General features: G+C 40.2%; 5 protein-coding genes across 9 annotated transcripts; 3 read left to right on the plus strand and 2 right to left on the minus strand.

Annotated features, from left to right (window-relative positions):
* Positions 1-8,390: 8,390 nt before the first annotated feature.
* cbfa2t2 (CBFA2/RUNX1 partner transcriptional co-repressor 2) lies at positions 8,391-29,108 on the plus strand. 2 transcript variants are annotated; one of them, XM_075461509.1, is made up of 11 exons: positions 8,391-8,546; positions 18,805-18,963; positions 19,078-19,319; positions 19,427-19,516; positions 21,279-21,463; positions 21,574-21,827; positions 23,312-23,397; positions 24,286-24,478; positions 25,811-25,879; positions 26,022-26,212; positions 27,351-29,108. In XM_075461509.1, the coding sequence occupies exons 1-11, from the start codon at positions 8,444-8,446 to the stop codon at positions 27,699-27,701; spliced, it is 1,923 nt and encodes a 640-aa protein (XP_075317624.1). In that variant the 5' UTR covers positions 8,391-8,443; the 3' UTR covers positions 27,702-29,108. The 2 variants fall into 2 exon arrangements, with proteins under 2 accessions (XP_075317624.1, XP_075317626.1); XM_075461511.1 differs by having other exon boundaries at positions 8,457-8,821.
* Positions 29,109-43,732: 14,624 nt separating this feature from the next.
* On the minus strand, positions 43,733-81,880 carry necab3 (N-terminal EF-hand calcium binding protein 3). 2 transcript variants are annotated; one of them, XM_075461512.1, is made up of 13 exons: positions 81,567-81,879; positions 76,489-76,513; positions 69,542-69,650; positions 68,068-68,093; positions 66,463-66,560; positions 60,727-60,863; positions 57,700-57,821; positions 56,047-56,126; positions 54,133-54,186; positions 48,632-48,744; positions 48,076-48,153; positions 47,459-47,550; positions 43,733-44,777 (listed from the first exon to the last, which is right to left on the minus strand). In XM_075461512.1, the coding sequence occupies exons 1-13, from the start codon at positions 81,687-81,689 to the stop codon at positions 44,749-44,751; spliced, it is 1,086 nt and encodes a 361-aa protein (XP_075317627.1). In that variant the 5' UTR covers positions 81,690-81,879; the 3' UTR covers positions 43,733-44,748. The 2 variants fall into 2 exon arrangements, with proteins under 2 accessions (XP_075317627.1, XP_075317628.1); XM_075461513.1 differs by lacking the exon at positions 48,076-48,153 and having other exon boundaries at positions 81,567-81,880.
* A 1,206-nt stretch (positions 81,881-83,086) lies between these two features.
* Positions 83,087-90,107, plus strand: rbck1 (RanBP-type and C3HC4-type zinc finger containing 1). The gene is made up of 13 exons (XM_075461514.1): positions 83,087-83,286; positions 83,393-83,440; positions 83,786-83,930; positions 84,171-84,267; positions 84,460-84,658; positions 85,113-85,267; positions 85,687-85,860; positions 86,132-86,292; positions 87,065-87,161; positions 87,684-87,863; positions 87,972-88,070; positions 88,435-88,578; positions 88,741-90,107. The coding sequence occupies exons 2-13, from the start codon at positions 83,401-83,403 to the stop codon at positions 88,819-88,821; spliced, it is 1,572 nt and encodes a 523-aa protein (XP_075317629.1). The 5' UTR covers positions 83,087-83,286; positions 83,393-83,400; the 3' UTR covers positions 88,822-90,107.
* A 165-nt stretch (positions 90,108-90,272) lies between these two features.
* Positions 90,273-98,289, minus strand: tbc1d20 (TBC1 domain family, member 20). The gene is made up of 8 exons (XM_075461515.1): positions 97,859-98,289; positions 97,472-97,657; positions 97,167-97,247; positions 96,071-96,257; positions 95,813-95,914; positions 94,197-94,338; positions 93,450-93,628; positions 90,273-92,493 (listed from the first exon to the last, which is right to left on the minus strand). The coding sequence occupies exons 1-8, from the start codon at positions 97,908-97,910 to the stop codon at positions 92,229-92,231; spliced, it is 1,194 nt and encodes a 397-aa protein (XP_075317630.1). The 5' UTR covers positions 97,911-98,289; the 3' UTR covers positions 90,273-92,228.
* A 1,203-nt stretch (positions 98,290-99,492) lies between these two features.
* On the plus strand, positions 99,493-116,245 carry znfx1 (zinc finger, NFX1-type containing 1). Of its 3 annotated transcripts, none has more exons than XM_075461517.1 (19): positions 99,493-100,314; positions 101,674-101,760; positions 101,891-102,726; positions 103,452-103,686; positions 103,863-104,215; positions 104,389-104,568; positions 104,801-104,907; positions 105,975-106,213; positions 106,608-106,745; positions 107,026-107,174; positions 107,258-107,401; positions 107,489-107,597; positions 107,992-108,224; positions 109,334-109,473; positions 109,993-110,125; positions 110,768-110,935; positions 112,526-112,636; positions 112,794-112,889; positions 113,123-116,244. In XM_075461517.1, the coding sequence occupies exons 2-19, from the start codon at positions 101,715-101,717 to the stop codon at positions 115,574-115,576; spliced, it is 5,871 nt and encodes a 1,956-aa protein (XP_075317632.1). In that variant the 5' UTR covers positions 99,493-100,314; positions 101,674-101,714; the 3' UTR covers positions 115,577-116,244. The 3 variants fall into 3 exon arrangements, with proteins under 3 accessions (XP_075317632.1, XP_075317633.1, XP_075317631.1); XM_075461518.1 differs by lacking the exon at positions 99,493-100,314 and adding an exon at positions 100,341-100,834 and having other exon boundaries at positions 107,995-108,224; positions 113,123-116,245; XM_075461516.1 differs by lacking the exon at positions 99,493-100,314 and adding an exon at positions 100,341-100,834.
* The last annotated feature ends 27,934 nt before the right edge of the window (positions 116,246-144,179 follow it).

The following is a 144,179-nucleotide window of genomic DNA, read 5'->3' on the forward strand; positions in this document are numbered from 1 at the left end:
TTTTGTTTACATGACCCATCATTTATCTAACCCTGCACTCTGAAAGAAAATAGCCACCACTTTGCCCTTGTTTAGTGACAAATAAGAAGCATCTTATTTGATCTCTGCGTTAATTTATCTATTCTATTTCTTTACAGTAAGCGGTCTTCCAGAAAGACGCGGACCTGGGAAATGACGTGTCCCTATTAGATAGATGTGTTGTAGAGGATGTAATGGAAAATGTGGCTTTGCAAGAATCAGACAGGGAAATCTATGGCTGTATCAGATTAGCAAACATCAAGAGTCTGAACAGTGATCAGATGGAGGCAGAGAGGGGAAGGAGCAGAGGGAGGGGGAATATGCTGGAAATAGGGATAGAGAGAGAGAGAGGGGGGGGGGGGGGGTCGGTCAATGATGAGGTTGGTGGGAAAAGTAGCTGCAACACAGACAATTACCCGGAATGTTTATTGAACAGGCAGTTTGAATGAGGTAAAAGAAAGAGATAAAAAGTGAGATATCAGTGTCAAATTGAAAGGCTTCTGGCACACTAAACCAAAGTTGTCTTTGATAATCAGTTTTGCTGTGATTTTGGTTGCAAAGGCCCAGATTTGAATCTTTCTCACTGATGAGTGTACAAATATAGTATCAACTGTGTCTCGTGTCTCTGTAGTGGCTTCAGTTTGCAATGTATAATAGCCATCTCGGGGCTTCATACAGAACAAACCCTCTTTTATTTTCTCTTCTTCTTGTTTTGTCAGTGCGCTGTAAAGATATTTAGGCCATAGATGTAGAGGCTGGTTGGAGTTTGGCCAGAGAATTGGATGTCCTGGCTCACTTAAACATGAGATAGACGAGTTTGATGACTGATAAGACCACATTCTCCATAACACAAACATGTGGCTGGGAAAAAAATACAAAAATTCACTCACTTTTTTTATTTTTAAACCTAGAAAGGTCTTTGACATAATTTCACACATATTTCTAAGAAACAAATCTCCCAGAGAAATTCAATCACCAAGGTCACCCTTTCAAACTCCTCAGAGAGGTGCTGAAAACGAAATGCTCTCACCATATGTGGGTTTCAATTCAGCAGTACTGAAGGATCCTGCATCTCACGTGAGCTTCCTTAGGGGACAACATATTTCCCTGTTCAGATCTTTATAAACGTATTAAACATTGTTTCATGACACGTTCTCAGCTACGGACAGGCTGAAGTCGTATCTATTGCAAGGTTATTGACAATTTAGAAAACAGCTTTTTTTTTAAATCAGAAGCAAACATTCCCCCAGTGACTCGGGCAGCTCACGAAGTGAGCTGTATAGAACAGATAGTCACCATGTTGTCAGTCATTGATTTGGGGATGGCCATCCTGAATCCTCAGTTTGGCTTTAGGCCCTTGCCATCTACTTCTGGAGCCAGACGTGAGGTGCAAGGGTTGAAGTCGACAGAAAGCCTGAGAACACTATTAATGTCAGTTAGGTAGCAGCCACAGCACTCATTTGTCATTCACCGCAGCATTTAATTATGCTTTTCTGTAACCCCTAATATAATTCAAACAGGAATGTAAAAGGAAAATCACCACCTGTACAGTTTCCATGAACAGGTAAATTAGCTCTGGAGACCAAAACTCTTTCATCTACCTGGCAGTCGACATGTTCTTTTCTGCTGTACAGTTGGGAGATTTTGACCTTGGAATCGATAGGGTTTGAAAGGAGCCTGTATATATTAAATATGGATTATGTCACAATGGGTGGGTGAGGTAGGACACGGATGCAGACTCAGATGGGTGAAAAACAAAGTTGATTTATTAATACAAAAACAAAAGGTCAAAACAAGGTGCGGCTGAGCCGGATGATGAAACTAGACTGTGACAAAACAAACAAATAACTTGACATGGCATGGAATAAATACTTAGCTTAACAAGACGATGTAGCGCGGGGTGAAGACGGAGGAAGACGGAGGAAGACGGAGGAAGACGGAGTAAGACGGGTAAGGATCTGACAAAGAAACAGGGGAACCTGGAAACTAAATAGGGAAGTGGGAGTGATTGTGAATGGGTGCAGCTGGTGACAATAACAGACAGGTGAGGGGAATGGACTTATGAAAAGACTAAAAACAAGAACTCAAAACCAAGACATGAACTGAAAACCAAAACATAACCTAAAACATGATAAAACATAAAACTAAAAACATGGGCAGAGTCCCGTGGGCGTGACAGATTAAGTGACTTGGTCTCAAAAGAGAAGCCAAATGTGCAATGCCACTGACAGCCACTAGGTTTGGACTCCCAACTTGTCAGGCTCCAATAGATTCAAGATCAAAAGCTGTGCAAGTCATACATTTTGAAGCAGTTCATTTCTCCTTTGAGCCATTACTGTGTCATAACTTAATTTTACTCCTTCTTATCACTGTGGTGGTTGTTCTTTTGAAAATAAGTTTGTGATTAATAGCGCACAAAAGATGGGGCTGTGGGATGTGACAACTGAAACGCCCGGTAACTCGTTTGAAAAGCATATATCCTGAATGATATGTCACAAGATTTATCTACCTGTCAATTCATTGTTTAATATTTTGATTCATGGCTAATATTTTGTTTCTGTTTGTCCGTGCCGACAGCAATGCATTTTCTACAGACAGTTTTGCTGTGTTAGATGGTTTCAATAACTTTGGGACCAATGTAATTTGGCTTGTTCTTTAGTTAATCAGTCGAAAACAAATGAGACATTCAAAGGATTCAGATGTTTTCATGAGTAAATGTCTCCTTCCTTAAATGTGTCCAACTACATTGTTGGCAGTTTAGACATGAAGTGGTATATTAAAGCTGATGCATTTTTTCCTAAATGTTGACAAGAGAGGGACTTCTCTTGACTTTGCTTATGGAACCAGCCCCAAATCCTTTGAAGTTGCAGTTGTTGGAACTTGATTAAGTGAGAATGGGTGGAGTTCATTGTTATTTACAGAGATGTCATTAATTACAGGGTAGAAAAAGCTTGCAAGTTCGTCTTAATGAAGGAGCCGAAACATAATGCTAAACTTTAATTTATTCTCTCAAATTGATGATCTGGTTGAATCCAATCTAGTTTACAAATTTTACAGTCATAAAATCCCCTATATTTCTTTCTTCCCTCCTCTCATCTCTGGGGCCCTTTCTAAAGAAATGCTGTTTACTTTTTCTAAAAGTGGAAGTTTGGCAAGGGAGCGTGTGAACAGAAACAGATGCTGCATACTTTCTTGTTCTGTCACTTTCTCACTCCTTATCTCTAACACATACACACACAATGGCAAACAGCTGCATGAGGCTTGAGCAGCTACAGTAAATCATTAAGTATGAATACATACAGATAATAATATCTGCACTCTTTTGGTGAGAACTTATCTTAGACCTGGAATCAATATCTCTTTTTTCTTCACAACTTACACAATAGCTGGGTTTCTATTCATCGTTGAAGAAAATAAGAAGAGATCTTATGAAAAGAAATGTGAACCAGACACAATTAACTGGTTTGAAATGAATAAACTAGGCTGTATTTCTTCGCCAGAGGGTAACGTTTTAGGCTACATTACCAGGAGTTGTAATTCAGAGGTGGAAACTGTTGTTCTTGGTTGAAAAAAAAAATACTGAGGTGGACATTCACAGCAAGAAATATCGATAGATCACCTCTTCAGAAATCAATGGCATATTGTTTCATATCTGGGAAACGTGAATTTATTGTTTGCCGGTTAAGGCTGGGAAAGAGAAGATGGGTTGCACCATTTTAATCATTGTCAGCTAAGACGAGATTCACAGACTTGTTTCCGTCCCACCTGATGTGCATCGAGTCTCCTTCAAAACAAGCGAAAACCGCCTCGAGTGAGTGTGCAAACTGATTTGCAAAGTCGTTTTTTTAGTTGCTGGGAAGATTTTTTTGTTTATTTTATTTTTTACTTTTACAGATTCCCTTCACCTATTCTCATTCTCTTCTTTATAATGAAAATCCAACACGCCAATGGAAACCCAGCTAATGATTGCCCACAATCCTCCCCAACCAATGTCTCTCTTTAGGGTAAGCAGAGTCCAAAATCAGTGCTGCATTTATACAGCTCAGGAGGTCTTGTCAATACGTTTCCGCAGGAGCAATAAGAAGTACAACTGGTGTTAGGGATGAAAATGTTTTAAGGCTGTGCAGACACCCAAACACCACGCAGCGGTTTGTAAGGCTCGACTAAAACTGCCTTTAACCGTATACGTGAGGAAAACAGCCACAGGGACAGATCACAGCGACAGGGATGTCAAGACAGGGTTATCTAGCAAAGAAATGGAGCTGCAAAGTACTATGTTAACAACATACACATAAGCAACTGTACATTTAAGGTGGATTAGTTTGTTACATATGCTATATGAAAATTATCTCAACTCCATGTTTGCAAGTTTTACAAGTTGTTGTGCTTATTGGTATTGATACTTTTCATTCTTAAGGGTACGGCTTGAAATTTCATCATCTTGCAAACAATTGCAAAGAGTTCCACTTGTTAAACACAAGTGTGCTGTGTGCACACGAACTTGGAGGTAAAAAAAAAGGTTGTTCTGGGCGTTACTTAGTTCTGGACCTCCTGACCCAGTATGAACTTTCCAGACCCTTCAGGTCATCTGGATCCGGTCTTCTATCAGTTACCAGAGTCAGAACCAGACATGGAGAAGCTGCGTTCAGCTTCTATGCTCCACATGTCTGGAACAAACTCCCAGAAAGCCTCAGATCAGCTGAAACACTCAGTGTATTTAAGTCCAGGTGGAAGACACACCTATTTTTTAGCTGCATTTGAATAAAGCTCCAAATCTGAAGCTTGAGTTTCAAAACTTAATCACATTTTAACCTCTGATTTTATCTGATTTTATCTGATTTTATCTATTGTTCTTCTTTCTTTCTTTTTTGTTTAAAATTTAAATCATGCTTTTTATTTCTACTGTTTTAATGTATCTGTAAAGCACTTTGAATCGCCCTGTAGTTGAATTGTGCTATAAAAATAAACTTGCCTTACTTCAGTTCTACGAGTATGTTTGGAGGAGAGGCTGGGTGAGGAAATTCTCATGTTATCCACATTCTCTGCATTTACCCAGACATTCCTCTGTATTTGTGTGGGAAAATGTTTGAAAAATCAGGTCTGGACATCGTCCGCTTTCCCTTCCATACACATGCTTAAGAACAGGAGATGGTCATAGTAAGACCCGTTTAGTTTGAGCACTCACGAAGCAGGACGTAGTGGTTTTTTTTACAGTGCATAAAGCATGGCAGATGGCGCTTCTGTCATCTTTTTCATCTAAAGATGCATTTATTTTGCATTGATATGTGTTTGCTTTTGAACCATTTTTGATGAAAGAGCGCAAAGCAATATGCAAGGAAAAAAAAAGAGTAAAACCAGGAATAAACTTGCTTTTTAATCACATGTTCATGTAAGCAACTTGCTCCATTGCGGGCTTTGGGGGATTCAACTCGGGGTCATTCCAGATAACTCAGACTGGAAAAAAAACATGCCATCTGCACCTTCCCCACTCCCTTTCTCCAATATTTTCCCTGTGCGCGGATGTTTCCAAAATTACACAAAATCTCTCGGCATCTATTTTGACAAGCTTGTCTACAAAACATTCCACCATTTTTATCGCTGCTGACCCCATGAGCCTACATCCAGTCGAACTTGGAGAGATGTAAATTAGTCCCTGTAAATGACAAAGTAACCATGTACTGCATTGAAAAAGTACCCGTTAACGCGAAATTGGTGCAGATTTGTCAAAGTATCGATACTTTTAATAAAGTATCGAGGGCTGCACGGTGGTGTGGTGGTTAGCACTGTTGCCTCACAGCAAGAAGGTTCCAGGTTCAACACCCAGTTGGGGCCTTTCTGTGTGGAGTTTGCATGTTCTTCCCGTGTATGCGTGGGTTCTCTCCGGGTACTCCGGCTTCCTCCCACTGTCCAAAAAAATCATGCATGTTAGGTTGATTGGCATCTCTAAATTGTCCTTAGGAGTGAGTGTGAGCGTGCATGGTTGTTTGTCTCGTATGTCTCTGTGTGGCCCTGTGATGGACTGGCGGCCTGTCCAGGGTGTACCCCGCCTCTCGCCCATTGACTGCTGGGATAGGCTCCAGCCCACCCGCGACCCGATCGACGGATTCAGCGGTATAGATAATGGATGGATGGATACTAAAACGGACACGTTTGGGATCGTAAATATCCATACTTAAAGTGATAGTTCGGAGTAGATTCATCCTGGGGTCATTTGAACCGTGATATCCAGCCAAGTAGCCCACCCGCAGTTTTTTCGATATTGGCTGAACATCAGCTGAGTTACTGAGTTATCCCGAATAGCTTCGTACAAGCGTCAATGGAACCTGGTCCGTATCTCCAAAATTACCACACTAAAATCACATGCCATGACACCAAACTCCTACAGTAGTACAAATATGGTCTGTACTCACAAAACGATGCATTTGGAAGTTTGTACATAGTCCAGGAGTTTATTATTATCAACACAAGCCTGATAGCTTTTCTGCTGCTAAAGCTGCGTCAACGTCACTTCAGGGAGTTGGGAGCTTCAAAGTAAGATGAGGGTTGATCTACTACTGTAGACAACAAAGCAAGGCTGCTCAATTTCTCCATTGATAAAATAAATTCACAACTCTACAACATAAAAATTCATAAAAAACCATGTAGAAAATAGCATATACTTTGTTGTCTACAGTAGTAGATCAACCCTCATCTTACTTTGAAGCTCCGCACAACACAACAAACAACACGACAAGCAAATGCAATAAGCGCAAATGCACAAGGAATGAAAAGCAGGTATTTTCCTGGCCTCGGAAGCTGTGTCAAACATGCACACACTGTCACCATGAATAGACAGGGTATTTACATGTTTTATTCATATGCCGTCTAAACTTGTTGCTATACTAGTGTTATTCCAGGGAGTCAGTGGGGGTAAATAAGCAATAACGTCCTTTTTGTCTGATATGGACAAATTGCACTCCTTCAGCTCTTCAGAATATTGCCTTGAAATTTCAGGGCTACACTGCAATGTGTTTAAGCTGCTCAGCCAGTAGGTTTAGTCTGTCAGCCATGCCTGCTTACAACCTTCCCCCTGCTACAATTACATGTTGGTTACCGTATATATCTGCAGATGCTAGGCCTTCTGCGCTTCTCCATCTTTTCAGCCCCTGCCACCCTCCTTCTCTCACAGCCACCTGGCCCTGCCTCTGAGCATGCTGACTGACCAGATGCACCCTGAATAGAGCAGGCCTACAAGAGAAGGGAGACAGAGGTTACTACGGATGAATATTCAGTCAAATACAGATTTTGACACCGAATGGCAACATGTACACGAGATAGATTTGTGTCTGAGAAGAAAAATAAAAGAAGATATTTCCAATGTATGCGGTGCAATTGTGTTCCCTAAAGGAAATAAAAACAGACAGATGGATTAAATCTGAAGTTATTCAGTGCTGCTCAGAAGGGTGCATTTAGTTTTGAATGAGGGTAATGAAAAGGGGCAACAGCTCCTCCTCATGAACCTTTGTGTTTATCTGACAATATTTGCTTGTTTGTTTTGGAGTGACGATTGTCTGCGGACTCTCGCATGTTTAACGTGTTCTCTTATTTGTTGGTTGCCTCATTAAAAACAGATTAATGTCCTATTTGCCCGAGGCTTAGAATGAATTTAACACGATTCTCTGTACTTTCTTGAGGCAAACTGTCGGGAGGGAATAATGGACTGAAGTGAATTAAGTCTGCAAGCCGCCCAATCTCAACCAGGCACTATTATCTTAACCTGCATTGTCTCTTTCACTTGTTTGCTGGGCATAAATCAGACAGTGATTTAAGTTAAACTCAGCAAAGATGGGGCACAGAGGGTACGAGAGAAGAAGAGGAGAGCCGAATAACTCATTCAAGCTCCTCAAGTGTCCCCGATTGGTTTGGCTGCCAAGGCAGGGCTGAGCTGGTCGCATTAAAGAAGTGAGACAAAGGAGGGCTTCGGTGAAAGAGCCTCAAAAGGGTGCTGAGGTGGTTAGTATAAAAACACTTTAAGAGGAGATCCCCACTTCTCTTGATGAGGTAGAGGGGAGGGTGGAAGGGATTGCTAACCCCTCCCCCCCATACACACACACACACACACGTTCGTCTCCCTTGGCACAGCCTCTTGTTTAGCCTTTAGGTGCCAAAGCAATTAGTTATGTTAATTGCAAGGTCCGTTGCCGGTGAATGCAGGTTGAATAGGGCCAGTGGATGATTGGCCAGGATCCATGAGGGGAATGGTTGGCGGTGTTGGGGGGGGGGGGGGGGGGGGGGGCGGGGGCTGTGACGTTGCCGCAGCCATCATCCCATGAAAACAGAGGAGAGGAGTGTGTGGGAAAACAGGGGAGGAGCTTCAGCTGAAAGAGAGAGACAGAGAGGGCGGAAGACTTAGAGCCTGAGAGAGCCAGCCCGAGAAGGGACGCAAATGCAACCACGAAAAGAAAGAGGGAGAATTGGGTGCTACAGTAGAGACAGACTGAGTAACAGAAATAGAGTGCCAGGGGCAGCTTCGCAAAGACGGAAGGAAAGTAAGTGAGAGTGTAGGTGTGCGCGCGTGAGTGTGTGTCGTGCAGCGTTTCGCTGGTCTGCTCGCTTATCTGTCTCCATCTGGGTGCCATCTGTGTCTCTGGCTCTGGCCTTCTCCACACTGGAGCTCACATATGTGGGAATGCAAACACATGCCTGACATATGAAGGCGTGGAGTCACAGAAAAGGACAAAACGCAGAGGATAAGAGAGCACAACTCTGTCACTGCAGCCGACTTTCTCCGAAGGACCGAAGAGTGGACTCTACTAGAGTGGAGGTAGGCGCCAGCGGGTCGAGTCTGGATTTGTGTTGCTTCTGAGTGTATTTTTTTAGTGAATATTGTTGGTTTGTATCTATGAGAAAGAGAGTGAGAGTGCGTGTTCTGGCAAACCGTGCACTGCATGTGCGTGTGTGTGTTCCAGTCTAATTCCCAGAGCTGCTCAGTACTGTACAGATGGTGTTTCATCCTCTCCTCTTTATCTCTTCATCCTTGTCAGCTGAGGTATGAGTGAAGCTGTCTTAGCACGTGCACAGAAAACTTCTGCTGTGTCAAAATAGCATTTGTTTTCTTTTCTTTTCTTTTCTCTCACTGTTACTCTTTCGTCAACATTTCCCTTGTGTTTGGCGGAAGGTGGAATTATTGGATTGTTTTTCTTATAAAGAATTAGGATGTTGCTCTTCTTTCGCTTTTTATTGTACCACAGAAATCCGTTTTTAGTGAGAAAGAAGATCTTTGATTTCTTTATTTTTTTCTAAATGTCACCATTTTCTTATGCTGCTGGCTATGTAGAAAACGAATCTACCTGGATTTAAAATAAAATAAAAAATTCAAACAGATGAACAAACTCGGCAATATAATTAGTTTTGTGTGTGAGTGAGGCTCAGCTCACAGCTGTCATTTACTTAGATGGTAATCGGTTTTTCCACATGACAAACAGAGCAGAAGAAACAAAGTTAAGAAGACGTGTACATCTGTTGTACAGTATCCCAGACATATGGGAAGAGCAGGGAACTGCTGTGTCTGTCTTTCACGCCGTGTGTACATGTTACCCATGGAGATTAATGGGATCTGGGTGCAGCAGTAGCATAGTTGAATTTGTATATTTTCTAAGTTCCCCATCTACAGCTCCTTGCGGGAGAAATTGTCTTGTTTTTTTTTTTTTGTCTCGCTCCCCCTGCATGAGATGATGGAGATGATCTGAAAGGAGGAGGTGTGCGAGGGAGAAGCAGACAGAGAAAACACAGAGAGTCCTGGTTAGTGTCACGCCAGGCCAGGCAGTTCATCAGGGAGATAGGAGCGACTAACGGTCGGCTGCACAGTCTCAAACCAGAGACCCCTGTCTGGTCTGCTGGACTCTGTCAGTTCTCCTGACAACTCAGTCTGCGCTGCCTCCCTGTGTGCCTGCTTGAGTGTCTATGCAGAGGGAATTCCAGCTCCTTTTATGCAGAAATGTTATTTTTATTTGCGGCGGGCAGTTGTAGTTTCTCTCATGGGCTTGAGTGGCTTTTGAAGTTTCTGATCACACACTTGATAAGTGTATGTTTGAGTTGAGGAAGCGTGTCTCCATGTGTGCACCAGGTGTCTTGCAGACATTGTGTCTGCAGAGCCTACAAGGTTGCTTGTCTTTTAGCTTTCCGCTTTTTTTTTTTTTCTCCTTTCTCTGTTTGACCTCAATCCCAGCTGGGAGTTTCTTTGCTCAAAGTGTAACAATAAATAGAGAATCAAACCACAATGACCCTCGCTTGCTCTTTCTGAATATTCATCACAGAATAGCCCCATTTCAGCGTGCACATATACACAAAACAGAGCAGCTGCTTGTAGAGTTTGCTGCAGGAAGTGCTCTATTAGTTCCAGTGGCAAGGGCGGTGATATCTGGCCCTGGGGGTTCAGGAAGAGGTTTTGAATTTAGATGTGTGTGCATGCTTGTATGTTTGTGTGTATGGACATAAGAGGGTAGGTTATTTACCCCAGCAGAGATATCTCACTTAGTTGTGCCATAAATCATTGTTTCGTCTCCTGATTGTGTAAATGCAGAGGTGTATATATAAGTCACTGAGCACCTGCACTTCCCTCATCCCTCCTCTTATAAACCCATTGACATTGTAGCCTCTCTCTTTGTGCTAAGTGTATGAGTCAGGGGTCTCTTGCAAGAGTCTACTGACCCTTTACTACCCTGAGAGACCTTCTCAATGACCCAAGGAAAGACCTTTACTTAAGGGGATGGTGTGGTTTGAGTGGAGCAGCAGCACATGCTTAAAAGGCTGTAAAATTGCCTCAGTTGAATTCCCTAAATGTCAGTGAAATGCTGAGAATGGTGAGAAGTGTTGATTATGGAATCTAAACCTTTAGCTAAAATCAGCTCAAATGTGCGCAGTGATGTGTCTTTGTTTGTTCAGTAGCCCAGGTTACCCTGCTCATGGAGTCATTTTGGTGTTTATTTTGCAGATGCAACGGAGGCGAAATGCTTAGTTTTCCAAGACTTAACCGAGGAGGCACACAAACAGAGCTGTGAGACCCAGAGCAATAAGATGTATTTTGAGTTGAGCAGTTTATCGGAAAGACTGTCATTTTCCAGTGCAAAACCCAAAATGCTACAGTCGGTACACAAGAGGATTTGAAAAAGAAGGGGGGGGGTAATGTGTGCTGTGTTGTGAGGTGTGTGGGTGGACAAAAAATGGGTGGTGTTGCCTCTCCTTGAGTTGTCCGTCTTAGTCATTAATTTCTCTTTCTTCAATTTTCCTTCCTCTTTGTGAGGAAGCGTGGACATGAAAAAGATTTTTGCTCACGCGCTCTTCTTGCATCCTATGATTTGCTTAAGACTTCAACTTCAAGTATGCAGACACATCAGCAATTATGTTGCTGAATATTACACGTTGAAGCTACAGTCATCCTGCCTCGGTACTGCTTGCCGTCGTGTTAGCCGTGAAGACACGCATTTAAAACACAAAAGGATACGCTGTGCTCTTAAACACAAGTGCAGGCAGCCCCCCCCCCCCAGTTTGCAGTGATAACACATAAACACACTGACACACACACGCTCATCCTCCACAGCTATCCCTGTTTCATTCTCTACATTGTTTTGAGCACAGCTGGCCTCTTTGTTTTACTTATCTGTCTTTCTCAGCGGTTGTTGAGCCCTGGTCTCTCATACAGCTGGGCTCTGAGCTTGCCCACAGCTCTGTTTATGAACCATATGCACTGCTCTGCTCAGCTTTGATTCATTACATCACAAAAACCAAAAAGGGTGACAGATTAGGATAATGTATTTGTTTTACCTCGGTACAGTTGGATATGCTTTGTTGCCGTATTTATTTATTTTTTTAATTTTTCACATTGATTTAATCGCGTTTGTCGGTAATGTGTCTTCACAAGCCTATTGACAGAAACGTGAGCATCAGGTGCCCTTATATGCATTGCAATGTTACTGAAAATGCTGAGTAATGTGTGACTTGTCTTTTAGCTTGTGTGTATATATATATATATATATATATATATATATATATATCTTTTACTTCAGGTTTATTGCTGTTTTGCACCAGGGATGAGAGGTAAACACTATAGTATGCTTCTCCATCGCTATCCGTCAATCCGTCTCCGTAGTGGCAGCATTGACAATAAAGTTGACTTGCGTGTCTTGGCAAAAATATAAAAATCTTAAAACTGAAGCATCTCCAAGCATGGTATGCGGTAATGGTGACATCTGGTTGGCTCTGATCCCTGTCCATTGGGCTCAGGTGCAACCAGGGCCGGTTTCAAACTGCCACACCTCGTCCGAAACTGGCTCATCTTAATGTTCACTTTGTTTTCTGTCTTGGACTTGTGCTTTGTTTTATTAACGGCTGTAGCTTACAAATTCAGAGTGTGTCTGTGTGTTAGTATTGACTTGAGACTAACTATGTATTTTGCTTGGCTGCGGTGTAAGTTCACCTTCTTGGTGTATAATTTATAGTAGATGCCAAATCTTAATCCTCCAGACAGACACAAATATTTATGCCCATCAGGGTATGTGCGGGTAGCTATACAGCTATTTCTTCTGACACCATTTTCACTGTTAGATGAAAAATGTGTGTGTGTGTGTGTGGGGGTGGGGGGTGGGGGGGGTGGGGGTTGAGCAATACAAATTCGTTTGAATGTCATGCTCCCTTAAGTGCTGCAGCTGACTGTTTTCCACTTGGTGGTTTTGGGTTTAAAGACTCACCAGGCTCATGATGATTGATGCCTAGGCTAACCAATTAGTCACAGAGAGGTGAGAAGGGTTGTAACCAAATAGGAAGATAATCCACGGTGCCCAGAGAAGAGGGGAGTTGGTGTGAGAGAATCTTTTGTGATGTTGAGTATGGCTGAATAGTTGTTGTTGTTATTTGTGTGGGTGTGCGCATGTGCCATGGGCCGGCCTTTTACTCAGGTGAGAGTATGACAAAGTCGACACCTGGTAAATGGGGCCAGTGCACTTACACAAACAAAAATGCACGATGACACATTTCCACTTCCAGCTCTGTCACTCGTTGCCCAGCTGTTTGACGCAGGCATGTGTCTGAATAACAGAAATTCATTTGGTCTATTGACGATGGAGCTTATAGCTTATTGCAAGTGTGTTGGTCTGTGCCAGCATGTCGATTCCTCCCCCCCCTCCTTTTTTTTTTTTAAATCGGTCTAGAAGTGATATTACCTGTTGAAAAGTTGCTTCTTGATCAGATCTACAGGACTTCTTAATTGTTGTTTCATTTAATAACTTGATGGTTGTCTTTTCATCAGTTTAATCAAAAAAAAAAATACATCTGTATGTTACAGTTCTGGTTCTTTGTGAAACATGGGAGTGCTCACATGCTTTTTTTTTTTTTTAATGTTTTCTGCTTTTGAGTATTTTTGATTTTAGCGACCTTAGCTCCTATCCAGCTGTTCTTCTCCCTGCAGTCTGACCTCATATACACGTGGACACTGTCCGTGCTCAGAGTCCCAACATCTGCCAAACCTCCTCCTCCCTCCAGCGTCACATCACTGTACCTCTTTTTACTGCTCATTCTCAGTTTTATAGACGACGTCTGTCTGCCTTGCCATCCCTCCTTTTTTTTCCTTTTTTTTCTTCTTTTTTCTTCAAACTGCCACTAAGTACATTTCCATCTGTGGGTCCCTTATTTCACTATGTGGCATGCTGGATTACTGCAGTGTTTTTGCAATTATCTCACAGTGATGAGGTTAGGCAAGGGCTTCTCTCACCGTTACCCCGTCAGGACGACATGTGAGGAATTCACCCCAGGGACATTTCTGTGCTTTTTCACATACGAGCAAAGAAGCCTCAAAATGTTTTTTCACCTCTATTTCTCCACCAAAGTCACCCCTTCCTCCCCTCTCAGCTCTTTCATACATAGCTCTTGCTTTACCCTTACTGTCAACCTTACCACCTCCACATTGCTCCCCATCCTAGCAGAGTGTTGACATTGGGTTTTATCCAAATATGTAGTCTACAGGTCTGGAAGGTTGGTAATGAGAGCCAAGAAAAACAGCCTGGCTCTGAGTCCAAGACAACCAGGCTTGTCCTCCTGATGGAACCAAATGAAAACAGTATTTTCTCTCCTTGTTATTCCCTCCCTCCATCTTTTTCTTTCTGTTGGTGACCCTCCTTCTTTAACTGGCACCTCTATTTTGATGACTAATTTCTTCCTTCCATTCAGTGCTCGGTTAAAAACTGTTACACGGTCTTACTGTGATAACAAATAGATAATCTTCAGGTCTTTATGTGAAAATGTCAGTTTAATGTCACTGCCACAGATATGTGCATAGTTACTTCTCTGCACTAGTTTGAGAGCAAGTAAAGTCTGACTTTAAATTTCCTGTTTTTGGTACGTTATAGAACATGGTTGAAAAGAATACAAGTGCAGATGTATTTTTAAATGAGCCACCACAAAATACGATTGTAACATGTAGCGGAGACCACTCTCTAAACCAGCTTGCTGTCAGCTTTATTGTCAAAGAAAAACTGTCGTAGCAACAGTTGAAGAGGTGTCAGTCCCAAGAGAGCAATAGTATGAATTCAGCTGATTGAATTAACTAAGGACTCATGCCTTCTGATTTTAAGAAATGTCTTAATACAAAGTCATTGAACGTGTTGTTTATCTATACAGCTGTAATAACTGACATTGAGAGCGGCCATGCATGCACTCTAGAATTATCTCTTTTTGAGTGCATGCGGTTGTGTTGCTGCATGCACCCTTGCGCAGTGTGTGTGGGTGGAGGTCAGGAGGGAGCCTTGGCTAGAGGAACAGATGTGTGCTGTATTGTGGCTGTGTGCGTGGATGGACGGGGACCAGGTGCAGCCTTTGTCTCCCCAGCATTTAAGTCCACTCACTCTCATTCAGCTGCCTCGTGCCACCCCTCCCCACCATATCCCCCTCCTCTCATTGGAGGAAAGGCAAAGAAGTGTGTGTGTGTGTGTGTGTGTGTGTGTGTGTGTGTGCGCGCTGGGGCTGGCTTGGCCTGGAGGAGGAGACTCCAGCAGTCCCTTCTGTGCCCCCCTCCTCCCTCACAGGTGACTGTTGGAGGTCCCAGCTGGCTAGCTCTTGGCCGATTAGATCCATATGGTACAGGAGGGGGGAAGAAAGCCTGGTTAATGTCCAAATCAATTGCTGCTGTCTATCCTTTTTGTTGATTTTCCTCATTTCTTATCATATCAAGGTTCTGTTTTGTTAAAAGTGCCGAGTTGCTTGTTTATTTCAAATTATGTACATGGATGCCCTGATGGTTAGATCTTATTTCAAGCCTTAAAAAGAATTGCCAATAGTTTTTATTTTTAAATTTATGACATTTCTGTGTACTGTGTGATGTCTTTAACCATGCTTAGCACAAAGTGGAGATACTGTTAGAGGTTTAAGCTATCATGCATATATGAGAGAAGAAACATGGTTTGTAGCAACTTTGGGTTTTAGCTAGCAAAGTTGTTTAAAAAATAAATAAATAAAAATAAAATAATTAAAGACATTGCCTCTGAATTTCTGTATTCTTAAGAAAGCTACAGTGTGCGAGCTAATTTGTTCATTAAACATGCAAAGTCTGTATTTTAGAGCTCACAGCTTTAGAGTTGTATGACATTTTGTTCTGAACTAGCTTGATGTCTTACTTGGTAACTGAGGCTAAACAGGCCCTATTAATAAACCCTAAAACAAAAACGCATATTTCTGTTTTTTAGCATTCCTTTAACAAGCAGTTTAAAGTCTGATCCAGTTAGGAGGATTTATTTAGGCTATGTGCGTGTACCGAACCAACATAGTTGTACCATTGCACATGCCATGAATTTTCTGATGAATTAGCCAGGCCTGCGTTATATCTTCTCTCACCTCATCTACATGACAAGACGGAGATAACGGAGAGCACAACCACTGAACACAGCTGCCAGCCTTTCATGGAGAGTTTAGACTTCAGACTTAAAACAAAGGCTTCATAAACCCTAACAAAGAACACGTTTATTTATGCACTACATCAAGTATGATTTATTTCTGCTGACGCATTGTGAGTTATCCCTTACATAGGAGATAAATAAATTACCTTGTAGCATTATCTTTTCCAATTTAATCAGTTAAGTTATTCTTAGTAGTGGCTCAACAGAAATAGTTGCTTTCTGTTTTTCTGTCCGCTTTTCACCATCTGAGCCTCATTCTGAATCATCACCTGTGAGGCAGAGGCAATTAAAGCCGACTGAATGTTTAAATGCAGACGAGCGTCACCTGAAGCTAAACAAACAAGGAACAGCTGGCTAGCAACAGCCATCACCATAGATTCATTTTACTTTTCCATTCTTGCAATAACAGCTGTTATAGAGATCAAATGCAAGTAACTTATAAGTTTAAATTGCCTATATCAGTTTGAGAAGACCATGAGAGAGAAGAGCAGCAAAGAGTGGTAGGAGCAATACATGGTCCTTTTTCATTTTATTAACCACAAATTTTAGAAGATGTTTTGAAAGGGTGAGGACAAAGTAACCTGTCTTATATCCAGGTTGCTGCTTAGACTAAATGGCCTTTATCTCAAAATGTTGTCCATACACTGTGTAATTTTACTTTAAACCTCTCCATGTATGATGAGGAGCTTTGTGTGCTCTCTCTTTGTTCCATTAGAACAAGGATGACAGGTGGCGTTTAGACCAGACAAACAGCCCACATCCTACTTTAAGCCAATATTCACCTGAGTTAACTTTAGACCACTTTACACACCCTGTACACGTGTGCTTTGTGCTTCCAGCGACAGCTGCCTCCCCTGACAGTCCTGTGACCATATACGATGGACTCAGGTGCTTGCAAGCCAGATGAAGTCATCCAGCTATGTATGCAGTCTAATTGACAAGCAGAGGCAATTCTCAATGGGCTGTCAGCAATACATGCACACACCTGATGTCTCTTGTTTTGGCTATTACCTCTGGCTCAACTTACAAGAGACCCAGCCATATCTTAAGATTGTGTGATCACAGCTGCAACCTAATTTCTCAGTTCCCTACTGAAATAGGTCACATAATAAGTCATTCCTGATGTTCGTGCTTATATTCTATGGCATTATGTATACCTGTCTGTCAAACAAAGTTGGCTTTTAAGATGACACAAAGTGTGAATACATAGTGAAAATTCTATGATAAGCTGAATCCCGAAATGCTAGCTCTTGTGTGTGTGTATGTGTATGAAGTTGTTTACATAGTAACAGTGTTGACACTAAGGCCATATGCCCCGTTGATTCTGTTATTGAGATGTCAGTCTAATTTCCTGGCCATACGGACGGAGTGTGCGGAGCTTTGGAACCGGTGTGTGTTCATGCCGCAGGCTGCTTCCTGCGGTGCGCTGGCAGACCGCGTGTGTGGTGGGCATGGCAATCCAAATGTCTACATAGATCCCTCCTTCCTGCCCCCTGTGTTGGCGAACAGGTGGAGCGATGACGGGCAGGCCACAGGGCTGAGAAAGAATGAGAAGGATGGAGGCCGACGGAGAGAGGTTGAAGAGGACTACGAAACAGAAGGAAGAACAGTCAAAGCTGTATAATGAGTTGCAGGCTTGACAGATGACTTGCATAGGACAGACAGAGTTTGCTGATAGGACTTAAAAGGCAGTGGGGCTGAGAAATATATTGTCAAGACTGCAGCAAGGTTTTATTCTCATGTTTAAACTAACTTAATTTTGTCACTTTGAATTTCCCTGCATTTTCGACGCATTAATTTGTGTGGATGTTTACATATTTTTGTACTCATAACAGTAATGTTTATTTGTTCAAAAGGCTTCTTTGTTTATTCCTTTGAGTTACCTGTTGACAGCTAAAAGCTTCCATCTTAAGCCTTTATAAACTGGTACCCTATGGCTCAAGGCCATCAAGAGTTCATAGCTGTGAAAAAGATATAAAGAATGCCATTGAAGCCAAAGCCCTAAAACCATGAAACCACATTTTAAAAGCTGCTCTCATCTGACCCATGACCCGCGAGACCATGCTTGTCTATTAATCGTCAATTCTCGAAGCAGTTAGAAAAGTCTGATCCACTCTAAATGGAGACGGGACCCGGCCTTCATGGATCTCCAGGAGACAAAGGCAGCTTCTGATCCCACATCTCCCCACCGCCACACCCCCATTACACTTTCTCCAAACCCCTTGTCTGGTGGTCTTATTCATCGTCAATAGCATATTGAGAAGTTGCGTTTAACATTCAAAAGCTTTGCCGATCTTGTTAGTAAAGCGTGAAATGGCCCCGTCCCTTTCTCTCTGTGTCTCTTTTCTTTCTATGCCCCCCGATTTGCTGGGGAGCTCAATGAGGGCGCATTCTACTCCCACACAATAGACTTCTTCAGCATTTCTTCTGTTATTGATCTGAATGGGTGAGAGTGAGGGGCTAAACTTTAGACATCTGGCTCTTTGATGGGGGCAGGGTGGTTGATGCCCTGGCAGTATGTGTTGTATGAAGTGAAGTGTGGGGTGGGGGGTTGTTTTAGTTTTGCAGCTCTAGATCTGAAACTTTTGCATTAATTTAACCCATTGCGCAGAGAGTTAAACTGGTCTTGCCTTCTTATTTGTTACTAAACCAGCCATACTGTCATGTATTTAAGTTAATAAAAATGCGAGTGTTATTCGTCAGAGCATCGCTTGTTCATGTTTACTGAAAATAAAGGAGGCTTATTACAGCAGCAAAAACCTGGTTTTAATTTTAATACACTGCTTTGTTTCATTGTCAACAATATTTTGAAGAATGTTTCTGACCCACAGCTGATCTCCTTTTTTTTTTTTTTCTCTCTCTGCAGACAGTACAGAGAAGAAGAGCCCTGCCATGCCCGGTTCGCCTGTGGATGCTAAGACTCATTCCAGATCAGCCCCCAGCAGCAGCGCCAGCTCCACTATGCCACCCCTGCCCTCTGTCAATCCCAGTGGCCCCCGTCCGGCCTCGTTTTCCACCACAGCATGTACGACTAGTCTTAAATTTCTTGTGAATTTGTCTGGTTATCGCATAGGTCGAGAGCATCTGGCCTTAGGTTGATCTTAATGTCTGTCCTCTTCATCGCTCCTCTCCTCCCCAGTGACCAATGGGAATCATCATTCCCCACCAACCCTGAACGCAGTACCGTCTCCACCACAGCGTTACAGCAACGGACCATCCTCCTCCTCTTCCTCATCGCTGGCTAACCAGCAGCTGCCGGCCACCTGTGGGGCTCGCCAGCTGAGCAAGCTGAAACGTTTCCTGACCACGCTGCAGCAGTTTGGCAACGACATTTCTCCTGAGATTGGAGACAGCGTCAGAAGCCTCGTTCTGGCCCTCGTGGTAAATCCTTTCATCCTATTTCAAGATATGGGGGGATGGGGGGGGGGTGTCTTGTTGAAAATAATTTCTTTGTGGCTTTTCAAACTTTCACTTTGCTTTTCCCATAGAATTCAACAGTTACCATTGAGGAGTTTCACTCACGGCTTCAGGAGGCCACCAACTTCCCCTTACGGCCCTTTGTTATTCCTTTTCTCAAGGTAAACTTACCTTCCTCCCCTGCCCTCTGAAATTAGTTTTACTTTTTCACAATTGAATATTTGTATATGTGTGTGTGTGTGTGTGTGTGTGTTTTGTTGTAGCACCTTTCCTTTCTCTTGCATTTAAGTTTAAACTTTAAACTCCATATTCAATGTGTTCTCCCTCAATCTGTTGACATTTTAACCCCATAACCCTATTTCAGGATGACCTGAAGTATGTCTGTTGACAGTCAGACGGCAGCTTGAGAGTCATGATGGAAAATAAATTAACTACACTATGTAACTACTATGAGTTTTCAGAACAACAGTCCATAAATGGGCTTTTCTATAGTTTTTAATCCTTGAATAGGTTACAGATTTCTCATCAGCAATATAAAGTACCAATCAGGCATTTTGTTTTGACCTGACAAGCAACAGATGAGTGTGTGTGTTAAACAGCCTCTTGAGGCCCTTTTCTAACCAGGGGAGTCTGCAACAGTATACTTTTTAGGAGCTCCCCTCAGTAAAGCAGCCCATAAATCTTGAGTCGGTTGTACCGCTGAACTTCAAGCACTCAAAATCTCTTTTTCCACCCTTACCTCTTACTTACCTTTGGAGCCCCTCCATCTGTCTGTCTGAGCCTGAGACAAGAATCCTCTGTTCACCTCCTTCTACTAATTTATTACAAGGGTGTGGGCTCTCCACTACTTAATTCCAACTCTTTGAGAGTACGCAAGAGATGGGACAGATGGGACAAATTCTGTGTGGAAGTGGAAAAGAGAAAGAGGTGGGTGTGTAGGAGAGAAGGAAAAGTGGGAACTCGGAAGTGTGAAACATGCCTATAAAGTATTCCCTTCTCTTTTTATGGTCTCCAGTGCGCCATATGGAGCCGCTGTCCCTTTTTTTTTTTTTTTTTTTTTTTTTCAAAAAAAAAAAAAAAAGAGCATTCAGCTGCCAAGGCGCCGCCAATCTAGCATCCGCCCCGCTGAACCCCAGAGAGCCCTATGCTCAACTGACACCCACCACATGTGTCCGCTAGCTGGGGCCCCAGGGAAAGAAGGGACGCAGGAGCATGAGAGGTGTACAGGGGTGCTGTAGAGTGTTAACCATAAAGCAGAGGCATCTTTTAAGAGGGTATAGAACATATGCTGCAAGATTAAGCTATCATAGCATTTAAAGAAGCTATACAGTTTTTAAAATGATGGTTGGAAGTGCTCCAACAGACAAAAAGGGTATGGTTATTTATCTGGTTGCTCAAGAAGAGGGAGCAGAGGGAGTGAGGAAGTGGTGTAATTGCAAACACACTTGAGTCTGTTCCTAATTAGGGAAAGGCAGGGAACAAAAGCGAGAAGGAAAATTCTGACGGTCAGAAACTGATATATATGCATTTAAATGGAGAGGGAAATAAGGTAAGGAAAGAAAGAGAAGAAGAGCTTGTTTATCGTTTGCTTTTAAATGTTTCCAAGCGTTGGTATCATCATGGATACCTTTGCTGTGACCAACATACTGTGCTCAGCACTCGGGAGGTTTGAAACCAACATCAGGGGCAACTCTGTCATTTTCATTTGAATTAGTAAAGCCACAGCCACCATGGCGGCAGCCACAGAACAACACCCAGACCCAGCTTTACAGCCAGACCTCAAGGGAACAAGTTTCCCCTTTAAAAACCTTCTCCTCCGGAGGCAGATCAGCTATGTTGCAGCAGCTTAGTGGACTCTCTTGGTCAGTGGACGTGTTTGCATATTAGAACTAAATTTCCCAAATATTATTACTTCCTTGCTAGGCAAACCTTCCCCTGCTGCAGAGGGAGCTGCTCCACTGTGCACGGGCAGCCAAGCAGACCCCTGCTCAGTACCTGTCCCAGCATGAGCACCTCCTGTTAAGCACCACTCTGGCCTCCTCTCCAGACTCTTCTGAGCTGCTGATGGAGCCTCCTGAGACCGGGACCAAGAGACACAGCCCCAGCAGGTTGGATAACAACAGAAAACTGCTACTAACATGACATATAGCCTACCAGAAGTTTGTAGAATTTTAACATGAACCCAGTCTTCAATTGGGAACTGCTATCTTTTGTTCAGAGTAAAAGAGAACGGTTTCCACGAGCGTCCACCGGTACCCATGGAGCCTGCAGCAAAACGAATCTGCACCATCAGCCCTGCTCCACGACACAGCCCTGCTCACCCGCTGCCTCTCAGCGCCCAGCTTCACCCAACCCCTCCACCCTTGCAGCATTACGCCCTGGACGACATAGCAGCTCCACACATTTTGCAGCGAGAGCACAGCCAACGTGCGCTGGAGATCCGCGAGCTTAAGGACAGGCCCAGAATCCCTGGTATGTGATAACTGTATTGCCTCTACTTTGTGGGTAATGAGTTACTACTTTTTGGTGTGATTGCTAGTTCAAGACCACCATACTTTACCTTGTTTCTTCACTTTCCTATAGTCAAAAAAGTACTAGAAAAGTACTGCTACCTAACAGTAGTGTTAATACAAGTGGGCAAAAAAATTCAGAAATTACTGGCAACATGAGAACAGACTCGCATGCTACATATTATAATTTTTATACAATAATGGGTGGTCTGTGTTTGTGTACCCAGATCCCATATATCTCTGGAGTTCAGTTATGTGGATAAACAGAGCCATACTGTCCAGGCAGTGAGGGTTGGTTCTTCTCTGGTGTATATCTGCCCTCCATTTGGGACTTGTCAGCACTCAGTGGAAACAGCAGTAGCTCACAGACTCAGGCACACACACGCATACACACCTTGATGTGTTCATGGTAGAGGTGCTGTGTTTATGAGGCCTTGGTCCCTTGTCTAACAGCCTCCCGCCCGCCTGCCGCCACTTAAGTCAGACGTGCACACACACGCATAAACATATCAGTCCACACACTTGTAGCTTTGAACTGATGAACATTGATGAGAACCAGAAGTAGGGAAGATGTTGAGAAGGCGGGTGTGTGTTTGTGTGCGTCTACATGCTCACGATCCCTTTTATTTGCCGTTACCTAGACTGAGGAGATTGTGGTTTTTATCTTTGTACACTGTGTGTGTATTATTGCAGTTCCTATGTTTGTGGACATGTATTAAAATGTTTGTGGCTCCTGCTTGAGCACTACCCCCTGTGTGCAAACTATTATTTCTGTTCAGTGTATAATTACATATTGCATAAGTCATGCAGTGATTGGAATCGGATAGTTGTGCATATGTGTGTTGTAATGGTACGCAGTGAGTGTCAGAGCGGCTGGTTGTGTTTAGAAGTGGAGCCGCTCCACTCAGCCTGAGTGTCTCCCTACTGGAATGCTGGGAGCTCCAGCAGAGGAGGGGCTAAGGGAGAAGTTTGGGGAGCGTGTGTCTGTTTGTGTGCGTGTGTGGTTGACAGCTGACTTCCAGATGTGTGTAGGCTCGGGATGCTGGGAGGCTGTTTTGCATCACCGGTTTCTGCTTTTCTCTTTCACTCCACCTTTGCTGCTCACCGTCCCCAAGTCTGTCATGCTTCTTTTGTGATCCATTTCCATTCTCCGGTAACCTCACATTGTTCCCGTCACTCTTCATTTTGAATGAGTAAAGGAGTCGCCTTTTGACTTTCAGGTTATTGCACTGTGTAAAAAATGCACACAGTGTTGATTTTGGGCTCTAACATTTATTTAGTGATCTATCAGTTTATGTATTTATCTTTTTCTTTTTTTTTTTTTTTGCAGAGATTGAACACATCAACATATCTTTCACTCGCTCACTGTCACTTGTGGCTTCTCCTACATTCAGAGGAATGTTAATCACATTGGCCTGCGGTCTGTCCTGTGTGTGTTTTAATCAGGCACTAACGGGGGCTACCGCGAGGAGCCGGTGGACCACAGACTGACAGACAGAGAGTGGGCTGATGAATGGAGGCATCTGGACCATGTAAGTCTGCAGACAGGCACGACTGCCGCTAATGGTTTGTGATATAGAAGGAATGTAATTTGTTTTACTGGGATCTTGAGCAGAAGTGCTTTAGCTTTTCACAGCTTGAAGGTAATGTTACACTGGTACCATTTCATGATGAGACATCAAAGGTGTGTGAGCTGTAACTGATATTTATGAATGATTAATATGATATCGTTAATGATTCCTACATCAGATAAGGTATTAACAAATAACAAAGTATGAACAGTATGAACTTCCTACGGTTTACAACTGCAGTCGTAATGAATTGTGGAACCAATGATTTATACATTTTTATAACTGCACTAACTTCTGCTCAGTTACAAACATTTTTAACCACAGCCCTTACAACCTGTTGGGTTAATTCATTGGTAATCGACATTATAATATCATTATTATGAAAAGGGAACATTTAATCATTTCTTTTGGTTTTCCATTTAAACATTGTTCCCGTCTCTGTGGATTCGTTCTACCTTAGGCAGGCCAAACTGTACATATGGAAATAAGTGTTGATGTAGTCAAAAAGTCTGACCATCGAAGTGTTAAGAAGCTGTTCCAAAGCCCTATTCCAGCCGATAAATTATCAAACAGAACAGTCGAGAGGAAATACTAAAACCAGGCATTTAGGTATTCATGTTCGTTTGGATGTTTTTCTTATTAGGTATGGAGGTTTTAGAAAATGTGTTTGGTTCTTTCAGGGGAAAAAAAAAGTTTTTGAATACTATTAGATAACAAGAAAACGATTTGATTTATGAAATGATTTTAAATGTATTGCATAGTGAATAAAATGGCATATTTAGTTGCCTCCTGTCATATATAACTGAAAGCAAACTTGGTTTGTAAAATTCTGTCTTCCTTACCCTCAAGGTGTTAAACTGCATAGTGGACATGGTGGAAAAGACACGCAGGTCAGTGAGTGTGCTCAGACGATGCCAGGAGTCGGATCGTGAGGAGCTCAACTATTGGAGACGCCGAACGAGCGAGCAGGAGGACCCACGCAAAGGAGGCTCAGTCTCCACTCCGTTTTCCAAGACGCACAGCCCCCACTCTGCAGAGTCGGGTGAGTACCTCCATTCTAAGTCTGAGTGTGTCGGTATAAAGCAGTAGCAGTATTTCAGTTGCATTTCCACGATTGCTGAATATTGTATTCCAGTTGATTGCGTCATTAAAACTGAGAGAGCAAATAGATTTTTGTTCTTGTACTCTATGATTTTAGTTTTGTACCATTTTCTGCTTTGGCCATCACTTATTCATTTATCCTCAGAAGAAACAGCAATTTCTGTGTGGGATACTTTAGCACTGAATAGATCTTTAATATGAATAAGCTTCATAGATGAGCATCAATTTGGCTTTCTAAAAAACAGAAAGCGGGAGCAAAGACTTGCTCAGGGGTTCATAACCATTGGATGGTGAAGGTAGAGAAACGGTCCAGCCTAAATGTCTGCTGTGTTCTGAATAACAGGATATAACGATTTGGACATCCTGAGATTAATTTGGATGATGAACCCAAACCAGGACAGACTCGTTTCTGTTTTCATACTCGTTACGTCATCTAGAGGTCATTCAGGGAATTGCACCCATAAGTCACATGTCGGTGAGCTCTTCCAGTTAGTCCCCCAGTCTGCTATGTACTGGCAGTGCTGTCTTTGTGTGCCAGCCTTGCCATCCCCCTGCTGCTCCACACTCACAGACAGGTGCCAGGACTGGCCTTCGCCATATCGGCCACAGAAGGGCCGTCCTGCCGTCCTGCAGGCTCAGAGACCCAGAGCTGGCTGACTCGCCAGAGCACCATCTGGGCCCCCAGCCGGAAAGCCAGCCTGCTTCCCTGGGCTTGGGCCGCGGTAGTGGGGGTGTGCGAAGGCTTGTTGGAAGAGAGGCGATGTAAATGAAGGGAGAGAAAGAGATGGGGAGGTGGGACATGAGAAATGGGTAAATAGGAGGTGATCCAGGCAGCAGCGTTGGAGAGGCAGAGCCCAGAAGCGACAAAGAAGAGAGTTTAGACGCAGGGAAAGAGATTTGAGGGAACAGTCAGAATATTGACACAGCTTGTTGGCCTGCAATTCCCTCCAAACCAAACACATTCCTTTCTAAAGCTGTCAGATCTCAGATCAGTCCAAGACTCTGACAACCGATAATTACGTTTGGTTTTGTGGCCTAGATATGCACACTTGTTTGCATCAGTGATAAAATACAAAGCAAAATGTTAAAGACATTGTTACTTTCTGCTTTTTTTTTTTCTACACACCTGTTGGCTTGATTGAGCCGTCAGTCAAAAGCAGATGTTATTTAATACATATATACATACATACATACATGCATGCATACCAAAAAAAAAAGAAAGAATAAAAAGTCCTGACAGGTGCTTATCCCCTCTGTTTCACCCTTTCCTCAGACTCTCAGCGTGACTTTGTTCCACGGCCAGGCTCAGCATATGTGACAGATGAGATCTGGAGGAAAGCTGGTAAGAATGCTGTCAAACATTTCTAAGGTTCTTCAGACACAAAAATGACTACTTTGAGGTTAGATTGTGACCTCGGTTACTGCTTTCTGCTGAGGCACACAAGATGAGCTAAACTCGTATCACTCGTGTGTTTCATATGCAGAAGAGGCGGTTAACGAAGTTAAGCGCCAGGCCATGGACGAGGTTCAGAAAGCAGTGGCCGAGGCCGAGCAGAAGGCTTTTGAGATGATCGCCACCGAAAGGGCTAAGATGGAAAAGACTGTGGCTGACGCGAAGCGGAAAGCTCAAGAGGATGCCATCATGGTCATCAATGAACAAGAGGATTCCAGTGAGGTGAGCAGGAATAGAAACTTTTTAGACAATGTAATATTTAGGTATGATATTTAGGTACTGCATGAAAGATTTTTCACTCAGCACACCAGATCTTTTTTTTAACACTTTACATTCACCTTGAGTTTCAAAACTTAATCACATTTTAACTACTGATTCTATCTATTGTTCTTATTTCTTTCTTTTTTGTTTAAAATTTAAATCATGCTTTTTATTTCTACTGTTTTAATGTATCTGTAAAGCACTTTGAATTGCCTTGTAGCTGAATTGTGCTATACAAATAAACTTGCCTTGTCTTGCCATTCACAATCAAAGCTGCTGTGATCTATGATATACAATATTTTTTTACATTAGAATGACAGGGGTCTTGCTCAGTGGACATAATGGAGCATTTAGCAGTCAAATACTTTCCTCAAGATTTAGAGAAGACAAGAATATGGGACTCCCAACTCCCCTGAATGAATGTGAAAGTTACGCAGAACCTGGATGTGTCGGTTGTTTGCTCATGAGTTTTTTTTGTGGGTCTGTTTTAAGAAAGCAGGTTTTAACAAATTTTGAGTTGAACTTGAGAGACTGGTTTCTGTTCCAGGATAGCTGATTACATTTAGTTAATTCATCTTCAGTGTTCACTCTGGCATTGCATTGCATGCATTGGTAGTGAGAAAAAGCCATAATCCTATTATTCACCATAGCAACCGGTGAATAAAGAGCAAAACTTCCGTTGATAAAAGGGGAACTAGAAATATGAAGTGTGAAACTGTGGACTTTGACGGAGAAAGGAGTCAGTAAATCAACACCACTAAGCCACTTCTTAAAATGAATGATGAAGCTGGAATCCTGCTTGAACCTCACCATATATTACATCTTAATCCAAATATTGCAATATGATGAAACTTAATTAAACAGTGTGGAGTGTGCGGTTGTAATTGACCAGGAATAATGAGTTTTGCGATTCTCTATATAAAGGTTTTAGACAAACTTTGCCATTAAAAACAAAATCAGTTATGTAGTTTCAAGATGTTTTTTCACAAGGAGCAATGGATGGATGTAACAGATTAACTGAAGACACAATTGTGTAGCAGTATGTGAAACCCATGTGTAAAAAAACAAACCTTAAAGTCCACTTTTCTTTTCTCCTTAGTGTTGCTGGAATTGTGGCCGTAAAGCTAGCGAGACATGCAGCGGCTGCAACGCCGCTCGCTACTGTGGATCCTTCTGTCAGCACAAAGACTGGGAAAGACATCATCTGATCTGCAGCCCAGGACTTCAAGCTCAACCCAAACCTGTCTCTAGCATCACTGCAAGCAGGGTAGCTTCTGTGGCTACAGCAGCAGCAGGAGCAGCTGGAATGTCTCCCGTCGGTCTAGCTGGGGTAAAGGCTCCTGACAGCATGCCATCAGTCTCCAGTCCAAACGGAGAGAAGGCTTCAGTCACCTCTCGTTCCTCCACTCCCTCCACCCCAGCCTCAGCCCCTGAGACCAATGGACACTAGGAGGTGAAGGATTTTAGGGGCTAACGAGTCACCAATCCTCTTTGCTTATTGGGAAGAGTTGAATCAGCAGCATGCGGAAACTATTTGTGGGTTAAGTTAGGATAACAGATTTTTCATCATATTCTTTGGCAGATAAAGAAGGACAGATTATGGATGACTGTTTTGAGTGATATGTCAACTGGGACTTTGGCTTTGGCAAAGAACAAAGGGACTCGTCTCGTATGCAGTCATTGGATGAACAGATCTCGCGAACAGATGGAAACGTCTTTCTCGTCGTCCAAAACCTCAAATCTTGGATCTGTGATGGCTGAGGGGGAAAAAAACTAATGATTGATCTCAGTCTATCTATGGCTGCAGGGAGGAAGTTGTGAAAGGAAGACATATAACCCCGCACACCCCACCTCCCCCATATCCTTACTTTGTTGTGCATAAATGAAAGATAAGGAGGTGGTTTTGGTAAATGTAAAAAGTGTAATAGTACCAGCCCTAAAGCATCTGTCATTGTTATGTAGGAAAATCTGACACCAGACCACATAAGAGTCATCTCTGCAACTCCTCTGGGTACATAAATATTTGCTCTCCAACTTCTTGTCTGATTTTGATATGTATGAATGAGTCAAATGTTGTGCCGTCTGTGACTATAGTTGAGCACATGATTATTTTTATCAAAGCAATATTAAAATGAAGTGTTCAGGTATTTCAAGTTGTTTCTACATCACCAAAGTTTTCAGTTGCTGAAGAGTCATTGTCATTGCCGGTTAAGTGTCTGTGAACAAGAAGTAACAACGTGCTAGCCCCTCTGATGACGAGCTTAACAGGTAACCCTGGTTAGTATTTGTCATTTCTGATCTGAGATGAGTTTGTGGGGGTTGAGTCCAGGAAGCACACGCACGACTCTTCAGTCATGGTTGCAGTTTCACTCGGGCACTTGTTCACATCAGCAGCTGTGTGGCAGGGTCAGATGTTGCTCCAACTCTTTAATCACGGACGTTTGTGCATTAGAGGACAAGAGTGTCAAAGCCAAAATCCTTTTTAATGCATTACAAATTACCCACGGGGAGAAAATTCCCCCCTGATGTCTACATCGCAGTGGTACGGTCCAGAGCAGCGACTTTGTCCCTCAGAGAATCTCAGGAGCTAAACTGTGTTTGTATGTACAAATCCTTCTTGTTCTTTTGTTGCAGTTAGGTTAAAGTTTAGTGAGGAACTTTGATTTATCGTACTCTGCTGTTGCAATTGAGATAACTTTGTTCCTGTTTGTTGTAAGATGACTTTGTAAAGATTATGAGAGAATGCCTTTATTTTGTGAGCCACAATTCTTCCCTTCATTGTTTAAACATGTTCTTTTGTTATGAGGCTTAACTTCATATGGAAAACACATCTTGACATAAAGTATGGAATAAAGAAGTAGACTTACTTCAATAAGTTTTTATTTTTGCCTGTGTCTTTCCTTGAAGAATGTGCTGTCAAAAGAAAAGTAAATCTACACCGATCTAATTGCAATGCAACCTATTTCAGCTACTATTGGGCAAAAAGCGAGGTACACCCTGGGAAAGGTCGACACAGAAACAGCCGGGGTACTTCGAGAGAACCACGCTGACATGGGAACGTCATGCAAACTCCATACAAAAGGGCTCCAAGCTGAGATTTAAACCAGGACATTTTGCTGTGAGGTGACAGTATTAACCACCACCCCTACATGAAGCCTCCATTTGAACATTTTGCAGCTAATTAAAGGTATAAGGTGTGTGTGTGTGTGTGTGTGTATATATGTATATGTATATATATATATAAAAGGTATTCATTTTTTTTTTTTTTTTAAGTAGGGTTGTATGAAGTGTTTCAGAGTAGTCGGCGTCTTGCCTCTTGATCTTTTAGCATAGAGAATCGGAAGCTTTCCCGAAGGGTAAGCTAAAAGTTACACAGAATGGGGCCACCAGAAGAGCAACATTTTTACCATCAAAAACGGCTTAAACCTATGAAAAAATCATAGAGGTTTGAGGAAGGGCTATAATGTGTATATTTACACTTCATCACTGCTGCAGCAATCAGTTGTTCACACTTCCTCCAGTGCAGAAGTCTGTAGCAACTCACTGTGGCGGGTTCCAAAACACTCCTTATTGGACCGTGTGACAATATGGATCAAGTTGCGTTGACCCACTTTGTGTAACTGATGCAGAAGTGAGGCTATGTAAATTTCTACGATATAGCATTAGCTTTAACCCCTCTGAAACGTTTTAGATTCGATTGTTTTACATTGGTGGGTTGCACAGTGATGTAATTAGCACTGTCACCTCCAAGCAAGAGGGTTCCTGGTTTGAATTCCAGCTGGGGCCTTTCGGTGTGGAGTTTGCATGTTCTCCCCATGCATGTATGGGTTCTCCCACTATCTAAAAACATATATGTTTGGCCAATTAGTGATTCTAAATTGACCCTAGGAGTGAATGTGAGCGTGCATGGTTGTTTGTCTCTTTGTGGCCCTGTGATGAACTCGTGACCTGTCCAGGGTGTACCCTGCCTCATGCCCAATGGCAGCTGGGATAGACTCCACACCCCTCTGTGGGCCTGAATTAGATTAAGCAGGTATAGAAAATGGATGGATGGATGGTTTAGACTGCAAAAATTGAGCTATTCTGGCAGTTATTTTCAGTAGCTTTTAGCTTTAGCTCTCCCATTGGGAAAGCCTCTGATTCTCCAAACACTGAACAGCTATCAGCACATGAGTACTTCACACAACCTCCCTAAGATAATTCCCTTTCAGCTAACTGCCATCAGATCAGTAACATGATGATGAAGAGTAGTCTAGAGAGTGTTTCAGAAGCAGCGACAGCGAGTAGCTCAACACTGAAGGATTATGTCGGCAATAATGTTAAGAATGATGTAACTTTGCAAAGGACTGGAGGATTTATTTATTAGCAGTGTACAATATTATCAAAAGTTTCAGAAAATCTTGCTAATTATTTCAGAATACAGTCAACAACCTTAAATCTAAACGGCAGTTATCTTTCAGGTGGCTCTGCATTGAAAATGTGTTTATATAGTGGGAATGACTACATGGGCATGGGAATGACAGAAGCTGTTAAAATAAGCTGTGATGCCACACAGTGGTAAACAGGGCCCTCTCTTCAGTCCTGAAATCTTCGCTGCCATCAAAAGCTTTCTTTGGGCCGCTCCGACTTCCTCATCCCGTTCAAAAACATGCATGTTAGTTTTGGATTTGGGAGACGGGACTGACTGAAGGTATGAGTGCAAGCATGGATGGTTGTTTGTCCTGTTTGCGTTTGTGTTGGCCCTGTGGGAGCCCAGAGTTGATTCTGGCTCTCTTGTCACATGATAGCTTGAATATACTTCAGAGACGGATGCATATATGTTGGAAACAATAACATTTCAGAGTTCCGATATTTGATATTGGCTTTTGTTTACGTCAAACCAAAGAGTTCGAATTGATGTGAAATAACTGAATAATTAAAAAAATATATATAACTTCCCCTCAAGACGAAGTAGATTCTTGAAAACATTTGCAATGAATGATGGAATGAATGAGTTCCTTTGTGTTATGAGCGCATGATTTCTGCTGACCAAATTTAATTAAAAGTGGATAAAATATCAATGGAAGGAGTCAGATGATACGAGCTGAAGCGCACCTGCGAAATTGTAGGGTTGAGGTTCTTCACACACAAGTCTATGAATTTTGCATCCTCTTTGTCCCTCTAATGTTATGAATCATTCAGTTGCGCCTAATTAAATATGCAAGAGACACCTTTGAATACAAATATAAAGAACTGAGGAGGCTGCTGGCAAGATGGAATTTTTCTGAAGTGGGTGGACATTATGTCATGTATAATGCATTCTGTATTCTACCTCTGAAGTTCATTAACATTACGGTCTGAATATGCTGAAGACCTTTACGGAACAAAACAGTGTTTGTGGAAGAGGATTAGTTTCAACAGTTACTTTAGTCGTCATGACATTTTACATCAAAGAGGGAAAATATTCAAAGGCCAACAGGCAGCAGAAAGTTGTAGTATTATTTGTTTCCACAAGGTGACAGTACGAGCTATATGTTGGGAAGTGAAGTATTTCACTGATGCTTTACAAGACTGCAGCAAACGTAAGCATATTAAAACATTCTTTTGAAGATTACACCTCTTCAAATGGCTGCAAATATAGCAAATTTAATGTAAAAACTGAAAGAAATAACTTATTTGCAGGAGAATCTGTACTTCAAAAAAGTACTTCAATACAAAGTACTTTACCAAGATGGAAAAAAAAGGATATATATATGTATATATGTGTATATATCTGTGTGATATGATAGTGGAGAGCACGGTTAACTGTGCAGACGTTAGCACAAGATTGATCAAACCATTCATTGACATCTCATGTCTTAGATGGAAGCATTGTTATCCAGGAAGAGTAACTCCATCATATGGTAACGGTGATCAATCAGAACAACTTCCTATTTATTTAGTGAGACAAGTGAGCTCAAAACATGCCAATGAAACGCCCTCATCATAACAGAGCCACTGCAAGGTTTACGATACTTTGTTCAACCTAAATGGACTGTCACATGGTTAAATAAACACCACTTTATCAAATATGATCAAATATGTATTTATCAAACAGATTTTTTTTAAGTATGAACAATTGGACTGTATAGTTTACAGTCTAGTATGAATAAACCTGATGGGTGAAAAGGCAAAAAGCATTTTATTGTAGCACTTGATTTTGAACCAATGGTTTCAATTTCAAACATGCAGGGTTTACCGAGCTGGTAACATAGCAGTTAGCAATCATTTTCAAACAGTTTGGACTCCATAATTCAATAGGGAAACAGATTATTTGCAAGTAGAATTGGTCAGAACAGTAGCCAAGCCTCAAAGCAAGTTCGTCTCATAATCAGACAGTGCTATATCACAAAAAAAACTGAACCAGTGTAGCTTGTTTGGAAGTGTTGCCAGGAAAAAGCTTTCTCTCTCAAAAGAAAAATCATACCAGCACTGCTTAGATTTGCAGAGCTGAATCTAAACAAACTCTAAGGTTTCTCAAACAATGTCCTTTGGACAAAGAGACATTTTGCAGTACTGTACAATACCATATTTGGCAAAAAACAAACTGTCAAGCAGATTGGTGAAGAGGTGATGATATGAGCTTGTTATGTAGCCACAGGACCTGGGAACCCTGCAGTCTCAAAGTTGACCATGGACTCGTCCTACCAAAGTATTCTAGAGCCAAATATTGAACCCATCTGTTGGACATCTAAGAGGTTTGGCTCAAAATGGGTCATGCAATAGGACAAAAATCCCAAAGACAGTGGTACATCTACAGCAGAAGGGATGAAAAAGAAGAGAATAAAGTTTGAAATGGCCCAGTCAAACTCTGGACCTCATCTAGATTTAGATTCTCTGACAGGACTTTCAAAGAGCTGTGGGCGCACAAAAAAGGAACAAAAACACATACCACAATAATCTGACAACATCATACGGAGGGAATTTACTTCGATTTATTTCAACTAAAGGTCTACCAGATATTGAATCATCAGATGTACTTAGTTTTTCTTATTCTCATGCTGCCTCTGCATTTTGGTTAAATAAAAAATGACAAGGTGTAAAATGCCCCGTGTTATTCAGTTGTGGTTGCACAGTATTTACCCTATCTTAAGATCTGGTAAGGACCAGAAGATTGTTTTTCATTATAACCTGATACTTAAAACCTTAGAATTGAAAGAGGGTGTTAACATCAGTATTAGTACACGAGTGACTGCACTTGGTTAAAAATAACAGACACAGTTTTCATTGTTTGACATTTGATTTTTAAAATCACCTCAAAGCAGCTAGTGCTGCCCGTTTTTGCTGTGTCTCTGGTAAATAACTATGAAGTGTTCATACTGATCATCAGTTGATCTAAAAATGAAACATGACTCATCTGTTCTCTGAATGTAAACGTATAAGAATGGGTGTGTATAGTAACAGGATTGAAGCGTTTGCTTTGTGCTAATGATGGTAAGTGGACTCAGTTGCCACGTGGAAACATCAAATGTCTTCTTTAAAATCCTTTTTCGTTGGTTGTTTGGATCTGAATGTTTTTTTCCCCCACACACATAATTCAGGTCTATTTGTGAGGGTATTGGGTTCCTACGTATTGGTGTGGAGTTTTGTGTACTTTTGTATGACCTCTCTTTTGTGTTTTTTGCTTTACTTCTGTTCTGCAGTTATTTTTGAGTTCTTAGCTGTTGTGCCCAAAAATGTCCCCAAAAGAAAAAGTGGGATCAGCAAACAGTGACTTGCGTTTGTGTTTATGTGCCAGTCTGTGTTTTTTGGCACCGAGCAGGGCGTCTCAGTGTGTGGTCTGCTACCTCTGCTTGTTTCTTGGCAAAAGTTCTACAGCACAATATGTGTGCACGGGGGGGGGATGTGTTATGATGTGCCTGGTTTTAGTCCTGGCATCTTGCTGGAGGCAGATTATATTGGAAGTCATTTTAGAATCTGTCCTTGATTTTATGGCTTCCAGTGCAAATAAACTATGCTGAGGAATCAATTCTCTACTCCTTTTTCTCCAGAATCCTCACTCCATTATCCTAGATTTTTGTTAAATCACAAAGAGTAATAAAAACTGACAACAACATGGTGCTGTTACTGATGTTCTTAAGTTTATCTTGCATATTATTTTGTGTGGTTTGTTATGTTCTATCAAGTAATAGGTTCATGTTATGAGTCATCAGTCTCCTACGCAGTAATGAAACTTGGAAAGTTTCATACAATGATCACTAAAGATACAGAGCATTAGACAACCAATATTAAATATAGAATGACTATATGCAATAATCTTGTGAATAAATTGTTGTGCAAGTGAGAAAAAAATTTAAATTATTTTCTTTGGGGAAAAAAAAAAAAAAAAAAAAAAAAAAAAAAAAAGGAAAAAGTAACCATGGAGCTTTGTGTGATGGACTGAGACCACAAAATGACTCATAGAAATGATGCAGACATCAGGACAAACGTAAGAATAAAAGTGGGGTTTATCTAACAAAGCAGAGGTTATAAATGGGAAAATGAAAAAAATAATAAATTCAGCTTGTTTATATAGGTCCAGTTTGCATTAAAGGAACCATACAAAGAAATTAAAAAAAAAAAAAAAAAAAAAAAAAAAAAAAAAAGTCAATTCCAGTCCAATTCATTCCAACTCACTGCTGTCCAATCCAGTACGATAGCATTCTTGAAATAGCAATTAATGGATTCAGTCCCATATTCTGGGCAAGCATGGAGCAAAGAGTGACAGTCCTAACTTCAAGCTTCATCACGAAGGTGTCACGGCCGGGTAACCAGCCGTCTGAAAATACTCAAGAGCAGAAAGTGAGTCAAGGTAAAATAAATGTATTTGGACACGAAGTGAGTGGAGCGTCCAAGGCTGAATCCAGGTTGGGCAGGAACTCGGGTGGAGGGAGAAGGTTAGGAGACATTTCCAGCATAGGAAATGATCCAAATTAGTTGGCTTGTCCTTACTTTAGTCCAGAGGGAATCCAAGCTGGAGGGAAGAGTGCAGGCTGTGTTGCTTGGTTCTGAGTCAGCAGCGGGCTGAGCAGGCGGGTAGGTGAGGTGGAGAGGGAGTCCAACCATGAATGTCGAAACAGGCACAGGGAAACCAGAACACGGAGACAGGATGAGGGAGGCGAGCACTACGAGAGACAGGTAAATGTGAGACTTTAGCAAGAAATAACTCTCAATGGCACCACTGGAGTTGGCCTAATTACCACAATGAATGTGAGACAATCTGGCAAAGACTGGTTGCTCCTTCAGCTCCTATAAGGGTGTCTTGATGAAGGCAGATGAGGAGCAGGTGTGATGGCAGGAGCAAGACTCTGTCCAAGGCTCCCAGGAAACCTGCTCAGCCCCACCCTGGACCGGTCACCAGACCGTCACAGGGCCACACAGAGAAACAGCCATGCGTGCTCGTGGAACCTTGTTGCTGTGAGGTGAAGGTGCTAACCACCACACCACGTGAAAGCATTGTCCTTTTAATAAATAATCAAGTAATTGTATGCAAATACACATGCATGTGTTCGAGCCTGATTTCCTTTTTGATTTCCCCCTTCTTTATCCTTCCTTAGAGGGTGAGGAAGCTCTCTCAAATAATCATGTCCTTTTACAAGTGCACCACTAGTTATCAAATATGGCAATAACAACAACTGCAAAGAAGAAATGCAAATGTAATTAATATAAAGTTGATTCACTCGTTGAAAAAACAGACACAAGAACATTTCTTTTGTTTTATTTGATTGTCTCAGTTCGGGGATTGAGAACAGAACTAGAACTAATCAATGGCAAAAAGTAACAGGGCATATCAACTCTGTAAGTTCAGAGCAACAGACCATCCGGCATCACCAATATCCTTTGTATACATGTTCACTATATGCAACTGCAGGTATAACACCCATGTTAACCAAGAAAATTGATAACAAGGCGTCACGTGTTCTTTTGGAGCTTTTCTTTTAACGTGACCCTCAACCCCTTTGCTCTTATGCCTGCTCATTTACGGCCTCTTTCCTGGAATTAAAGTTTTGGAATTTGGGACCGTTACTGATACCCTGCGTTTGTATCATCAGAAACATCAGAGTCGGTGTGATACACTCACCGAGCCCTTCATTTTCTAACCTCTAATGTAATCCACTAAAACCTCTCTACCATAAATTCTCCTTCATGATGTTTCCGCGTATTTTGTTTCTGAGATATTTTTCAGAGGGCAGCAGGTATGTTCGTGGGATGGAGTGGACTTCAAGGTAGACATAAAGTAGAATCATTGCCTTCTTGACAACTCATAACAAAACCTGAAAAAGCAGAATCTAGATAAAAGCTAAATTTACGGCAGAGATGGCATTGGGCTGCACATTAAGCTGGATTACTCATTTGGCTCATGCATGAGGCAAGCAATTTCATTCAAGTAAATGACAGACTGTATATGTGCTGTCACCCAGCTTGTGGGATTTGTGTTTTGAAGCCTTGAGTGTCTTTTCGTTTTCTGCCATTTAGAAGTTAAAAGTATGAGCGAGGTTTGGACCTGGCCGAGAACCGAATGCACGGCCAATTACTTGACACAGTCCTCCGGCTGTAATAACGGGCCACTTTTAAGTCTGTGATGTTTGTTCATGCAGGCAGATATGGCCAATGATTATGTTTAGAGAATACGCAACATCTTGAGAGAGCAACTGCACGCGAAGGGTTAAAATGGCGTCCATGACGGTTCGGTAGCTCTAACCATGAGGTTGTTTTCTAAAACCAACCAGAAAGTGACAAATGTTTTTTTTTTTTTTTTACATGTAACCAAGGCAACCAGCAGAACCAGGTGTTCTTGAGATTGATGATCAAATTGTAAAAAGAATGCATTTTAGACCTAACCATGATCTCTTTCTAACCCCAACTAAGTAATGTAATTGCCCAAATCCAACAAGGAAGTGGCAAAAAATAAGCAATAAAGGAGCAAAGAGGACAATGCAGTGACATATTTCAGCAGGATAACCAGTTATTCTGATAGCAGTGTATCAAAGCATGTCTGTGTGAGTCTCTAAGCCAACAAGGACAAGTGACTCAGTAGGAGGCAAGGAGCCCACACATCATGCCACCCCCAGCACAATCAAGACTCAGCTTGAAAAAAAATGTAGATACATAAACATAAAATAGGACAACAGCTGCTGCTTTGTCACCCTTGGCACTAACCCTAAGATATCTGAGAGGATAGTTTGCAGCAAACATGTCAGATGTACAGAAAATAAATGCCAGATTTGGATTCATCATAGTTTGCCTTATAATTTATATGCATTATATGTTATATTCCCTTTATGTGACCTAATTTACACTGTAACAATGTATTTGTCAGATAAAAGACAAGAATGATAGATAATGTTTTGCACATTATTTTGTGTTCAAATTCTTCAAGGTTTTCCGCCATTCTCTGTGGTCAGAAGTTGGATGGCAGCAGGGAGACTCACACTTTGACTTTGGGGGTCTTTTCTGTGTTGCCATCTTGACAAGACAGTAGCCAAGGTTGTAGAAATGGTAATAGTGAAGAATGTAGCAAGACAACAGATGTTGCTTGGTCACCTTAGCCCTGGCTCTTGGCTCTCTGAAGTGATGTCCTTTGTATGCACACATCAGAGCCAAGGAGACCTGCCTGAAAGAAAATAAAAAGGGTCTCTTTCTTCTCTCTGCTGCTGGAGGAGGGGTGTATGGAGGGATGGTGTTGTTGTTCTCAGAAATCTGTGATTGGAAATAACTGAGCAAGGTTTTAACCTTGACTTAGGCTAGTCTGTGGGGTTCCTTATGATTCAAAGAAAAACATGTTTCGCATTTAGGAACTGAATGGTGGGACAGTGTTAGATGAAGAAATAGGGAGTATGTGTAGAAGGTGGATTTTGTAGCTTTGGTATTTAAAAACTATCACTACAAGGGGCAGAGTTTGAGCAGATGTGGTGTATGCTTCGATTCCCATTAAACATTAAATTAACCCATTTGCAAGTCCTTATTTTCTTTTTTTTTCAAAAGAATAGTGAAAAATATTCACCTTCATAGTCTCTGATGACTATTGAAAACGCCTGGCTCCTTTCATTTTAAGGGAAAGAACATTTAGAAAAATTCCTGACAAACAACTAACTATAAGAATTCACACATTATTTTACATATATACAGTTTACATTTTACAATTAAAATGTTTACAGTTTACTTGTTTTGAGCACAAACATGGTAGCAGACATATCAACACTGTAGCCCTTTTTCACTTACAGTATGGGTTCTGCCTCATTGACAGAAAAATCTGTACCTGTTAATTAGCTGTTGTTCCTTCTTCAGTAATTCATACATACCAAACAGAGGGATGCTCAGCGCCCCATTGAGACAGTGAACCAACATCATGGAATCAGCAGAGAAACATTGTAGCTACAACCTAAGCTGAATCCAAAACGTTAACGATACAAGCTTTGCCACTCAGGAAAAAAAGTTACAAGTTCTGCATCAGATTTCAGTCCTTTCCAAAAAAGATGTTTCCAGTGAAGAAAAGCAACACGAATATCGACTTTTATTTAAGCTCTTTTTTTAACCCTTCCTTGTCTTTGCTGCAGAAGGCGGTTGCTTGTTGAGGGGATGATGATGAAGATATGTTCCTTCTCCAAGAGCTTCCACTATTGCTGTAATTACTGTGCTTTTCCCTATTACCCATCTTTATTGTCTGTTAACTGGCAGTTTGTTACAGCCACTCCCTTTTCTTCTGTTGGCTCCAGGGCAGACTAGACACTGTTGTGATGTTCCATCTACGACCGCAAAGTGAACATCCGATCCACCTGTACAGGTTCCTAGTTTCATATCTGAGCTGCGTAGTGCATATGCAGTTTTTGTATAATGTCATAGCTATTACTCTTTTCTAATTTTGGAGTAGCTTTTATAGATAGCTGGTTGAACTTCTGATGTTACTAAACTATTTTTTTTTAACAAGAGCACTCTTGAATAATTGTTAAAGGTGGGGAATGAGATGTTTTCTGGAGCATTTTTTATCATGTTGTCTGAAAACCTCCCCACGACCCCATTGCACCCACTAAAATAGAATGTTTGGGAAAAAAATGTTTTATATTTTAGTCCATTGTAGAGGGTGTAGCAAGAGGAAATGTCTGACCAATAGAAGTAATGATGAGAGTTACTTCTATTGGATTCTGACATGCCAATCAACCGTCAGCCCCCCTAACCCCTCCCCCTGCGCGTTCACAGACTCGTGATTCGTTCATGTGTTTTGAAGGCGTGGTTTTGAGTGGTAAGAAGGGAGAGGCAAAGTTGTGTATTTTCAAAAATATAGCTTGCAGGAACCGTTTTTTCCAAGATCTCATACCCCACCTTTAAAGGGGAACTCCGGGGCATTTGAAGCGCATTTCCATTGCTAGAGGTTGTCAAATACTGATAGTAGGACACAGAGAGGTGCAAATCTGCGCTCCCTGTGTGGAGATCGCGCTGTTCGCACACCCTGTCATGCGAGGCTAATACGTGGTGGCTAAGGGGCAAGCGCTAACCCTTCCACGTAAAACAACAACTTGCACACTGCAGAAACGTCACACCACTTTATAAACCATCCGACAATAAAGTCACAAGCCTTACCATCAAAACCATATGCATGGTTCTCACATTACTGGCATGGGGACGTTACAAAACAACTTTATAAACAGCATGTCACTTACCTCTTGTTGGTAGGCTCGCGCATGTGAAAGCCCAAAAGAGTCAATGGACGATAATCCCATATACAAAACAATTATCTTCTCTAGAAAAACTGCGTTCAAGTATTTAAAACATTAAAACAATATTACTGGGCATGTATTGTTGTAATGTTTTAAATACTTGAACGCAGTTTTTCTAGAGAAGATGGTGTGGTTTCTGCAGTGTGCAAGTTGTTGTTTTACGTGGAAGGTTTAGCTCTTGCCCCTTAGCCACCACGTATTAGCCTCGCATGACAGGGTATGCGAACAGCGCGATCTCCACACAGGGAGCGCAGATTTGCACCTCTCTGTGTCCTACTATCAGTATTTGACAACCTCTAGCAATGGAAATGCGCTTCAAATGCCCCGGAGTTCCCCTTTAACATCAGACATCAGTCCAATAAAAACCCTATGGGCACAAACAAGCCTGCAGTCGCTTATGTTATTCCAGTATCTTATTAGTATATATAATGCAACTGCAAGACAAAATCCTCAGTGACTTGGGTTGTAATTTTGGAGCATTATGCATTCTGGAGCTGTTTCACCAATATCTCACCCAGCACAAGCACAACATCACTGTACTGTCTGTAAAAATGGAATGGAGACTGAATCAGTCCCTGCCGTCTCCAAAATAGACAATATATGAGGGGGAATATTTTTACCACAGAGTTTGGGTTTGGGCTAGGATCAGCAATAGCATGAGGTGATGAGGTGAATTTATATCTAGAGTGCTGCAAAGAGGTGGTTTTTATTTTGTTGAAGAGTTTGGGGCAGAGTCTGTACTTTGAAACAAACTGCAAATGTCACAATATGGAATACTTTTATTGAAATAAACCAAATTTGCATGGTGATTTTTGATGAGAGTTTTTTTCCAGCAAAAGCCATACAGTCTATTGAGAAATATGAATTGCATTCTTGTTTGAGAGTGGCAGGATGCTCCAATCAGGCTTCACATTGCCCTTGTATGCAAAATGAACTCACAGGAAGCATCATAAAGTTACCAGTCGCTGCCTTCTGTTGGACAGAGTGGCATCAACCGTCTTCCCTAACTTACTGTCAGGAAATTGTTAGGGATATTTTTTCACAACATATTCACTCCTTTGACATCTGAGCAACATACTGAATTATACTTAAAGGACTCATATTATATAGCCTTTTTCTCGTGTTAACATGTCTGTGGCATGTTTTGGCTTAATTAACACAAAGAGCACCACGTCTCTCTTCCTATCTTTACACCTCTGCTCAGCTAGATTTTGAGGATAAAATGAGCCACTTGACTGCATTTCACCCCTCTCTTTATGGATGTGCCACATTTGAGAGCTGTCCAACAGCTTTGAGACACTGTGAAAACATACATTTGGACACAAATTGCACTCAATAACCCTTGAAAAACTGTTCACTCAAAAGTTAACATTAATTAATTAACATCATCTGTCTGTGTCATCTATAATCCTGTAAAGATGTTCCTCTTTGAACAGCAACACCCTTTGTTTCATTTTATTTTTTATCTATATTCTAGAATGCACCATTTATTAGTCCTGAGTGATAATAAATCTAGTGGTAACTCTTGGCCTTCAGTGTTTGTGGAACTGATGAAAATTGAAACCGTGTGGGTGTGCATGCTCTTCATATTCATTCTGCCTTACCACAGACAGCCTGCCTTAGAGGAGAGATGACAGGGTTTCCATTTGCCTGCATCAACCGTGCAATCAAATGTTACAGCCCCAGCAATCAGTGGAGTAATTTTCCAACCTCTCTCCCGTGCATACAACTGCAAATTTGACAAGAATAGTTTCGACAACAGTTGCAGCAATCACGTATTTCCACTTAAACATACTGGCTGCGAGGTGGGATCTGGAATTTGATATTCAGAGGTTGTCCTATTTTCATTGTAGAGTGAATCATAGCACATCCATACAATTCTGTTGAGCCCTCTGCTTAACAAGGGAAAAATGGATTGGACGCATGTAGCTGCTCATTTCCCTCACCACTCAGTACAATGCACCACTGCAACATTTACTATGCAATCCTTCTGGTCAGCCATGTTGTGAGAGGTGTACGATGGTATGACAGCAGTTCCTACAAGGTGTCCTATCACTGGCACTGGAAATAATATGAAGCACATATTTGCTACATTAATATAGGTTTTTCCTTTCGACGTTTCTCTCAAAGTTGACTAAGCTGTGGTTCCCCTTCTTCGAACTGTAATAATTCAAACGTAACAAAACATAAGGAGAAAGGCACGGCTTGGATGAAATGCTTACAAGTCAAAGATACTGTATGCAACATATGACCATGTCACAGGCTGACATGGATAAGCATTTGCTGGTACTGTGGAGCCTATAATTTGACTCAATAATTCTGCATCTTACTCTCACAGTTTGATATCTCAGTCAAGCAGGTGTCCAGGTTGATTTAGAGAAGTTGAAAAGATTTCAAGAGCTGCTCTCATTCCAAATCACCGAAGGGAATACATGGCTCTCAGAATACTAATTGCTAAAATGATCAAAAGATTTCTATGCACCCTTTTTGTGAGCTAGATTTAATTTAGTTTGTTTGTTAGATGGCCATTTGGGTTTTAACATTCATTTCCAATTCATTTAAGACAGACTGAATCTGGTTTCTGCTATTAGTTGAGAGGTGATAATGAATTCAGCCAAAGCTGCATCGATCGAGATTTTTGAGACCAACTCAAATGTCAGAGCAGATGCATAAAAAAATGAACACAAAATGGCCTCTTTCAAGCTCCCAAACTATTCTTTAGAGTAAAATGTAATTTCATGTTTCTCAAAGGTAAGCAAATGAGATCACATGTGCAGGAGTGACGGGGAGTGGTGGTTTACAGGAATAGTATGTTGAATATTAATGCTTACTGTGTGTAAATGTTGATCTTGAAATCATCATTTTGAAGTCAAAGATTGAAGTCAAAGACAAAAAGATTTCTTATTTTGTTCACTGTCTTTTTGAAAAGTTACTGACTAGATAAACTGTATTTCCTGTGGCTTTTTCTTCACATTTTTCTAGTATGTGATAAAAAAAACTATGAGCTTCCAGTTTTTATTAAAACATGACACTGCACTTAGTCACGGAAACAAGTAATAAATCAGAGAAATGAAAATGCGATTTATCGGTTGTTCCAAAGAGGATACTTGACAAATATGTCCACACAGATACATAATCTTGTGTAAAGGTGCTGTTTCAGTGAGTTTTATGAGTCAGTTTTCTGCTGACGAAACATGCATAGATGTGCGCTAGTGTGTGTGAGATGAAACTTAAACCGATTACTCCAATTTTTCTGCATCTGATGTTAGAAGTTGGTAGTAAGAATCCAGAGTCATGTTATGTTTGACTTACGTGCATTCAAAATAAGGAATTGAAAAAGAACATGGTTCCCACCAGGCTTATTTATATAAGGCCTACTTCGCCAGCCTTCTCTCTGGGAAAATACTTTAAAAATGCAAACGTGGGACTTGACAAACCTTACCTTAGTTAATGTTGCTAAAATGCACCGGAATTAGACTGCCACTGAAATTCAACATTGTGAGGGAAGACCTGCAGCAGCACCTTGGGTTTTCACAGGAATCAATTTTTCATCAATATGTAGGAAAAATTGTCTTCTCTGTTACATCCTCTAATTCAAATGTATACTCGTTGCACTAACTAGAAGCTTCCAAATGGTAGGAAAATGTCCAGCTGGCCGTTTCACTCCAATAGAAAATGAAAAAAGGATATATCCAAACATAACTCTTTTTTGACAGAAAAAAAAAAAAAGATTTTTAAATGTGAAAAACAAACACTTTCTTTCTTCTTTAATAATTTTATTGAAGTTGCTTTTCAGTCATTGCGAGGTGTAGATTACCAAATTAAAACACAACAGAAATATGAATATACAGTTTGTGAGTTCTATATGTACAGATGGAATAAACTCCAACATGATCAAAACAAATGCATTATACATATCATTTTATCTTTTCAACTTTGTGATACAATGAAATCAACCTGTAAGTGTTAATTCTCTGACAAATGCGTGATTTTAAAGATATTTTTACATTTGAGACTGAGAAGGTGTCTCACACTGACAATCAAGGTAATTTAACTAATAACTGACCACTTAGCTCTAGCAATATATATGTCCTAGAAGAAGGAGCCTTTTTGGCATTCTGTGCACATGACAGTAGGAAGGCTAAATAAATTAAAGAAAAACAATGCGATAATATCATACAGCATGTACAGCAGGGAAGTGTCCACATCAGCATGCAGGATGCAGCAACCCTCCACCTCCTCATCCTCTCTGCTTTTTCATCGTACTTAATGGTATTCAACAGTAAACAACTCATTATAAACACAAAACATTACCAGATATATATTCCATTCCAAACTGGTTTGCTTTAATAGCCTATACTAGTGTGTTTTTGGTTGTTTCTGTTTGGCTTAATATCAGACAAACACAAGAGAAAGGCAGCCAAAACACAACTGAGAGACAAGGGTTAAGAAATTCATAAAATTGCTTTTGCATTGCAAAGAGTCAGTTACTTTTGAGTCTACAGATAGGCTATAGGATGCAACTATGCCAACTATGACTTTGATATAAGCGGCACAACAATGAGCAGTCGAAGACTGGAACATAAGAGGATGCAGCTGGAGATTGCTGGATGAAGCTATCGTCTCCTGTTGCTTTTAAACACGTGGATGCCTCTTGAATTCTTTCATGTGTGTTTATGTGTGAGTGAGTGTAGGCGTGTTAGAGTGCATGTAGGTAGGTGGGTTGATGAACCAGTGTGTCTTTGTCCGTGTGACAGTGTAGGCAGTGGATGTGACATTCTGGATTCACTCTTTAGTCATAAGCCACCAGGAAGCTAAATTAAAAACACATAGAAAGAGAAAGAAAGTTAGGTGGCATCTCCAGAGTAAATTTGTAAATAAATATGCAAGTTATTCACATCATCGGGGAGGGAGGCGATTAAAGCACTTTCACAGAGTGTAGGGTCAACATTTTGTTGTCATTTTCGTTTATTAGCAGAGTTGGACAGACTTGACAAACTTAACCAGTAAAAAGATATGTGCTGACTTTCAGAAGAACAGAGAATATCTGAAAGCAGGTTCCTGAACCAGCAGAGTGCTGTGTTTTATCTATTCCTCTATGACTGACTCTACTACTCCGGAGTCTACTCTGTCCTGTTCCTCTAATAATAAAAAATAGTAACTCATCGAAGTACAGCACACAAGTAGATAAAGCATTCCCAGATGCAAAAACCTTCAGTGACAGAAAACAGCTTTTTTACAGCTAAGCCTGCACAAAATATTAAGATGAGAAACACAAAATAAAATCCAGCCAGGGTGAAAAAAATACGAGTTTTCAGGATTTCATCCTTCTTGTCACTTTGATGTACTCAGACATGGTCTCTATCTACCTAAATAGCAACTTCTTAAAAAACGTTTTTTAGACGTTAAAAGTTTTGTTTTATATCATACTTGACTAACTGAGTTTTTGTACTTGTCCTTGTTTCCGGTTTTCCAACACCCAGAACTGGATTTTTTTTTCATCATTGCACTTCATCCCTGCTTTCTTAAACCAGCCATATCTGATTCCTGTTGAGCACTGGAAGGGACAGATTCATTTGTTTAGTTTTAATTTCTGAAACAGTCAGCGTGCATACATTCGAATCACAGATGTGGAAGTAAACCACGTACGGTAACCTAGCAACGGGCACAGCCGATGCGGCCCACACAGCTAAATAACCATCTGTAACGTACACAAAACGGCAGAAATGGTAATTAACACTTTTGATTCTCTGACGTACAAGTAGTGCAGCGCTGCCTGCAACAAATAAATAAAATGTCAGGAAGAGAGCCATGATAGTGGCCTGAGCTCCAGTCGCTGTGAATCATGTTACTCTGCCATGTGTTGTGGAGCCAGTGACGTGAGTGCAGATTATGTGCGCGTCAAGCAGAAATCACTTTTCTCCCTCGTTAATTTTTTTCCCCCCACATCTTTGTGCTTATGAATGCCTGTTTGTTTTGTGTTTGTCTTTACACTTTTCTGAAGCTCTCATTTATGATTCAGCTCTATGTGAAAACAGCCTCGAATATTTGAAGAGAGAATATATTCTTGGATGTTTATTCATTCAGAAGCATCTCATATTTGCATGTGTACAGTAAATGCTGGTTTTGGAAACACCATCTCCCTTTGGACTCAAGAACCAAAGTGAAGGTAATTACGGTCAGGATCACAATAAATAACAAATAACACAATAAATAATATCTAAAAAAAAAAAATCCTGTGATTTTTTTCAGCCATGGCTGTTAAATATTGAGAGTTCTATTTCTGTACACTGACTACAATCAGGGTGTGTTAGTTTCAAATAAAGGCTCTTTTGTTTTGCGGCTCATCAATGGATTGTGCCATTGCAAAGCGCTTTCCTTCACTCCCCTGCAACTTCTACCGATGCACCATTGAGGCCATTCTGAGGATTAGCATCACGGTATGGAAAGCTAACTGCACACAAGCAGACGGTAACTGGCTGCTGAGAGGGATGAAATCAGCACAGCACATTACAGAAACCGCCCCTCCACCCCTGCAGACATCTACCGGTAATGGACCATCAGAAGGGTCAGCAATACAACCAATAATGCGGCCGCGTCATCGTCTTTTTATTTATTATATTAGTATATATATGTTATTGGTGTAGTTACAGCTTTTACATGGCACTGAATGGAGAGACATTCAGAACCAAGAATTTCATTGCACTGATAACTTGCTTATTACTGCATATAATAATAATAAAACTTTTGGCCTTTTATAATGGGCTCCCGGTCTCTAAGTCTCACTGCAAAGATTCTTATAATGCTCTACTAAATGCAAAAAAATGACTAAAGTAATGTCAAATTTCCTGTTTGTGAAGGAAAATGTTAAGCGCATCCATGACTTGTATATTATCTGCAAAAAAACAGACGGACAGTTCGGCTGCGCTATTAGACAAGCTGACCGATAATGAGGACATTTCAAAGCCATGCAGTATGATATGGATACTTGCTGCAATATCCATTTTCAGCTCTGATGTCTACACAGGCTTGTTTAGTTTTCTAAAGAAATTCTTCAAAAGAGGGACAGCTGTACACACAGTAGGAGAAGCAAGCCTCAGTTTGCACAGTGGTCAATGACTCCGCGAGCGTCACAAAAATGACTGATCCTAGAAGCAATGACCAAATTAGAAGAAAACGAAGCAAGACTTGCTAGCTTCCTCTCAGCACGCTAGAGTTTGGGTCTAATGCCAGTCACTCTGAGGAGACCTTTCAAGCTAAAACTGGACTATGAGTCAGAGATTGCACACCAATTACTAGATATGATTTATCATGATGTCCATAGTAGAATAACACTGTGATCCGAAGGTTTGGCCTTATTTCATATCTGTTGATATCATCTCAAGCAAGGTTTTCGGGTTCAGGTTCTGTAAAAAAAAAGTCATTCAAAATATTCTATGTACACTTATATCAATATATGTCTGTGAGTGCTCTTGCAGAAAACAAAGATACAAACCTGGGAGCAACATTGTAGAAACTTCCTCAGTATCCTCCAACATGTCAATGATGCAGCGTTGGAAATCTTTGCTGCCGTTAGACTGAAGATAGCTGCAGAGACAGCAACAAAAATAAAGGTAAAGACAAATCTTTGAAAAAAAATATTTAAAAAAAAGCATCACCGTTTAGAAAATAACTTTAGATTTCAATGGCTTTTTTTTTAGCCTGAAAGCAATCATAGCATATATAGAGTATGTTTTGCACAGTGCATGCAAATAAAGTTGTTAAATGCGCAATGATCCGGTTACTTTTTTAAGAGATTTTTTTAAGTCTATCAAACTGAAAATCATTTTTAATTTATCACATTTTTCTCAAAGCACAGCTTATCAATATAGTCAATGACTATATGTATGAATTGCATCTAAAGAAAAATTTCAATTTTTGTGTGTTTGCATGTGTGATAGTGGCATGTGTGTTTGAGTGTTTGTGTGTGTGTGAGCAGAGAGATTGGCCATCTGCTCATCTTCACTGGTGGGGAACATTTCCATCAAGAAGTTAAGGGTGCCAAATAGTCTGCCAATATCTAATGCATAACACACACACACACACACACACACAAAATCACACTGTACTGACCTCATCCAGGAGATGCGGTCTTGCCAGAACTCATACATTATGTAACATGACTTTCCCGTAAGCTTCTGAACAGACACACTGACAGCAAGACCAAGAAAAAGAGAAGAGTGGAGCAAGACGAAGAGGAAGAGGAAGAAATAACAGTGAAAGTGAGTTCAATGAAAAAAGTCTTCATCTTTAGAGAGATAATAGTCATAGTTAGGCAAGGGGGGAGGGAAGACAGCAACAGAGCACTGAAAAATGCAATGACCTGTTTTAAAAAAGTAAAAGATTTAACGCTTTGCAAACTCAGTCAATAGTTATATCATAAAACACATTTTTATCAAGCTGGTCACATCTTGTCAAACCTAATCAGAGCTGATACAACATCCCAGCATAACCGATAAGACTATATTACAATGCAAGTATTTTTCTGTTCTTTTTTGTCCGTTTTGGCACAGCTGACTATCTAACCTCCTGATTCAGCATTGCTCAATGCTTGAAAAGCTGCCGCGGCAGCAGAACTGGACACAATCTTTATAAGATGTATTGCTTGCTCTGGAAACAAGCCACTCACTGCAGGTTGTCAGAGTGGGCTGAGGTGGCATCGATGTAGCTGTTCAGAACTTTCCGGAAGTTATCCAGATCGCCATCAATCACCGACATCTGCCTCTGAACCAGCAGGATGTTCTGTGGGCACCAAGACAAGCGACAGAAGGGGAGATGAGATGACAGCTGAATTTTTCAATGCAAGGCTTCTAAATCCATCTTTGTGAGGACTGACTGAGTTAGACTGGTGATGAGGACAGTAGAGGAACATGAGGATATTTTGCCTGATCTCACTTTCTGAAATATGTTTAAGTTACTATTTAAGTCAGGGAGAAAGGTTGAGGTTAGGCATTAAGTGGAGATGGTTAGAATAGGGGCCAAAGGAAGGTGCTATAAGTGCCCTTGCAAAGATCAAAACCTGTGTGAGCGAAGGCCCCCAGAGATCCAGGCATGTGGGCAGATATCGTCAAGATACATCCTTTTGATATGTGGAATCATTGTTTCTGTGCATGTGTATCAATAATAACAGGTTATATAAAAATAAATAAATGTAAATTCTTATTGTTCTCACTTTAGTGGAACGCCTACTGCTTTGCTTGCCAATGTATAAACCTCAGCCTGAGAGAAAACACCTAAGAGCAATGTGGACTTGGGGAAATTTTGAACAACCAATTATCAACATCACAGCAAACTGGTATATTAGGATACTGGCATGAGAAATGCATATTCTAACCATGATATGGCAATGTCTATTTTGTGTCTTCCAGAGTAGTTTGTCATTTTCTATGTACAGCACTCACTACTGCCTCTCAAATGCGAACCTATAGAACAGTAAAGCCCCGTTTCCACTATGCAGTCCGGTACGGGTCGGTTCAGAACGGTTCGCTAGTGTTTCCACGACCACAAAAGCGTACCGGTCCCATGGTACACTCTCAGAAAATAAAGTACAGAATTGTACCTTTAGGGGTACAATGGATTGTCACTGGGGCAGTACCCTCAGAAGGTATAGTCATTGTACCCTTGTGATTTGTACCTTACAGAGACCAATCTTGTACTTCTGGTGGCAATTTTGTACCCTTATACTGAAGTAGCTTAAAGGTGGGGTAGGGGTTCTTTTTCTGGAGCATTTTTTTACATATTGCTTGAAATACTCTTCACACCCCCATTGCAACCAATTAATTAAAAGTTTTGACACAAAAATGAAAAGTTTTAGTGGCCTCTAGAACGAACAATCCAGGAAAAACACTATCCAATCATACTGAACGGACCGTTAACGATGATTGGATAACTGATGCGTCTATCAAACTGCAATCTGCTCCTCCCTCCCCCTCCTTCCCCCTGTGCGCGTACCCTGCTCCGTGAACGAATTACGCGTGCCCAGAAGCTTGGCAGGAAGCTAAACTAGAGCCAGCTTGGCTAGCACCTAGCATTATTAAACGTATAGTTAGCATATACTAAATACTGAATACTAAATACGGCAACGATCGATGCTTGCTGTCAGAACAGCGCTCGTGCACCTTCGTGCTCGTGAACAAGCATTGCGCGTTCATGTACTCTAGAGGCGTGGCTTCGGGGGGAAAGTCTGAAGAAAGAGGTTGGGACTTTTGACCTGTGTATTTTCAAAATGCAGCTTCGCTGGACTCAAAATCCAGGATCTCCTACCCTACCTTTAACACAGACTGTCTATTGTACCCCAGAATGTAGAAAAAAGGTACATATATGTACCTTTTACCACTTGAGTACATACATGTACCTTTTGGACCCTCAAAAAGCTACATATATGTACCTTTAGGCCCAATAATTAACCCTAGGGGGTACATTAGTATAGATTGTACCTCAGGGGACAAAAAAGGACTCGTACTGTACCCCTTTTTCTGAGAGTGTACCCGTTACCATTTTTGTAACCCTTCTGCTTGGGGTACCTAGCACACAGGAACGGTTCCCTTGGGGAGGAGTCTGGAGTGTTGAGGAGGTGCAGGTTCTGCTCTCTGTTGTTGGTGAGGAGGCTGTGCAGCGGGAGCTCGATGGCGCTGTGCGAAACAAAAAGTTTTCCAGCTGATTGCCGCAAAAATGGCAGAGAGTGGTTTCAACCGCACCGCGAGCCAGTGTCGCATTAAGCTGAAGAAGCTTCGGAGCGATCGACGTAGTGACGCTTCGGCACGCTCTCCGCCCACCCCCTGAGGATCCCCTTTGCACAGTGGGAACGCAAAGCTGACCCCAAAGCGACCAGACATATACCGAACCGATACGAAGTGACCCGAACCGTACTCACAGTGGAAACGAGGCTTTAGTCAGTGATTGTCATTTTCTCCAGAACCTTTTATTGAATTAAAAAAAAAAAGTCACTTTTTGTCTATTAACAATCATATCCCTGGAGACAAAACCTGCATATGAATGACGCCTTATGCATCGCATCTGTGAGGGAACTGTAAGTTCAACACTGACAAGAAAAAATACATCTTCTTGAAGGAATGACTGCGGACTTTGGATACAAAAAAGAGGTTAATTGAAAACTTCGGTTCAGTAGGCACCGCAGTGAGATTGTTCTCAGTCTGTGCAGCATTTTGATGGCAGGATCAAGTGCAGTCTTCCAAAGACAGAGTTACTTTGAAATAATTCTGCTGTGGTTACATCAGGCAGAGAAGTGAAAGATTTCAGAATTACACCTCAAAGGTTTCAGCGTATTGTTCAGTCTTGAGGGTTTGATGTCTGTAAAATCTTTGGTTTTAATGGTTGAAGAGATCTGACAAATAGAATAATAAATTTGACTGAGGCTCTACAGTTTGAGAACTAAATGAGAAATATACAAATAGAACCTTTTAGGGGTTGTTAAGGGGTGTCTTTAAGCTTTCTTCTTGACTGCTCTGAGGAGGAGTTGGCATAGAGAGTATAAGCAGGGGGACTGGAGCTGTGCGCCGTAGCCTCTGATTTTGGAGGTATTATCATTGAACAGTTTACATGCATCAAACAGGTTATGCTCAAGTTTATTTGTGTTATCAGCGTCACACAATGTGGCTTGTAATAAACGATCAAGTTCTCACACAGTGTAGCTGCCACTAGAAGGCATTTGGTATGCATTTGTGAAAAATGAGTCAGACTGTTGATCTCAGAAGTCGGACAACTCTGAGAACAGATAAAATACAAATTTCTGATGCCATGCTGGCTCCTTTGTAAGCCAGTCAAGTTCTCAAGCGCTCAGAGAAAGGTGAGCACAGCAAGATAAATGAAAAGAGGATTTTAAAATCTTAAATTGGGATCCGGCTTAGCAGGGATAGGTGGGCTATTTCTTAGGCACTGAAATTCAGAGACATGGGAAAATGGTAAAAATATCGTTTTAATGTTCCACTGAGTTAACTTTTGTCAAGGAGAAATTCGTGATGGGTTTGCTCCAGTGGACAGATATGCAAACTTTAGTTAAAACCAAATTATTTAGAGGACAAAGAGCCTTCTATCCAACACTGAATCTTCATCTTTTCATGTATTTGCTATTCTAAAATATTTCTTCACGACTGTTTACTAATACTAATTATTACTTTGATCAAAGTTTAATCCAAATGGCTCTTGTCATTTCTTACTTGTGACTGAAAATGTAACTGTCGTGAACATCATGGATTACTTGTTGTATTGTGGTCATTGGGTCTTATGTGTGATATTTGTGAAAATGTTGCCGTTATATAATTTGACATTAAAAGTTTCTATGTATTTATCCAATTGTGTATATTTGTGTATGTAAGGGTTAAGTTTTTATGTAAGCACATGTCATGTGCATTAACTAGGGCGAATTCATGTTGACATCAAAATTCCACCATTACTTTAATCAATGTCAATTTCACGATACACATGCAGTTGCCCTCTATGACCACTAGATGTCCCATATTCGTCAAACTTCAATAGATGCCGCTTTGGCCTGTGTAAACAAATTCCACACCGTGACGCATTTTTGGAGAGAAAAGTGTCTTTTGTTCACTCATACCCGAATGCAAAAATTTCTTTATCCTACGTTCATTGCCTAATTTATAGAACATTTTAGGCCTGAAAACATGGAGAAAGTGCTTCTTTTCTGACTGTTGATATACACAAAATATCCTGTATCCAACACGTTGACAAAATAAAGAATTCAAAATAATAATTTTTTTTTAAAGCTGGCTGTATTCTGTGTTCAGACTTCTTTTGTGGAAATTCATGCAAATTCACACATTCGTAGCACCAAACTTGGGAATTCACATACAGTGCCGGTAAGAAATTTGGGGGTTGGTTTTTCCAAACTGTTTAAACTGGTATTCTAACTGTTCTAAAAACTTGTAAAAGGAAAAAAAATGTCACAATGTTAAAAAGGCATTTAAGGGAAGTTTTATTGTGACACATGATAGTTCATTCTTTTTACCCTATTGATCTGTGGTGTCTTGCCTTATATGTCCAATGCAACTATGTCACTGTTCTTTCCAGACATGGCCACTAATTGAATTGGCAGCTCCCCAAGTGGAAAAACATTCAACATAGCTGCCACTGTTACTCCTGGGATTGGGAGTAAATGAATATATATAATATATCATCTTATTCTAAAGGTTGTTGATCTCAAAGTGGATCTTTGTAAAGATTCTGTGGCTCATGGGTATGAACTTGGGTGTCCTGATGTTTGTACGTACCTCATATTTACGATGTGAATATGTGCTGTGTGATTTCACTGTTTAACAAAATATAAATAAACTCTATCTGAACATATGAAGCAATCTTTAAATGTTAAGTCATTTTCTGTAGAAACGTCATTTGCAGAATAGACCCGTTACTGTTCCTCTAAGATCGTCATGATTACCTAGCATCTAATCCTCATCCAAAACGTAGACCAAAAGGAGCATTGTTCCACATTTTTCATCAAAAGCAAAAGTCAATGTAACTTCATACAGTTTCACGTACAATAAATGGGAGCTGCTAAATACATTATCACGTCAATAGATTCTTATGATATTGTACAGCATAAATCTTTACTCAGACATCTAACATACCAAACAATTTCTCACTGCAAAACCACTTTTCCAAACCTGAATTAAAGTTTTCTCAGAGAATAGCGAAAATCCATTTGACGGTCTTCTCTTTTTTACTCTATAGAATTTTGTACAACAAAAACCTTGACCTCTTTCTGAATCGGTTCATACAGTTACACAACAAGCTCGTCACCATTTTAAATGTGTTTTCCGGCCAGTCTAAAAGTCAGCAGCAACTGAACCAGCTGTCCCACCCTAAGTGGGTGTAACCCAAGTACAGTCACATGTCTGATTACATCACCTGCATTCCCTTCAGAGACAATTTTAAACCTTTGGTGCTCAATATCTAGCACAACGGATTCAAAATAAATGATTCAAATCCAATTAGACAAGTATTAAATCCTTTTCTGAAAACTAAAATGCCTTTGGAAAAACATAGTGCGCTCTTATATAATGCACTCATGAAAGAGGAAGACAAAGAAGAGATCTTATTTTTTTACTTTTCTTTTCTCTAGGAGTATTCCAGGTGAAATCAGTGCTCACTTACAGACTTGTATGTGTTGGCTAGTGTGTCCTCCTTGAGCGGTTCCAACTTGGGACCCTGAAACAGGAATGAAGATCGGTTATGCTCGAAGATTGAGCATACATTGCTCCCACAGAAACCACTTGAAAAATGAGAAAGTGAAAAATAAATGTGTGCAGGATTTTTTCCAGCTGCAATATATCTGCATTCTCTGACTTATTCATTATAATCTTTGGCTCCTGACAGCATAAACATATTTATCTTTGATCTGCTGTGTTTGATCTGACTGGTTTTTGTGTGTAGTTTCTTTAGTTTTAATTTTCAGGAGCTACTGCACAAGAAAGCCTCCCAACAGGGAAATAAAGGGTAGATCCACTCAGCCAAAAAAAAGGCCATTGTGTTTCTCACAGTCATGCTTAAATGTTAGGACAAGGTAATGAGACATATAATAAGATACAGATGGAGATGAGGTTAACTCTTATCATGAAAAATGAGAAAAGTTTATGAGATATGTTGTACCATATCCTTTGGATGTCTTTAGACATCCACCTTAAAGGTGGAGAGAGCAACAAACAAGAGTGAGAGACGGACAGAGGGTGTATGTGATGGTGTCAGCACTGAGGTGAAAGGATGGATACTGTACTTAGAACACCTTGCAGGTTAAGAACTGCTTTGATATTGCACTCCGAGTCCCTCTGGGTTGACAAAACAGAGGACCAGAGAGAGAGAAATGCACTGAGAGGGACTGAAAGGAGGGGAGGAATGAGCATCAAAAGGTGGGAGTAACAAGAGTTAATAAAGGAAAAAGCAGACACATAGGGAAGAAAGAGCAGGAGAGCGTGAAACAGGCTTCTGGATGTGTGGTGGAAATGGGTCACAGGATGAGAGCTGGAGACGTGACTGTGCTTTGTGTTTTACAGATACACAGATGTCCAGATTTCCATTAGGAAAAGTAATATTTAAAAAAAAAAACAAGTTCATTCATTGTTCTTTTTGAACACATGCAGAGCCCATTGAAATGCAATATATATGTATATATATAAATATACATATAAAAATATAAAACATAACCGACACATTATTAGACAAAAATGACTGAAAATACACATAAAGTCTATAAACTGACTGTTTTCCTTAGTCCAACTGTGTACCTACATGTCATTATTCTAAACATTTGAATGAAATCGGCTCCAAAAACTCCAGTTTTAAGTCCACTACCAACTCCCAAAAGTTAATAGATTCAAATATTTGTATTCATAAGAGAGTTAGGCTTTTATTTAATCTATGGGTGATCAACAAGACTTATGAATTCATGAATAATTGAAGTAATATTTGTTCCAAGACACTTTTCAAAAGAAGACTACAAAATGGTACACAGCTAAAAAAGATAGACGAGCACTGGAAAGATATGTGTGCAGTGATGATGTGGATAATAGACTCATCCTCAAGACTCGTCCTCAAAGTTCACAAAAAAATCAATTCCTTTTACAACAGGCGCGCATAGCTGAACTGATTTTTTTTTTTATCCAGATTTAGTTTTCATGTATGCTGCATGATATGACTGCTGAGAGCCAGTTGCTCTATTTTCTAATGCAACACTATAAATAGCTGTTAGATTAGCTTTAAAGATAAATCACGTGTATTTCACTGTCTTTAGTCCCTCCCTTGTGGACTGTGTATGTTTACCAGATTATAATAGAAAAGAATAATTTGTAATTCTCCTTGTTTTTCTGAGTTGTTTTCAGTCTTTTCTGGGAGTGTGTTGAGGTTAGTTCATCACCAAGCTGGCATGCAATCATAAAAAAAAGAAGAAACTTAGAAACAAAGCAAAGAAACTGAAGTTTATTGGGGAAAGCCTGAAGTAACTGAGGTAGCCAGATTATATAGTAATGGACACTATCAGAAATGCGTTTTCCACAAAAATAAAGAAAGACACACCTGACACTCCAGTTTATCCAAAAGTTGTTGCAGCCTGTTGACCTGAGAGCACCAGTTCTCCCCATCCTCCATGCTGACATCTGAAGGCATTGCAATATGAATAACCAGAGAGACTTAAAATGAATACATAATTCCATCACACGCTGAAATTGTAACCAAACACTGTATTCATACTGTAGAATATATTTTTTCGTATATGTTTATAGATACATATATACTATTTGGGGAGATCTATTGAAGTTGATACACAAAACAATTGAAATACTCTAAATACTCTAATAACTAAGGTTACTAACTAAAAAGTAATTAGCCCCATTCTCTAATATCAGGTTAGAGAACGTTTGGAAGCAACGAGAGCCTCAAAATGTTTCTTGAAGGTGTAAAAAGCCTCTTGCACTTGCCTGCTTGCAGTTTCTGCAAGTCTCTTTGCTAGTGGTTCCAGTCCTTAAAAATTAGTAGTTTTAGGTTTTTATTTTCTGTGCGAGCAGAAATGAGCTCTGTGTCAGGACTCATCATTGGCTAACTTATAACATCTAATCTTAAAATTTTCAGTCATTATTTTGTACTGTTAGATGTTATCTTATTGTATGTATCTGTCTGAAAGAGCCAAGACCTAATTTAGGTGTATGGAACAATGCACAAACAAAGGGACTAGATTTAAAATCATTAAATGAGTGCACATAATTAGGTCTCTTGTATATCTTATGTCTAAAGATATATCTAATTCTGAGCCGCACTATGTATAGTTTGGAGCTGGAGAAACAGTAGAGAGTTTATCTCTGTTCCAGCCTTTGATTGATGTAGGAGACCTCATTCAATCACATCCATGAAGATGATATCCATCATATGACAACGGCTGGGACATAGCCGGCAGTGTAGAACTTTAAAGGAGGAGAAAATTAAGTGGGAAAGAGACACCTCATAGTAAGTGCTGTTAATGATGACAATCAGGTTCAGACTGATATTCTGTATGTAAAAATGTTTGTTTTTCTTTTGTGAGCCAGTCCTTATTGCAGGCTCATTGTGAACGAAACATAAATCAGGTTTAACAGAAAGTAAGTTAATCTAGAAAACGTTGAGATGATCTTTGAAAGTAAAAATAAACACTTTAGGGAAAGCTTACTGCCAGCTGTATTTATGCACAATACAGCGATAAGAATAATACATGCAAACACCAATAAACACATTTTGGCAATGAGTAATAGTTAATTGTAGATGATGCTTGAAACACAAATCTAATGGTTCATGTTCTTAAAGCACACAAACGGAAATGTTAAAGAAAAAATATTCCATTATTCCCCAAAAAAAAAAGAAAAAAAGAAAGAAATGTGAACATACAAATGAGGACGGTGTTCAGGGTCACATATGTTCTAATGTAAGGCCAATGACCTGAAAATGATTCATTGTTCTGGACCATTTTCCATGCGAATTTAGTACATATTTGTGACATAAGGAACCCATGGGTACTCACAGTGGAAAAAGTACTTGTTTTCATCTATCAAAGTCATTCTATAACCACTCTTTTATGCTGCACTACAGCCTGAGAAAAGACAGAGTAAATTTGGCTGAAAATGACTTTACTAAAGATGATGAAAAGATTTAAAAAAGAAAACACCTTTTACCAGTTAAAATGATAAAGTATGTTCCTCTTACCCGTGGTCAGAGTTCCAGAGCAGGGATCTGATGAGGATATGCACTGGTTGTTATGAACCCTGCGCCCACACCGCCTGCCATTTCTCTGCACTGCTGTGAGCTCTGGTGCCTTTACCTCCCTCCTGCCACGACAGCGGTGGAGACCCAGGGAGACAAACATCAGAGAAAAAGACAGCAGCTGTCAGACGAGTGTGGAAGGAAGAAAGCAAAGTGAAGATATGGCAGAAAGAGTTAGTCACAAGGGAAAGAAGAAGAGGACACAGAATGAAGCTAAGGAGGGAAATGAGAGGATTGGGAAAAAAGGTACAACAGCAATATCCAGAATATTCAAGTATCCAGAATAGATGTGAAAACATTTAGAGAAAAGCAGGACAGACGCCAGTCCTTTTTACCCCACAGGTCGAGATTTAAAGAGGGTTAACCCTTGCACTTCCACACACAAATGATCACATAGACATAGTGCTCTGTCATGGCTGTGAAAGTGTGTTGTGCAGCTGCACTAAATGTGTCAAGAGCAGGATGTCAAGCACTGTGCAGTTATGAGGGGGCTACACCCACACCTGAGAACAAATGTGAGTGAATACTTCATTTTGCCAGAGAGTGCCAGTCTCTCCCTTCTTTGTTGTGTCAGTGCACGCTATTATGTGTGTTAATGTGTGTGCTGCATCATGCTGACAGCACAGAGGGAGCGTATTGCTAGGAGGTTCTCATGCTGAGAACAGCCTGGAGTCCAAAGGCCACTGCAACAGCCCTAAATCCGCTGCAGTGGAGCAAATCAGAGAATTAAAGTTCTGCTTAGCTTCATTTTTTCTTAAATTCTGCCACTCCCAAAGCTCACACCATTACTTTGTCTGTCCAAAATCTATATCTGTATAAAAGCTTATGTCATTTGTGGCCAAAAAGTACCTCAGTCTCCATTACAGGCACATTCAGGCTCTGTTCACTTCTTGTATTCATTTTTGCTTTCTTTTTCTCTATGAATCACATTCTTAATACGTTATTGTTATATTTTCTCCTGCTGCTCCCCCTCTGCCTTCAAAAGTATCTTCTCAATAATTCACCTTCGCTATAATCATTCTGTAGTTTCCAATAATACCAGCATGGCACCCAGAGAGAGATGAGAGCTCTGCTTAGCCCAGACAATTGCAGTGCAATGGGAATTTTAAGTTATAATTAAGTTATAATCTTGATCTGAGATAAAGATTTCAAGAAGTACTTCTACTTAAATGCCCATAATTGATTGTTTTCTTAAACATTTTTAAGATAAGATTTATTACATCAAAGAAATATGAGCCTGTGTTGAGATCTTTGATGACATATTCCAATAGTACAATTACAGAAAAGGTTTAAAACATGAAAAAAAAAAAAAATCCTTTGTCCCATAACCTGGGTATGGGTGCTCCCAGGTGCTTGGGGCATCCAGGGTCCCTTCCTCCAAGAATACTAGGCACCAGGTGAACCTGACTTTATATATCAGAAATTCACTGTTTTTAATCCATTTGTTTTCATTTACATTTAATGGAAGTATTAAAGTCCTCTGCAGAGGTTCTGAATTTCAAGCAGCTTGCCTATTTTTGAAGTAAGCAAGAGAAATGATAGAAAATTGTAGGTTTAAAGCGTGCTGGCGGGCATATCTTAAAAAAAAAGATATGTGAGGTAGAAATGATCTTTGGAATTTTATTAGTTCTAGAACAATGCCATTTGCACAGACAATATTTCAGAAAGGGTACCCTAACCCACCAAAAGATAACATGTATTTGTATATCTAACATTTCCCACAAAAAATTGTGGTTGAATACTTAAATGGATGACTTTTCTTGAGTGAGTTATATTCGAAAGCCACCCAAAAGTGTCACACACACCAATCAACAGGGTCCACTGGTCTTTGCCTCCAATTTTTAGCCTGTTCCAGGTTATTAGAGTGAAGAATTCTCTAATCGCTATCTTGAATAATAGGACAATGCTGAGAAAAATAGCACAGCAGAGTTGAAAATTTGCAAAGGAATCATCCCCCCAATCTGTCCTTGATCACTTCACATGCTTTTCCGTATATAGACACCATCTTGTGCCCAGTTACTGCTGTCCTAAACCCACTTTATCCTGTTCATGTTGATGGGAAGCTGGAGTCTTTCCCATGGAGGACATCCTTTACAGGTGGCCAGTCCATCAGCAGGCTCACACGGAGAGGCACACAACCATGCATGCTCACAAAGAAATTTATGAGCAATTCAGAATCCCTTCTAAACCTAACATGGATGTCTTTGGACTCAGAGCACCTGGAAAAAAAACCACATAGTGAAACAGAGGTTTCAACTTCTCGGAGTGAGGTGACAGTGCTAATCACCAGTTATATACTCAGCTTATTTCTGCACTGCGCAGTATAATTTGTACATGCGTTTTCTCTGCCACAGTCATAATTTCATTGCGGTCCTTAAACAGCACCTAAACCATCATACTTTGAAACAACTATGTGAATGTAACTGTGAAAGGGTTTGTTTTTAGCTTTACAAAAGAAGCATTACAAAGCAATCAATAAACAAGGGTTTTTTCTCTGGTTTACTGCTTTGTTTTGCTGCTGGCATTAACCTTTCACTTTTACAGTTTGCCTGAGCACCACTGCCCAAGGAGGGACCAACTTTGAATGGTGAGATTGTAAACAGTATCAGAAAACTGTTGCCTGGTATATCTTTAGGTTTGGGTTTAGTAAAACGAATGACTCCGTATTGATATACTATTTATTTATCAATCAATCTATTGCTTTTTAAATGAAGCACACAAAAGACTAGAGATAGAGAAACTTTGCATCTGGTTATCTGCAAACTGTTTACTTCCTGCCATGAAAGTGAATTTAAGAGGAATGATAATTTTGTCATAGAACATGAATGGTCTGGCAGCCTCTCAGAACTCTTAGACATCTGCATGGCTCTGCTTGAGTGTTGTCCAAATGAAGTGGGGAGAATGTGATGTAATCCGTACAAAAAACACCCAAAATCACATTGACAGACTGTGTCATACTACTGAACTTACGGGGCAGGGCTGCTCTGCTCTTCAACAGCCTCCATGGCACACTGAAGGGACCTCTGTAGAGACAGCAGCTGACTGGAAGTCTCTCTAAGCATGAACCTGGTGACAAACTGGCCCAACACACTGGAATCTTGGTACTCCTAAGAGAGAAATTAAAAGCAGAGAAGTGACAAGTCTGATCAAAAGAGACAATTTGATAATATCAAATATCAAATAAAGGAAATACAGGCTCTTGTACAATGTGTGACAGCTGCGGTTAAATGGGGTAATTAATTCTCTGAACACACATACATTATTCAGCACTATGTAACCAAATTCCAGGGTGGAAGAATTTAAACAAAGTCTCCAAACATGACTGTGATTACACATCCTCTGAGGAATCATATTCATGCAATGTGCTAACAACACTACAATTCAGAACTCTTTTGCAAAACTTACAGTGACTTGTAGCCTCTGCAGAATATGCATCATGGGATTATCAGTCCAGAGCACTGACAGAGCACAGCTGCTAACTAGCAACTGTACAATCCTCTGAGGATTTCCCCACTTCAAGATATTTTAGAAAGAGCCAGAACAGCAGAGAGAGGTGATCTAATTAAAGCAGGATGCATAATCAGAGCCCTTCTTCTCCATGTGCTGTTTTCTGTTTTAATACAATTCCTGAGGCCATTTTAAAAATATCTTGTCAAGATCAATTGAATAATAAAAATTCACTCAAATTTTTACTTTTAAAATATAACAATTCAGGTATGTGTGATTTTTAAAAATTTTACAAATTGTCAATATCCAACACTTACTCTAATTAAATCTATAAGAAAATAGTCTTGGGAGAAAGAGAATTCCCCACTCAACATTTCATTGTAACATATTTAACTATATAACTGTAAGAAATGTCATGTGCATAATAAGTGCTAATTACGAACAAAAAAAAAAAGTTTGGTTCAGTCAAGCTTGTACAACGTAGACACTCATGCTGTATTCCAAGTACTTCAGAATTTGGAAGTTGGAAATAAATGTTATTCTATACATTCTGTACAAAGTGGGGAAAATAACATGGTTACCTCCCTATTGGCTTTGCTGCTTTGTTGTGAATCACAAATGCTCATCAGCAGTTATATAGTTCACTTAACATATGAAAATAAATGAAAATGCCCTAAAAGTGCTTTGTCTTCTCTTTTATTGGATCATGAAAAACAAACTAATATTCTACATATACACAGTAAGTTGCCCGTCTGATAAAGTTCACTTAAGTTACAGACGTTTTCCTCTTTATTTATGAAATGCATCACTTGCAGCTTTACCATATATCTGTGGAGACAGAAAGTCAATTTGCAATTAAGCCTATCATATTTTCATGCAGTTTTTACATAGTTTAGTTCGTCATAAATGTCATAAATGCATTTATGATCCAGGATATTTGGTTAAACTAAAATGTTATATTTCATATTATATTTAAGACTGAGCTGAACAAAGGAGTATATATACTGAGGGGAACTAATGAGAAAGAGGCTGCAGCTGATTGAGTTGGAGACATATGGAGCTGATAACTAAAACAGGGGAACTGAGGATAACAAGGAGTAATGACAAGAATCTAAAATAACACAAAATGTAAGCTCAAACTAAATACCAACTAGAAAGAGCTGTTCCTGCGAAACAGCTGTGAGAATGCAAGAGCTGAATTACCATGCTAAAATATCTTAAGAAGCTAAAAAAAAGCTAAAACAGCTGAAGAAGCTAAAGCTGAAGTAGCTGAAGAAGCTAAAGCTAAAGGAGCTGAAGAAGCTAAAGCTAAAGGAGCTGAAGAAGCTAAAGCTGAAGGAGCTGAAGAAGCTAAGAGCTAAAGGAGCTAAAGAAGCTAAAAGAAGCTAAAAGCTGAAGAAGCTAAAATAAGCTAAAACAGCTGAAGAAGCTAACAGCTGAAGGAGCTAAAGCTAAAACAGCTGAAGAAGCTAACAGCTGAAGAAGCTAAAGCTAAAGGAGCTGAAGAAGCAAGCAGCTGAAGGAGCAAAAGAGTTAGAGTTAGAAGTTAGCTAAAGAAGCTAAAAAAGGCTAAAACAGCTAAAGAAGCTAAAAGAAGCTAAAAGCTGAAAGAGCTATGGAAGCTAAAAAAGGCTGAGAAGAAACAGGAGTTTGAAGTTGAAATGACATTTAAAAGACGAAAGTGTAATGATTTCGAGCTAGAAACAGTTGAAATGGCTGAAAGTTTGCTTAAATAGTTACAAAAAAACTTCTTTTTTTTTTTAATTTTGAGCTGACATGCTGGGGATTGAACCCGGGCCACCTGCACGAAAGGCTGGTAGTGTGACCATTAAGCCATTTCGTTGTGTTACACCCGAAGTGCATTTGACCTAGTTAAAGACTACACAGACAGACACAGAGCTAGCTGCTGCAGCCGCGGGACAAATCTGGGGCGCAGACTGTCTTCTATCGCGTCTTTTGAGAAAAGTTGAGCAGCTAGAAAAATAATTTTAACACCATTAGAAGCAGAAGGCTTAGAGGAACTTAGCAAAGTAGTTTTACATCTGTGGAGTCAACTATATTTAAATCGAAGCAGGTTGAACACACACAACATATATGGAGAGATGAGACGGCCGCCCGCCGATCGCGGGAGAGAAATGACACCGAACACTGACTTCAAATACATCTTGTGAGAAAAGTTGAGCAGCTAGAAAAATAATTTTAACACCATTAGAAGCAGAAGGCTTAGAGGAACTTAGCAAAGTACTTTTACATCTGTGGAGTCAACTATATTTAAATCGAAGCAGTTTGAAACACTTGAAGCTGATTCAAAAAGGGCAGATTTCCTCAGAATTTGACAAGTTGTTCAAGCTTAAAGGCTCATAGTTCAAAATCTGTCCATGTGAGCTCTTTAAGAGTTACATTGGCTGAAAGAGGACAAGTTTTCCTACATTTTAAGGTATAATTTGTTTCTCTCAGTTAAACTGTATGAAAGTTACAGTAATTTGTTTGAAAAGTTGAAACTTATCAGCACTGCTGAATGTCTCACTCTAAAATCCAAGAAGGAACTTAATTTTCATATTTTTTAAACTGTCATATTTCAAAATTGGCTGAATATTTTTAAAAGATGAAACAATTGGTAACAGCTGAATGTCTTATGAACATTTTAAAATTTGAATGGTGTCTCTAGGTTAAAGTATGCTGAAGCAGTTACGATTTGAAAAGATTTGAGGGTTTTGAAGGATTTGAAAGGATTTAAAGATAAGGATTTTGAGAACTTAATTTTCATATTTTTGAAACTGTCATATTTCAAAATTGGCTGAATATTTTTAAAAGATGAAACAATTGGTAATAGCTGAATGTCTTATGAACATTTTAAAATTTGAATGGTGTCTCTAGCTGAAAGTATGCTGAACTAGTTAAGATTTGAAAGATTTGAAAGGATTTAAAAGGATTTGAAAGGATTTGAAGATTTACCATTAGTTTTAATGGGGAAAAAAGTTGAACAAAAAGCTTAATATCTTAAAAAGTTGAAAAGTTACAAACACCAAAAGATATTCCCATCAAGAGCTGAATGAGCTGAACATTTTGATACCAAATTTGTTGAAATAGCTCAAAGTATGCTGAAGTAGTTGAATGCCGAAAAACGGCGGAATAATATGGAATAATAATAAAGAGAAACAGGAACTTAATAGTGAGAATGCTTCATGCATTCTCACAATTAAGAACATAGAACAGAGAGCAACAAAGGAATGCAAAGAAACAACCAACGGAGAACACAGAATAGTAAAACAAGGAACTAAGAAATAATCAAACTATTGAAAAGAGCAGAAACTCAAAAAAATGGAGTAACTATGAACAAAAAGACAAATCAAGATTAGACAAATACAAACAGAATGAATCCTAAATTTAAAGCAATGACTCCACACAAGACAGAACTGAACAAGAAAACACTGACAAGAAAAAAACAAATCCAAAGTCCAAAAAAATCCACAAATCCTAACATTAATTGCTTGAAAGAAAAGGCAAAGACACATGAATGTATATAAAAGCAAAAAAACATGAAGAAGTTAAGAAATTTATCCTGTTGTTCTAGACTAAATTTGTTGCTAGCTAAGTGTTCAGATGGCATTTGAGATAGTCGTCTTTCCAACTTGACCCGCTAGATCTAAGCTATCTCAGACATTTTAGTTTTAAAATACCAAAATGTCATAGTTCCACCTTTTTCAAAATGTATTTTAGTTGTTTATTCTTTCAATAATTTAGTTCACTTAGATGTTTGGATAAAGAAAACATTTTAATGGGGTCACTTTGAATTGAGACTAGTTCCTGAATTAAGAAGAGATATGGTGGTTATATCTTGTACAGAAGGAAATAAAACAATATTGGATAGAGTTTGGGTTGTGCTAAATGAAACGGAATATCTTCTGGCTGTGCAGTAGCCTTATATTAACCACGCAGACATATAAATTGTCAGTTATCTTATTCTCATCAAGTAAGCAGATATGTGTGCTTTAATTTATCTTCTAGATTGGTACCACTCTAGTGGTGGCCTACTGCAGTAGCTCTGGCCATCATGTGTCTTTTCTTGTGTCTTCTTGAGATTTTTTAAGTTTGGAAACACTGTTCTTTGAAACTTTTTTCCATGCTGGTTTGGACACCGTGCTGTTCGAATGATTTCTGCTAGTAAATCTTTCACTTTATTACATGTGGTGTGAAGCATAACAATGGCAGCAGGGAAGTTTCTTGCATGTGGGAGTAGCTGAGTTTACCAATGCCCAAATAGTAATAACCCAAATCCAGATGACTTGAAGAGGAGACATCTAGGATGCAGGGCAGGAACAAAATGGAGGAAAAGGAGGAGGAAGTTTAAACCACTTCCTCCCGTGAACATCATGGAAACTAGCAAGATCCCTGACAGATAAAATGGATTAACTTATCATATTGGGAGAGCAATATTAGCTGTTCATCAAGACAACGCTGCAAAAAAAAAAAGTCAGACGCCTCTTAATCTAGCTCTCTGACTATATGGGCAGACAAAGACTGCAGACAAAGATGTAACCGAAAAGAAGGAGAGATTACAGCGCTTGTTAAAAAAAACCTGGACATATTACTCTGAAGGAAATTCCCTTTACCCCAATCGTTGAATTGTTGGATGGGAGTTTCTTCCTGTGTTACATGCCAACGCTGTGCAAGATATCATCATCTAAATGTTGCCATGCTACAAAAACAACACCCCAATAAATCTATGGCAATCTCTGAAGATTTCAACCACACCTCTCTCTCTGCTATATCTCAACTTGCCCAAAGTTTATGAACCGATTTTCACTTTATTTTTATTTTGATCTTGAAAAATCCATAACAATACCATATCGAGGTGGGCAGATTTTCTGGCAGCCACTGGCTGTTATACTAATCAGCATCTTTGTCCATCTGCAGCAGCAGGGGCTGCAGTTTCAGCAGCAGGGAGGACCAGAGGAGCTGCACTGCCTGGGAAGGAACAGAGATCTGTAGATGTCCCCCCAATGATCCCTCCAGGCAGACTTGGAGCAGCTTTGCATGCTGATGGTTTCTGTCATTACCGGGATTCAACACTAAACTAAACCAATGGCATATATAGCACAACCATCTGACTTTCTCTCCGTGTGTCCAACACTTATTTTCATTCAATATAGGTTCTAGTAGATATGATTAACGTAATTTCACATCAAATCAAATGGTTTGCTAGATGTTTTTTATTAGAAAATGTAGACATTACCATGCTTTCTACTTAAGTCTTACCTCTTTAGTTTTATCCATTGCCTTTAAGATGGCAACATTCAGGGTCTCCAGAGCTGAGAGAACATTTAGATACTCCCCAAGGTGCTGAGAAAAATAATCTAATGAGAGATAAGAAACAAACTGTAAGTGTTACTGCAGTGTCAGAACAATTGGAAAAATATTTTTACACCTAAAAGTTGCGACAAGCTCAACATGTTGCCTACAGATTCCGATTAAAAGCAGATGACAAGTTCAGTAGGAAGATCTTACAAATGAGTAAAAATAACTATTTTGGTTTATCAACAGGTGGAGCTCAAATAATTAGACATCCATATCTATAAGTGACAAGGCCCGCCATGAGATGCAATTGACGCTGAGTTATTGCCACTAATTTGGCAGAGGTATATTAACAATGTGTCAGTGTCTCAGCATGGTGAGCTCTAAGTGTTTTTTCTTTGCCAAATGTAATTTTCTGAAGAGGTGGAGCCTGGCCAAAGGAAGAGCCCATTTAATTTTGGTGCAGATGCTGATTATTTTCTTTAAAACTGCAAGACTGGGCATTGGCTTTGGAGGAGCTCTATACACTGCAAGTGCTCTTTTCTATTTTAATCAGTTGGAGTTACAGTGTAACAGTCAATTATTCTCTTTCGGTGTACTGTCTATGACAGGAGTCATAAAGAATGATGAATAGACTACAACCACTATAAAGCCAATCCTTCACAATCTCTATGTCAAGTTGAGGGGCCTGGCAATCAAACTTTTTTTTCTTAATCCAATGAATTATAGTAAAAGACCTCCAAATCATTTTCAAACCTACAGCAGTGAAGCAGAGCGACATTTAATTAGTATTTTCTTCTTAATTAAAAATCTTCGCCCACTCTAACTGAAGAGTGACACATGGTCAACAATGTGATGTGAAGATAATGGATCACTAACACTCCTCTCACTTAGAATTAGTTATTTTACTTAATGTAACCCAAGCGCTCTGACACACTTGGTCAAACAAACACAGCACAATGAAAAATGTTCAGTGAACTGGATCTGAGTGAAAAGCAGCATTCTGTTGTTAAAAACAGTCAACTTTTCCTGACGTCAGATGGATATGATGCTGTTCCCATTTAATCAATAATGCAGAAGTTTTATTCTGAGTGAAACTGGTATTTACCAGCTGGTGTCCCATTTTTCACTATATTCAGGCCACACAGGCTTTATTAAGGATCTTTTTTTTTTTTTTTTTAAATAAAAGAGGTCAATAAATCAGATCCAGATTTCTCTGCATATTCACAGATTGAAATCAATGTTGCTGGTGAGCAGTGGTCTTGATGGTTGTAGTGTATTACAACATAGTATAGGAATTTCACTAAAAAAGGGATTAAGAAAAATTTGAATATTCTCTGACACATTTTAACTTTTGAAAAAAATCTGCCCTTTTGTTTTCTTATGCAAATACAAATGTTGATGCAACCGTTGCCAACGTAAATACCAAGGGACAACCTAGCACAGAATTAAACTGTAAATATTGAAACAGCTGCCTGGCTTTTTTCGTGAAATCCATCTACCACCATCTCTGAGACAAGAGTTTTACTAAAATAAACATTACATCAGACAAAGTACTCTCCCACCAACCTGATAGCTTGTCAGTGTCCAGATTTCTGCAGGGCAGAGCACAAGAGGAGATAAATAGGGAAAGTTAATTAGGCAAATTAAAAGACGTGCTGCTCTTCTAATCTGCCTGAGAGATTTTATGGCTCTTAACTGTTGGGATATTTGAGCCCAAGGAACACCCTCACAAAACGCCAAACCATGACTTTGCAGGACTTTTGATAAACTGAAACTGAAGTTGGTGTATTTGTTCTGCTTAGAAGTTTGTGCTGTGCTATTGTCATTATGCAAAGATGTGTCTTAGAAATGCATGCAAATGTAATTGTGGTGGACTGTTTTCTTTTTGACTTAAGCTACTGCTAGAAAATTAGTTTATCTATGTCTACCATTTGTGGCAGAAATTATAGCACTGGAGGCTTTAAAACTGCTCTCAGTGTCAAAGTTTCATAAAGGCAGCACCATTACCGTCTAAAAAGTCCCCCTATTGTTTTAATGTCATACTACAGATTATTTTCACTGTCTGATGCAAAACAAGAGTGAAGCTGGTAAATGGCTTGAGCTACATGAAGCTAACATAACATTTCCGGGCAACAACGCATGTATTTTGCCAGTTGCTCTTCAACAAATGCCTTCCCATTCCTGTTTCAGGCTACTATCATAATGAACAAAGCAATATATTTTCCTTTCTAATCACTTCAGAATATTTTCTATGCACTCTAACTTCACGCGTCATTACAAAAGCCAGGTTTATCATGCAATTCATATTGTTAATGAGAACAATAACACTCTTTAATCTGAAATCAGTGGTCAGATCACACCAGCTGTCTCAAAGCTTGGAGGGTGGTTAAAGAGGCTTCAGGGCATCAGTGACTTGCTGCACAAAAATCAGCTGTGATAGAGAAACTGGCACCACAAGAAAGGTGGTTTGTCACTGCAGTTGAACACTATACTGACTCAGTGGTTGGGTTTGTTTTAAAGTATTTTTTGTTTTATTGGCACTTATACACACAGTTTGATATCCTAGTGTTTGAAGAGGTGTGGAAGGAGTAAAGTTGCTCAATTATCTCATGAATACAAATCCCAAATCTGCCAAAGACAATGAAAAAAACTGTATTGATGATCAAGGAGAAAACCTGAAACCACTACATACAGTATGTAACCCCCAAAGATGAAAAATGGTCTTTTCCTCAGGCTGTTATGAGTTAAATGTTCACAGCAGAGCCCAAATTTCTGCAGCTACCCTTAGGCTGATTTCTTTGATTGCAATTTTAGAGAAGTAGATTTTTTAAGTGGCTGGATTAGTCCACAGTATTTTATGACTGGAGGATGAGGGCTGACAATAACTTTCTGAGTTTGGTCGTGGGGTTGATATCTTACCATGAAAGATTTAGCCTGTAACTGATGACTTGATAGCGAACATATCAAGTATCATGTAAGATCCATAAATGCTTATCCTTTCTTACTTGGTTCTTTACATCTATAAAAAAAAAAAACTCACTTATTTTGTCGGCCGTCTATGGAGAAGAAAAGCTCTTGTAGCTCCTCGGTGGTTAGGATCCCATCAGCAAAGTAAGTATTGAACTCTTCAAACGACAGTTTGCCATCATCTGAAACACAGAGAAAATAGAGAGCTTCATTATGGGACACATAATATACCATGACAATTAACTGTAGTGTTTAATCCTTGTTACCTTGTTTTTCCACCTATTTTTTTGTAGCTTTGACAATTCAAAAATTGTTGTAGTGGGTGAATTGATCGACAAGTACTTAATTTAATAGTTTGGATTATTGGTGAATGAAAACACTTCATATACGCAGTGCAGCTTTTATCTATGACAATGAAGAAGTTTGAACAGATAAATATGTACCTACTTCCAAGACCTTCAGTTTTGCGTAACAGCACAGGGAATTACCATCACCTGGCAGCATGTTGAGACTGGCATAATGGCAGGTTGTACCATCTCGCCCTATCTTTCACCATGGCAATGGAGCTTATAATTAGACCATCACAATGGGTCATTGGAGGGGAGCTGTTGACTAATGGAACTTGCCTCCCACCAATCAGAGAATACATGGACGACCTGATAACAGTTACAACAACAAAGGCGTGCATCAAACGCTTGTTGGATAAGCTGCAGAGGAACGTCAGTCGTGCATGAATGGCATTCAAACCCAGCAAATCCCATGGCATCTCCATCATTAAAGGCCTTAGCAACGTAGGGCTGTATGCTAATGGAGCCATCTCCCTATCATTATCAAGCCTTTTGGAGGAATACAAATGTGCCAAAGCAAGATTACATATGACGCTCAGAGAGTCCAGACATCCCACCATACGAGCCGCACCATCAACTGTAGCAACGGGGAAGAAATTAAATGCTGCCACAGTGGTAGGGGAATGGCTTACCTCTGACACATTGTGGGTAATGTACAACATAGCAGAGGAGGACTTGGGTTCAGTACACCAATTGGAAAAAGGCTACACCAAAGGAACGCCAGCAACTGGTGGTGGAGGAAGTGCAACTCCAGGAGGAAGCAGCCAGGTGTGTCAGAGCAGTCTCGCAAACCCAACAACAGCTACGGTACACAACCGATGATCTGTCACAGGGGAACTAAGTGTTCACCATCTAAACACCCCAACTCCATGAAAGGTATTCCACAAATGAGAAACTGATAGACACTTCTTATTCTTCTATTCTGTATTCTTCTCCTCTCTGTGCCACCTAAGGGTGAAAGCAGGGGGAGGTAGTGTGTAAGCCCAGTCCAGGAGGGACTCTGCCTTCTGCATCCTCTCCCTCAACTACTATTTCTTCCATGTTTCCTACCCTCTGTTCCCATTGAACCCCCAAACACTCGAACATATCTCCATATCAGGTAAGTTATGTGCAGAATCATTTGCGATCGAAACATCTAGTCCTACAAGTAGAATTAGAAGGTTATTATAACACAACACAATATCTAAAAAACTAAATAAGGAAATAATACAACAGACTGTCAGCAGATTGGAATTTTTTTCTACTCAGAGCAGACGAGTGTGAGCAGCTTGTTATGACAGACAATCACAGAAAAATCAATAGCAGAAGATGAATTATTTGGTTGTCATCTGTGAAGAAGTGCTACTTTGTGAGCACACTATCAGTCTGCCTGCTTGCACTGATTACACAGGCGGGTCAGCAGTTAGTCTGCCAGAGAGAAACTTTGACATGTTTTATTTCTCATGAAAGAACACAGAACGCAGTTATAAATACAGTGAACATATCGAAACCATGAAAGACACTAGACAAGTTGATGAAAACTGCAATAAGTCAGGCACTCAGATAGTCATGTGAGTGATGAACAGACCAAAATGATCAATAATAAAATAGACAATATAGACATGCACATACAGTCAGACAGTAGCTGAAGCAAGAAAAAAAAACAGTCATTACAGCACCCATACACGTTTCTTTTTGCCCTTCAGAGGTAAGGCACATTAATCGATATCACTGATAATGTGACAGCGTTCCCTAAATGCCTCATCGTCAAGCTACCTAAACAACACCAACCAAGAACCAATCCATTCACATCTTTGGTGATTTCAACCGCACCTCTCTCTGCTACATTTCAACATTGCAAAATTTTATCAGCTTATTTGAATTTTTATCTTATTTCTGTTTCATTTAATTTTGTCATCTATCTATAACAATCATGTATGCTGCAGCAATATAATCTCCCTTCTGGGTTATACTGATGTTATCAAGCCAATCGAGAGATTGTCTCTCCAGTAGGTTCTGGGTCTACTTCAAGGCCTCATCCTCCTCTTTTTAAAAATTTTTATTTAGTTTATTTTTGGCCAAGTCTAAGATCTGCAGTTTTAAGACACAATGTACTTGTTAAAGATTGAGCAAATTATGTTTTTCAAAGATGATGGCAATTATGCAAATTGGAAAGAGAGGTATTATCAGTAACAAGCATTCATGCACTCATCTAAATTCCCTGTTTAATATTGTTTTTGCCTAGTTTATGCAATCTATTTAGATTTTAATGCTATCTGTGCTGGAGCTTATGGATTGAGAGAGTGAGGAAACCCCGTATGTCTCTCCTCACAATGTCATATTTGGAAAGATTCCTATATTCGGAGTGTCAAACTAGACAGACAGCATGATTCTCCGAAGTGACACTCTTCCATCTGATGGAATAAGGATGACCACAGGCAGTCTTGACAGATCTGGGTTACATGTCTTCACCATAAAGAAGGATGATCACAATAAATGTATAAGCCTTTGTGTTGAATTTCTTCTGAGTGTATAGTTTTATTTAATTTTATTCAATTCAGTTCAACTTTATTGATATAGCGCCAAAATACAAATGTCATCTCAAAGCACTTCAAAGATACAATCCAATTCAAGCCATTTATATTTTTTTAGTTAATATATATATATGTCTAATTCTCAGCCTTGAAAATGTCAAATTGCATGTTTGAATTGACACCATAAGTGAAGATAGCATGAAAATATGGCATTTTAGGCCATCTGGAAAATTATCTTCAGCCAGGTGTGTGGAGGATGGTGCATTATCATCATACTTATACGCTCCTGTGCATCATCACATCTGTCACTTTAATCTCTTCTGAAAAACTCACAGGGGGAGCCAGAATGAGAAAGAGGATAGAAGAATTAATGCAACGCTTAATTGACCCAGTGGGATGTTCTTATTCAGTTAAGCGCTATTCGGAAGCATGTATATCATTTATGATGTGTTGCACAGCTGCCAACTCTGCCTTCACTGGTTGCAGAGTTAAGAACCTGAAAAGAGTTTTTTCAGTGTTGGAGTCAGAACCTAAAGAACCTGATAATCACAGTATTTAGGAAAACTTTTAATAATGAATCAAGTATAAAGTAATAATGGATAAAGGATAAAGTGGATAAATGCTCAAAACAGAATGAATTGCTGTATCTCCTAAAAGATCTCCCTGACCTCTACTTTAATTATCACTGAGGCAGTTATGTCAGTCCAACTGTTTCATTTGACAATAGCCACAGCTAGTGTCTAGAGCACAGATGTGGTGGTGAATATTCATGTTACAGCTGTGCGATATCCATCTTTTGATTGAACAGCAATCTAGAAAGCTTTTGCATGGCACATCATCATGCAGGAAATTCCTTTGCAATAGAAAATAATGAAGCTTTACATCATAATGAAGTCTAATGCAAAAGCAATTGACATTAATACAGCGCCAGAAAAATCCCTTATGAATTTCAAAGCGAGAGAAATGTTTCCTAAGAAAGAGTGAGGCCAGTCAAGAGAGCTAGATTTGAAACACAGCTTACATGTGGCTTCTAATCTTTTTCAGTAAAAAAAAAAAAAGAAAGTCAATTAGTCTAAACAAAGTTCTCCCAAGATTTAGAGTAAACAAGACCAAATGAGAAAGTGAGGACGTCCTGCAAAGTAGGGCACAAAGTAGGCCGCACTCATATCTCTCCAAAGGTTAGTCCCAATGCAGACTCTCCTAAGTGGTTTATAAATTCCCCACGAATGCATCACAGCTTCAGTGGCAACCAGCACTACTAGGAGAGAGGGGTCTGGTTTCTTTATGCTAACCTCCTATGCACTACTGTGTACTCAAGCTATTACTGATTCTGATATTCTTAGTATCAATGCTCTACTTAGGATGTGTTCCACCAGCCCATCAGTGAGGAAGGCTGAAGCAGCTTTTTATTTTCCAAATCCTCAGCTATGCCTGTATGCTGCTTTTAGACCATATAGCTTAGACTCTCAATTTCACTAATGGCTTGATCTAAGGTAAACACAAGAAAATAGACCAGACTCAGTGAATAATTCCCTATACTCCCTATATAGATCAGTGAGCAGTGCTGACCGATGTCATTGAGGTCATCAGGTGGGAACCTCCTTTCATCAGTGTTTCGTCTCGTTGGGCCCACGACGCCTCCAGGAGGCTAGACAGTGATCACTGTCGTCCCAGAGTCACTAACCTAATGCCAGCCAACACTGCTCCTCACACCACAAACACCATCTTTTTTTCTTTCTTTTTTTTTTTTTTTTTACAACCACAAGCTACCCCAGCCTCTCACTAACTGCACACCAGTCACAGCGGTGGGGATACAAACCCTGATTCGGGTAGGGGGGTAATGAAAGTATAGAGGGTACCAGAGGTGGAGGCAGGACAAGAAGCAAACTACTTTTTTCCCCTCCTCATTGGTGCATGTCAGGACACAAGAAGGTTCATTAAAAGCTAAATAGAAAGGCAGGAAATTCCCTCTTTAGCCATCACACTGAAAAGTCTGTTGAATATGGTAAATCTGAACAACAAATGAGAACATTTTCCAGCAACATCACACCAGTTTTGCAGCTACACTTGAAGCTATCATGCAAAAGAAAAAGGTTAGCTGATTTGTGGTGATTTGGGCCAGTTTGGCTGTGACTCATTCAGTATAATGGTCCATGGATTGCTGCAATAGAAAAAAAGATAAGCTTGCAGTATAAAAGTTTGTTGATCTAAAATTGTGTTGGACTAAATACTTCACAGTGGGATCCCCCCCCCCCCACTCCCTGTAATAATAGCCAGCTATTCCAGTTTCCACAAAATAGCTTTTTTCTGAGCTTTCATCTGTATCCTCAGAGGAGATCTCAGTAGTCAAGCAAATAAGTTAATTTATTTGGAGTCAGAAATTTGCCCTGTGCAGTCTGTGCAACACACAGCACACATTTTGCTTATCCAGTTATTCTTCATCATTCTCATATAGTTCATCCTGCAAGTGAATGTAAAGGATAGATGAGATATTTTTATACATTGTGGAGTAAAATCAATGCCCACTGTATAACAACTATCGACTACAGACTTTGTTTGAATATATATTTCATATATAACCCCAGTGGTATTCATAACTTAAAAGATAAAGAGCGGTGAATGTAGGACAACAAGTTCTCTTTGAGGTGGGTTGTAATGGCCCTCCTTCCCCCCTTCAGCTCCACTGGTTCAGTGATGACAGTTTTCTCAGCTGAACTCATTATGATGAAATCTAATAGTGAATATATTTGTCTGGAAGAAACAAAACAATTCATGATGAAGAAGACACATCTCAAGGACTGTGAAGGGCTGTTGGAAAAAAGAAATTGACTGGTGCCATGGTGATTACAGATCCTGTGAAGTGTGAACAAAACAATGTCCCGTGATTAAAGCTACACTTCCTTTTGATTTGCTTTGGCACCTCATTTAGCTGGTTATTAGAAATTAATTAATATCTTTTTGGAAGAGCCTTTTCTAATATGTAGCAAAAGCAGAGGATGGAAGATGTTATTAAAAAAAGAAGTTAGACATCTGGTCTAAGCTTAACAGTAAGGGCAGAAATGCAGGCACATCATTTGGAATTTTGTATGATCTGATATACACATACACATACAAAGGCTGTTAATTAAGACATGTCTTATTAATTTAAGTCTTCTTTGCTTATTCATGCAACAGTTTTTGCATTCTGCAGAGGAAGTGCCCATTTTAGCAGGACAAGCATGGGGCAGTGTATCTAAATCAGCTTGATATCAGATTCAGAAAATCAAGGGCAAATAATTCCTGGGTGAACTAATTAATGTCAGCCCAAGACCGAATAGCCACACACGCAGACTTGATTTTACAAGAAAAAGAAAAAAATTCTGATTCATTACTTATTCAACAGAAATGAGATACTAGTCCAGGCTTTAGGCTAGGCTTTAGTCCAGTCTCATTTCACGCAACTTGCTCTGTTCAGCGAACGCAATTGCTCATGTGAATATGAGAAGACAGTTTGAAAGAAAATGGGTATAACAATAAGTCATTTTATTACAGAGCAACTCCCAACAAGCCTTTAATATCGCATATAGATGATGTAAAGCAGTGAAAGAGTATCCAGAGGTCTCCCAGACTGCCTTGTGCAATACAAATGTGCAAATAAATGCCATGATCAAAAAAGATGTATGTGCTTGTAGTGTGGTTTTGGCAAAAATGCCTTTGTATTGTGGGGCCTTCACTATCCCTTACCTGCCAAGACAGGACTTTTTATGACAAGAGCCAATGATGCAGGTGTGTGTACACTTATCAGTGTATAAAAGACAATTTTACAATATGTTGCAACTGATAATAAAATACTGGCAAAGAAATGTAAGAACTTTGCCCCATCTGTGTTGACATGCTTTGCCTTAATCTGTCAGCAGCACCTAATGGTCTGTGTCCACACCACCAGTGAGGTACCTTACTTTGTGTGAAGAGTTCTTCCAGTCTTTGCTATAACTCAGAATCCTGACATCATTTTAATTAGGTGGAAAAAACTTGCTCAAGCAAGTGAAGGAAAGGACCTTCACTGGAACATGGTCGTTCATGAAAATTGCTTTTTCTCCCCCCAGATTATCTGCGCTTACCAACAAGTGGAAGAATAAGGAAGAACACAATTTAATCGTAAGCAAACATATAATACTCACCGTTTTTGTCTGCCCTGCGGAAAATCTGAAAGAAAAAGGATGGGGAGACAGTTTTATTTCCAGCCAAGAACTGCTAAAGGGAGGCTTGCAATAACCAGGTGCAAATTGCTTACAATTATGGCAGTTTGTCAAAAACAAAAAAGTATTGTTGGTGTAGTGCATTTGTCAGATTGCATTGAATAGAGGGATTACAAGAGCAAGGACATTTACATAAGCTGTTAAACTGTCTGTGTGATTCATGTTTCGTTGCATGCTAACTGATAGTGAGTCAGTCTGAAAATAGCTTCAACAATTAGCACTTCTGAGGTAAATAGCAATTTCAGAAGTAACGCAAGGCCACTGTGCACCAAAGGGGTTGGACTGTCAATATCCTGCAGATGCCTCAGTCACGAAAACAGCTTCTTATTTTATATTCTTCTTATCTTATTCTTCCTAAAACTATAACTTTTTAAAACGTTTTTAATTTGCAAAATGGCTACATGATCTGATTCAATTTCATAACGGGTAATGGGGACTGTTTTAGTTAAGTGAAAACATTTATTAATGTTCATGTCTTTGAAAGGTTTTGGCTGACATGATAGCATTTTATTAGTTGCCAGGGTAACAACTAATGGGTACATTATAAGTCACTGTGGGGCTGCTGTCTGCTATTCTTTTAACTAACTTCCTTGAATGGCAGGTTGTTTTGACGGCACTGCGACGCCACACGACCCACCGATCATATCAAGTCTTTTAAACATAGCAGGAAAAGTAGTCATGTCATTCATATCACAAAAAATCTATTATTAGTGTGTTAAATTACACACAAGTGCTTTTCCTGTTATAACATCTCAAATATTCTGCTTAGCTGCCCTTGAATCTGCAAACTAATCTTTACTGCCCAGATGCCACTGGAGGAACCATTTACTGTTTTTTTTTCTTTTTGTCAGTTGTAACCCAAATAATTTATTCGACCTTTTCCATGGGTGGCTATGTGATGAAGTGTGTCAGGTGTAATACTGCATAAATGTAGCCACAGGTGATGCGGAGCATCTAATTAAGCTGGGGTGGCGGCGTGATCGCATGGTTTTTGCCACTTATTGCCCCCCTGCTTCAGGCATATTCGCCCTTTTTAACATCTCTGTATCGACAAGGAAAAAGGAAGACAACAGCTCACTGCAGTTTTGATCAATCTTTTAAATGAAGATAATAAACTTGCTTGACACGTCTCAGCAGAAATACAGATAAAAGCTTGAGTTCGGATGAGTCACCTATGTTGGGAAAGCCATTTATTGGCCGATATGAACAATATGGCTCATGGTTGACCATATAAAGAGTGTGCGTTAGCGGCTGGCGGGGAAGCATTGAGAACAAGCGCTGCTGCCTATTTTGTGGTAGAGAGTTTAGTCAGAGACTCAGTCATTTGTACCTTCTACTTTTTCCCTTTTATTATTGTTCCTTCTATTGGAGGTTCCCCCATGTCTTTTATCCCCATGCTTTCCAAATTGTCACACCCACCTCACCTGCTTCCAGCCTCCCAATCAGTCCACCTGCATCCACTTTATTGATTACTCCAGCATTATCTAAACCTCCATCTGCCTTATTAGATTATCTGCTCTGCAGCTTTGGTTTTATCATATCAACACAGATACTCATTATCAAAGCTATTCATCGATATGTCTTTGATAATAAACATACATCACATATTTACTGGTATTTGAAAGTTTGATTTCAATTTTAAATTTGTCTTTTTTTTTCTTTTTCCATGTACACTGTAAGCTGTTAATATATTTAGTTTGAAAATAATTAAAAATATATGTGCTGTAGGAAAATACTAAGATTGGATTTAGAAAATGGCAGATACAATCTCGAATGACTGGGACCATTATTGGGGACTAAAATAAATCTTGATCAAGACATCCCTATTAGGAACCTTATAGTCCAGAAATAGATCCTGTATTGCTTAATCTCACCACACAGCATTCAATCAATCAAACCAGCTATAGATGCACCAAAAGATAAAACATTCAGGCAAAAATAGATTTTAAAAGAAGATACAAATGATTATAAATGAATAATCATTTGAACAAATAATAACAGAATATGATGGCTAGAATGAGAGGAAGAAAGCTATTATGCACTAACGTTTGTTTAAGTCAATCTATGTACAGGAAGTAGTTCAAGAAGTTTACCACTGGAATTACAAAAATGGAAAACTTCCTAAAAAGGGAAACTAGAACTTTAAACCACCTAATTTAGTTTAAGCTAAGCTCCACACTTCACTGGCACTGTAAATGATTTGATATGTTCTCTACCACTGATTTTTATTTTATTATTAAATTTTTTTCCCTTCCTCAGTCATTTGTTTTCATTGTTAGGCGGCGGTCACGACAAACATGTTTTTCAGGTTTGATCTGCAGGTTATTAATAACTGCAGAATCTGCCCCTCGCTTTCATTCTCTATAGGTCAACAAGCTCAAGGTCTGCACTTCTGCCCTCCGTCTGTCAATGTCTGCTTCTCTACTGCTTCATCCTGACCTACAAGAACCGGATCATTTCAAACCACCTCACAACACACTCATTGCTCTATTTTTGACTCACCTGTCAGGACGTGAAGGTGACTGTACAGCTGCAGTTGCTGGCTGTTTTTTGGTTTAAGTGACATGCTGCTATAAATAGCATGATGGCAGAACACTGTGATCCTGCTTCATTAGATATATGAAGATGAAACTATATTCTTCCTGCTTTGGGCATCTTGGCCTGTCTGGTTTACATTCTTTTCTCTTTCAGTCAGAAGATGTTCTTTTCTCCTGTTGGTATCGTATCAGATTTGACCAGCATTCCTCCCTTCTTTTCAATTCAATGGAGAGCAGGTAGCATTAAACTTGTTTGTTGTTTGGCTGTGTCTTTGGGCTCTCCAGTGTCAGGAGACGATAATGCATCATTTACAGCAAGCCAGGAAAAGGTCAGACCAGCTTCCTAGAGCGCTGCTGGTCTGATGTCATGGTGGCAAGGAATTAAGACAGTCGCTTCTCTCAGGCTCTGTTGTCATGCTACTTAATGCAGGGCTTTGAGAACAGGGAAACCAGTTTAAGACATCACATTTCGATGAGTACTCTCAAAATACCATATTTTTAAGTTCCCAACAAAATTCACCAACAGCTGAACACGAGAAGGGGAAGGCTGAAAATACGAGGGACAAAATGGAAAGTGGTGGGAATCAAAATAACCATAGAGAGGAACCCTTAGACGCATTAAACAAAGGCATTAAATAAATCAGCCAACAATATAAACGATAAAACAACTTTGCAAGTATAACAGATTGTTCCCGGCCTACAAAAAATACATTTTTGAAGCACTGCATGATCTCTGAGTTGCTATGATCTAAGGACTCACTATCTGTAGATGCACTTATCTCAGTAATTTGAGAAATGTGTTTTATGTTATATATGTTTTGTGCATAAAGGGTTTTCTACGGTACTTGAAATTATTTTCTGTTTCATTTAGTGACTTTAACACTTGGGGTTTGTTTATTCCTGATTAAAATCAGTACTACTGCACTGATAAAGCATGATTTCATCATGTGGTTAGAGTCGGTCGTCCAATAACCGGAAGGTTGGCGGTTCGATTCCCACTCTCGCTTGGTGGAACTGATAGCTGGAGGGGTGTCAGTCCACCTCCTTGTCATGGCTGAGGTGCCCTTGAGCAAGGCACTGTACCCCCCATGCTCCCCGGGCGCTTTCATGGCTGCCCACCGCTCCAGGCTGGCATCTGTCTCTGAGTGTGTGACCCTGTGTGTGTGTCAACAGGTGCCAACCTGGATGGGTTAAAAGCGGAGGACCAATCTACCTTCGGGTATCAATAAAGTCAACTTAACTTAACTTATCATTTCCCAATCATCACTGATGATCCCATTTTTTAGGCATATTTCATGACCTAAAAGTGTGACGTTATTTGGTCTACTATGCCACAACAGCATCATGAAATTCTCAAGTCAAATTCTGCCAGCCATCTCCACAAAGTATTTTGACTGAATTTTTCCAGTCTCAGCACATTGTTCTCCTTCACCAAAGACAATTGGAATGTGACGTAAGAATATATAAGACTGACTGATCAAAGAAACATGGCAATCAAAACCAAGCCAGCATGCCCCTGTCTCACTAAAAAGGAGCATTTAGAATTTCTAGACACCATTATCTCCTGCTCAGCCTATTTTCAGACAATTCAAGCATTATGTTTTTAGCAGGGACACATCAACCCTATCAATAGCAAAACCCACCGCAGAGGATTGAGACAACTTGATGTCGTAAACCCCATTCGGGCCGGCATTTCTGCCAAAGTAATGCTCTCGTTTGGAAGACTCTCTGGGCGCTGCGTTAGTGACTCTAAACACAAAGCTGTCAGTTGGTGAGGGCTCAGATCTGGAAACATCACTGGCCTGCTAACCTCAAACAAGATGGATTGTTTCTATGGCAGCGTTGCAGGTTAATCTGGCGGGTGTTATTTGTTTAAACTCCATTTCAGGTTAGTGTGCCTGTGTGTGCATGTTTGCCTCTTCTTTCATGTGAGTACATGTGAGAGGCAGGGACAAGAAGGCAATCTGTGGCATAAAACATATGACACCAGCCTCCAATGACGTTTAATCCGTTGCCTTTATTATCTTTATAAAACAGTGGCCATTTGTGTGCGCAGTGTGCAGATCCCTTCTATGTTTAACAAATAAGGAGAACCCCCAGCAGCCCCAAAACCTGTCCGACTGAGAGATTAATTTATCATGCAGAGGCAGCAGCTGCATCTCTTCCTATTATCCTCTCACGTGCACGCGCACATGCACGGGAACATCTGATTAAATCCCTGCTGTTTTCACTCGTCAAATTTTTTACGAAAGTAGGCTATTAGAAAAGTCAACAAGCTAAATAGTGTGAGTAAACTGTGGCGCTTCCATTAATTCTTTTCTTAGACCCAGCATTGAATGTTGGATTCATGGAAAGATGCTGAGGTCCCTCCCGGACAAACAAGAACAGCAAAAGCACTAATAAACGGTGCAGCGAATAGGACTTTACACGGTGATGTATGAGTAAGAGAGCAGATCCACTTACATCGTGAAAGATAGTAAGCCCCTGTCCGGTGCTGTGCAGCAGCTGTTGTTGCTGCTGAGCCCGAAGGTGCTTCTGTTTGGCCGACTGCAGGCACATAGTGATCATCTCTGTGCAAGCCAGCATCTTGTAAACGCGTCGACAAAACACTTTGGTCAGAGGCTGAAGAGAAGTGGAGGTGGTGGTGTAGGACGGAGGCAGGTTGCTGCAGGTGTGAGAGATGTCAAGTGAAGGCAGGCAGGGAGGCAGGCGGGGGAATCAGGGATGCTCCGCAACTTTGTGGTGCGCTGCTGAACAGAGCCGCTGTTACAGCTCCTCCTGCTGGAGCCGCTGTGATTGGTCCGACCTGTGGACCCGACTTTGTTATTATTATTAACAGTTTATTGGAGTCTTGCATTAACCGCAGTGGGTCAGTTCTGTGGGAGTGATAATGTCTAAAGTCTGACACACTAAGATGCAACAAACAAAGAATAAGCGCTTGATGGATTTCTCTGTCTGTTTGTCGACGTTTTAATGTACTTTCTTTTTTTAAAAAAAAAAGCCTTTTCCTCCATTCAGCTCAGGGGCGTGGCTACGGGGGGGCTGGTGGGGGGTTTAAAAAAGCATATCTGCAAAGTTTATAGCTTTATTTCTTTTTTTGTTGTCGTGTTTCCCCCCCTCCGTAACCTTAACCCCTTGCTGCTGAAAAAAAAAAGGCGGTTTTCACATTTTCGGATGTTTTTGTTGTATATAATGATCTGAAATGTAGACTTAATGAAGGTAATAAAAAGCTGGAGTTGGCTGTTCTACATTTCTTTACAAAAAAAACAACAAAAAAACAACAAAAAAAATTCATAAAAAAATTCCACACTGTTAACAAAATTGACAGTCATGATTTATGCTAGTGTGACCATATTTTCATTACCGAATTGAATTATTATTATTATTATTATTATTATTATTATTATTATTATTATTATGCTTGAAGTTGTGGTAGCTGTTTTCCACCGATTTTTTCAGATATTGTTTTCTGCCCCCCCAGATGACCTAACTGCCCCCCCCCCCACACACACACACATGCCATTCTGGTCACACCTCTGATTCAGCTGCAATTCAGTATCATACAGCCAGTTTATGAGAGCAACAAAAGTGTCATTTGTTCTCTCATGTGGTGCATCTAATTGTTTAGAGGTATAACTGATACAGCCATACAGGAGAAATAAAGTTGTCTTATTGTCATCAACAGATTCACGTGAAAGTCAAAAGTCGAGCAACTCAACGAGGCCAACTTTAGACAGATGCTGGCATCTGCTGGATGTCTGGAGTCATTGCTCTGGTTTTCTTAAAAAATACATACATACATAAATGTATCGTAGATCAATTTAGAATCAGATTAAATTCCAGCGTCTATCTGTGAGCTGATTCTCGCTTTGAATTCAAGATTAACATGCACAAAGTGTGAATTCTTAAGAGAAAGGTGAGACTGGGGGCGGGGCTGAAAAACTCTACAGCGATCCTTTAAATTTTTCTCTTCCTGAACTTGGGTCGGTTTCACTTTCCGTTCTTACCTGTCAGTGCCTGGAAAGCGAGTGATCGTCACAACAGCCAAAGAAGGGGAACACCCCGGGCACGGCCTGTAGGAACTCTTATTCTAGGCTTAGAAACTATCGCTATTACCCAGGTTGAGCGGAGGACTTGTTTTCTTTTGGATGCGGACTGAACCGCAACAACACAGAAAGAAGAGGTTGGATATGAGCACATGTTTTTTTTTTTTTATTGTTATTAACAACTCTGTTTAAGAGCTATTGCGATGTTTGCGCCATACATTTTTGCTTTACCTGTCGTTTCAGGTGGAATCATGGCCTCTGAAGTTACACCGAAAGTTCATTTGAAAGAGGGTGAGCTACTCAACTCGGTTTCGATTTTGTTTTGAGCGTTCTCACCTTAACTTAACGTCTCATTGCAGGCCCAGTGAGGAGTTTGCTCTGTGCTTATTATCGATTTATTTTGCCCGGGATTGTGAAAGTGGGGCTGATTAGTCATTAACAATCTGTTTCCCCAGGTCCTGCCAAGTTAAAGCCGTCGCCTTCTTTTTTTATTTGCCCCCTTTGAACTGTGTGTTTTTGAAGGGGGAAATGACAGAAAGTTGTAGACAGTGCTCCACATAAAAGAGCACCAACTATTATTTCAGAGAACTATGCGTACTGATAAGTCACGTGAGGATTTCAACTCTTCTCTCGCAGCAGAGGAACTTGCCCTGTCTCTGAGTGAGGCCCTCAGCAGCGGGGACACCGAGGAAGCTGTCAAAGTGTGCAAAAGGCTGTCCGAACTCTCTGTTCCAGTGTCGGTCAGCATCAACAGCCAGGTCTACCCGCAGGACACCATCAGGTGGGGAATGATTGAGCACAAGCATGGGTATTTGTTCGACTTGTGGCCATGTTTATTTGAAGTCTGGTCCCCTTCGGGATTTATCTGATGGATAAGGAAACAAGAATTCTAGTCATGTTTGGTAACAAAAGCTTGCTGGTGATCTATAAGTATGGGTGGTGGGTGAACATTTTAATGGTTGTTCTTCAATGAACAAGAAAAAATAAGCTATGACTCGTATTATCTTGCGTTCTGTTTTAGGTTGAAGGTTGGAGTGGAGGATGCTCAGTCAGATACCTACATACCTGTGACTGTGGTGGTTTCTTCTGGCATGACAATTGCACAACTTAAAGACAAGGTAAGCTAAAGCCCTTTTATTGTTTTGTTCAAATCTTGCCAGGTGCAACCTATCTATTATAACTGAACTTTTCCTGTTTATCGGCTGATTTCTGTGCTGTTTTCTGCCATGTATAATTGACTTCAGAATGTACTAGTTAACAACTCCGCGTCTGTATTTTCAAGTTTTCTCGTCTTCGTCTCACATTCACAGGTGAGCCATGACTTCGGGTTTCACCCGTCACTACAGCGCTGGGTGATTGGCAAGCGGCTAGCTCAAGACCAGGAGACGTTATACGGCCACGGTATCCATAAGAACGAGGACCAGGCTTTCCTGTTCATCCTCTCCGCCCATGCTGCTCATCTCACACGGCATCAGCAGAAGCTGGACCAGGAGCAGCAACGGCTGGAGGGTCCGTAACTCACAAAAACACACACAAACCCATGTAGAGGAGGAGTTGGCTAGTTGCAGTGTGACATCTAATTAAAGTGTCATTAACTCCATTGTTATTTGCTGTCCCCCAACAATATTGACAAAACAACCAAATATTGTGGGTGCATGCTTTCTCAAACATACGATTCATGTAGTTATGACAATTAGCACACAGCAGGCCAAACCTGAAATGGAAATCTACTCAGGAACAGCTTATTTAACCTTCTGAAACCAAAGAAACAATCCGATCGTCATACATTTCTTTTTTTATTTGAGAATGTTTGCTCTTTGATGCCGACTTTGTTCAGAAAGATATACAGTCCTCCTGTGATTTAAAAACGAGTCATAGATTGCTTATCACCTGCTTTGATTGCCAGTAGATTTATCTGGTCACTGTTTGCATTGAAGATTTATTGATTTGTGTCCATTTCTAGGTATCATGCAGTCTGTTCAGCTTTGTCCCAGAGGGCTCAGCGGAGGTGGTGGTGACAAAACCGCTCCTCCTCCAGAAACCGAAGACACTCCTCCACCTCTTCCTCCTAGAGCTCCTATTAATGCTACTAAGCCCCCTGTTGCTCGTAAGCCTCAGGTTAGAACACAGCCAGAAATTCACGACCCTGTTAACTGCTGGCATGAACAAGTGTTTTGTACGATGTGGTATTTTAGTACTTTTGTTTACACCTGGCATTAGAGTGCTCCCCTATTTGCTTATGATAAATAGAGTAAAGAGCCCACATTATGTTAATTTGCAAAGAGCGAATGTTAGTTCTCTCCATCTGCTGACATTCACATCGGACAACTTTGCTGCGGGATGTCAAATGTATGTATCTTTCACATGCACTGTTGCTTTTCATTGGTGGATATCACGTTGGCTGAGGAGTCTGTCTCTCTGTGTGTGTACTGCTACATTAATGTAGATTTACTTATGTGGCTCAGACAACCCCCTAATTAGGACTGAGTAATCTGAACCCTAATTTATAGCTTGTACCTATGTGTTTATGCGTGTAGTTGGGCTGGGCCTGTAAGATGTGCACGTATGTCAACAAGCCAACACGTCCTGGCTGTGAGATATGTGGAGGGGAGAGGCCAGAGGATTATAAGGTGCCGGACATCTACCAGCCAGATGAGGAGGAAGTTCTACGGATACAACAGGAACAGCTGGCCATGTTGCAGTATGAACAGGTGATGGCGCTGCCTGATAAAAGTCGGGCAGGATTTGGGAAAAGGTTTTAGCCGCATATCAAATTGATCTATAACTAACTGAAATGTATAATTATTTTATATAACTGTTCATCAGATGATAAAAGAATTATGAAAGATATTCTCAGTGATTTAGATGGACACTCCTGGGTAAAAAAGGAGGCTACAAGACATCTCAGCTGTTTCACTTTTTACTTTCTTGAAAAAGAACTACATAATTATCATAATTCATCTCTGAATCTTTATGATGAAGGTTCGGCAGGAGGAACGGCAGCAGAACTATTTGCGCTTGTTGGAAACAGAAGACAAGAACCTTATCTCCAACACCACGGAGACAGATTGCCCCATTTGCTTCTCTCCTCTGCTTCCAGGAGAAGGCATCGTGCTCAGAGAATGTCTGCACACCTTCTGCAGGTTTGAACGGAAACACCTCTGTAGCTTTGTCATAGGATGTGAATATAGGAGGGCTCTGATTTTTGAAGGACACCCTCGATTAGGTACAACCTATCCAGCAATAGTTGGCTTTTTGATATATTTTAACAAGCTAAAACAATCCCTACAGTTAATGCAACGATATCTGAACAATACCAAAAGAAAAAGATGTTTTTTTTTCAAAAACGTATTTTAAAAAGAACAATCCATAGAAGTAATGCTCTGCTGTTGGAAGCACACCTTTGGCGTCAGGACATAGTGATGCCACTTGTGAATAATTTGGACAGGCCTTTCTAATAACTGCTTGCCAGTGTGCTCCGCCACAGCAACAGTTAAAACTTACAAGCAGAAGACTTACAGAATTTAAAGGCAATTAGGACACCAGAACTTGACGTTCAAGGTTTAAATGAGCCCATCCGTCTCTCCTGGGGAGGTTGTGATTACTGGAACTTAATCCCCTATTTTACGGATTTGAAGATGAATTAATGAAGGGATGTGCTTCATTTATCCATGTGACTGACTTTATGTGTTATTATTATTTGATTTGATGTATTTTCTATTATAATTATCAAATTGAACACAAAATGTAAACCTTATGTCATTTGTGTGATTCTGTCACCTCTTATCTGTGGAAACTTCAGAAAATACGATGATTTTTTTTTTTCTCAACGTTGCTGTGAATTCAGTGCAATGTGCAGTGGCTGATATTTTATGTATTTATATACTTTTTATATGTGTGTTTGTCCGTGTTCAGGGACTGTCTAAAAGGCACAATAGTGAACAGCCAAGATGCTGAGGTGTGTTGTCCGGACAATTGTGACAGCAAGCTACTGGACCGAGAGATCATAGAGGTGAGTGGAAGCCCGGAGAACAAAAAGCGTCAACACAAGACTGCATGGTCCAAAAGCCACAATGTAGAACACTGAGAAACAAAAGCATTTGATCCGATAGAACGCACAATTAAATGCTATGATTGCGGCCAGATTTGATAGAGTTAGCATGTTAGCTGTTGTATGCCTAATGTGATATATTTTCCAGTCATATATGTCTGCATTGGTTGTTCAGACGAGTAGACAAACACAATAACCCCATTCCTTTTTAAACCTGACAGTGAGATGTGAAGCATTAGGCAGAAGTTTGCCGGCACGTAAAGGACAGATTTTATTTAAGCTGGGGTGGTCGAGTCTTTGGTTTATCAGTGTCCAGCACAAAAGGCTTTCGACATTCACTCAGTTGTCAGTGTTTTATGTTTAAAGCCATCCAACAACCTCGGAAAGTGTCAGGTAATTCTTTTCTCGGCCTATAAAGGTTACAGCCCTTTGTATGTGACCTTTCGCTCTTCCTCTGTTTCTTTGCTTTCATACTGAGGCCAGCTGCTCACAGAAGAGGAGCACCAGCGTTTTTTGGAGCTGCGCCTGAGCATTGCTGAGAGCCGCTCGGAGCACAGCTTCCATTGTCAGACTCCCAACTGTCGAGGGTGGTGCATCTACGAGGATGAAGTCAATGAGTTCCACTGCGACCTCTGCAATGAAATCAACTGCATTCTCTGTCGGGTAGCTTGATCATATACATTAACTGAAGAAGGCAGTGTGGTTTTTATGTAGTTTTTTTGTAGTAATAGTAGAAGAATCACACACAAAGACTGTTATTATTGTTTTCAGGCCATCCATGAGGGCATGAATTGTAAAGACTATCAAGATGACCTGCGTATCCGAGCAGAGAATGACCAAGCAGCTCAGCAAACTAAGCAGATGCTGGAGGTAGGTCAGCCTTAAAGTTCAGCAGTCCAAATCTACCAGATTTACAACATAAATCAACCCTCAGCATGGTTAAGAAACGCTTTGAGAACAGCCACAACTTTTCTTTTCCTCCTTAACTTTTCTAATTCAGTAACACCTCAGGTTTGATTTGTTACCTGGATTGATCACTTTGCTTTGTTTCAGGCCTTTGTTTTTTCTCAGGCGTATAATGGGGATTATGTAACTGTTGAATATTTTAGTATCTTTAGGCTTTTGAAAATACCACATCAGGCATCTTGGAATTACTTGAAGTGCTTTTCATATTTTCTTTTTGAGGTTTTCACGCATGGCAACCTACCATTTCTTTCCCTGTATTTTACCACAGAGCTTGCTGCAGAATGGAGAAGCCATGAAATGCCCACGGTGTGACATCATCGTCCAAAAAAAAGATGGCTGCGATTGGATCTGCTGTTTGATGTGCAAGACAGAAATCTGTTGGGTCACCAAACAAGCTCGATGGGGACCAAATGTAAATACAGATGCAATCATTTACATTGAGCCACATAAACACATTTCCCTCCATGTGTTCATGATGGCTCAGTGTTTAAGAAAGTTACTGTACTCTGTGTCATGTGTTTGAGCTATGCATCTCACTATCTTTTTCTTTCTTTCTATATATATTTTCATACAGGGCAGGGGCGACACATCCGGTGGTTGTAGATGTCGAGTCAATAATGCGCCTTGTCACCCTAACTGCCAAAACTGCCACTGAGCCAAGCACACTAATAAACACATACGGATGTGGCACTATCTGGAGAAGTTCAGGCCACAACTGATGCTTAACACTTTGCCTCAACACTGGTTGCATTATGTCTTTTGATCTCAATAGCAGCATGGGGATAGGACTCTGTAGTAGTCATGCTGCTCAACCATATTTCTTCTTTGACAACAGATTAATGGAAATACTGACGCAGAACAAGCCTTCAAATTTATCTTCCACACCGTCTACAGATATTAACCATCTTTGTGCGAAAATAACAGCTTTACAGGGACTTTTACCATAATGTTGATTATTTTATTTTTTTTTTACATTAATGCATTGTAACATTCTGACCTTTTGCTACCTTTTTGAACATAATTCAGTGTGATGGCATGTTGACTCATACTTTGCTCAGGGCAAGCAACTCAAAGTCATTTTTGTAAAAGTTCTACACGGAAATGCAAGAAGAGGCTTATATGCCTGTATAGTCAATTAAATTGTCTCTCTTTCAGCAAACAACATCCTATATAAGGACTATGCAGTGTGTGGCTACAACTAATTAACAGCTAACAGTCATTTTGATTTATTAATGATTTATCACTTTTCCACCCGTGCAACAATTGCACGAGACAAAATTTGTTCTGTTTTCCAAACTTAACTGAGCTGAAGGTTTTTTGAAGTTGTAACCAGTTTATGTTTGTGCTTGATTTGTGACTAATTATTGATTTGGTTGTTAAAGGTGTTAGCGATTTAATTATCTGACTGTTTACTGGTCAGACTGTGGTGAAGGATGCCATTTTGAAGTGTTTACAATGTATGAATGTTTTTCATAGTGCAACCAGGCTGCTCTGATGCACTAACCTACCTTAAGGTATATCAGTGGAAATGGTGATATGTTTTAATCAGTTCTCTACCTGTATGTTTTATGTGTCTGCTTCGAGAACTGTGGATATGTATTACAACAAAAACAATGTGTTCTGTATCGATAAAGCTTACGTGTTCGATCTCTCGTGTCATGATTTAGAAAGTTGGTTTTGGAATATGGACTCAAGAGATATTGTAGTTAAGGATTACCTCGCACCTTAACTACGCCATATTAATCCCTCTGTCCAGTTAAAAAAAGCATGTACTAATTATACTGTAGAATTTTTTTCCTAACCATATGGAAACAATGCAAGTGATGTATTTTAATTTTAACAATCTGGAGCCAATAGCAGACTATGCTGGGATTGTACCACAATAAAATGTACTAAGAAGCTCAATAAAGTGGTCTGACAGAGGCTGGCGCTGACAGTGGGGACCTGAATCAAACTCTTTTGGTAAAACTTAACATCTATGCCTGATAGGAACAACTTAAGCATTAGTGTAAAAGCTCAACATGAGAGGTGCCAAAGAATAATATGATATAAAACAGAATAATAATAAATATATATGTACTGAATATGCAGTCCAGACAAATAGAATAAACAATATCACTCTAGTTTATTAGCATTGCATTGTACAACTTAACATTAGTATGAGTTTAATTATAACAAAATAAACATAAAAAGGCAGATAAATCATTTAGTGCAATGGCGATACATGGATACCACTAAGTGCAGATGTGTGACGCATTATACTAGTGGTGAACAGCTGTGCTCTCAGGTACCCAAGACTGTTCTTGGTGCCAGGTCACCTTCATTTTGATTAGCCTTCATCAGCTCTAGCTGTGGTTTACTAAAAGGGTGACAAACTGTTTAGTGTTTTGCTCTGATTTTAGATAGAAACATCTCTCCACATCACTGTGGTGACTAACTGAAGTGCAAAGTTGTTCGCTGACTACTTGTGCCATCAACTGCAGGCGACCTGCAACTCAGGGACCATAATTGTGAAGATATATGTAAAGCAAAAGACATTAAAAAAAAAAATAAAAAATAAAAATCAAAGAAAAGTTCAATTCACCATCTTCTCACAAGCCAATTGCGCTGTATTTACTGTTAAGGGTATGCAGGTGAGTGCCAAGCCACTGAAACTTATGGAATCCCCCACTTAAATATACGACTGAATGATAAACAGCCTTAACTGTGACAGGACTGCAAATGCTGCTCATTCTATACTCGACACAATTCAATTTACACCGTAGCATATGCTCCAATAAAACTTAAGTTATGCTTAAAACCGAACAGCAGTCATCGGAAGGTTCAGATGCTTCTCTCAGAGAGGAACACCCTTCCAACAGAAGTGAGCAAAGCACCAGCCGAACTCAGTGAGTTTGCAAAACTAATGCATTCAGTGCAAAATGGGTCCCTCACTGTTCTAACTTTACTATGATTTTACATCCATTTATCCTACATCTAACAGTTTCAGTTACCAGGCATTAGGTGAATGAGTATGTAGCTGAATCCTAGGAATATAGATAGTGCACTTCAGATAAAGTGCCACAGAAAACATACATTAGTCATTTGGGGGCGTGGCACATGAACACAGAGTTGAGTATCCAGATGTTTAGGTAATTAGGAAATTCTTGTGAACCCATATCGATATGTTACACCGTTTATTTCCTTGATTGTGAAGGCTGTATTCCAACACTGTGGGTTTATCTCCAGATTTAACTTCTGAGGTACAAAAAGTAACACTCAAGTAGGCTAAAATACTTTAGTATCACCAATTAAATATGATTCCCAAATCACAGAGAAGTTCAGCTCGCCCCCACCACGAGCCAAAACTAATGTGTATGCATCCGATTATTTTCCTTCATTTAAAAAACACCAATTCAAGCAAGTTAAAAGGACAAAATGACTTTTGTCCCTTTAAACAAACAAAAAAAAAAAGATGACTTTAGTGTGTACAATAACTTGCATAACTTGAAAAATAACAAAATACAACATCTTACAAAGAGAGCATTCAAAGAATCCTCAATTTGGTCTCAGTCCTGGTATAAAATAGACAACATATGAATTGCAATCACACATACACACATATTCTCTCACGCTCTCTAAATTGGCAGCAGTTTCAAGTGTAGTGAGCCGATCAGGTTTTCAGCATGAATTTCTGTGAGCATAACACCATATCAGATATCTTAATACGAAATATAAATAAACTTTAATGATGATGATGTCAACAATAGTCCTCAGAAGCGGTCTCTTCATTATAACAAGAAGACTTCTTCATTTCAGGGCACTGCCAGCCGCTATTTTGTTGCACACTCATCGGGAATCAGAAAAGAGGCTGAGGCCTCACAGCCTCTATAAAGAGCAGGACGTTTTGAAACATCTTCGATGACAAAAGAGGAGCATTAAGATGTTCAGTTTAGTGAGTACGTTCCAGTGTTACAGACTCCACAAATTGTGGTTTAACTGGTCAAAGGGTTCTTGGAACCAGACCAACCAGCTTGATTTAGTCGACGACAGGAAAGGTGGAGTGTTGGGATTAAAGGCAGTTCAAGGAAATAAGTCCAGTTTGGGCGCCCACCCCAGAGCCGTATTGACCACAGCAAGCGCTGCTGCTCCTAAAGCCACCGTCAGACCCATCACTGCCAATCTGACAAACCGCCGTGCTGTTGAAGGTTGAGCAACTGCCCCTACTGGGCTCACTGCTGAGCTCTCCATGGCAGCCTGTTTCTGTCTTCGTCTGCGACGAAGAACTGAGTCTGGTCGTTGTTGAGTCGATGCAAGTTCAAAGTCCTTAAAGGTAGATGCTGCCATGCTTAAGAGGCAAAGGAAACACACACATGGAGACAGAAAAAGAAAGAAAGAAAGACAGACAGGGAAAGAATTAATGAAAGATCAGCAAGTGACCGCAGTTGGTGAGAAGCAGAAAAAAAAACTAAAATGTGAATATTACTTTAAACAGTATTGTGTAAAAGTCTAGAGCCATCCCTCATTTCTTTATACTTTGCTTCCAACGAGCCAGACTTTGTTCTAATCTTTCTAAAGTGGGTTTCTCAGGCTTTCTGAAGGTCTATAAACAGAATCTGAGTGATTTCCTTAAGAAGTGTTGATCCATCTACTGTTCACTGAAGCCTCATCAGAAATGGTCTCCATGGAAGGGTGACTGTCAACAAGCCATTCTGAAGGAAGGGAAAGGGGGAGAAACGGCTGAGCTCTACCGAATGACACAAGAACTGGACTGAAAATAAGTGACAACAGGTCTTATGAAGGGATGAATCCTCCCCAGAACCCAGACCTCAACATTATTGAAGCAGTGTGGGATCATCTTGATAGAGAACAGAACAAAAAGCAGCCAACATCCAAAGAAGAGCTTTGGGATGTCCTTCAAGAAGCCTGGAGAACTATTCCTGAAATTACAAGAAAGCTGGTCTAAGAGGGTTCGAGCTTGAGTTGAAAAACTAGGGTGACCATGCACCTTTTAAAGCCAGTTAGAATCGTGGAAACTGTGTTTTTGCTTTGTATTGTGCATTTCCACTTGTGTTTCCAAATGAAGGGGAAAAAAAATTAAATCACTGCATCTATCTCACGTTTCCCTGGCAATGTATAAAGAAATGAGGGCTGACTCAAGACTTCCGAACAGTACAGCAGAACAATAGACAGTGTTACACAGTACTGTGTGCAGTGGCAGAGAAGTGATGGTGACAACAGTGAAGCAGGTACAGTCCATAAGGGTAATGTGCTCACGTGTGCTAACCCTAAGGACTTCAGTACCTTTCATGTGCAGCAGCCTCTCTTGCCATTTCAGATGGAGGAAACTGGACAAAGAGGTCTCCTGCTCGGCTGATGAGTGTCTCGTACGGCAGATCCTGAGGAATCTGAGACAGCAGGTGGTGGACCATGGCCATATCGCATTCACACTCCAACACCTCCTCCTCTCTGTGCAGCACAATCTGCAACACAAATTACAATGAACATGTACGGACATATGTCTCACACTGACAGGGGCAAGCACTCACTATGTGTCCAGTTCATTTTTAGTAAAGGCTTTATCAACTTCATCAGACAATGTTTCGACACAGCCGGAGAGATCTTATCATTCTCGGGTTAATCAAACGATTAGCCATGTGTCATGAAGCACATTCAAATCATTACTGATATGTCACTCATTTAAATGAACACTGGAGAATTTGCAATTGTTCTCCTCATTGGCTCCCCTTAAAGTCGAGGAGATGCAACACTGCAGTATCTCAGCCCATGAGCACTCCAGCACAGTTTCAGGCCTAGGAATGTGCACAACAAAGGTCAATGTACTTCAAAATGAGTCAGAAGCACATGTTTAAGGTTCACAAACTACCCAAGTGTTGTTCTAACTGCAGATGCGGTTCTGAAATCATTCATTTAAAAAAATATATAAAAATCCTTGTTTTTACACAAACCTTAAGGACACGGTTCTATTCTGGTCAAACTTCCTAAACTATTACCTCAGAAAAAAAGGAATAATGAGCACAGGAAACTCACCACAGCAGCAAAGTAAATGGGCATCAATGGATGGCAGGCCAAGAAGAAGTCATACAACCGTACAACGTGGCGGAAGTCTGATAACACGTGGCCGAACCAAGTAATTAGCCAGCTGAGAGCGAAGACTGTACCCACCTCTGCCCTAAGAATCAGTGGATGATTTACAGTGAGATCAACTTGCACACACCAGTATGTTTTCTAATTGCGCATCTTGAGACATTGCATATATAACAACTGACTGTTTTGGATTTGATACAGCTATTAATTTGAGTTGCGTCATGAGATCTGACGTGAAGGCCGACTGTCAGGTTAGCCCTCAAAGTCAAGGACTTAATGACGTGTTGTTTACGGACGAAACTTAAGCTGTCATAATGGGATCAGTGTGCTGTTGAAGAACTGAGTACCTTCACTTAAAGTGATACTCCGGAGTAGATTCAACCTGGGGTCATTTGAACCGTGATATCCAGCCAAGTAGCCCACCCGCAGTTTTTTCGATATTGACTGAACATCAGCTGAGTTACAGAGTTATCCCGAATAGCTTCGTACAAGGGTTAATGGATCCTGGTCCGTATCTCCAAAATTACCACACTAAAATCACATGCCATGACACCAAACTTCTACAGTAGCACAAATATGGTCTGTACTCACAAAACGATGCATTTGGAAGTTTGAAAATAGTCCAGGAGTTTATTATTGTCAACACAAGCCTGATAGCTTCTCTGCTGCTAAAGCTGCGTCGACGTCACTTCCTTGCTCTGGGAGCTTCAAAGTAAGATGAGGGTTGATCTACTACTGTAGACAACAAAGTATATGCTATATTCTACATGTTTTTTTTTATGATTTTTTATGTTGTAGAGTTGTGAAGTTATTTTATCAATGGAGAAACTGAGCAGCCTTGCTTTGTTGTCTACAGTAGTAGATCAACCCTCATCTTACTTTGAAGCTCCCAGCTCCCAGAAGTGACGTCGACGCAGCTTTAGCAGCAGAAAAGCTATCAGGCTTGTGTTGACAATAATAAACTCCTGGACTATTTTCAAACTTCCAAATGCATCGTTTTGTGAGTACAGACCATATTTGTGCTACTGTAGAAGTTTGGTGTCATGGCATGTGATTTTAGTGTGGTAATTTTGGAGATACGGACCAGGATCCATTAACCCTTGTACGAAGCTATTCGGGATAACTCTGTAACTCAGCTGATGTTCAGTCAATATCGAAAAAACTGCGGGTGGGCTACTTGGCTGGATATCACGGTTCAAATGACCCTAGGTTGAATCTACTCCGGAGTATCACTTTAAAATGCTGTCATCTTTCGATTTGACAATGCTGAGTTTCAACGTTAATTTGAGCTTTTTCTCTTTTTACTTGAAAGACAGTATTATACACAACAGTGTTACAAGAGTAAAGGATGTCAATAAAGATTACCGTGTGACCAATACAAAAATCCCCCTCATTATTTTTTCTGAAAATACAAGCACAGAAATCCTAGATTTAATGTAATGTTATTAAGGTGGCTGACAAATCAATCTTTTACAAAGATTCTTATCTTATCGTAGCATAAAGTGGGAGATAAAAAAAAAAAAAAACTTGATAGGCCTATAATAAAATAACAGTCTTACTGCTGCATGAAGTCATGCACCTCTGGGTTGACCCTGTCAATGATGGGCATCAGATAATTAAGTATGTGTTTCGTGTTGTCCATCGTGGGATCCATGAAATCCCTGTGAAAAAGGACAAAACAAAGAGATCTGTACACAATCGTGACACTTTTCATTGAAGCACAGGGCCCACTAGGACACACTGCACACAAGCAAAACCAAGAGAGGGGGTTGCAAAATAAAGAACCTGCAGAGTTATTTGAATTCATGTTAAAGTACCTGAGGTGATGTGTGGAGAGCTTCTCTACGAGAGCAGTTGCCAGGCGCTCTCCCACGACCAATAAGAAGGTGACAACAATGTCGTGGTATCCTTGGTAATAATGCAGCTGCGAGTTACGTTTAAGAACTCTGAGGATGATGTCAATTAGCTCTTCCTGAAGACCTTCTCTCTGCTCGTCTGGCATACCTGAACACGTCCATTAACAATGAATTGCTGCCGTTAGCTTTTCAAAGTCTTTGCAAATGCTCTCCAGCGTCCAACTGAATGCAAACAATCAAAAGTGCAGCAAAATATATAAAGTCACTATCTCAGGAAAACCGGTTGACTGAGTAATCAATAGGAATGGATGGCTACATTCACTGCATTCTTCTACAGGTCAAAACTGTCGGAAATAAAGAAAAATAACTGAATTAATGATGCACATCCACGTTTTCAGGAAAAAAACATTGTGGGAGTCTAAAGACAAGCACCTACTTTTGTACATTTTTTTAATACTGACTGAAAAATACAGCATGGCATACTAATGCAATTTCGACCAAAAACAAACAATAACACTTTAACTTTAAGACAGAAAGAAAAAAAAAACTCCACTCAACCACTGACAAACATTACAAGCTGGCACAGATCAGAGTACAATGAGATTAGTATTTGTGCAGATCGGGACATTTTACGCCCTGCCAGAAAAACACTGTTGGCCCAACTCCTTTGAGTGCAGTGTTACATCAACACATCTTAAATACAGAAGGGATACTTGTGAAACAGCTTGGCAACGATTCCAGCAGTGCGAAGTTCACAATATGTCTGCAATCGCAAAGGATGATTGTGGAATTCTGTCTGAGAGCGGAGCCGACTGCCAGCAAAAATCTATTTTGTGGCCCATGAGCAGGGCAAAACCGCTCCTTGCTCCAACTTCAGTCATAAAACAAAGAATTTTGGTCTTTCTAAAGTTAAGTAAATCTGAACATCGAGGGGTGAAAGCAAAATTCATGACAGAGCTTTTGAATTGGACTGCACTGCTGTCCTAGTAAAGTACAGCGTATGTATATAAAGCAGTGATTATTGGCAGGTATTATGACAGATGTGGGTTCAACTCACCCGGCGGAAACCTTCGCAGCGAACGCTGGACATCCAGCAAGACCTGGTTGTAGTCTTTGTTGTTTTCCCGCTCCACTGTTTCTGGAAAGGCCATTAGAAAATACTGAAGATGAAATAACTTTGACTCTGCACGTCAATACTGGTCTCAACTAATCACTAATAACTGGTTTGATTCTGGGGATTAATAAAGTTGTTGTTGTTGTTTTTAATTCAAGAACAGTTGCCAAGTATTTCCCCTCCACAAAGACCCTCTTTGTTGCACACGTGATATCTGAAAAAGTAAGCACGAGTGGCATAAATGGTACCGGGCTCCTGATCCAAGAGGTGAGGAGGCACGTTGAGGAGCCTGGGCCAGACTTGACAGCGTATCTCATCGGTCAGCAGTCCTCCCTCACTGATAGCCATCCTCCTCAGAGTTGCTACATCCACTGGATTCGCACTGAGGGCCTGTGAGATGTCCGCAATCTTCCTCTTCCGTCTGGTGTCCCAGGCTAAAGCAAGCAAAAGCGTCTTTAATTTGTTCGTGTTGACTTTCAGCTTACACGTTATGTGACACATAGCAAATAGTAGAGGGCACATTTAGAAATGTTTTACTGACACTAAAAACAACACGAGGACTGCTCAAGTATCCACAACATGACAGCCCAGACTAGGGGCTGTTGACTTCACATGACATACTTGGTTACCGTTACCTTGCCTTCCATTCACCGGCGACGATGCACCCTGACGTCTAGGTCTCTCCATCTTTCTCCGCTTCTTTATGTTTCCTTGTTAAATATCATCCTTTTGTTTTGCTTGACAAACCTCGATTTAGGCTTCAATCTGGAAGCTAGCTAGCGGTCTAATCAGCAAGGGCAGTCTCATACAAACGCAGCCGGATAGTTAGTTAGCTATTGTGTTAGCTAGTTACAGAGCAGACGCCACACCGCCGTGTTTCTAAAAACGACATTTCCTGCAACATAGCCATCATTACACGGGTCACTGAAATGCCAAAAAAGTAACACGGGTAGGGCAACAAAAAAAGACTGCGTGTTTACATTGGCGGAAGAGACCAAGTATAAAAACGCGTTAGCTTCCTTGCTAAGAGTCAATGATGACGTAGGCTGGTGAGTGAAGGTAATGGGAGGGGAGGAGTGTACCCTCCTGACTGTTTACAAATATTACCAATAATCATGAGAACATAGATATTAACTGGGTAAAAGCTGATTCTGAATTCATACTGTTGAGTATCACGTTTCCGTTGTTTTAATTTCTTTTGTTATTATTTTTGTTATTATTACATCTGCTTTTGGACTCGAACTTCTGATTCTGATTCTGATTCTGAACTGTGGAAGTTTTTTTGTGCCATCAGAGTTTGAATATGAATTTCTAATATTGAATTTTTACAGCATCAAAATCAGACTTTGAATTTGAAAAACCAACAGTTTAAAAAAAATCAATTTCTACAAGCAAAAATCAGTGTTAAAAAAATCAGCATTTAAAAAAAAAATTCCACTGAATTTTTTTAAGTTTAATTTTTTTTTAATGTTGAATTTTTTTACACTGATTTTTGTTTTTAGAAATTGATTTTTTTTACACTGTTGGTTTTTCAAATTCAAAGTCTGATTTTGATGCTGTAAAAATTCAATATTAGAAATTCGTATTCCGTATTCAATATTGTAACAAAAATAAATAAATAAAACTAAAGAGTTGATGGGCATCAAGGGGAGCTTTACATTCATAAAGCTTCCCTTGGCATAGCAAATGTGTTTGGCATAAACGGTATTCAGATTACAATTCTGCTGCCATAATGCTGGACAGGACAAGGGGTAAAAACAAAAAGAAAAAAGAAATTCGTATTCAAACTGATGGCACAGAAAAACTTCCATATTGAACTCCTTCCACACATTTTCAGCTATGAAAACTATTTAAATATATATTTAAAAATAGCTCAGCTTTGTGAGACATCTTTTTTTGTGATGAATTAGACAAATGGATGGAAAGTTCAAATCCTCTTCAAAATGGTAACTGTCACAACTCAAATGCAGAGTCCAGAAACAGAGCTGACCGACCGAATTAACTTGCTCCTGTCTCCACAGTTTTGACACCAGGGAAACAGAAAAATCATATGGATATTTTCGTGAACTTTGAACTAACGTGGGACAAAACCTTTTTTAATAGGAGTTCTCGCTCAAGAAGCTGGGATTTGTGAGAGGCAGCTTTTCAATGCCTTCTGCCCCCCCCCCACCCCCCCCCCCCCTCCAGGAGAAGTAAGCAGAGGTGCTATCGCCATGACAAGCTTGTTTTCGAATGCAGCATCAGCAGGCTCCCAAGGGCAAACAGGTGAACCTGTCATTAAAAAAAAAACAAACTTGTAATTGTGAAGCATCGCCTATATAACCTCTCAACATTGTCCTTTGCACAGATATGGACTGACAGTGATGCTCAGTGAGTTTATGGATTATGTTTTGACGGTTAATTTATGATCTGTTTTACTAGCCTGGACCAGTTCAACACATGACTTGCGACTAGACTGGGTCTAAAAGTAGGGAGAAGAACAAGTGTCAGGGGTTTATTTTTTGGTTTGGTAGTGTTAGCTCCAATGTTCTGAATGGTAAATATGGGTTACTGAGTATTTTAAGATAATCTGGGCCACTTTTTGGAATAAGTGTCTCACTTACAACACTATGCTATACTGGCCGAATGTTGCCTGAATGTCACAAGCCTGACATCGGATATGGCAAGGGTTGTGAGGGCCAAGTGTGGCCATGAGCCTCAAAGTAAATGCAGATTTGAGCCACGTCTGGTGGATGTGTGAGATTAGGTCATTCATGCTCACCCTGAGTCAACACCAATATTCAAGGCCAAATGTGGACTAAAGAAAGCTCCAGATGTAGAGTATTAGAATATTTGCACTGATCTAAAGAGGGCATAGCCAATCATTTCTCTGATGAACACAGAGCAACCGTAGAAAGTGCAGAGAGTGAACAGACTTAAAACCAGAAGTGGGCAGTATTACTAAAAGGATGCCAACTGCCATAAAGTCCAAAAGAAGAAGTGGAAGCGTAATATGACTGAAGAGGGAGCTGTTGTATTTGATGTGTTGTGTCTGGACAAAAGCTGACATTTTATTGAGACTTCAGGGAACTGAGACAACTTGCGAACAAAGGTAATGTAAAGTCCTCTTTACACATATGACTGTCGTTGCAGTTGATTCGGTCCGACCCCGCAAAGCACATTTTGTCTGTTCCACTTGACCAGACCTACAGGAAACCACCACACTACCACAGCCCTTGTGAGATATGGCGCCCTCTATTGGAGGAAGATGCGTGTTGCAGCCGGACGACTCATGAACTGCGTCCCTGCGTTTCTCTCTTCTTCTGACAGAATTAATATAACACCCGGACCGGACCTATCTTAGATTACAGTCTCTACCCTAATAACCGTCAGCCAGTCAAGTCCCATCACATTGTCTCAGTCACAGTTTCCTGCCACAGGCTGTCCTGTAGGTGGGGGTGTGTGTTTCGCATGAAACGAAAACGAAAACTAAGCTACATTTAAATAGCTGCTTCCTGATCTGTGTAGTCAGAGCTTTCGAAGCAGAGCACCGAGACGTCCAAGACCTCCACATCATAAAGACCTATTCCGCTTTGTCAAACTTTGTTAGCGAATATTAATGTTTTGTGAAGGTAAGTTCATTTTTCCCTCTCTCATACGACTGCATTGCATTTGGTGGACTTGAAGGTGTTTATTATTATTAATAAAATATGACTTACTGAGAATAAGAAAAACAGCAAGCCGATTATCTTAATTATAGGGTTAGATAACATTTGCACTATAGAATCGCATCAACTGAATAATGTTGCAGTTTTTTGAACAAATACACGGTTAGTTTTCTCAGAGATTTCTCAGGATTCTTCGGTGAATTCCTGGGTACCCTGAGGTGTTTCGATAAAGTGAGAAAACATGTCAATAACACGTCGTGTCGTGACAGGCTCCCATCCGTTTCCCGTGAAAGGAAACTTACACGCCCACGGACTGATGTCCAGTAGAGGGCGCGCTTTTGATTGGGCTTAGTCATACAGTAGTAGTTTCACTTGAGTACATGATCACAAAGTAAAGCACAGATATCTAAGGCCGTCCACACAAAAGTTCAACAGTGTCTCTAATGTTACAGAGTGGTTGTGATATACTTCTAACGCAGCAATAGAAAATATGCTTTGATTTCATCCGAGGCAATAAACGGTGAGGTCATCCCCTCTGATCTGATTCCAACTCTCTTTTGACCTTGGGAATCATGCTGAGTGTGAGAGGGGAGGGGAATGCATGAAGTGATTACAGTGTTTCACAGTGACGTCAGCCCCTCCCTTTAAAAAAAAAAAAAAAGTGCTATTAGACACTTTCTGTTTCTGTGGGTTTGCTCATCTGTCTTCATGTTCTTTTGTACATGTTTTCTTGTACTGTGTTGAAATCGCTTTTCACTTTAATTTCTTTTTTTTTTCTTCTCTCGCCGCTCTAAAATAATCAGAGTTACTAACCTAAAGCTCAGCAACTACCACATGCAAGACTATGGAAAAGCCACCTTGGAGAACAGGGAGAAGAGGACCTTTCAATGGTGACTATAAAGCACAATGTGACAATCAAATAATTTTTTTAAAAAATGAATAGGATATAGCACACAGGTCTAGAGATCAGGGTGTTCGTTTTAAGTGTCTCATTGTATGATTTTTTTATATTTCTCCTAGATACTGATGCTGGCCAAAATGAGAATGGTCGTGGAGAAAGATGGAGAAGACAGGGGGGTGAACACGGAGACAGGATGAGGGATCAAGAGGGAAGAAGAAGAGCGCGAAGTCGGGGGGGTGGCCAAGGTGAAAGGGAGGAAATGTGGAATGAAAGAGGTGGGGGGATGCGTGGGAGAGGAAGAGGAGGAAGAGGTGCAGGAGCAGGGGTCTTGGCTGAAGCAGGAGGAGCAGGTGAAGGGTTACGAGGGAGAGGGATAAGAAGAGGAGGAGGAGCAGATGCATGGAGAGGGGGTGAAAGAGATGCAGACAGACAAAGAGGAGGAGGAGGGTGGGGTGAAAATAGAGGGGAGCGTCCAGAGTGGCAGTACCAAGGAAGAAATGGACTACCTGGTGGAGCTGACAGGGAAAGAGGGAGAATGGGTGAAAGGAGAGGAGGACGCAGTGGGGACAGAAGAGCAGGTATCAGTGATGAAAAAAGAGAGGGTTCAGGATCACGTGTCCGTATACTGGGCTATAAAGCACTGCAAGAACTCTCTGAAGAGGAGCCATCCGTTGTGGCCATTACACTCTCCTCAAACCCTGGTTTTCATGCACTCCTCTGTGAGACACCAATGAGGCAGGACCTGGTGCAGCTCATCTGCCTGGTGCTGAATAAAGCCTTCACATCAAGGACAGACAGAGGTACCCTGCAGCACCTGGCTCGCATCTTTAAAGATTCAAAGTTCTTCCAAAACACCCTGGTTGTCTATGTGGGGGGTATGGTGTCAGAGCCCAACCCTATCCGCAGAGCGCAATACCCACAGCAGCTGGAAAACATCTTGACTATTCTCTCAGAGGTAAATAAAAAAAGGAATGCTTGAAAGAATCTGTCATATAGTGAATTAAGTTGAGGTATAAATGAAGGACTACATGAAAACTACACCAAAACACTTCGCTAAAATAACTGAGAACACTCATAGGAGTTGTCTTTATGGTACTAACTGCAATTTCCCATGCGCAATTTAGCATTTTTGGCTTTGAGTAATGTGTATTTGCAATAAAATCTTCTTGTGTAAATGTAGATTTTGAAGTAAAGGGTACTAAATCTGCAAAATAAACTAATTAATATTTAAATAAATGTATCCATTTGCTGAAAAGGGACCAGGACACCACAATAGGCTACTTCAACTACATTTTGCTGCTGTTCTTAAATGACCTAAGTGGTCATTTTAAATGCAGGACTTTTTCTTGTGAAGTGAAGTGAAATTTTTTTATATAGCACTTTTCAGCAACAAGGCGATCCAAAGTGCTTGGCTCATCCGAGGTCTATTCGAGACGTTGCGGTCTTAGGGGCTGGGGCAACTTCTGCTTGCCTTTAAATGCCATCGGCCTAAAAATCCCAAAATAGAAAATCAATTGGGAAAAACTGTTTAATAGTTTTTCTCCCAAATTCAATGAAACACAGTTCTCTCATTTTGAACATGTTTTAATCTACTAATGTCTGACATTAACATGTTTCTGTATCGGTTTCTTAATTTGGTTTCGTCTGGCTCTAAGTAATGTTTTCAAATTATGTTTATAGGTGCTTAACGTCTTCCCTGCGAGCTCTGTCAAGGCAGTGAGTATCTTACTGACACTACTCCAAGCCTCTATAAACAGCCTAAGGGCATCAGGTGAGGACATCCAGCCTCAAATGGAAGAAAATGTGGAAAATCTTAAAGGCCTGATAGAGCATCTTGAGGGGAGATCCAGGGAGGGTACGCTGCGCTCAGACAGGGACACTTATGTGCTGCTCCCTACTCGTGGTAATAACCCAGGTAATAGCCTTTTGAAGATGTTTCGAATGAAAAAAACATGTCTCAGGTTGTCTCGTGTTGATAGCTTAAACCCTTTTAGCCAACACAACTTGGAGCATATTTTAGGAGGCTCAAAAGTTCAACACAAAGTTTTATAAATGTTTAAATGAGTGAAACTACTCCTGTCTCTAACCCAGATGAAGAAGAACACCAGGATTTTAGGACCATACCACTCTACCCGACCCCTGAGGAGTTCCACCAGGAAGAGAGGCCATTTCTTAGACCCAACATCACCTCTCAGCGATATACAAATACCCACCTCTACCTTGATACACACTTCCGGCTGCTCAGAGAGGACTTTGTGCGTCCACTCCGTGAGGGGATCCAGCAGTTACTTCAGAGCCAAATGAACATGGGAAGGAATGATAACCCAGTGAAGACAAAGCAGTTTGATGATATTCGTGTCTATTTTGACACGCAGCTGGTGGTGCCAAAGTGCACACATATGGGCCTTGCCTACATTGTCCAGTTTGACATTCAGCCACTTAAGGTTAGACTCCAGATGAATTTAGATGTTCTGATGTTTACATGACATTTGAAATGAAATATCTAAGCATGTTTTGTCGACCCACCTATTCAATTTGCTGTTTAAAAGTTAGAAAGAGGAAAGACGGAACATAAAGAAGTCCGTTTGTAATACTTTCTCCATTTTTGTTCCTTTAGTTTGTGCGCTGGCAGAACTCCAAAAGGCTGCTGTTTGGTTCCTTGGTTTGCCTGTCCTATGATAATTTTGAGAGCTTCTTGTTCGCCACAGTCTCAGATCGAGACCCCAAAGACTTGCAAAAAGGACAAGTCACGATCACCTTTACTGATGAAAGCAGAATCAAGTTGGCCAGAATTCAGGTGGGGCAGTGCATTGTGTTACAGTTACTCATAACAGAAAAAGGCATGCACACGATGCTAAGATCTGACTTCAGGCTATAACTATTCATTAAAATGTACAATGGGCAATGTTTCTAAAAACTTAAAGTACCCTCTCTAATATAAATGGCTTCACAGTGTAACTCATATAGCATTACAAACTACAGCCTATAAAATGGACAGCTCACTATGAACTTTTTTTCCCTTTAAACAGACAGATCAGTTGTTCCTGATGGTTGAGACCACTGCTTACTTTGAGGCCTATCGATATGTTCTAGAGGGCTTAAAGGAGCAGACGGAGGAAAACCTGCCATTTCAGAGGTAAGAGTGTGACTGTAAGCTGGGGAGGAGTTTCATATTTTACTGGACTTATCATATTATTATTTTTTAAATACCACAGCACTGTAAAACTGTTTAAATTTACAGTTTTGAAAAAAGCATTTGAGGGGGAAAAAATACAACGCCAGCCTAGGCATTCAAATTCCTAGATGGTATTAGTTGGCAAGAGTACTCAGAGTGCACCCTCTGCCAAGGCAATGGAAATAGCAAAATACACCTTTAAGTTTCCAATCCTCCCCAAATCTAGTGGATTCTTCCTTAGCGCATGCTCCAACTCCTAGGCAGAGGAAATTTAAGAGTCACGCCATTCCCAAAGATAACATACACAGATGAGATCAAAGGTTTTTAAAGCCCACCTAAAGTGGGCTTTACACACTCACAGAAAACAGTATAATTTCTGTAGGCGATCTGTTTCTCAACTTGTGAATGAAACGTTTATGGGTAAATGTACTTTACTGGGAATCTAAATGGACACAGAAACCAAAAAAGAGCAGGTGTGTTGAAAGGAAAAAATAAACTCTTACCCCGGTCACTGTGGGGCTTGATTTGGTTAAAAGATGTATTCTTTTCTATACAGCATTCTCCTTTAAAACAACAACATTGTAGCTTAAAACTGTCTCTCTGTTCAACAGTTGTCGTCATTTTGTTTCTTATTTTTAAACGCTCATGTCTGTCAGTGTTACAGGGTAAACTCCGGTCTACTATTGCCTTTCTCTGACTATCATTACCATTGTTTCTAGCTCAGCTCTTGGTGTTTTTGTCGCACTTCATTTGTTTTGAGCTTGCAGTTGAAGCAAGCAAATGTACCCTTTTGATAAACAAAAGAAACCAAAAAAACACAATAATTCTTTATAAATTCAAATTAAAGGGGTTTTCCACTAAATCCTCCCTGTTGATCTGCTGTGAACTTGCTTAAGATAATAACGTTAGCTGATTTTAGCCAACACAATGGCTGCTGTGACAAATGGAATTTACCTTAAAAATAGATAATAAAAACAAGCTTATCCTTGATTGAGTTTACATATTAACAAGGATCCATATTCTTTCAGATACATTGTGGAGTGTAGCACAGATGTGGAGCCACCAGCTTATTTAAATGGAAGTGATACTTACGACCTGTCGCCCATTGCCGAACCCATTCACAAGATGAACATGGGGCCTTTTAACTGCCTGGACCAAGGAGCCTGGCCAACAATGGAAGAACTGGGCCTTGATGAGTCTCAGATGAGAGCCTTCCAGCTGGCCCTCACCAAGGAGTTGGCAATTGTACAAGGTCCTCCTGGCACTGGTACAAAATTTAAAAGCTTTATTTGAGTGATGTCTCAATTTGTGAATAAAAGCCTAATGTGTAAATGTACTCTTCACATTTATCCAAACTGGGAATCTAAATGCACATACAAACCAAACAAGGACAGTTGTGTTGGAGTCCTGATCCCGTGGGGCTCCAGTTTTTACTTAGATCAAAAATGTAATCTCTGCTGTACCACTGCTCTCCTCGATGAATGGGTGCTTTAAATAACTTTTCGGCGAAATGAAATATTGATTACTGGAGCTCCAAGATGGGTTTACATAACATGTTTGTGAAGCGTCAAAAAAAAAAGCGTAAAAAAATCATCAAATTAAAATTTCCCTCCGAAAACATACCAAAAGCAAGCCGTTCTGTGTCTTCTGTTTTTCTTCAGGAAAAACCTACGTTGGCCTAAAGATTGCTCGGGCTTTGCTGACCAATAAGGATCTCTGGAATGATGATGATGATGATGTCACAGCTCCAATGCTGGTTGTGTGTTACACCAACCATGCCCTCGATCAGTTCCTTGAGGGTAAGCAGTGATAATAAAAAGTGAGCCATTGCCTATGTTGTTTATTTTTTTGGGGGGGCGGAGGTTGGTCAGCTTTCTTGAAAATACTGTTGTATTGATTCCAAATAGAAATAGTTTTTATGTTCACCAGGAGGTCATACATCTGTTTATGTTATTATTGAATAATATTTTTTCCATCTAAACTCCTGGCCTGTGAGCTAGACTTGAAACTGTATTAAAGACCAGATTTAGGCTTTATCGGATATGATGGACGGTGATTTGGTTCTCCTCTGCTTTTCAGGAATTCATAAATTTCTGAAAAATGGCATAGTGAGAGTGGGAGGTCGCAGCAACAGTGAGATCCTGAAACAATTCAATCTACGGGAGCTGACCCACTCACGCTTATTCAGAAATTCGCTGCCGTCTCACCTGCGCGGTGCATATAATCAGGTTCATGCTTCTACAAACTGCAGTGTGAAAGTTAGACAGTAAAGTAAAGACACAGAGTTAAAGTATATTCTTTTGTTTGACAGATTCACAAGGAGCTAAGTGAGAAGGCATGGGAGATCCAAAGCCAGAGTGTGAAGCTGGAGTGCTCTCTGAAAGGTGTAATGCGTGAAAGTTTCTTACAGAGGTTTATTTCAGACAGACACTGGGACAGTCTCAATTCACTCCCTGTAAGTTGCACAGAATGAAAAATGCATTTTATGAACATGCAAGAACACAAGATGAACAGAATGGAAGAATTTGCTATTTTTTTATAGATTGAAGTTTTATTTGTGGCCTGGAATGAGAAGCCCAGTCTGATGATGGAATGGTTGGGTTTGGGTTCCACGGTCGTCCAGCAGAGGGAGACAGAGAATGCAAATGAAGGTAGGTCCTTTACTGTCAGTACTGCTACACTAAAACGGAGTAAAAGTATTTGATAAATGGCTTTAAGTCGTTGTAATTTGTTTGCAAAACTTTAAGAATTATGCTAAAAATTTAGACTCTGTATTGCCTCATCAGGATTCGGCAGCATTTAACCATCTAAAGATAATAACCATCGAAAATACAGCACGCTTAAAATGACAAATTATAATAAGTTGTATGTAGACTTGCATTGTTTTTACCCTCACTCAGTACATGTGTGTGAGGACTTTTTCTTATGTTTTATTATGCTCTGCACAAGTTGTCAGTAACATTAGAAAATTCATACAGTTTATTTTGCAATGCCTGGTTTAAAAAATGTTCATACAAATTCTCACTTCAATACGCTTTCATGTAGCAGAGGAAGCAATGGAGCTGGAGGAGGACCTCATTGAAATCGCGGAGGAGGCGGATCTGATCCAAGAAGAGCGAATGATTGAAGACGGCTGGACAATTGGTCCCGGAGCTGGCAGAGATGATCAAAAGAAAAGAGAAATGGAGGAGACTGTCAGAGAAGTGGAAGAACTGATGTTGGCTATGAACCTGGACAAAGCCGACAAACAGGCTGAGCAGAATGAGGAAGGATGGCAGGTAACATTGAGAAATTAACTTTGAGCCCTTTTCATTACTGTAACAGTTCACAAGGTAAAGTAATGCAGTGTTATTTATATCCATGTCTGCCTTCCTTTCCCCTTTATTGTTGCATTTCTTGATTTGGCATGTTATTGCCACCAAATGTCACCCAGTAGAAAGGTGGAATGTAATTAGCAGAAATGTGGACCATTTCACCGGCTTTGCACACATTCACACTCACAGTTCTAAGCTACTAATATTACCTTTTAATCAAACAGTGTGGCGCTAAAGCTGTTTTGATTACTTTATGCAGTGATTAGGCTTGAAAATTATATATATTTATTTAATTAAACGCAACAGTTAGCTGTGGTTTCCAATGGCAACTCTTACAGAAAGCCCAGAAATGCTTCTAAAACCATTGCGACGCCACGATTCACTTCATCATCGTTGTCTTTTCAAATGCTCCACATAAGTTACACTCTACAAACAAGCTACCTTTCAAACTTCACCCATTAAATTAAAGCCTACGCTGCACTGTCTTATTTCAGCTGATGAATAAGAAACCATATAAGGGAACAAATAAATCTCTTACATTAATGAACTTAATGGGGAAGTTTTTTTTTTTTTAAATCTGGACCTTATTTCTGGCATAAAACACGTACATCCATATATCCTGTATATCCATATAACAGGAGAGAACTGAGCAGCACAGCTCATTCACTCCATGCTCTGGACGGTATTGCGTATTCCCAACGAACCATGTTACCAGCAACAGTTGCAAATTCCGTGTGAAGATGCTGCGGCGGCACACGTCGATGACGTCATCCCAGTAGAGTCCTGTGTAGAAAGCACCCGATAGCCCCCAATAACAACAACATGGCAGCTATGAGCTAACAGTGCTATAGTATGCGTTCATTCATTCATTCGGCTTAAAGTATTGGTGAAATAAAAACAGATAATGCTTTATTTAGAGGCTGTTTTGTCTATGCCCAGTTCACTCTTTCACCAAACTGTTATCGGTGAGTAGATGAACGTATTCTATGCCAGAAATAAGGTCCAGGTTTAAAAAACCGAACTTCCCCTTTAAGGTCTGCAGAGTAAAGTTTATCTGATCCTGATCTATGCAGATGCAACGGGACCAAAGGAGAAAGATGAAGAACAGAATCCGGAAAGAGTTAGGGAAGTCCTCAGCTATGACTGAGGAAGAGGAGGATAACATCTATGATGTTTGGAGTCTTAGTCTGGGAGACAGATGGCGACTGTATCGGTAGGTGTGCATCTGTATGCCTTCTTCCTTTGTTCTCAATCTACCTCTGTTTCAACTTTTTCCCTTCCATCACCTCTCCTGGCAGATTTTTTTAATTTTTCCTCCTTATTCTGCTCTGCCCCTTTCATTCTCTCAGCAACATTTCTGGTAGTAGTCGTATATTCCCAGAGTGTGTAATTTAGTCCGCTAATCACTGGGAAAATGTATCCCAAAGGATCTTATCACTGGCGAGTCTAGATGTAACTCCACACATCTGTCACTGTGAAAACAGTACTGTGGGGTCGTAATGATCGTTTAAACTAACAAATAGGCCAATTTCCTTCCAAAGCAGATTCAGTGATACTAATGTAATTGTTTAATTACACCCTATTCTAAAGTGCATGGCACCAAACTTATCACGTGTTTGTTTTGTTTATTTATTTTTATAACTTTAGCTCAGATTAAATGGAAAATGGCTTCCATATATTTTCTTTACTCATCACCGTGCTTTACTATTATCAATTGACTGTGTGTCTTCAGGTTGTGGCTGACACGCTACAGAGTTGAGCTTCGCACAAAAGCCCTAGTGTCTGAAGAGGCTTATCAGAATGCGGTGGACAGACTGGCTGATGTAAAACGACGCGAGAACCTTCAAATCCTCAAGAGAGCCACGGTACAGAATAACGGGACTAGGAAAAAAGTGGAATTGCCATAGATGCTTGTTTTGTCAAAATGTCCAGTAGTAAGATTTGAATGGTTTAAATAAAAGTGATATTTTTAGTCTTGGCTATACACGATCAGGATGCAGTTAATAACTAAAACAATGGCACCAGGATTTGTGATATTTATATGCAAACTGAGGCTGCTAGGCAGTCTGACTCCAGCAAAGGTATATACTGTAGTTCGCCCTCCACTCTGCAGCTCCCCACATGGTCCCAGCCAAATTACCCAGCAGCTGACTGTTGCTAATATAGTCCCACCTAAAGCCAAGCATGAAAAACATAAAAGTATGAGTTAAGATGTTGAATTAGACTTCAATTAAAGACGGGGAAAATATGCAATTTATTGCAACTCTGCGTGTGCAACAAAAGTTGTGTTGTATTATTGTTATTTTTTATCTCAATAAAGATGAACATTAAAGCTAATATGATTTGGTAGGTTGAACGCGCAGCCTCCCAAACACTCCATCACTTTTCCTTTATTAAAAGCAGCAGTGTAGAACTTGTAGGGGCAGCAATACAATTCATCATACAGAATTAGTCTTAAATAGCTGAGCGACGATAGTGCGTAAATGAACACATATTCTGTCTGTCAGGTTATCGGCATGACAACAACGGGAGCTGCCAAGTTCCGTGAAGCTCTGCAGGAAGTCTGCCCGCGTGTGGTGATTGTAGAAGAGGCTGCAGAGGTTCTCGAAGCCCACACAATCACTACACTTAGCAGAGCATGTCAACACCTCATCCTCATTGGAGACCACCAACAGGTAGGAGCTCGTCCGGATGAACAGAAAAATCTTTCCCGAACCCTTAGTGCTTAGTGGGCCTGCTTTTCACCAAACTGAGCATGACGATGTTTATGTAACCTTGTCTGAAGATTTTCTATTCACATGCCCGGGTGGAAATTTAGGGGCGAGTATTTATGTTGCTTAAAGGTAAATGGGAAGAAGAAGAAAAAAGATAGCAAAAAGTTTACTATTACAAGAGATGGCTGAGATTAATTAGGAATGATATTCTGGACGTAACTAGACTTTTATACCAAAAATTGTTAGGGCCTGCCAAGCACATATGGCAAGGCAGCCTGTCTAGCAATCTGCAGCATGTGATCACAACTACACACAGTTCTATCACAGATCTCAATATTCTGTCCTGATCCCTTCTAGCTGTGTATCCTCCGTCTGCTGTAAACTTATAGTCGCATGTTGTACCCCGTTTATTCATGGATTTATGCACTCTGCTGTACATTAACAAACCTCAACTCCTTACAGTGCTCATGATAATTTAATAATGCTGAAATATGATATAAACCTTGGCATAAAAATTGCTTTCATTGTCACCCAGGCTTTGAAATCAAGTGCCTAGATTATTATTTAAGTTATCTGCCCCGCTCAAGCTTCACATTTTGCACCAGTTTAATTTGCCAGACACATGTAGGCTATATGGGATTAACTTGCAAACAAATAAATTGATATTTAAGCGATCTCTGATTTATTGTTTCAAAGTAATGATAAATCAAATTAGAACAGTTGTAGTCCAATGGAAGGTGGTAGCTAAAGGCTCAAATTGGATTTATTTATTTTTTTGTGCCATGGTTTTAAAGTGTTTAACATCACTCCAACTCAGTGAAGAGGTACTCAGAGCCTCATTTTTGTGGAAACCCATCTTGAATCTGTGCATGTCATGGAGGTGGATGGATCACACTTTCTGAGTAAAATGAGCTGTGGCATTGTTGTGCTGTTCATTAATCACAGGTCTGGTGTTGAATCGAGCAGAACACAGTGCTTCACATTCATACTTGAATTTGTCTTGCCTCCCCCACACCCTTCCCACATACCGTACAGTTCTTGCACAATCACGTTCTGTGCTAAATTAGGTTTGCACAAACACACACAGCCACTTATACCACTTACACCCACATGCAAAACAAAAAGAAAAAAAAGTTTATTTGCATACATTTTAGATTACCATGCAGTCACCCTTTTAAGACAACCTAAAAGCATATTTATATAGATTGTTGTTGTCGCCCATTGCTCTGAACTTCACAAAAAATGTTCACTAGCAATTGACTCCAAGTGGTCTGATCACTTTTGGCATGTGAGCTGGAGAGCAGCCATTTCACTTTATACTCATGCTACATATTTGACAATCAAATGCGCAGAAATGCACCAGTAGAGTTAAGAAAACTATACATATGAGCTTGGGTGAGAAAAGGAAAAACTGGAAAAAAGCAGGTGAAATTTACTTATCTGCCATATAAATGCAAGACTGTCTGTTGTCAAAACTTGTGAAGATACAAAATAGAACTTTTCTTACAATGTTCAGAGGAAATGATAAACGAGTGGTTTTCGTTCCCTTAGCTGCGACCAAGTGCCACAGTTTATGAACTTGCCAAGAACTTCAACCTGGAGATGTCCATGTTTGAGAGGCTTGTGAAGATGGGACTGCCTTATGTGAGACTCAACTACCAGGTTTGTGTTTCTGCTTATGTTATTATGATAATGATCAAGACAAAGACACCGTTGACACCATTTGACTTTAATGACACCAAGTTACAGTACGTTTGTCTGCATGTTGAGTGTTGTATATGCCTCGTTAGTTTATCTGTGTTTATCTTTTGTTCTTCAGCACCGAATGAGGCCAGACATTGCTCGTCTTCTGACCCCACATATCTACTCAGAGCTAGAAAACCATCCCTCTGTATTGGAGTATGAAAACATCAAGGTAGCTATTGCTTTTTCTCTCCTACATTGTTTTAATTCTGCTTGTACTTCTTGCCAGTGAGAGTGACTTTTTTTTCCCCTTCCCTGCATGTATTAAAATTAAATGCTGTCTAGACTATTGAGTACATTTTGAGGCTAGTTAGGGTCACAAATATAAGCTTAAAAATACCAAATCAATTAAATACTTGCTTGAAAAATTAGAATAACATGTAGTTTTTCATTCAATCTTACCAGGGCCTTAACACCAATTTATTCTTTGTGGAGCACAACCACCCCGAAGCAGAGATCAGGGATGGAAAAAGCCATCAGAACAGTCACGAGGCAAACTTTGTTGTGGCTCTTTGCCGCTACCTTCTCCTCCAAGGCTACAAACCAGAACAAATTACCATCCTCACAACCTACACTGGCCAGCTCCATTGTCTTCGCAAACTTATGCCCGCCAGCGACTTCTCAGGGGTCAAGGTGCATGTCGTGGACAAGTATCAGGGAGAGGAGAATGACATTGTTCTATTGTCTCTTGTACGTAGCAACCTGCAGGGTAAAGTTGGCTTTTTGAGCATTCCCAATCGTGTCTGTGTAGCCTTGTCACGTGCCAAGAAAGGTCTTTACTGCATTGGCAACAGTGGGATCCTGAGCAGGGTTGCATTGTGGAGCAACATTTTCCACACCTTGAGAGAGAAGGAACAGATGGGCAAAGCTCTGACCCTGTGCTGTCAGAACCATCCAGATCGACAGATACAGGCATCTTGTGTTGACGATTTTAAACAAGCGCCCGAGGGAGGCTGCATCCAGCCTTGCCAGTTTCGCTTGGATTGTGGCCATGTTTGTTCAAGAGTATGTCACCCATATGACTCAGAGCACAAGGAGTTTAAGTGTGGCAAGAGGTGCGAGAAGATTTTATGTGATCAGGGACACAGGTGCACACTTGTGTGCCATAAACAATGTCCAAAGAAATGTCCTGTGAGGGTTGAGAAGATCATACCTCAGTGTCAGCATACACAAATGATACCTTGTCACCAGGACCCAGAGACATTTACATGCCAGGAGCCTTGCCAGAAGCTGCTCAGATGTGGACATCAATGCGACTCAGTCTGTGGGGAACCGTGCAGCACCAAGTGCAAGGTGAAGGTCACCTTAGAACTGAAGTGTGGACACAACCAGAAAGGGGATTGCTATTACAAAACACAGACAGAGGAGCCTGAATGTAGGGCCCGGTGTGAGCACCTGCTAAAATGCGGCCATGTCTGTCCTGGTACCTGTGGTAGGTGTTTTCAGGGACGCTTCCACAACCGCTGTTCACACCGATGCGAGCGTCTTCTGGTTTGCTCTCACAAGTGCATTGAACCTTGTACTCGTGATTGCCCCCCTTGTCAGAGGCCTTGCGAAAACTGCTGTGTCCACAGTAAATGTATGAGGCCATGTGGGCAACCATGTGCGCCTTGTATTGAGCCATGTGCTTGGCAGTGCCCTCACCAACGCTGCAGTAAACTTTGCCATGAGCCATGCGATCGCCCACCGTGCACCCGACCCTGCATACAGACCCTGGCTTGTGGCCACCCTTGCATTGGTTTGTGTGGAGACAAATGTCCAAGCAAATGCCGCACGTGCCATCACGATGAGGTCACAGAGATCTTCTTTGGGACTGAAGATGAACCTGAGGCTTACTTCATTCAGCTGGAGGACTGTGGGCACATCATTGAATCTACAGCCATGGATCACTACATGGGGTTGGATGACCACAGCCAGGCAAATGAAGGAGAAGAGGTGGCTATAAAACTGAAAGAATGTCCCAAGTGTAAAACACCAATACGTAAGAATCTACGTTATGGATCACACATCAACCGCTGTCTGACTGAAATAGAGATGGTAAAGAAAAAGATAAATGGACAACAGCCCAACATTGAAGAGCAAAGAAAGACCCTTCAAAATCAGTGGAAGGAAAACCTTCAAATCTGTGAAGTATATCTAGAAGAGGAGTATATGCGAGTCCATCACAAACTGAAAGAAACATACCTCACTGCAAATGATCTGTGGGGGCTGGAAAACCAGATTGATTTCCTGACAAGACTTGCAAAGCTTCTGAAAACTGAAAAGCAAAACATGTTATTCAGGGATGGCTACATTTTTCGCCAGAGAGTCACACAGTTCTTGGATTGGCTCAAAAACCCTCACCAAAAATTCACAGACCAACAGGTGTTTGATCTGCAGAGAGAGCTATGTAGACTCAGCCTCATGGCTGAACTCTTTGCCCGTTGTCAAATGGCAGAGAACATGGGGAAAACTGAGCAGATGCAATCTGAGGTACAGGACATCAGAGATGTTTTGAAAATATCGGGCCAGTTCACTGAGCAAGATCAGCTAAGAGTGAAAGAAGCTCTGAAGACGCTGGATGAAAAGTTTCGAGTCAAAGGCCTTGGAATCAGTGACGAGGAAAGAAAGATGATCGTGTCAGCCATGAAAATGCCACAAGGACACTGGCATAAATGTCCTAATGGCCATGTCTATGTTATCACAGAGTGTGGGGGAGCTATGGAGAGACGACTTTGCCCTGATTGTAATGTTGCTATTGGTGGTGAACACCACACACTCGACAGTAGCAACCAAGTTGCCACAGAAATGGATGGGGCACTGCACTCTGCTTGGTCTGAGGCCAATAATCTCCTTAACTTTGATCGCCTTGACTTCTAAAGGCCATCACAGATAAGTCAGTTATTGCCCCGGCTTTTTAATACAAGGAAATGTCTGGCTTCAGGTCCTGTTTGTAATGACCACTTTAATTCATTCTGGACAAGTAGTGGCCTCTACTAAAGTCACTGAACGGTGTAATTTTAATATAGCTATCTGCTTAAAGAAATGGATAATGCAGAAAACTGTGCATGAGATCATATGCCTGATGAAATGTGCTTTTGAAATCTTTAGAATTCACTCACTATAGTAGTATTTTCAGTTATGTGTGTTACTTTTGCTCCATGCAATCATGAATTTCTGCTATAGTATACTATGCAATTTTTTAACATTAACTATTGTACAACAGTAGGTTATGATTTTGCTTTAAATATGCTTTGGTGCAGTAATGATTAAGATTTAGATGGTAGCTGATAATGCTTAAGTTAACAGCTTTATTTAGTTTCACTGTAACCTTTTGATATTCTTAGGAATGTTTTCAGAGAAAGCTGTCCTGTACCCTAACAGTAGGTGGCAGTAAAGTATCATAAGACAACACACCATATTTAGACGTTACCAGGCATGTTTGCTATTATGAGATTAAAATATACTTGGAACTATGAGCAAATCCTTGTCTTTATTTTACACACACTTATCACAACATTAGCAAATCCCTTGGGAAAGCAGCGTTTCCATGGAATTTATAAAGATGGAATTCTTCATTTATTCAGATAGATAGATAGAAATGTACAGAAACCTTGTAAAACATATCGAGGGTGACTTATTTTCAGAGTTTCAATTCTGTTGTAAAAATTCTTAGCTGCTGATTCATGAAAAAAGAGCTCACTGACGAGCATTTTTTCCTCTTTAAACATAAGCATTGTTTAAAGAGGTACATTAATGGCAAGAGTTAAAACATTTGTGCCTCTTAACAGGACATTATTGGCAGTGAAGCCAAAGAAACCACCCTGAAATAGCCTCCATTCCTCTTCACTATAGACGACTCTCAGTTGAAGAGTTATATTTTGGCGTCTCGTAACAGCTTGCATCACTTTATTGTATGATGAATGTGTCCCTGTCACAAATCCAGCTCCAATGCAAACTGTACGGTGTGGAAGCACAGAAATGTGCTGTTAGGGAAGTGTTAAAACTGAAAGAGTGACAAACTTTTAAAAATTTGCTCAGTTTTCAGTGGTTAAGAGAGTGCTGGACGAAAGGTGACACTGGAGGAAAGTGTAATATCCTACACGGTGTGCAGACTCATCTATCATGTCAGGTTTCCTTAAAATATGCAATTGTCAAGAGTTTCAACTTGTGTATTTCTGGAATAAAAAACCTATCTCTATAATTCCAATCCACAACATGTAGTTTGACTGCGGTCCATTTCCCGTGAAGTGAACTCATTGCAGACCATGTATGGTAAAGTATTTAAACATGACACACATATTCCACACTTTGAAATCACAAATATGGCAACGAATTAAATAGATTTCTATTGATACATATGCTGTTTGTGTATGATAATTAAGTTTCTAGATTTGATTAAAAACCATTGTTCCCGCATGCATGACAATGTGTCCATTTATGAGAGGACTTGAGTAGACAATAAGAAAGGTCATCATGTGTGAAAGGGTTTTCTCTTTTTCGATGGGGGGGGGGGGGTACTTTCAGTTGGTTGATATATGATTCTTTAAGCAGCTCACGTGTATATGTTTTCAATGGATCTTGCATATATATATATATATATATATTTGGCTCATATAAAGACTTGCCCACAGCAGTTGGTTGAAGTGAATAGTTTGAAAGATGGGCTTATATAGGATGTTGCAAAATAAGCTTCAATTTATGCCCATATTCGGATCTTTCAGAGTATTACCATTTGTTTAAATTGAAAAGGTGTGTTTTCTTTGACAACCACACGGAAGGCTATTGAAACTGCTGAATCTTCAAGGACACTTACTTAATGATGAACTCGAAAAGTCAGAGTTTGATATCTTTTTAACAATAGTTTGACAGTGGGAATGTAGGCAAGCAATAAGTTAAAGTAGTGTCTTGATTGAAAACAAAACGGAGGGAAATTAGGAGCACTTATAAAGAAAACTGACTTTGTACTCATGCTGTTCTTCAGTCATAGTGGAGTTTCTCGTTTTATCGTTTCTTATTAATATATCTTGTTTTCATTTTATCATATACCCATCGTCTTAAATGAAGCAAAATGAAAAATTGATGTAGTTTCTTGCTGCTTTTGATGGTATCATTTTCACTCCCTTTTATGTAAAAATCAGCCAGAGGTAAAAAAATTCTTAGTATTAATCTATTCCTGAGAAAAAGCACAGGTGTTCACATACACTGAATGAACTATTGGTATTATGCTGGCTTAGGGTAATGGGTTTGTATTATCAGAAAATTGCTCATTAATGTTCCCTTTGAGGGTTTTCATCTGCACAGCAGGCTGCAGCCGAAAGTTTCCACGTGACAGAAGCTGTGTGTGATGTAATGTCATACTGTCGAAGGAACACACAACAGCCTTCCTCTTTGCCAAAAGATCTAAAGCAAATTTACAAAAACATTTGCCTTTTTTATCATGCATTACCTTCAAGACTTTTCATGCGCTATGAGCCATGTCCCTTTGTTAAATTATAAATGAGAGGTTGTTTACATGGTAGTACTCCAGAGAAGTTGTCTTTTAACTTTATTACCGCACTGCATAATTGCGGCTTGCTTCTGCATGCAAATTAGTAGACGCATCTTACAAACTCACGGAATTTGCCAGACATTTTCCTTAGGTAACTGCACTTATTGCAATCTTCCTGGATCTTTACACCTCAAGATAAGCACTTTGAAGTCCATGACATCACACTCCTCTATATTTTCACCTCGTGCAGTGGGTTATATTTCACAAAGCTCTGAGCCCGTTTCACTCTCTTTTTAGGCAGCAAAAGTTTGTTCAACACCAGTTGTTATGAAAAAAAAAGAAAAAAGAACAATCTTTATTTCATTATAAATCTCAACTCTCCCACTAGCTGTCGTTTTCACCAAATTTTTCTACAACCTCTGGGGCGTAAGTCTCAAGTTGAGTATATCGCTGAGCTTTTTCTCTCAGTAACCCATGGAGACAGACTCACTTAGCCTCAACTGGCCTCCCATTCCTGCATGACCATCATTCCCACAGGTGCTTTGGGCTGTGTTAACATTCTGCTCATTTCCCACTGAATTTGACTGATCCTCATCAACTAGAATATAAACCCAAAGTAAACTGCAGAAATTGAGAAATTCACATAGAGCAAGCAGAGGCAAAGATAAAATCAAGGGGGAAATTGAGAGATTAGAATAAAGGGGGCTGTAGCAGACTGATTGACTGATCTGTTTTCAGGCCACCAGAGACTTCACTGATATAAGAAAGACCAGAGCCAGAGAGGGATCATATGGAGGGAAAATAGGTCTGATTTGATATAAGGTGAATAGAGTAGTTTGACTGATCCTACTCTCCACTGGACCAGCGAATGTGATGTGAAGGGAGAGATTCAAGCACACAAAAGCAAAGAAAAATCAATATCAAAAGAAAATCAAAGTAAATGGAGAATGTGAGTTTAAATGTAAATGGAGGTTAGAATAACCAGCTAAAAAACAACAAGAAGAGAATCAAGGTTAACATGTTTTTTTCTGGTTGTTAAATTCCACTCAATTATCCAACTTACCTTCAAAATTTTACAATCTCGTTTGTCCCTTAAGAATGATTTCATATGGAAGAACATCTTCGTGGAAGCATATGAAAAGTATCTAATCGACAGTAGTTGAAATTCAGATTTCAGCAACACCACCAAATCTGTGAATTTTTAAAGTGATTATATTAATTACTACTATATGCGTAATTCCTATTTAGTTTGAGTTGTTTTGTAGGAAAACATCTGAATCTTGAAAATCTTGAAAATGTCATTTTTAACTACTCTAATAATATCATATGAATTTTTTCCAATCTATTCATACACAGTAAACCTTCAATGATCTATATTGCAACCATGGAATTAAGTCTTAGAGTCTGGGAGAAGTTGGAAAGTTTGAAAGTTTCTGTGTGTCAGGCACACAACCTGTGGTTTTAATTGATGCTTAATTGCAGTGTGGGCAGTGCATTAATAACTTATTACCTTGGGCCTCTCTTGAGAAACTAACTCATTTGGTGTGTGTCATCACATCAAAACTTTGATTAAGGCTGTGGGAAAAGCACAGACCCTGATCATATTTTTGTTCACAATCCAGGCTGATTTAAATGTAAATTCATTTTTATTCCGGCTCCTCCCATTTTGACGGTGTCTTGGTAAATGAGGAGGGAGTGAGCAGAAGGGAAGAGAAAAATTCTGCCCAGGTAAGCATATTTAGTTTGTGAGGGTATGATTCTAAACTAATTTGAATAACTGTGTGAAAGCCAATTTGGTTTAATTGAGCTCTGCTCCTCTGAACACCTGTAACTAGATTAGTGACTGACATTAAGTTGTTTTGCTGCACTGGGCCTCCAAGTGCTGCTCTTGCCACTTCATAACTCTGGATTTGCCTCCAAATATTTAATACAAGGCCATATGTGCTTTGCAGAATATGCAATGAGCTTGGCTTAGTGTGGAGCTGCAGTGAAATATGGCCAAAAAAAGGAAAGATAATACCCAGGCTAATCCATTCTACTCTCCTGTGCCTGAGAGCTGTGACAAAGGTGGTTTATTACCATTACGATCAGTGTATGATTATCTGTATGTATTAGAGCATCTCACCATCGAGCAAAGCCCCAATATGCCATGACAGGACTAAAACAAACTATATGTTTCTGCTCCATCGAGGGAAAACATTAAGCAAAGATGCACTTCCCCTCAGTCACCACCCCAGTACCCCAGCTGAATTTGCCAGAGAAGTGGAATAGGTATTTGTGTGAGCACAAGCCGACACACACTGCTTCCCTCAGCTTTTTGTCAACCTGTGCATATCTATCATTTGTGAACTACTAAACTCATTGATCCACTCCTGTTTAGAGATATAGCACCACTGCAGACACCCTCTGCTTTTTTTTGTTTTACTGCCCAGCTGTAAAACATTTGTCATTTCACCTCTTTATGCCTGAATGTATGAAACAGAACTATATATCCATCGATAGGCAGTTAGTCCATTTTGAACAGGCATGTGTTCAACAACAGGGATGAGATAGTGGGAATGAAAGAATAGAGATATGCTGGGGGAAAAAATGGTTAGGAAACAGATGCCAGGTATTCTTTTTTGCGATTTTGAATGTATTATTATGTTATTATAAGTTGTTTGATATTGTTTACGATCCGTGTTCCTTATTAGCAATCATGAGTAAGCAAGCCAAATTGTTGCTGTTGCAAGAGAAAGGTCAGAACAGCTCAGTCAGAGTTTCAAAGTCTGCAACAATTGAACGAAGTTTAAGATTCATTGAAAATTAGGCTAAGCTTTTGCCTAAAACTAGTATTTATAGCTAAATCACAACAATGAACTTATTATCATATTACCATCTCCTGTTGCAGAGGGGGTACCATGCTGACTCTTGGTGGAAACAGAGCTTGTACTGTCTCCTTTACGACTGGCTGGTTTTGTAACACCTTCACAGATAATAAGCAAATTCTTGATTGTGTTTGTGTGTGCATCACTGTCTGTCCTGTAAACAGAAATTGATGCACAGAGTGGGGGAGTAGGGGGAGTCCAACAATATTTTTGGCTGAATTCCCTGAACAGAATAGTGTCAGGATCTGTGTTTTTGGACACCTTGTTCTCTCCTGTATTTTTGGTTTTCCCTGGTTAATTAGCCCCAGATGTTTTGAGTTCCCTTGATTACCCTCATGTGTATTTAAGTTCAGTTCTGTCCCTTGTTCCCTGTCGGATTATTCTGTCACGGAGTGTGGGTGAGTAGGATCCAAAAGCGACAGGAAACTCCTCGTTGTGGAAAAGGAATGTATTTTATTAATAATAATCCAAGGAAAAGGGAGCAAACATACACCGAACTGAGCCAGAGACCTACAATAATCCGACAGAGAACAAGGGACAGAACTGAACTTAAATACACATGAGGGTAATCAAGGGAACTCAAAACATCTGGGGCTAATTAACCAGGGAAAACCAAAAATACAGGAGAGAACAAGGTGTCCAAAAACACAGATCCTGACAAATAGTGACAGTGGCCATTTTTCATTGTTTAATAGACAATGATATTATCATCCACCAATGTATTCTCCCAATGTAGCTGATCAAAGGGGTATTTGAATTACCCAGTATCTTTGAATTCCATCAACACGTGATGCTTTCTCAGTGGACATTTTCTGACAGAATTGCAGTTTGACTCTCCACTAAATGCACCACTGAGTCACTTCAGACACTGGGCTTGGCAAACACGTGCATTCATATTCTCCAACTCTGTTTAACCTTAGTAAAGAGCAATGTACTAAACGTTCACATAGGACCTAATCCTGTTTGTCTGGCACTGACCTGATTATGACAAGGAATGTTGCCACCAGCAGATCATATCAATTTCTACTTTCAATGTGTGAGAAAGCTGACAAGTTTTCAAGGCTTGTGCCAAACTGACAAATAATGCTCTCTCATTCTGCAACTGATGTCAGAAATAATGCTAGAAGAGCTTTCTTTCTGTTCTAAGTTAATCATTCCTTTGTGTCGAATCAGTGATATACTCAATGTTCTTGAATTAGGTTTTTGGTATTTGGATCGAGTATCTTATCAAACATAAAAGTGTTCTTTGGCTGTGATAGGTGTTCTAGATGTGTATTGGATACCCTTAAGTATTCACCTGATCTCTGTGTTGGCATGAGAAGATATTACAAGAACTTTGATTGTGATGAATATAAAAAATATCTATGATTTAAAGCTTTAAGGATTTCTCATTCAGATTAATTCAGTTTCAGACTGGGTCATGGTCTCAAGAGAGAAAAGGAAAGGTGTGAAGAATAGGAAAAGTCAAGCTTTTGTGCCTACATATCAAGAATATATTGCAAAACTTACTCAAAATAAATGTGGCTTTGTCTCCACATCAAATCTGCAAGTGGCCTCCTGCTGAGTTTTTCTGAACTATGGTGACTCAGAAAGAGGAAACAACCACCCTGGCTGCTACTTTCCCAACAGGGAGAAGACACTATTGTGTTGTTCAAACTTTTATATTTTGCTGGGTTCGTTCATGTGTTTGTACTGTTGTGTCACCCTCATTTTAGTGGCTCACTGTGACAGATGCTAGAGTTGAGTTAACACCAAATTACATGATACTTTTACCTAATTAAGAATATGCTTAACATTGTACAAAACTACTTTTGTAAATAATCCAAAGCGACACATTCCCACTCTCGGTGCACTCCAGCTCCTGAGCTTGGAAAAACAGTGAATGGCTGCAGTTAAATTTCTCTTGAGCAACTTATGACCCTCAGACGCCTTTACTGGATTAGTATTTAAATCTTGTAAAGATTTAATGATGAGTTGAGGAATTCAAAACATTCTCCAATAAAAAATGCTTAACTAACGTTTTTCAAAAGCACTTTAAACACTTTCTTTACTGTTGAGTGTGAGGTCAACTAAATCCTCATCCTCTTGACAGAAACGGGTTTAGTGTGACAAGTATTTGAGAAGTAAATGTGTAAATTATCTAATGGACATTTTATAATTTACATCTACTGTTGGTCTGTGGTTGACGTTCAAGGACCTTCTGTCTTTCTGTTCCCTGGATAAGCGGAAATGATCTGTGCTTTGATCACAGTGTTAGCAGTAAGAATGAATTTGGGTAGTTGTCAAGGCAGAAATAGTTCCATTGTGCTGCAACAGCAAAACATGTGGGGAGAAGCTATTAATAAGCCCTCTGTCAGTGCTTTTAGTGAAAGAATTGCACCTACAGTGACAGGAACTAGGAATTCACCTCATCACTATTGCAGCACCCCCTGATGAGGCCTATATGACATACATTGGTCTTTACATGTTTGTTATACAGACAAATGATTATTTCTGTGGGCCTCATCCCAAATCTCAGGTGACTGAATCAAAAATTTGAATGAAAAAAAAGCCAAAAATGGTGCTTGAAAAATTTAACTCTTTTTTTTATATCTATATTTCTGCATAAGCATCACTTACTAATAACTAAAATGATGACTCTTATATCTACTAATAGATGGTTCATGCAAAACAGCTGCATAACTTTAATTTTAAAGGCAAGGCTTCCATGCAAGTGCGTATGCATGATGCATGCCAATCTAATTTATGCAATGACGTAGCCTATGAGTCACTCTGAGACAAACTACTGGAAGAGATGTCAGATTTGTTAGCTGTTGAATATTTCAACTCAAAAAAAGAAAAAGAAATGTCGATAATCTAAGTATTTTCTTTTTTTATTGAACTCAAACAAAAAGTCAGGTGCTTCATTTTAAGAGCACAGTTTGGTATGTTTTAAGATTTCAATTTTAATTGCAAAATTTTGAGGCTGAGAATGAAGGAAACGACAAAAAGGTCTTTGGGGAAGCATGGGCGAGGATTTCTGAAGAATTACTGTTAAGCTGCATTGGCAACAAGGCTTCTTTACCAAGCTTTACACATCCAGGGATGGAGCAGTCAAGGGGACCTTTCTGATATCCAACAAAAGCCTGTAAAAAATAAGAAGCCATTCTTTTCGGGACAATTTGACAAAGAGCGTTTGGTGACTCGACAGCGATAATATGCCCTGAGCAAAAAGAGAAAAAAAAGCACTTGTACTGTATAGTAATGAGATGGGTCCAGGGCATTGCAGGAAATGTGGAGATTTAGCTGAAAACTAAAGCTGACACTTTTGAACTACTTTCAATGACTCTGGATAAGAGCTGTGATGTGCATGACAGAGCCCTGTTACTTATCCTGACATATAAAATAATGAAAGACTATTAAACAACTGAGGGAAATGCCTCAAGGCAGTCAAAAGTGGCAATATGGAACCATATAAATGTACAATATAATGCACCTCTCAGTCACAATGATATGACAGTCACAGAAAGAAATATTGAAAATAAAATAGGCTGTGGAATTTTTTTAAATCTATTGAACTGACGTGGAATAACCCATACCTGTCCCCACTAGCAAAATTAGGCTCTCAGTATTTGTAGAAAGTCTTTTTTTAACTTTCAAAACTGCTCGGGAATTTTCTTCCTTACTCACTATTAATCTGACTCAACCTCTGTAAAAGTGGCTCTAAATTGGTAAACAACATCCCCATGGCTCACATATTTGGGATTTTGTCATGGTGTGATTAAACATTTTAGTAAAAAAAAAAAAAAAAAATTGAAATGGGAATCTATAATTAGAGGGACCGCACCATGGGCACTTGACCAACGATAGGTGGAAACAACTTAATTCCCGCTAACTTCCGCATTTAATCCCATCGGAAAATGTTCTTGCAATTTCAACACCTGTCATGAGCAGCTCCGGCTCATATATTGCTGATAATCATACGTGTCCCTGTCCCGGACCCAGTTCCTATGCTGACAATGAAGAAATAAATTCATAACTGTGGGTAGTCATGTAAACACAACACATTACATTTGGCACCGTGGGAACTGTAGCTAAGGGAGGAGAGTTTCATCTACCCATCCCTACCTCCCAATTTCACCTGTCAAAATGTCCTTGGGCAGTTTTAAGATCTCCAAATTGTCCCTGATGTGTTGTGAGTGTGTGCGAGAAAGAGGAAAAAGCACTGCATTGGCCAAAAAGCTGCATAAACTAATGCATAAATGCAGTCTATTTACAGTTTTGCAATAATAATTCCTATTCCCCTACCTTTAAAATGAAACAGTTTCTAGAAAATAGAAGACAGTTATTAAATATGCCAAGCCTAACTTTGAGGAAGCTGTGTACAGAGATCTCCAAAAAGAAAAGGCCTGCAAGGTAACACCGGTGGTGGCCTTTTTACGGCATTTTCTAGTTATTCAGCCACAAACAGTAATGATCTGTTGTTTTTAATATTTAGTTGCCATTTTCTTTTCTATTGTGCATGCATGGCACAATTTGACAGTGCATATTAAAGTGTACTCTAAATTGTATTATAAACAGAATGAGGTGTGTGTCAGCTATCCCTGTATAAAATCTGCACTGGCCTGCTCCTTTACTGTAAATTGAAATAGTCACACATAAGTTGGGCAAATAACTTGAATGTGTCAAAAAGTTGTGGAAGGTGGCTCCCATAGAACTGGTGGTAATTACACTTTGATGAGTACATTTGGCTGATACGTGCACTTCTTTTTTGCAATTATATCTGCTCGCCTAAGGCCGCACACACACACATTAACGTGCCTCTTGCCTCAACCAATCACTCAGCAAGAATTCAGATAGATTTAGGGGCACTGGCATCATCAGAGTTGCAGAAATGACTGAAAATGACTGAAATGACCTGCTTATACTTAGGGTTAATTGTGATGTGCTTATGAAAAGGGGGCGGATTTGTTTGAGTCCAGAAGGATCTGTGTAGAGAGTGAAGTGCTTTGTGTACCACCTGAAAGGTACAGCAATTTCTCTCATCTTAATTTTTCACTCAAAGGGAGGAAACCTTTTGATCCTTTGGCACAGCTGGATTTAAATCCTCACAAGAGGTTAAAATTCCTCCCTGAGTAATTATTTCAACAAACCATGAACAGCGTTGCTCATGACATGAAAGTGTCAACACACTTTCTCATAAACACCACATTTCCTGTAATGCAGTCACCTCAAACTGACAAGCATGAGCAGTACTTCTGAAAAGTGATGTTAACCTAACCGGCTGGCTGCTGTCTGTCCTGATTTACAAGTGCATCTAAGCTGTTTTCTCATGCAATGCGCATTAAAAACAATAGGATATGGGTCTTGCCCTCCAGCTTCCTGACAATTACAGCAGTTCAAGCTCCTCTGCGTATTAGTGTGTGTGTATCAGTGTATGTGTTGACTGAAAGAAAGAGCTTCTGCCTATCTCTCCCCCTCTATCTATCTATCTATCTATCTATCTATCTATCTATCTATCTATCTATCTATTCATCCATCCATCTGCAAATCCATCACGTTATTCTTAAACCAAGGCGGTAAATGAGTCACATCTGCCACAATGTTAAGCAATATTGCAAATAAAATTTTGCTGACTCAGCACAGAGACATTGTGGGGGAAAAAAAAAAGCAGCAGTGAAACAGATTATAAAGATCCTGTGCCCAGTCTGAGAGAGAAAGTTTTCCCTTTTATTTTTCATTTTTATTATTTGTCTGCTGAAAGTATAAATGCCAGGAGGATTAGAGAAATTACATAGGCTCTCATGTTTCCTGGCTGGTGCTTATCCTCCTTTCTGCTCATCTCTCTCCCTCCTCTTTTTCTCTCTTTTTATTTGCTGCTCCTTGCCCTCCTCTCTGTTTACCCACAGTTTTACCCACCCCAACATCCTTTTCTCTCTTCTTTGCCCGTCTCCATCAGTCTCTTGGTGTCCTCGCAGCCCTGCTGCCCTCTTCACCTCCCTCCCCAGTGACATAACCTGATTCTTGTTTCTCCATCTCCTCTCTTTATGGGAGTATGTCACTCTCACCACCCCACTGGCACTCCCTATACAGCTCATGCTGGATCAGCATGACTGGGTCTAGCCCCCATGGGTCCTGCTGGACAGCCAGTTCTCAGCCAAGAGAAGTGTCTTAAGAAGGCCCCCCCTTAATCCTTAAGATCTATTACAGATAGCAGGGCTGACACAGGCGACAGAGATTATAGGGGGCAGATACTGACTGTATTGATTGGCCCTCTCATCCCGAGGCCAGCCCAGCAGCTTGCTCGTGTAATAGCAAGCTATAATGAAATTCAGTCAGTACACCAGAGACAACAGCTCTAAATGCATAAAGACTGAAGTGAATTGTGGTACAGTGATGATAACATAGAGCCATACATGCAGGGCAAGGGACAGAGCCAGTGTGTCACTTTAACTGTGGTTAGGATCCCTGCTACAGCACCGTAAATATCTCTCTGTCCACAGTGGCCCACATTTGCTGAGAGGTAAAACAGCCACTCTGTGTTTGGACCCTTTGATGATTTTTTTTTTTCTTTTTGGTTAATGTGATGTCATGAACTTATGTTTTCCCTGTTTGTTAGGGATTTCATTTGGCAGTCAAATCAAATTGAAGCATAGTTTGTGGGGCCAAAAAAGGAAAACCAGCTGGACCACTCACTCTGAAGTCAATTACCAGGGGTTGCCAGGCCATATTAATTTAATGCTTATCGCTAAAAAAGAGAAGAGCCAGACTTTTTCACTTCTGGTCTTTTATAAAAATTGGAAGTGTAATATTGTTTGAAACTTTGATATTAGGATCAGTAAGAAACTGACGTGAGATGCAATTTGAAATATAGATCGATGATGGTGATGTAAAGATGGGAGCCTTGATCATAACACAAGAACATACATTTCTTGCTTGATTGCAATTTTATCGCCAAGGAAAGACTGGAAATAATTGACAGAGCAGATTTCAAAGTTGTTTAGAAACTACAAACATTTTCATTTGTTGGACGGATGTTACCTAAAAGCAATTCCAAGATATTATTTTAGTGTCATTTAAACAAAAATCCAAGCTCAACCAAGAAAACAAAATGAATCAACAAAAATGACATATCATAATATATATCATTATATATAAATAAACATATTATTGGCAGTCAAAAAAGATGCAAGAGGCCATTTTATAGTGTAGGATGCAGTGAGAAGCTTTTGTTAAAAACAAATGTGCAATAACAGAGAGAGAGAGAGACTCTTCCCCGGTATGACCAACTTGGGTCATATAGTCACATCTTCAGACATGAAGAAGAAGGTTGGGTTGTAAAAAATAATGTATTTTAGCCTGTACCATGATCCCTTTCCAACCTTTACAAAGTAGTTTTAATTTGTAAGCCCATCCAGGTGATGCTATTGCCTAAATGCAACCAGGTAACACCTACATTTTTTTGTTATGGTTATTCTTACATTTAACAGCAATGTTGGCAGCCAGCAAGTTGTTTATGTATTTAGCGGATGCTTTTATCCAAAGCGACTTACAATTGAAAAAGTTGTAACAGTTGTCACATGTTGGTATTGGGCTTGCATCGTGACAACATGAATGATTGAAGGCTATGTGTGTACATTCTTGTACATTCTTCTGTGAACTAATACATAATTGATGTTCAAACCGTACATATTCTCATATGTGCCATACACCCGATTTAGTGTTATCACAGGCATAATCACAGGAGTCTAGTTACTGTACATTATAATATTATAATGACGTTTATACTAAAAGTCTTAATTCAGTGCCAAACAATAATTTCAAAATGTTGAGAACCACTGAAGAGAATGAGTATTACAACTAGAATACCTGGCACAGACAAAGCTTGGCACAGCTGGCCCTGATTCGACTTGTTTCAGTCTCTTTCCCACTCACCTCTCCTCCTTCTTTGGCTTGGAAAGAGTAGCAGTCTCCCTGTCCCTTGGGTTTACCAAGATGCAATGGATTGCCAACAACACACTACAGCTACAAGGCCTCTGCTAATCACACTATTGATCCTGTAATTCCTCCTATTTGAAACTCTTTAGCTCAGTGGGCGTTATCAATGAATAAAGTCTAAGCCTGCATTTCTTCCCTTGTTCACTGAGGCACCTGGTGACTCTGGGGAGGTGACTTAGACCTGAGCGACTTCCTCAGATCACAGCCTTGCTCCCTCTTTAGTATTCAGCTGCCACAGACTCCACAGGAAAGTCTGTCACGTTGAGAACAAACACAAATGAATAATGGCTGATCGACCTCCCTCGCTTTGACTGCATCTTTGTGGAAGTGCATTGTGTTGTGCAATGTTGTGTTATTTGGTGGTTGGTGTGCAAGCAAAGATTGTCACAGAGAAAAAAACTGGGATACAAGAGAGGAGAAGCCTTGGAATGTGAACTCATAGGGAATATCAATCGGCAGAATAATGGGCTGGTTTTCAAGAAGGTTTTGGTCCATTGCATGTCATTTCAGATGCTGCACCTTTTATATAAAAACACATACACATATCCAATAACCCAAGCAGCTATCTTAAGATTACACGGTTTCCCAAAGTAATTAGTTTTTCATCCTATAGGTATATTAGTATATTAGATTAATAGTGACCCACCCTCTTGACAATAATTATGCTTAACTAGGAAAAAAGAAACTTGGCAATACATGCTATTCCTTGAAAAATTCAGGCTGAATGATATTTAAATCTGTACACTATACACATTTAATGTATATTCGTTTCTGCATTATAAATGACCCTTGCACTGTAAAACTGTGAGAATAATTTGAAGTCTCCGAGTCATAATACAATGTTTTCTTAGCCTTTAAATTAGACAAACAGTGGTATAGTGACAGTGAAGGAGGATACATGGGAAGAAAATATATACAGCCATAAGAGATGCCAAATCACTTAACATCTTTCACATTACTTTCCTTGACTTGATGTACTGTAGTTCTAAGGGCAGCCATTGTAGGAGGAGAGTGATATGAAGAGGAGGGGAATGAGTAAAAAAAAAAAGGTGAAATAAAGTGGCATGTAGATAGTCGGAGACAGCAGAGATTGATCTGAGGATTAAGGGAATAAGACTGACTGTGAAGAAAAAAAAAACTTGATTTGCATATAGTTTTTAAATGGATTTACAGCTGAAAAGACTGATAGATTTGGAGAGCGTCTTGGTGGTTAAGGGACTACGTAGGTGAACTCTATGTTATGTTGATGCCAGGATAAAAGTCATACATGATCTGGGCTAAAACTATAGGCAGAAAAGAGCACATGAAGTAATTCAATTTGGAATGGTATAGCAGGGAATCAGTTAAACCAGAAATATTTACTTTTGGATTCCCTTTCATTTCAGAAGTAAGGGCCCAAAAATGTCTGTGGATACATGATAGCTGGATGTGAAAAAAAGATAGAGGAGAAAACATGGCATGGCAGGTATCTTACCTTCTAGACTTGTTCTTGTTTTTCACTTTGGATTTAAAGTTATTAGCTTTGTTCATGCTTTTTACTGGTTGTGACAACTTTTAGCTCACAAACAACTAATAGATTTGAGACATGGACATCAAAAGTGTTTAAACGGTTTGTACTTTGCAAAAGAGACATGCTAAATGTTTTTTTTACTGTGGCCATAAGCCATGAAATTGACTCCACATGTTATCTTTACATGAACCAATGGTCAAGCTATAGTTAGCGTTTGAACTGGTTATTTAAATGGAACACAGTCCTTGTCCCAGCATACATGCACAGGTTATTGTTATTGACCTATGTATGTCTGACGCCAGGACACTGTGGCACAGACTTTAAATTACAGGTATGGTAATTTTGTCAGATGAGGCTGCGGTTATGAAATTAGGATTTCATTAGAGCATAGTGACAGTCTGAAAATGCTTTAAGAGACCACAAGTTGACATGCAGTCTTAGTGGGATGCTTTCCGGTCACAATCTTTAACACATTTAACCGTTTCATCAAATAAACAGAAAATCATGTGAATGAGAGGTGCTTTATTGGAATTTCAGCTGTATCAATTAGCATATGTGGCAGTTTTTATGAAAATATGCAAAAAATATAGAACACAAGAGCATGTGGGGAACACCAAGGCCCATTCGAGGGTCATTGAACACATACATGTACAATAATGTTGTATTCCCCAGCCGGGATTCAAACCAGCTGCTGTGAAGCGACGGCACTAGCCCCCACACCACAGCGCGGCCCCTTTTCTAATATGATACTTTGAAATGCCAATAAAAACTTCTGGTGAAAGTATAAGTGGTAATTCGAGTTAAAAGAGAAAAGGGTTTCAAACTAAAATTTTAGGACTGATCGTTTAGGAAATTAAAAATGGGTAACAGAGGGTAAAATAATTAAAGAAACCTCAATGGAGAAAGCGAGTTGCATTTTTTTTTTTGTTGATTTTGATCAGGTTTAGGCATTTGGACCATTTTTGTGACAGCAAGGCAATGCAGTCACACCTGTTTCACAACATCATGGAAATTTGGACCTTATTTCATGAATCTATGCCAAATCAAGTAGAACAGTTTATTGTGTTGTTTTGAAAGTGTGATACTGACAGACTGGAATTGCATGACAATAATCTCTCGCTTCTTAACCAAGCGTCCAGCTCAGCTATCGTTAGTTCTGAAAACTCACATGGACCCCTGGATGATGAGGGTTTGCAATTGTTCTGTCTCTCACTGTGATTTTTGTGCTGCCTCCTTTTCATTATGGTCCAAAGAAATAATACCACTCAACAAACCCTAACTGCTCATCCCTTCATTTGCTCTCATCATTATCAAAAGTAGTGATTGTGCTGCTTGTGACCACCCTCCCTTTCTTGCACTAAACTCCTCTTACCTTGTTATAAGAGGCACTTTTTGCACTCAACCAAAGGCCATTAAAGTTGCCCAACAGCAATAAGCCTTTGTCTGTGTGACCAAACAGTTGATGCTTGATAAGCGTAATCCTGGCCTGTGTTGTAGCCCCCTGAATAGTGCTGTGTGGGCTGTGAGGCCCTTCAAACAGCAGCTAGTACTAAATTGCTCACTCTTGCTTGCCTTTTGTCTTTAGATTTGTGAAACACTTTGAGCGGCATTGCAGTTCTGAGGGCAGAGGCCTCTGTAGGTTAGAGTGTACTGAGGAGTGTATTTTGCAGCTGAACTTACCACATCAGGACATGAACCGGTTCAAATTGATCTGTTCATAGCAAACATCAAATACATTTTTCCTTAATTATTTACATGTTAAAAAATGGGTTCATTAAGCTCAAAGTTTCATTATGGCACACAACTTTAAATTTGTGAAAGGGTGACATTTCTTCAGCAAAATTACCACAGCCCATAGCTTTGTGTTGAAGATAGTCTTACAATAGTTGTCAGTGACTCTTTATTCTTTGAATTTTGATGTGTAAACAAATCTGTCACTGTTTTATCCCCCTAGCAAGACTATGGTCACCGACGTCCAGCTAGCTTTGGTCACAATCCCATTAATCGCATTAGCACTCAAAGGGGGAGCAGCCAAGTTGGATTAATTGGCCTGCACTATGCAAAGCAGGCACAATGTAGCAGGAATTCAATACCAAGGAGTGGTGATTAGTGATTACAAAAACATTTCCCTGCTCGCCCAAAGTTTAGCAAGAAATGATCTCATCGTAAGTGTTATCATCTTTTAGTTACTCTTTTGCTTAAGTATGAATCAACTATGCACGGTTTAAAATGGCCTACATGTCAGTTCCTTGTGTTTCTCTCTGAAATGTCATAGGACATCAGCATTTTGTACCATCACTCACTTCCTATTACTGCAGACTTAAGCATAGCTAATACGTCCACATGCCCCCTCTAGGCTCCCATACATCAGGTTTCGATCTACAGGAAAGGTTCAGGAAGGAGGGACCATTCATTATTGAAATTTTAAAGGGGTGGGTGAGGTAGGGATTTTCATAAGGCATATTTTTTTTCTGACTGCAGAAAGAGATATCAATGACAGGTGAATGTGGCTGTAAATGATCCAACAGGCAAACCAAAAGAATTGTTATGTGCATATGTAGAACTGAATGTGGACACCTTTGATAGGAAAATCCATTCATACATTTTCTGTAGCAGCTTCACCCAAGTCAGTGGGAGACTGAAGCTTATCCCGGCTAGAGGTAGATAAATTAAAATGAAGATATATGTATTTAAAATCCTACATACTTACCCAAATATGTGTCTTGTGAAATGCAAATTCACATATTCAGCTGTAAGATAAAAACTGTGAATAAATGTTTGATAACTTTTTTCTCAAAAGTCGAAGAGGTTGCATTTTTTTTGTTGTCAAAGTAAATTAAACAAATATGCTAAAATGCTTAACGGGATAGTTCGCCTCTTTTGACATGAAGCTGTATGACATCCCATACTAGCAATATCGTTTATGAACATTTTCTTACCCCCCACTGCGTGCTGTGAGTCGAGTTCCGGCCTCGTTTTGGCGTTGACGAAGGTAGTCCGGCTAGTTGGCTGGGGGAACAAAAACAATATGCGTTCATAAAACAATATCTCTCTCCCTTCGTATCCCTTCGTGCTGTGTAGACCGTGCAGACCGAAGTGCAGACCGAGCAGTCCCCTGCTTCCGAGCAGTCCCCTGCTTCCGAGCAGTAAACACCGTAACAGGCGCAGCTGTCGGCAGGTGGCAGCACGTTATTTTTTTGAGCAAAATCTAGCTTTTGAAATATAGGGATTTTATGCCATTCTTTGTCACCTGTTCCAGTGATATTTATACTTCAGTGGTGTAGAATACAGAAAAAAAAAATCAAGTAAAAATTTTGTTAAACAAAATTAAAATACTAGAACCACTTATGAACCAGTGGACCAGATATTTTTGCTCAGGGGTCAAAGGAGTTTGACCATCCAGTCCACATGTGTTTTGGGCTGTGCTGTGGGAGTACAGGGTATTGGAGAAGCTGTTATGGGCATCCTCGGTGCCAACATGAGTTTGTTTACCATGCGTGTTGGACTCCACGAGGCAGCTCATTGTCACATATCCAGTTTGTGGTGTTCCTGGACAGGATCTTGAGGCAGTCGAGGGGAGGAAGGTGTCTGAATTGCATCTCTGCTCCTTGCGAATGATGTGGTTATTTTGGCCTCTTTAAGCCATAACCCCATTGTTATACTTCAGTACCCTACACACAATGGGCCTCATGCAAGAACATTTTTGTATTTTTATTCTAAATTTCTTTCACTTTTTTCGTAAGAAGATCTCGTACAAACACGCCACGTCAGATTCAACAAACGCTCTTAACTTCGGAAAAAGTGTGTAAACGACCTGCGTAAATGATGAATCCCACTCGTGCGTATCTAAGTTCACTTGCACGAGGATAGTAGATTTGCATACTCCACGCCCTAAATTATACCATATAAGGCTGTGCTTCCTCGCTCCTGTGCCAGGAAGTGTTGAGCGTTGAGTCATGAGAATGGCATCAAGGCGCAAAAAGAACAACTTTACGGTCTCTGAGTCCAAAAAGGAAAATCTGTCTTTTTTAGCAGTGTCAGCAGTGGAATTTACGGGACCTGCTAAAGCGAAGAAATGGGACGCAATTACGAGTGCTGTTAATACCATGTCACCGAAATAAAAAAATAAATGGTTTGATATGAAAATGGCTTAAAAAAAACGTCTCGCCCTGGCCAGGCGCTCGATGACTGCAACTAAAGCCGTGCAATCAGTTGTTGCCTCATCATGATGGCTCTTTGATGGGGTGGTCCATGAGGGGGGTCTTCTGGCACCACACCTTCTGGTCTGCCTGGGCTGGTTCAGGTGGAGAACCTCGTTCATGGCAATATTGCGCCATGAACGAGGTATCGAGACACACCCACCTGGCCTTCAGCTCAGTGCGCTCCACGACAGCACGGGTGTTTTGATGCGTATGTGTCTCGTGCTCCGATTATGATTGGCAGTCCAGCCACGGCATGAAAGTCCCTCTTAATTTGTACTTGTTGGACAGCGGTGTGTGGGAATTTGATGTACCATGGGTGATAAACTGATGAGAGTTTTGATGACCAAGGGGAGCGCACGACTCACAGAGGACTGGGACACACCCGATCTGTCTCCAATCTCCCTCTGAAAGGTTCCAGTGGCCAAAAATCCAAGGGTGGTGAAGACCTGGGCGTGTGGTGGAATTGGGTTTGATCAGCGTGTTTCTCTCTGGAGTTGTGGCAGCAAGCTGCATATTTGTAGCAGCACAGTCCTTGGGAATTTTAATCGCGATGTCAGCCATTCGTCTGTCTCCACACGGTCTCTTCCAAGAGCCTGACGCGCTAAGGCATCCAAAAGTAGCAAGACAGCCGCTGGTTACGCTTCCCATTGACCTTGTTATATACAGATTCAAATGAACCTTCAATTATTGCATAATTTAAGTAAAACAGAATAATGTCAGCATAATTATGGGATATAATGTATATATTTATTTATGTTTTCTTCAAAGTAATTAAATATACAATCCATTAGTCAAGCAAACTTGATTGGAATAAGAGCGGACGTTTTTACAAAACTTCTACGACAGGTCTGGATCACTCGTAAATTCTGTTTGTACCTGAAAGAAAACGTAAAATACGAAAAGATTAGTGAATGCGCAAATTCTCTTAAATCACTCGTACGCACGACTTAAGAACAAATCTGTGCGTACGAACGGTTCTTGCATGAGGCCCAATGTCTCTGCAGTGACACAATGTGGCTAACCTGGTCTAACTAAACCACTATTTCTATTCTAGTGTTAGGTTACTGTAAAGTGTATTTAGGAATGCCAGCACAATGCCAGCACAAGTTTGGTGTCATAGGGGCTACATGTGTGGAATAAGTGTGCTCACACCACTCTCAGAAATGACAGCTCACCTTTATTTATTTACCACTCTTTGACCAAAGCAATATATCCGTGTGGAGAGTATTTAGCCAGGTCTTCCGTGTGACGAAAATCACTTGGGTTGTTCCCAGTGTTAATTTCGTCAGCTTTTTTTAATTTAGTCTTAGTCACAATGTCGAAAATCAATTTTAGTCTTAGTCAAATTTTAGTCATTTTAGTCAACACTGTACAGAACTTCTCCACACACTGCTTCTCTTTTTAACATATATTACACTGTACAGAATAAAAAACTTCTCCAAACACTGATTCTCTTTTTTACATATATCACACTGTACAGAATAAAAAACTTCTCCACACACACACACCGCCACACACACACACACACACACACATATTAGCTAGTTACCGGTAGGTTGATCATGACTGGCTTTACTACTATACCCAATCAATTTCAACACCACGTGCATCTAAGTTCGACTACCTTTGGGTCAGTTTTTGCCACTCTCATAGTAGCTAGCTCTGGTCTGGCGAATCTACTACCATATTTTACTCGCCAAAATATTCTGATCAACACAACACAGGCAGATGTGTATTTGTCATTATCCCACTGTCCGAACACACTACGCTAACTGTTATGATTCTGACACACTTCTGATCATGTTAACGTTGAGTGCTGTTCACCATGCTTGTCGGAAAATAACCAATTCAATATAATGATCAGTCATGACCAATGTTTCCAAAAGCTTCTGTGCGTAAAAGCATCTCTCTCCAATTGTTTTGAAATGGGCGACAAATAACACCCTCAGCGTGACGCTGTCAGAGCTAGTTAGCTAACTAATGTTCTGTGGGACAGGCGCCGTGCAGGGACAAACAGGGCAACAGCGCGTAATCTTCTATGAATTACATTTTTTAATGTCCATTCGTCCATGGCTTGTAAATTTTGTCTTGTCTTAGTCTCGTTTGCGAAAATCATTTTCTATTCTCGTCATATTTTTATTTTCTGGAAGCAATTTTGTGCGTCATCGTCACGGGAAAAAGGGGCGTTAATGAAATATTTTCGTCATTGTCCTGGTTGATGAAATTAACACTGGTTGTTCCTTGTCCCTCCTGCCATAATATCCACTGAACACTCATATGCTTCAACAGACTTGTGATGGCTTCGAGACACAATACCACTAAAAAAATAAATCAATGAAAAATCCGCTCATCAGTTTTGATCAGCAAGCCATGTGCAAATTGTTAATGTGCAAAAATGAAACCAACTGCACAGGCAAAAAACATATGCAATTTGCCTAAATTAAAGGGAAATTTTAGCAGATAAAAAAAACACTTGATCAAATGGAAAACTATCTTTTACTGCTATAGTAATATTGTTTACGTAGGTCCATAACAAGGCACATTATGTGTATGCTGTCATACAGTTGTAATGTAATTGTGCTATACTGTGTACTATATATACTATAAGGACTTATTTAAACTACAAATGCTAAATACACAAATATGCTGCACTTGTTGTTCATGTGATACCAGGTAACTGAAGATATTCTATAAATGCTGCACTTATTCCCACTGAACAAATGTCTCTGTCCAATTAAATTGCAGGCTGTGTGACTTAATCATGAGTGAAAAATCTTTACTCAATACACGGGCAGTGCAGCTTTACAGGTTTGAGGCTGGATCAGTCCTCTTATTCATTGGAAAAATTAAACATCATAAATACGACAGCAAAGCCTTGTTTTTCCAATACTAATTGTGCACTGATATTTTTGAGTGTATGGGATTTTCAGAGAATCTTTACTCACAGCATCTAAACATTTTAACCTGAAGTCACCGATGTGATTTGCATCATCCTTTCCTCTAGTGCCTGTTCTCTCTAAGGTGTTGCTTGCTAAATTAGAATTTCTAAAAACAATGTCATGGATACAGTGTCTCAGGGTGTTGAGTCTCAGATGGTTGCATTCAGGAGCAATAAAAAGTGAATCTTACCTAAATCACTCAGATATATTACAGCATAAACTCAAATCCACTCACCACAGCTTATTTCTTAGCAATTTAAAGCTCTTTATCTTATCGGTGATGTAACCAATTTACCAAACATGAACAGGATGGAGTTGGGCTCTAGCTTGTTTGTCATTTGGGCTTTAAATGTAACCTCAATTTTTGTTTATTCACTGTTTTAATTCACAGAAAAAATCATTTGAGGGGTAGGAGTACATAAACAAATATTAGATTATATGTTGAAAAAGGGTGATAAGGGCTGATCAGATCTGATCAGGGATAAATGTAACCATATTCACATATACAGCTTGCAATGGTCTAGAGTGAGGACCATCTGTCCATAAACCAGCTGTCACTTGCAGCTGTTTCAACAGTTGATAGTGACAATGCAGAGCTTAGAACGATCAACAGCCTCACAGTGTGTAGACGCACTTTATTCCCAGTAAACCAATAGCCGCTTTCGGACAGACCGTTCTAAGAACGCAGTTATCAGAACTGTCCTACTCGAATTTCGTTCTGATAACTGTCCTTCTGTTTCAGTCTGCATTCGCACATGAATCGGGACCTAATAGGGACTGATGCGCCGTGCGCAGCCGTCTGCGTCAGTGACGTGTTAGCCGTTAGCCGTTTAGCGCCACATTCAACAACATAACAAAAGTAAGGACAGAAGAAAAAACACCACAAAGAAGCTAATATGGAGAGCGGGGAGGCCACCGTGTTCGTGGTCTGCATGATGGTGATATTAATCATGGACGATCACATCAGGCGTCTAATATCGAGGCTGGAAGAGCTCACAGTAGGGTGACCAGATGTCCCGAAAAATTCGGGACAGTCCCGAATTCTAAGCTTTTGTCCCGAATCCCGAATCTGGCTGTACTTGTCCCGAAAATTAAACTTATGCCAAATAATTACTTTTTAACCCCAGGTAAAGTACACATCTCAAACTAATGCCGTCTGTGCCACCTAGAGGCTGCTTGCTTGCGCAGCCCCAAATGTTAAGTGGCTGCGTGCTGCCCCGGCTACAATGTATCTATTTTGTTATCTTTAGGACATTCTAATTCCATTCCATTGCAACAGTAAGCGCGAACAATGACCGGTGCGAAAATTCACTTTCACTGACACACAATAGCTAGTGAAATGGCAGACGAAGAGCCACACCACCAAGCAAAAAAACAAAAGCGACAATGCAGGTACAGGAAGGAATGGGAGGGCAAATATTCATGGCTTACAAAGGCATTGACGGATGAATTTAAGGCGTTCTGTAAAGTGTGCAGGAAGGAGTTTGGCGTTTCCCACGGAGGAGAATCTGATGTTATAATGCGTTTTGATGTTTTGTACGTTCAGTTCGTCATGTTAAAAGTTAAAGTTAATTTTAACTTTCATGTTAATTTTATGAACCCCGGAATTTTGAACTGTGTACGTTATACAAATACACTGGAACTTGCCATGATATTACCGGAGTGTGCGTCTTTTATTGCAATTATACCCAATCTACACTAGAACACCGACGACAAAGCATTTTATTACTGTTCATTTAAGTCAGCCCACCCGCACGCGCGCGTGTGCATGCGCGCGCCCCGTCCCGAATTTCAGCCAACCTCATCTGGTCACCCTAGCTCACAGAGAGAGTCAGGAGATACTTTTTCATTTCATGAAGGAAGAAAGGAGAGCAGAGCGCTGCAGACAAAGGAGACAACGTGTAAGTTTAACTTATTAAACACCCGCCGGTTGTGTCTGTGTCCTATGAGGAAACACTTCAGCCGTGATAGCATGACATGGGGCGTAGCTACTGACCACCACACACCTCCGTCAGATGCGTTCTATAGAACCATGAAAAAACCCGACCTCGGAGAAGGAGCTAAATAGTTATAGGAACTGAGGGAGATAGCCCCGAGTTCCTGTATGTCCGAACATGGGAGAAAACGGCCCCGCGGATTAAAGGTTATAGGAACTGCCAAAGGTTCCTACAGTCCGAAAGCGGCTATTGATCATTTGTCCACTTGAGTCAGAAATGCTTTAATGTTCAACAAAATGTTCACTTTCAAATGATCAACTTCAGGCCTCTGTTAGTCCAGCGGACCATAAAGATGTGAACGAGATGTAACACAATATCTGCCACACAACAAATGCTGCAATTTAAAATGCCCCACAATGTATATTTATTTCAAATGAATGGCCTTCAATGTACCTTATACAGTGAGTTGTAGAGAATAAAATATATATTCATAAATATTTATAATGTAAAAAATGCTTCATCTAAACAAATAACTCAGAATTTATTTTGTCATTGAAAAAGCTTAATTTTTTTTTTCTCGGCTTGAGACATGCATTATCTCTTAGCTGTAACTTTCCCCACTTTGGTCCAGACATTTGGTTCTCAACTGTTCAACCTTTAGGACATAGATCTCTTTGAGATCAAGCTTTAGGAATCACAATAGAACAATGAAATAGGAAGTAAAAAATACTTTTCTGTAACTTAAAAGTCAGACTTGCATCTTTTCAAGTCTCACTTGAAAAGGTAGACTAACTTTTCTCAAATATAATTCAAGAATCTAGATATCATTGTAGTTATTGCTGTATAAGGACCTATGTGGCATTGCGTAATGTAATGTGTTCAATTGCACTTTAAATGGCGCATCATCTTAGGGTTGACATAAGATTATTATACATTAGACATTAGGTCTTCCTCAGTAATACCTAATGTGATAATTGGGATTTAAAAAAAAAATTTGTATGTTATAAGAGCCTAAAAGTCAGGGGTGAGTAAGAAAAGTAACTCAAGAGGTTTTGCTCAATGTTTCATTTGTTTCTCTGCTTTGTCAACCACGTAGACCAGATCTGAGAGGCCACTAACTCAAAGATAGGTTGAACTGCAGGGGGATTTTGATTGCCTGGGTGGTGATGTTCCTTTTTCGTGTAATACTTATAGATAATGCTCATGGTAGCATTATGCAAAAACTGGGGAAGTCAATGCATCTTTTTCCAAGAACATGAGAGCTTGACTGGCTGACTCTCAACGGGATGTTTCTCATACAAAAAAAGGAATTTGTACCTGATGCTCCTCTTCCCGTTTCTTATTTCATCAAACCCATTCTGTGCTTTGGTGAGACAGTTCCAGGCCCGCCGCTCCGCATACGCAGAGTACGCAGAGCGCGTAGGGCCCCAAGTACCTGGCGGGGGCCCCCAAAATTAAGGTTGTTAAAAAAAATTCATGATAGTTATTATATTATTACATTAAAGAAATTATATAAATTAGTTATGAACAGGCCCAGCGTTGTTTTTCTTAATTGTGTGCCCTTTTACTCAATTCGGGCAAATTAGATGTGTTTACCTTATCTATACCCCCCTGGTACAGTCAAAGGTAAGGCATGTGTTGGGTGATGTGGGCTGGATAGCTGGAGGTGGGACGTTTTTTTGTGTTTATTTGTCCTGCGAGCTAGCCTCGGATAAATGTTATGTAGCTGGCTGGGATTTGTTCGTCATAAACTCGGCTTCAGTGTTTGCCTCATGAAAGTTTGCTTATATAAGATGAGTATGACAGTCAGTCCTGCCATGGGAATGACTGACTGACTCCAGTTTATTCAGATTCTAGCAGGGAGGGAGGCATGTTGTTGTCCTGCTCTGTCATTGTTCAGTGGAAGTTTTCTCTCAGGTCTTTGACACGATTTTGGCATTACTTAGGATTCATTTACTAAGTTTGGTGTGTTATTTATAGGCCTCTAATTAGAAGTGTTATACTGTTAGTTTTTTAAGTAATATACAAATATTTTTTTAAATTCTTAGATTGTTTTTAAAGTGTTTATAATTGTATAAACATTTTTTTTTGCTTTATTATGTCTGCTACTGGATGCTTGAATTTCCTTCGGGATCAATAAAGTATCTATCTATCTACTTTGTAATTGGGTACAATCTTTAAAGGGACGCAGTACATTACAGTTTAATATTTAAAAAAAACTCAAAATCTTTTATTTATTGTTTTCTTTGTATTATATATTCTTATTAGTTTAACTTGCCTGAGTGGTTCAACTTAAGATGTTTAATTTAAACTCTAGCCTGTTTTGCTCATAAAGTGTAATAGATCTTAGTGTTCCATCTGAGTGGTTAGGAATCTCTTCATTGTTGTTTGACAAACTAGGGGCCCCCAAACGGTATCTTGCTTAGGGCCCCCACAAAGCTAGAAACGGCCCTGGACAGTTCCCTTCCCTTCCCTTTTTTTTTTTTCGGTTCCTCATGACATCATTTGAGCCTGTTAAGAATATATTTCAGACCATGATTTGATCACTTTTATGGCCTTGACCACACAGTCTTTTAAAATGTTCAACTTTTTTGTACCCCTCCTTTGCATACATTTAATTTGTCTAACTTTTTAAACTTGTCCATGAGATTAGCAACTCGTACAAGCCACACATCATCACTAAATAAATTGAAAAGAGCACCATCCCCTAAATTCAATGCTCTAACTTTGTAAAAATGTAACAATACCTTGAACCTTAAAGATGAACTGAAACGAATGTTCATCTATCATTCAAATGAAATTTTTGTCTTTTTCTAAAACCATCAATCCAACTTGAACTAAATTTTCCAGGCATAACTTGTTAAAACGGCCATTTAAAAGTGTGAATTATGTGGCCTTTGGTGCGAAATTGGCCACGTGACCGTGACGTCATAGGGTTGACTCCCTTATTTGCTAGTATGGCTGGCTGCGAAAACAACATACATTTGATGGACCTATATCTCATAAAGGAACCAAAATTCTGATACAAACATCAGCAGGTCGAAAGAACACACCTCTAACATTATGTGGAAAAACTTTCGTTGAATTTAAGCCACACAAATCGATTTAATATCTATATTGTAGAGGCTCTCTGCACCTCCCGTATGGGTAATGGAAATGAAAGAAAGTTACCATTTTCGGCACAGGATCGGCGGGCACAAAACAGCCATCGCTCCTACTACACGCTGATTATTATTAAGATGTTATCAATCAAATGACACAATAGTGTATGTTTGCTGTGGTAAACTGGAAAAGATTTGAACATGCCGGTTTCGCAGATATGGCATTCTGCTGCGCTGTCTTTGACACGTTGAAACCTAACGAAGTGGCACTTTGAAATCCAGCCACTTAAAAAAAAACGTATGTGATAATAACATGGTTTTAATGTAAGCTTAATAAACAATGGCGTGGATTAACGGGTCGGAGATCCTCCAGTGCGCGGCCCCATCTGCGGATCCTCACGGGTCGGCGGCAGGGAGATGGGCACCCGGCCTCGGCACGACTGACAGCAGCCATCGGTAGGACTGATCCACGGAGCCTCGGATGTCGTAGCCGGCGCAATCACCGGAGAGACCAGACAGCAGATGGCGAGCGTTGTTGGTGGAGGGCAAAGCCAGGTGGGCTTTCAGCCGGCATATTACTCCACCTCTCTTTCCACGTCTTCTGCGACGGCTGTTGCGTGGCAACCGACCAGGTAGATGCCATAGGTAAAAGGGTACAGACGCCAAAACAGGTGGCGGTGGCTTTGTCTGATCGTTGACGTGATCGATATTATGTCCACAGAATCTCTGATTTTCAAGAGACTCAGGCGATCATGCATCAGTAGCGATGAAAACGATAAAAACATGACAAAACACAAAAAAAGCTAGCAGAGGTAGACGGCCAGCCACTCACAACGGCGCCAAATTCTAGCTGGATATGTGTGTAGACCGAAGAGCAGACCGAGCAGTCCCCTAGCTTCCGAGCAGCAAACACCGTAACAGGTGCAGCTATCGGCAGGCGGCAGCAGGCAGTGATACGATCCACCGTGCTCTTGTCTTTGCCTTCTCCTTGTCAGCCTCAGTTCCAGTATTTTTTAGTTTGGGAAACATGGGCAGAGAGATGCCTTCAGTGAAGCTGCTATTTTTGCAACTAATACCATTTGGCCCTCCAGCAACACAATATTTTCCACCGTGCTGTGATGTCTTAGTCATAGATGCCGCCATTACAGTTAGACTACTAGAACTTCTGTGTCAACCCTATGACGTCACGCATAAAAAAATGAATTCGCACAAAAAGACAAAATGTGGCTCCTTTTGAGCCCGTTTTAACATGACTTCCCGGATAAATTATTATCCAGACAATATCTCATTTTAATCGCAAGGCTTGGAACCTTTAGAATCGGCAGCAAAAACTGTGAAATTCCAACAATTAAAATTCGTTTCATAAGTCCTTTAAAAGCCAACAACATACATAATAAAGCATCGTTTTACTTAATGGCCAGGTCTATGCTTTTTCTTTGAAGGCACTGTGATCTTGCCA

The sequence above is a fragment of the Odontesthes bonariensis genome, chromosome 3, assembly GCF_027942865.1.
Source record: "Odontesthes bonariensis isolate fOdoBon6 chromosome 3, fOdoBon6.hap1, whole genome shotgun sequence".
NCBI lineage: Eukaryota > Metazoa > Chordata > Actinopteri > Atheriniformes > Atherinopsidae > Odontesthes > Odontesthes bonariensis.

Excerpts from the sequence above, each read along its gene's own strand:
- necab3 (XM_075461512.1), bottom strand. The coding sequence starts at position 81,689 with ATGCTGGCTTGCACAGAGATGATCACTATGTGCCTGCAGTCGGCCAAA. Across the intron at positions 69,651-76,488 it reads CCGCAGGGCAGACAAAAACG|ATGATGGCAAACTGTCGTTT; the intron begins GTGAGTATTATA and ends TCTGTGTTTCAG. Across the intron at positions 54,187-56,046 it reads TGGATAAACTGGAGTGTCAG|GGTCCCAAGTTGGAACCGCT; the intron begins GTGTGTCTTTCT and ends TTCCTGTTTCAG.
- tbc1d20 (XM_075461515.1), bottom strand. The coding sequence starts at position 97,910 with ATGGAGAGACCTAGACGTCAGGGTGCATCGTCGCCGGTGAATGGAAGG. Across the intron at positions 95,915-96,070 it reads CTCTCCACACATCACCTCAG|GGATTTCATGGATCCCACGA; the intron begins GTACTTTAACAT and ends CCTTTTTCACAG. Across the intron at positions 94,339-95,812 it reads GTGCATGACTTCATGCAGCA|GGCAGAGGTGGGTACAGTCT; the intron begins GTAAGACTGTTA and ends ACTGATTCTTAG.
- cbfa2t2 (XM_075461509.1), top strand. The coding sequence starts at position 8,444 with ATGCAACCACGAAAAGAAAGAGGGAGAATTGGGTGCTACAGTAGAGAC. Across the intron at positions 21,828-23,311 it reads GGACAGGCCCAGAATCCCTG|GCACTAACGGGGGCTACCGC; the intron begins GTATGTGATAAC and ends TGTTTTAATCAG. Across the intron at positions 24,479-25,810 it reads CCCCCACTCTGCAGAGTCGG|ACTCTCAGCGTGACTTTGTT; the intron begins GTGAGTACCTCC and ends CCCTTTCCTCAG.
- rbck1 (XM_075461514.1), top strand. The coding sequence starts at position 83,401 with ATGGCCTCTGAAGTTACACCGAAAGTTCATTTGAAAGAGG. Across the intron at positions 84,659-85,112 it reads GGAGCAGCAACGGCTGGAGG|GTATCATGCAGTCTGTTCAG; the intron begins GTCCGTAACTCA and ends GTCCATTTCTAG. Across the intron at positions 87,864-87,971 it reads TCAACTGCATTCTCTGTCGG|GCCATCCATGAGGGCATGAA; the intron begins GTAGCTTGATCA and ends TATTGTTTTCAG.
- znfx1 (XM_075461517.1), top strand. The coding sequence starts at position 101,715 with ATGGAAAAGCCACCTTGGAGAACAGGGAGAAGAGGACCTTTCAATG. Across the intron at positions 101,761-101,890 it reads GAGAAGAGGACCTTTCAATG|ATACTGATGCTGGCCAAAAT; the intron begins GTGACTATAAAG and ends TATTTCTCCTAG. Across the intron at positions 104,216-104,388 it reads TTGACATTCAGCCACTTAAG|TTTGTGCGCTGGCAGAACTC; the intron begins GTTAGACTCCAG and ends TTGTTCCTTTAG.